The 110,679-nt window shown below is 51.2% G+C and overlaps 3 protein-coding genes across 8 annotated transcripts; 2 read left to right on the top strand and 1 right to left on the bottom strand.

The window, feature by feature from the left end:
• Nucleotides 1–7,902: 7,902 nt before the first annotated feature.
• CBFA2T2 (CBFA2/RUNX1 partner transcriptional co-repressor 2) lies at nt 7,903–68,638 on the top strand. Of its 6 annotated transcripts, none has more exons than XM_063172157.1 (11): nt 7,903–7,973; nt 52,680–52,823; nt 55,912–56,153; nt 57,654–57,743; nt 58,431–58,612; nt 59,235–59,488; nt 60,140–60,225; nt 62,354–62,549; nt 64,864–64,932; nt 65,696–65,883; nt 68,207–68,638. In XM_063172157.1, the coding sequence occupies exons 1-11, from the start codon at nt 7,946–7,948 to the stop codon at nt 68,486–68,488; spliced, it is 1,761 nt and encodes a 586-aa protein (XP_063028227.1). In that variant the 5' UTR covers nt 7,903–7,945; the 3' UTR covers nt 68,489–68,638. The 6 variants fall into 6 exon arrangements, with proteins under 6 accessions (XP_063028227.1, XP_063028225.1, XP_063028226.1 ...); XM_063172155.1 differs by having other exon boundaries at nt 65,693–65,883; XM_063172156.1 differs by having other exon boundaries at nt 64,861–64,932.
• Nucleotides 68,639–72,492: 3,854 nt separating this feature from the next.
• Nucleotides 72,493–107,614, bottom strand: NECAB3 (N-terminal EF-hand calcium binding protein 3). Its single transcript, XM_063172161.1, has 13 exons — nt 106,958–107,614; nt 100,470–100,494; nt 99,135–99,243; nt 91,969–91,994; nt 90,601–90,698; nt 79,234–79,370; nt 78,199–78,320; nt 77,720–77,799; nt 77,221–77,274; nt 76,275–76,387; nt 74,523–74,600; nt 74,196–74,287; nt 72,493–72,712 (listed from the first exon to the last, which is right to left on the bottom strand). The coding sequence occupies exons 1-13, from the start codon at nt 107,048–107,050 to the stop codon at nt 72,684–72,686; spliced, it is 1,056 nt and encodes a 351-aa protein (XP_063028231.1). The 5' UTR covers nt 107,051–107,614; the 3' UTR covers nt 72,493–72,683.
• On the top strand, nt 81,737–82,852 carry ACTL10 (actin like 10). Its single transcript, XM_063171977.1, has one exon. The coding sequence runs from the start codon at nt 81,737–81,739 to the stop codon at nt 82,850–82,852; it is 1,116 nt and encodes a 371-aa protein (XP_063028047.1).
• Nucleotides 107,615–110,679: the final 3,065 nt, after the last annotated feature.

Below are 110,679 nucleotides of genomic sequence, written 5' to 3'. Positions count from 1 at the left end.
TTGGGAAACTCCAGCCCTCCCTTCTGGCACCATCTGCCTCGCTCTCCTTTCACTCAGTTCTCACCCTGTTAATGATGCCTGCACTGAACTTTCTCTTCTCCTTGTTTGGAAAATCAGTTCCCAGTGAAGGAAGCAGGCAGGGTGCTCTGGCCTGCCCTGTGAGACAAATCCTTTATCTCATTTCTCACTCATTTCTATGACAGTAATGACTTTTTCCAGCATTTTTAGAGCTACAAATACCTGTGAGATGAGAGATTTCCAAACAACGCTCCCTCTTGCTTTTGTGTCTGCTGTTCTCTGATCACAGCCATTAATCCTTGCCACAGATCTGCCCTCCCTGTAGAGGAAATGGAAGGACAGAGCTGTTGTGGGAGCTGGGAGGGGGCAGCAATGGGGTGAGGAAGGGCAGGACAAGGCTGTGGGGAGCAAGGCTGGCCATGCATCTTTGCCTGACAGTGCTTGTTCCACCCAGGGCCACAGCCATCAGCTGAGAGCCTCCCTGCCTCCAGCTCAGCCTGCAGCCCTCTCTGTCATGTTGGTTTTATTCAGGGGGGGGGCTCCAGGCTATGAGGACTCATAGAATGAGAGAATCACAGTGAGTTTGCGTTGGAGGGACCTTAAAGATCATCTCATTCTCATCATGGCCAAGGACACCTTCCACTGTCCCAGGCTGCTCCCAGCCCTGTCCAGCCTGGCCTTGGGCACTGCCAGGGATCCAGGGGCAGCCACAGCTGCTCTGGGCACCCTGTGCCAGGGCCTGCCCACCCTCACAGGGAAGAATCTTTTCCCAATATCTCAATCTAAGCCTGTTCTCTTTCCGTTTGAAGCCATTCCCCACTGTCCTGTCTCCCTCCAAGCCCTTGTAAACAGTCTCTCTTCATCTTTCTTGCTGGTTTCCTTCAGGTACTAAAACAACACAATTAGCTCACTCTGTCAATAATTAGCTCACAATTACCTCTCTTGTCCAGGCTGAACAATCTCAGCTCTCTCAGCCTTTCCTCACAACAGAGCTGCTCCATCCTCTAACCACCTTGGTCTGGACCTGATCACTCCCCTGGGCTCACTCCAACAGCTCCATGTCCCTCCTGCCCATGCTGCTCCCTTTGGTAGAACTTCTGCATGAGCTGAAGGTTGGGGACCAAACCCAGAGTGGTGTTTCTCATCAGTGCTCAGGTAGGGGTAAGGATGTGCCAGGACAGCAAACAGAACTGAAAAACCCATCCTCAGAGCACAGCTCACTCAGCATGGCACGAGCTGAGCTATGGGATGGCAGCAAATATCCAGAGCACAGTCCAAGCACCTGCTCATGCAGCAAGCACCATTCCCTGTGCACCTGGTAGAGAATTCACCACAGAAAAAGTGTCTGTGACCCAACTGCCTGAGATCCAATTCAATGCTCTAAAGAGGGTGGGAGCACCTCTTGACTTTTGGAGGGCATGGATGAATATTTTGGTAGTTTACTGGCTATAGATACATACCCTGTATAGTGGCTGCGTATTTATAGTCCTAAAAATGCTGTTTGCAAAACTGTGGCTGCTCCCTGGGGCATGATAGATGTATAAAAATACTGAGAAATAAATATTAATATATATCTACTTCTCCAGCATGTGTGTCCTCACACACTGCACTGTCATTTTCTTGTCCCAAATACATGATGTGTTCAAATGATAAAAAGAAAAGGGTTCCAAATGAGGTCCACATGCCTGTAGAGTCTCTTGTCTCATCCACCAGCCTATTTCAAGGACATACAGCAGCATCAGCTGAGTGAACAGGTGTTGCTCAGTTGGACGCAGCACAGAAATCCAGACTCATAAAGCCTGGGTGGGTTTTTTTTTTCTATTGGAGCAAATAAACCCCGCTCTGTCTAAAAGGAAAAATTGCATCTGACACCTTCATTTGATGGCTGTTGTTCCACAGAGCACGAGACAAGCTCAGCTCTCGGTGCAGCTAAAATCTGGGGAGGTGGGGAAGGAGAGCTCCCTGCAGGGCAGGCTGGGGCAGAGGGGATCTCCATGGGGTGTGCCCCCCTTGCTCACAGAACATCAGGGTCTGGAGATCATCCTCCCTGCAAGACCATGCCCACATCTCACCCATTGTAGGAGCAGCAGGGGACAGGATGGTCAGGACAGACGGACAGGAGAGATCTCTGCAGCCAGGGCTGGAACTTGGGGTTTATTGCAAAGGGCCTGGGGGCAGGGCCCTGCTGGGAGCTGCCAGACACAGCTCAGAGCAGGCTGAGAGAGGAGAGGGGGTGAGAGGGTGAGAGGGGGTGAGAGAGTAAAAGGGGTAAAGAGTAAAAGTGTAAGAGCGTAGAAGGGTAAGAGCGCGAGGTCCCTATTACAGTACCATAAATCTTCTTCTGTGTTGAATATTCTGATTCTCACTAACCAATCTAGTACAATACACAAATCCTACAGCATTTCCATACAGCCTATAAGAATCATTACATCACCATACTGTGTTACATTTTAAACCCTAAAAACTCCTCTTTGGCCCCTTCTGCCAAGCTGTAGGGTCTGCTCTGACCCTTGGGCCTGTCTGCAAGCAGAGGGTGTTGTTCCATCAAAAGGGGATCACCTTCAGCTGGCCACGCCATTGTTTTCCAGTTGTTCAGTAACTGAGGGATCTCAAAGCTTGCCTTCATTTCAATCTTGCTTATAGTTTCCATATTCTCAAAATCTTTTGCCAGGCAATCATATTGATAAGGCTTTCCTGTTTCATTTCCCTGATAACCCATGACCTGGTATTGCAATGCTGTGATGGCCCTGCTGAGGGGAGAGAATGATGCATCTGACTCCAAGGATATCAGAAGGCTAATTAATTACTTTATTATACTATATTATTCTATACATCTAAAACTGAACCTGCCAAGCACTCAACCCTGCTCACACTGCACTGAATCTCATGCCTGCCCCCCAACAGTCCCAACACACACACACCTGGCCCTGACAGGCCAAGGAAACAAAACCCCATCACTGTGGGTAAATAATCTCCCTGTTGCATTCTACTTTTGCACAAACACAGGCACAGCAAATGATAAGAATTGTGTTTGCTTTCTCTGAGGTTCAGAGAATGTGAATCCCAGAAATATTCTTGGGAAGAATTGTGCCTTGCTTTTCTCTGTGAAGAGAAATGTGGGGCTACAACCTGGCACCACTCATCTCAGATCTGAGAAAGAGCACAGAGATCCCACTCCCTGCTCACACCATTTCCTCTCCCTAGAAGACACTTGCTGAAGGAACAGCAGGATGGCCTCATTTCAATCATGACCCTGCTTTTGTGAGGAAGTCACATAAACTTATGGAAATGTCCCCAAAACTGCTGTCCTGAGCAGCTGCACCCTTCATCAGCATTGAGGCCTGCCAGACCAAGCTTTGTGTGTACCTTTCCCTGGTATTCCAGGGGCATTATTTAGACAACCCTCTCCTCTCTGGGGTTTCCAAAGAGGCTATTCCATCTTTAGACATCAAACAGCAACGCAGACCCTGTCATAGAGCTGCTCTGTGCCCTCCATGGCTTCACCAAAGCTGTGGAAGAAAAGGGAAGATTAAAATACATTTGCTGCTCCCTTCAAAGCTGTCCCCAGCGCATCCCAGTGCTCTGCTTTGTTCTCCCAGTCCTCATCCTCCTCTCCTCAAGCTGAGCAGTGTCACTTCACACCAGGGCTCATCTCTCAGGGCTGTGGTGCTCTGGAGGGATGGGACACGGAGCAGGGCAGCAGCAGCCCCACACTGTCACCACAGCAGCTCCATCGGCACAAAGAGGGCTCCAGCCTGGTGAGCCTCAGAGAGATGCCAGGCTGTGACTGGCACATTCAGGTGATGAGAAGCTGCTCCCATCACAGCGGGCTCAGAAGGAGCCCAGCCTGCCTCTCTCCCAGGAGCTTCACAGGCTTTAAGGAGCGGCTAAATAAAAACAAAGCCCTTATCAGCGCCCCACACAATGGCCCTTTCTGCTTGACCGGTGTCAAGCTGGCTCCAGCGAGGCTGTAGATGACACAGGAATGAAGTGGTGGCAAACACAGGCCAGAGCCAAGCTGCAGCCAGCTCGGCAGGAGATAAGAGCAGCATGGGGGATGTGGGCTCTGGCAGAGAGGGGCTGGGGAGCAGGCAAAGCCACAAAGTTAAAACCAGGACAATGGCACTGCATGGATGGTCCTGTTGTTCCAGTGCAAATTTGGATCTGGTCCATCCTGGGCCATCTGGGCCCAAGAGATTCCTGTTCCCGGCCAGCAAACTCCAACGGAGCCTGTGGCTGGCTGAGCATCAGGGGTGAAACTGCTGAGCTGCAGGGCTGGGCTGGGGCTGCTGCCAGAAAGCACAGCCCAGAGCTGGGCAGGTTACACCAGGCTGCTGGGAGCATGGTCCTGTGGGAACTGCACTCCCGACCCTGTGCCCCTTTGTCCCCTGTTGGGGAGGATGGAACAGGAAAGCCTTATCAATATGATTGCCTGGCAAAAGATTCTGAGAATATAGAAACTGTAAGCAAGATTGAAATGAAGGCAAGCTTTGAGATACCTCAGTTACTGAACAACTGGAAAACAATGGCATGTCCAGCTGAAGGTGATCCCCTTTTGATGGAACAACACCCTCTGCTTGCAGACAGGCCCAAGGGTCAGAGCAGACCCCACAGCTTGGCAGAAGGGCCCAAAGAGGAGTTTTTAGGGTTTAAAATGTAACACAGTATGGTAATTTAATGATTCTTATAGGCTGTATGGAAATGCTGTAGGATTTGTATCTTGTACTAGATTGGTTAGTGAGAATCAGAATATTCAGCACAGAAGATTTATGGTATTGGAAGGGAACGGGAACTTCGCTCTCTTACCTCTTGCCTTTTACTCTCTTATGCTTTCGCTCTCTTTACCCTTTTACTCTCTCCCCCTCTCACCCTCTCTCCCCCTCTCCTCTCTCAGCCTGCTCTGAGCTGTGTCTGGCAGCTCCCAGCAGGGCCCTGCCCCCAGGCCCTTTGCAATAAACCCCAAGTTCCAGCCCTGGCTGCAGAGATCTCTCCTGTCCCTCTGTCCTGACCGTCCTGCCCCACGATGCTCCGACAGTCCCCGAGGAGAGCTCACAGATCTCAAGGCTGTGATTAAACAGGCAGTGACTTGAGGGCATGGACAGTGCTCTAGGGCAGCCAGGCTGGATCTTCTGCCACATCCCAAGAGCTCTCTTTCACTGGAGTGAGCTCTTCCTAGGTTGAAGCTGGGCATCCATGGCCACACTGGTACCAGCATGACTCAGTAACTGGTGAGGATATCTCCCTAGGCATAACAGCCTTCAAGGCCATTTGGAAAATGGAGAAAGGAATTGTATTAGGGACATTTGAAAGTTGAAGGGGGAACGGATGTCAAATTTCAAGTAGATCGTCTGTGGCAGTAGTCAGAGATAACTCTGTTCTGTTGCATTTCAGATATTCTGAAAATCTGTCTAGCAGTGGGTTTCCAGATGATATAAAGAGCCTTAAAGGAAACTGGGTCCTGGCCCTGCTTCCAGGACCACATACATATATTATTGCTGGGAAGGGAAACCTCAGCTATAACCCATTTTGCAGGCACATATTTTCCTCCTACACCTATTCCCAAGTTTTTTGGGGCATTCCTGACCTAGCTGGCATATTTTCAGCTTCCCAGAAAACACCTAAAATGGCAAATCCCTCCAGGATGGGAGCAAAGCTGTGCTTCATTTTCAGATGCTGATTGGACTTCAGCATAAAGAAAAGGCTCTTCCCCAGAGGGTGCTGGCACTGCCCAGGCTCCCCAGGGAATGGGCACGGCCCCGAGGCCGCCAGAGCTCCAGGAGCTGCCAGGGGTGCCCAGGGTGGGGCTGTTGGGGTGTCTGTGCAGGGCTGGGGCTGCCCTGGCTGATCCTGGGGGTCCCTCCCAGCTCAGGACATTCCATGATTCTATGAGGCTGCAGCCTTGACAAACCCTGAATAGGAGTCTATGAATAGTGAAACTCTTGTGATCCCAGCCTCTGGCATTTCCAGGTTTTGAGGTATCCAAACAGTGAAAGCTTTGGCTTGTATGTGTTTCCATCTCACAGCTCCCTGGGACACACTGTGGATGTGGTTTAGAGCTGGGCTGGGAATATGGGAAGTGCCAGGAGAGAGCAAAACCCCTTTGGTAACAGCACCTTGTGGCAGCTGCTCTCTGCACAGAGAGCAACAGGCACAACATTTCCCAGGCCCTGTCCTGGGGAAGGCTGTGAGAAGATCAGAGAAAAGAATGAGAAACAATTCTTATCTCCACTTGCTGCACCTGGTGTTGTGAACATGTAGAATGTGTTATGGAGATTTGTTTACCAAAGGGTGATTTCTTAATTAGCCACTGGCGATGGTGTTTGGATTTCAAGGACCAACTAGGTCAAAGCTGTATTGGACTGTCTGTGAGGCAAAGGGTTTCTCAATAAATATAGTATAATAAATTATTGATTAATCAGCTTTCTGCAATCATGGAGTTAATGCTAATTATTACCCAGCCAGGGCTGTCAGACTACAACAACCTGAGGGGCTGGGCTGGGGACAAACCTGTCTGTCCTCAGGTATTGTAAAACCTTTGGGGGTTGTGTGCAGGTATTTTAGCATCTTTTGGCGGTGTACAGGGATTTTAGCAACTTTGGGGTTATGTGTGCAGGTATTTTAACATCTTTTGGGGGTGTACAGGAATTGTAACATCTTTTGGGGCTGTACAGGTATTATAGCTCCTTTGGGGACATGTATAGAGGAATTTTAACATCTTTTGGGTGCATACAGATACTGTAGCACCTTTGGGGATGTGTGTACAGGAATTTTAACACCTTTTGGGGGTGTACAGGTATTGTAACAACTTTGGAGATGTGTGTAAAGGTCTTTTAACATCTTTTGAGGGTTTACAGATATTGTAGCACCTTTGGGAATGTGTGTACAGAAATTTTAACATCTTTTGAGGGTGTAGAGGTATTGTAAAGCCTTTGGGGATGTGTGCACAGGTATTTTAACATCTTTTGGGGATATACAGGGATTTGAGTACCTTTGGGGTTGTGTCTACAGGCATTTTAACAGCTTTTGGGGTGTACAGGTATTGTAGCACCTTTGGGGGTTGTGTGCAGGTATTTTAACAACTTTTGGGGGCCCACAGGTATTGTAACAGCTTTGGGGATGTGTGTAAAGGTCTTTCAACATCTTTTGGGGGTGTACAAAAATTTTGACATCTTTTGAGGATGCAGTGGTACTGTAGCACCTTTGGGGATGTATATACAGGAATTTTAACATCTTTTGGGCATGTACAGGTACTGTAGCACCTTTGGGGATATGTGTAGAGGAATTGTAACCTCTTTTGGGGACATACAGATATTCTAACAGCTTTGGAGATGTGTGTAAAGGTCTTTTAGCATCTTTTGGGGTTGTACAGGTATTGTAGCATTTTAGGGATGTGTGTACAGGAATTGTAACACTTTGGGGTTGTACAGGTATTGTAGCATCTTTGGGGACCTGTATAGAGGAATTTTAACATCTTTTGGGGGGTGTACAGGTATTGTAGCACCTTTGGGGATGTGTGCAGGAATTGCAACACCTTCGGGGTTGTGTACAGGCATTGTCACACTTTGAGAGGAGCCAGAGGACGGCTCTGTGAAGGTTACACCCCAGAACCCGGCTGTATCTCACCCCCAATCCCCGCAGAGCCCCCTGCCCTCCTCACAGCCCCTCCTGGCCGGCTCGGAGCCCCCTGCCCTCCTCACAGCCCCTTCTGCCCGGCTCGGAGCCCCCTGCCCTCCGCTCGGCCCCTCCTGGCCGGCTCGGAGCCCCCTGCCCTCCTCACAGCCCCTTCTGCCCGGCTCGGAGCCCCCTGCCCTCCGCTCGGCCCCTCCTGCCCGGCTCGGGGCGGGCCGGGGAAAGCCGCGCCCCCGCTCTCGTCACGGCGAGGGCCGGGCCGGGCCGGGCCGGGCAGGAGGCGCCGAGGATCCGGGCCATGGTGGGGATCCCGGGAAGCTGCCAGTGTGAGAGCCGGGAGCGGGGCACGGGCGGGAGGCAGCGCCGGGCCGGGCCGGGGGGAGCGGGGCCGAGCCCCCGGAGCGGGCCGGGGGAAAGGGACCGCGCTTTGTATCATAGTCCATAATTGCACCTCTGATTAATGCGTGTTTCTCAGCGTGCGGGTTCGCTGCCCCGCAGTGTGGGCCTGGGGACCCCCAGCCGCAATCCCAGCCCGGCAGTGCCCGGGTTTGTGCGGGATTTCCAGCCAGGAGGGGTTCCGGAACAAGGGGTGCAGCCCCTCGGCAGGGCTGGGGCCGGCAGTGCCCGACCGCGGTGCTGCAGCCAAAGCGGGCTTTGCTTTGCACCCTCCTGGCACTGCCCGCATTGCCTGCCCAGCACCGGGACACCTCCGTGAGGGGTCTGGGACACTTTTGGAAACACCCACGGTGAAATATCCACGGCAGAGCTGGGCACGAGTGTTTGCCGTGCTGCAAACTGAGGGCACACAGCGACCTGGCACCCGCGTGTGCGAGCCCTGTGCGCATAAATCCTGCTCGCAGTTCCGTGCAGCTGGCAGGGTGGGTATCTTCAGCTCCTTTTGCGGTAATTTCCCAAAAATCCCGCGTTTGTTGCCAGAAGTGTTGTGCCCTCTGAAAGCTTTGAGGTTGGCAGGAGAGCACGTGGTGCCTCTCCCGTGTTTCAGCTTCCTGAGAGTTTGTGTGGCCTGTGCTGATTTGTCCGCGTTTGGGATGGAAATTGAGCCATGCTGGGTGGGGAGTGAGGTGCCGATGGAGCCGGGATGTCTGTGTGTGCAATGGCCATCACACATGGGCTGGATCACGGCCCCAAGGTGACTCTGTGGCTAAGCCATTGCTCAGGAAAGGGAGAAAAGCACTTAAAAGCACATCCCAAAGCTCAGGAAATTCAGGAATCTTCAAATGAAGTGTGATTGCTCATAGGGAAGCAGTGTAAAGATAGATGCTGATGCTAATGTGGAAACCACTCTGAAAGCTGCATTCCCGATATGGAGAAGGAATTACCAAGCGACAGAAGTTGGTTTTGTACTTTATGGTGCTGCTTAGGGCAGAATGTGAGGAGATGATGGGGTGAGGCTGTCACCCTTGAGGCAGTGGGAAATGTGGGTCTGTGGAGGCGTGTGGAGTTTAGCCAGCCGTGTCCCAGCTGCCTGGAGAGCGCCGTGGTGGCACAGCCGTGTGCACGTCCACGTGGCTTTGGAGAGCCCGGGCACCTGGCTGCTGACCTTCATCTTGTCAGCTCTGAAGAAAAGGCCCCACAGAAGGAGCTGGGCTGAGATCGTGTGCTTTAACCCTGCTGTCCACAGTCTGTGCCCAATCTCCTTTCCCCAAGCTCCCTTTGAAGTCAGTCACAACAGGCGCTGCTGAGGGTGATTCATCTCTCCAGTCTTGGACATTTCTCTCTGAATGAGACAAATTCCTCCCTGGAGGTGCCTGGGCTTTTTCATTGACTGCGAGGGGAGCCCAGGAGAGCCTGGCTGAGGCTTTGGCAGTGGGGAGCTGGATGAAACAAATCCCACCCAGTGTGTGTGCTCGTGGTGTGTGCAGAGACTGGTCACATTCTCCCCTGCTTCCCTCAGACTGAGCTCAGGGACAGAGTCAGACCTTTAAAATCCTGCTGAAAATATTTGAAGCTAAGGGGGACAGGGATCTTGTGCCTCCATCTTAGCTTCAGGGTGGGTACCTGAAACCAGTGCCTCTCAGCTGGGACACTTTCTGCAACATGGGACAAGTTGTTTGAATAGTTTATTGGATCCTGGCAGGAATGTATGGATGTGTATGTGGCTGTTGAGTTTTGCAATATTAAAGCATGTTTGAAATTAGGAAGAAATTCCTTCCTGTGAGGGTGGGCAGGCCCTGGCACAGGGTGCCCAGAGCAGCTGTGGCTGCCCCTGGATCCCTGGCAGTGCCCAAGGCCAGGCTGGACGGGGCTTGGAGCAGCCTGGGATAGTGGAAGCAGTCTCTGCACCCATGGCAGGGTGTGGAACAAAGTGATCTTTCAGGTTCTTTGCAGCCCAAACCAGTCTATTATTCTGTGATTAGGGCTTTTCATCTGAGTCCTGCTGACAGCACTGAGCAAGCAATCACTGACCCAATGGCAGCAGGGACAGCAAGGCCCCTGGCAGGAGAGGGTGAGGGCACCTGGAATGCTTGCAGTGACTCAGTGGGAACTGAAGTGAGGTTTTTTATTCAGTGTAATGTGTCTGTGGCCCAGCATCCATTGGAGAATACTAAGGATAAGCCTGGTGAGCCCTGCAGCTGCTTTATAAAGATAAGCACACAGATATGTGCTGAAGTTATCAGGACCTTTGTGGATAGATCAGGTGAGGATGCCCTGTTAGTGCCAGCTATTGAACAGTGTAAACACTTGTACAAGACATCACTCAATTCTTGGGCCCAGTGCTAGCCCAAGAACACTGTTGGGGTTTATCAAAAAAGTGAATAATCAGCTGTAGACTCATAATTTTTATAAATTAATCATCTGCATAGCCCAATGATTTCTGATTTTTACAGATGCTGTCAATGTCAGGAGGTTGCTTGATTTCTTTGGGTGTGTGTTACAGAGAAATGGATCAGTGCTCAGTGTGAAACTAACAATGGGGAAGGAAGGAAGAAATGTGGGATTGCTTTGAAACTTTAGGATGTTCCCTGTTCATTTAAGGCACATGCTGGCTCTCATGAATATGCTCTTCTTACATGGATATTTCCAATGGCCAGAAATTGAAATGCATCATTCAGGGACTTAGTCTTGATTTTCATATGCTGTAAAATGAAAAGCTTTAGGTGTTCCTCTTCCTTTGTGCCAGTGTTCAGGAAAATGAAATAAATTGAAGTTTTAAAGCAGTCAGAGGAAAGAAAAAGAGTTTTTTTATTTGCTGGCACTCTGAGGATTGAAAAGAGTTTGTGCTTGGGGAAGGGCTTGTGGAGTTGACTCTGTTGGAAGTAGGACTGGAGTGGAATAGTGAGCAGAGTGCTTTCCATCATCCTGAGCTGCCAAGGAGTCCCAGGCACCTCGAGAGGCTGCCATGAGCCACTGGAGAAGGGAGAACTGCTCAGGTTTCCCTCTTGCTGGCAACAATCAGAGGTGAGCTCTTCCCCTTCAGAAGGAGGAGATTGCTGTAAGACTCAAAAGGTGAGAAGTGAATCCACCTCTCCCTCTCTGATTTAAAAAGTCCCAGGGAACAGGTTTCCACCCAGGCTGTCGATTTACCTGGAACTCTTCCAGAAAATCACCTTCCTGAGGGCATTTGTGCAGCCAGTGTCTGGGGCTTAAAACTTCTGCTGTGTCCCTGTCACCTTCCCATCTCTTTGTGCCACATCCTGAGTGTGTGCACACCCTTGTTTGATTCAGCTACAGATGTATCCTGGACATCATTTTGGCTGTATTTGTGCACTCCAGGTTAACCAACCCTGACTTTGGGAGTCAATTAAAATGTCCTTAACTCCATTTCATGAGAGAGCAGTACTACAGGTAGCAATTTTTCTGGCACTCAGACTTCGAGGTCAAATTCTGCACATTTTCCTCAATGACATGCTTGGCACACTTGGGATAATTTAAAGGATCAGACTGTTCAGGCAGGGATTTTCTCCGGTGTAGATTTATGTTGGTATTTGAGGTTGTCATTGCTCATAGCCCTCAGCCTTGGGTTGCAAGGGTGTTTTCACAAGATATGTGGCATGCTCTTGGCTTGGCTTTGGGGCCATAGGTGACACTTCAAAGCTTGCTAAAAATATTTTAAAAATATTACAGAATTCTCTCATTGCAGGAAAATGCAGGATTTGCCTTTTCTTGCCTGTGGATATAAAATAATCAGACAAATACTTCATGAGTGCTTGCAGACTTATTGCTGTAAGATTGGACTGGATAGACACACCAGTTTGTTTGCATCAATACCAGCTTCCCTGCTTATCTGTACTTTTTAATCCTTATGATCTCTTGGGAGCTGGCTTTCCCTCCCTAGCAGTGCACCTGGTTGCTGCAGCAGGAAGTTTCTCCAAATCTGTCACCTGACACGCTCCCACCTGGCCTTTGTGTGTGCTTGAGCCCGCCTTTTCTGCCAGCAGGCAGCAGGAGGAGGAGGAAAAGAGGGATAAAGCCCTAAAGGAGATATAAAACAGGGAGGCTGTATGTGTTTGGGGTGTGTGGGAGTGGGCTGGGGAGGGGTGGCTGGGTCGAGTTGCTGGCCCTGGTGGCACACAGCAGGCTGGCAGCGCTGAGGAGCCAGTCCAGGGACCCTTCCTGCCCCCCACCTGGTCAGCAGAGACTCTTCAGTCGCCTTAACAGCGGTGGTGAGCACACAAATGGGCCTGACAGCCCATTGCATCCCGGCTAGCTTTTGTTTGTGGGTAAAAACCAAATATTTGCTTTCTGCTTTAAAGCTGTGCACGCGGAGCCTCTCCGGATCTGGCTGCAGGTGTTGGATCAAACAGAGGTGGAGCAGTGGCTGCAGTGTGGGGTACAGCTGTAGGGTCACACATGCTCCTGGGCAGGCAGAACTCCTGCTTGTCTGCTTGGAGCTTCCTTTTCTTGGGTGGGTATCGTGGCCTGCAGAATTTTGTGGCTGTATTCCCGAGAGCAAGCACTTCCCTGGGCCTTCGCTAAGCAGAAAGTTAATTTAACACTTTTTCAGAGTATGGGGACAGCTCAGCCTGCAGCATTTCCAGGTGCAGATGAGATTAATTTGCTTATCTTAGTTGAGGGCAGGTAGTTGTGCAGGGGAGGTAGCAGAGCCAGGATGTTAAAACACAAAGAAGTCAAATGTTCCTCTGTTCCTCCCCCATTTGTGCGAGCTCGTTTGCATGAAAACACCCGTCTGGCAGATCTGCTGCAGGAGCCTTCCCTCCATCTCCTCCTCCTCCTCCTCCTCCTTCAGGATTAGCTTTGCTGGGGGCCAAGAAGCCACCGATGAATTGTGACTGGAAAGGGCTGAACTTTGAGGGGAGATGAAAAAAATCTCTCGAAACATTTGCAGCCCTGGCAGCGGCTCCGCGGGTCGCTGATGGGGTTTATCCTCTGACATCATGAGGATCTCTGACATTTCTAGCTTAGAAACAATAACTCGCCTTATCCGTCGTCATGTTTTTCTAATTAAAGACAAAGCTTGGTAAATATTTTTTAAATGATTGAATTTCCCAAGTATGGAAAACACATGTGGGGAGTCAGGCTGGCTGCGTCCGACGCGCCTTTTCCCACCGCGTCCCTCGGAGCACGCAAGTGCAAATACAGATTTAGAGCTGTGGGTGACAGGTTTATCTGAGATGATTGGCAAGGATTTATAAACCAGGAGGGGATTTACTTTGCTCTCCCTCCCTCCTCTTCCCCCTTCTTCCCCTGCCTCCCCGACCCCCGTCTCAGAAATAGGAAATTGGGATCACATTAAACCCTAATTGGTTTGGCTCCAGCGCTGGTTCAGTGGCTGCCAAATAGTTAATTTATTGCGTGAGAGTTTGGCCCTGTGTTGAGAGGCAAATTTGCTCGAAGCAAGGCATCTCTGTAAACCATACATCCATTCCTGTGCCAGGTCCTGTTTACAGCATCTCCAGAGTGGGGTGCAGGGGTTGCTTTCCGTGCCCATCCCGGCAGGACAGCGCAGGGGGACCCCGCCTCCCTCGCTCCCCTGCCAAAACGCTCTCAGGAATTGTTGCCTAAAAGAGCTTAAAGTGGTTTTAGCTGGACTTGGCGCTCGACGTTTGGAAACTGCCAGCTAGATAAGACGTGGGAGGCTCTCAGGAGAATAAATGCATCTGTTTGGGAGAGAGCAGCAGGCCTGGGCTGTCACCGAGCGGGGCCAGGTGGGGAGTCCCCGGGGGTGGCAGGATGGCTTTTCCTGCGTTGTGTCAGCAGGGCAAGTGGGAAGCTGGCATGTCTGGCTGCCCCACTGACGTCCTCCTTGTTCCTGCCCTTCTCCATGGTGGCTGGATTTGTTGTCACTGGCTCACGGACATGCTGGATTTGTTGTCACTTGCTCACAGACCCATGGCATCTAGTGGTGTTTGAAGTTTTCTGGGAACAGACCCATGGCATCTAGTGGTGTTTGAAGTTTTCTGGGAGATGGGCTCCAGCAGGAGAGTTTGCAGGACAAGCAGCCCTTGCTGAGGCCGTCACTGCCTTCCCCAGCACTCGACAAGGAATTATTTGGATTTGAGAGGATGCAGCAGCCACAGTTAAGGACTCACTGCTAGCACGTCTCTGGTGTGGAGTATGACTTGAAAGAGGCTGTGTAAGGAATAAATCCATGGCTGTGGCATTTTATTTCGTTCCTCGCTGAGTTAAATAACAAACTTTGTGTAAGTGAGCTGCTTCCAGCTCCGAGGCAACAGAATTATCACCGCCGTGCTCAGCAGAGCCCTTTCTGTGTCAGCTGCTATTTCCATTGTGAACTTGATACCTGAAGGCTCAATATTGTGACCCTTTAATTTTCAGCTGCTGAAACGTCCCCTGCGAGCTGGCTAAAGGGGAAGAGCTCAGAGGGGAACTTGCAATGGTTATGCAGTAGCAGCAGTGTGTTTCTTTGGGTATTTCTTAAGTGCTCAGTGTTTAGGAGAAATTGATAGGTAGTAGCAAAGCACATTTAGCAATACTTTTCTTTCTGTAGCTCTTGCTTCCTGGGATGTAATAAAATCCATTAAGTTCTATTTATGATCAAAGGCCCAGTATAGTAATAGTTTTATTTGGATAATTATGGCTGTTCTACCAATAATGAAAATACTGCACACTTCCAACACTGCAGCGTTTAGAGGGGTGCAGGGTTTTGGCACAGCCAAATGTTTGCAAGTTTTGCTGAAGAGTCTCTCTCTCTAGAGACCAGTTGAAAAAAATTTGGATCTAGCTGAATCCCTGTAGGAAGGCATGTCCTGCCCACAGGTGCCACATTGGGCCATGCTGCCCTGGGTTTTCCAGCCACCCACAGAGGTGCAGCAGGATAAGGCAGACCAGAAGGGGACAAATTGGGCAGGTATCAGAAGCAAATGTGGCGTGGTTTGTTTTAGAGAGAACCTTTTCATCCCCAGGTCTGAATACAGGTTCAGCATTCAGCTGGGAGCAGCCACTCCCCACTTGTGCATCTCCTGCCTCGTTTGAAATGCAGCCACTTCTGGGCTGAGCTGCTGTAATTACTTTAAAGCACATCGTACTTCCACCACTTTTGGCAGGAAGGAAGGAGGAATAGTGTACTGCACCGCCAGACAAAATAGAAATCAACAATTGGGATTTTTCTCAAAGAGCAGATCTATCTTCTCTGCCATTAAACCCGACTTGGATGGGAGCCTTGTACCCATTTTGCTTTCCCGGTGCGAGTGTGGCGTTCTGCAGCTCGCAGCCCGCGTTCATGGGAAGATTTAAAGCAGCAAATTCTAGCCAGGAATTCTTTCTAGCACTTTGCTTTCCTTCTGCTGTTTGCCTCCCTGTTCACACTACAGATGCTGATGGATCACCTTCCGTGGTGAGTAACGGGACACGCTGTACTTTGTGGTGCTGGGGAAGTGTGTGTGTCCTCGGGAATGTTCTGCAGAGAGGCACTGCCTGTGTGCCACAGCTCCTGCCCTGGGGAGTGCCAGTGCCTTGTTCTGGTGGCTCCCCTGTCAGTGACTGGAATTGTGAGTGGGTCACCTGCATCCATTTACTGGGGTTTATTCACCCCTCTGCTGCAGAACACCTGACTTCACGTCACTGCCCTTGGCCCACCTGAGTTTCCACATTCCACAATGCACTGGTGGTGTCCTTTTATCTCCCCAGGGGATGATTTTTTTCCATGAAAGCTTGGTTTTCCCTCTTTATCTAGGCATGCTGAGCACCTAGAAGTTAATTTGATGGAATCCTCTGAGAGAGAATCTTGGTTTTGCACTGCAGTTTGCACTCCAAAAACATTCCCATGTGCTTGTCTGTTTTCATCTTGAATATTTGTCTTTTTTTTCTTTTGTGGTATTGATTTTACCAAGAGGGAGAATAAAGCCTTTTTGTGCATGTGAATAGGTAAATAACTATTAGAGCACACAAACTGTTGAGCAGGTGATTTTTAGATATTCCTTGATTAGTCCTCTACCAGTTTTATTTAAGTTTTCAATCACTGCAGTTACTGTGTTCATCAGATTTTATTTCCCATTTCATAATTACAGCAGTTTCCCTCGAGCCCTGTACCTCTAATTAAAAAAGCTGAGTTTGAGATAAAACTAATGGAATTTAATTTGTTATGTTTTTATGGTAAAATATGCTCAGAAAAAAAAACCACTTGTAGGCTCAGTCACTGCTCCTGAACATTGTTTACCACATCTTGATCCTCCATCAGTGCTGAGGACTTTCCTGGTGGCATAAGGACAGCAGAGCACCAAAGACCAGGATGTGATCCATGCAGGAATTCTTGCCTTCAGTTTCACAGGTACCAAACAAGTTTTGTTGGCACAGAATCTCCTTTTTTCCCTTGTGCATGTGTAAGGATTGCCTCAGTTTCCACTACATTTTTACTGTCCTGCTGCTGCTCCTGCTGGTCTGAGGTGGCCCAGGAAGCTCTGGAGAACCTGGCAGCACCACTCAGAGCTGGTCCAGCTTCAGGTGGAACAGCCCTCCCTGAGCACATGCAGCACACCAGGAATTTAGATCTGTCCAAAAGGCTGTGCTGCTCCAAGCAGCATCTCCGTGGATGGAGATGCACCTCTTTCACACCTGTTTTATAACACTGGAGCAAAACATTCAGGGCATCTAAATAGTTTATGGCCTGACAAACAAATTCTGGCAGTGGGAGCACGAGTTTCCATCTCATTAAACTGTTGGCAAAGCCCTGGTAATTCCAGTCACTGATACAGCACAGGAATTATCCCTCAGCACGACTGGTCGTGTCAGGTCAGAGCATCACTGCTTTTTCTCAGCACTTGTGTGTTTGTACTTGAGGGGAAAAGAAAGTGTTGAAATGTCAATTCATTGGGCTCTTCCTGGAGCTGGAGCAAGGTCTTGTGAGGTCAGAAAAAAAGTGTCTGTGCATTTCTACACCTAAGTTGTAATGAGGAATTGTTCTCAAATCTTTTTTTTTTTTTTTTTTCTCATACAAAACCTGACACAGATTGCCAGTTTGGCAGAGGCTCTGAGGTTTATCTTGGAGCTGAGCAGCTGCTCTGCAGCCCAAGACACAGAGTTCCTGCCATCTCCCAGCTCTGTAGGGAATTCTGTAGGGAATTACTGGACCTTTGGAGCCCTGACTTGGGGCAGGTCAGTTATATCATGGCCATTCCATTTGGGAAGTGTGCTGTGAGCTGGAGAGAAGGAGTGGGAGATGCCAGTGTCCTCTGGCTGCTGTGGCAGGCAAGGATGAGCTGTTTTGTTGATGGAGTGGCACACGTGTCCAGAGGCATGGGGAATTTGCCTGCAGCACTGTTACAGATTTTATGGTGTCTTTGCAAGCAAGAGGGAGCAGTTTGCTCCCCCTGCCACGTGTTACCTTGCACAGCTTTGAGACAGCCACATGCAAAATTCATTTGAGAGGTCGGTCATGCAGTCCCAGAGACTGAGGAATGTTGTAGTAGGGCTTTTATAAGATTTATATGCTTTATCAAAGGTCCTATAGTTTTCTCATTAAAGCAGGATTATCCTGCTGGGATTAGCTGTTCTGCATGGGTGAGGAAGGCAGGCACTCTGCATTTTCATAGTGAGATGCACCGAGGAACAGGAGAGCAGGGGGGCCCAGGGATGCAGGTGTTTGGAAACAGGGCCCAGGAGGGGCTTTTACAAATGTTGGCTTGATTTGACTTGACTCCTGAACACGTGGGAGAATGCTGCACCTCCAGCACTCCTTAGCATCCAAATATCCCAGTCCTGAGACTCCTCCTGGCATTTAGCAGCCTCCTCAGTGCAAACCTCAGGGAGTGAATTTGCAGCTTTTCCATATGCCCAAACAAACAGGCAGGGAAAGCTTTTAATTTGCACAAGGATCTTCTACAGTCGATACAAGTTGACCCTGCAGGTTTCTGGAACTGATTCCTGCCACTTTGGCCTTGCAAGACTTGATTTAACCCTTAAATTATCTCCCTTTCCCCCAACATTTTATTACATAGACTCCCAGAATGGTTGGGTTGGAAGAAACCTTAAGGACCATCCTGTTCCAAACCCCTGCCTTGAGCATTTCTCATGGAGCTTTTTTTTCCCTGTGTGACTACAATACTGAATTCAGCTCAGATCACTTGAAAATTACTGCTAGGTAACAAACAGTTTTGTTTGTTTTTTCTTTTGCTGGTTCATTGGTGTCCATAAATGTCTGGATCTTGTTGGGAAGTGGGTTTGGGGTTTTTTTTAAATGCACTGTCTGCCTCTCCAGTTTGTAATCTTGTAGTTATATACCCTTAATATAAATATTATTTATATTTATATAAATAATATTAATTGAATAGTGTTCTTAATAGAAATATTATTAATAGAAATATTATTAATAGAAATATTATTAATAGAAATATTAATATTTTTGTTCTCAATATAAATATTATTAATATTGCCATCACTAAGCAAGAACTTGGAGAAAAATGGTGCAAAGAAATGCTGAAGCAGCCCTGCTAACCAGGTAGTTGTATGACACTGCTGCTTAGTTGTAAGGAGTCTCCAAGAGGAATGAACTGCTGGACTAAAAGCCTGCTCAGACTCAAGAATTGACTTGAAGAGGGGTGTTACTTGATGTGACTGCTGTAAAAATCTCTTTAAAAAAAAAAAAAAAAACACTCCTAGTACTTCTCTTGCTCTGCTCATCATGACATTCCCTACAGGATGAGAATTTGTCAAATATTTTTCTAGAGAAGTGAATTTCCAGCGTTCACCAGTCAGACATCAGCAGTGAACAGGACAAGAGTTTTCCTTGCTGTGTCCCAGGGGAGCCTCCTGCCAGCCTGGAGCCCCTCAGGGACCTGGACACACCTGCAGCTCCTGTGGCTGGCTTGGTGCAGCCCAAAGCTGCTGCGTGAGGCACAGTCAGTGGAGCATCCCGTGATGTTGGACTCTGAGTAGGATTTATCCCTCCTTTCCACACCTTCAGGAGGTTTTTTGGTGGCTGGTCAGTGCAAAGCTGCCCAGCTGAGCTTTTCAGGCCCCCTGGGCTCAAAGGGAGCAGGTTATTAACCACAAACACAGCACTTAAAGCCCTGATAAGGCCTTAAACAGGGCAGGAGCTGCTGAAACTGTGATCTCCCCTGCAAGCAGGGCAGGGCTGTGGCTCACCAGGTGTTTGCCTTCAGCTGCAGCTGCTCCATCTGCAGCCCCAGGTGGAGGCGTTTGGGGCACGGGGAAAACACAGCTGGGAGAAGTTCAGAGCAGCCCTGGGAGGGGCTGCCTCACCTGGGCAGAGCAGGCTCAGGGCAGTAAACTCAGCCTCACCTGGGCCACAGCCCTGGGTAGCATTAATCAAATCAAGAGGAAGTAAATGCGCTTGAGCTGCTTTAGTTTTGCTGGGTTTTTTCTCCCCCCAGTAGTCACAGCCAAATCAAATTAGCTCTTCCCAGAATGCTGCAGTTTAACTGCCTTAGATATCAACTCCAGCCCCACTTTAGAGGAGCTTTGCTGATGAATCCCTCTTTTTTTATCTCCTGCTCCGTGTTTTTATTGGTTTTCTTAAAGTTGTCTCTTTCTTATTCTTCTCCCTGAGGTTTTTGGGGTTTTTTTGTGTTTGTTTTTTTTTTTTTTTTTTTTTAATGTAACTCATGGTGTAGAAAATGAAGATATTTGATGACTTTTGAAGTTTCAAGTTTAGTAAACCTGAGGTTTGGATTGAAGGTAACGATTTTCTTGTTTTGTCCCTCTCTGTGCATGGAAATTTACTTCACCCTACAGGTGTTTAGGTTCTTCTGGCTCTTGAAGTTGTCTGAACAAGTATGTCCGGGGTGTGGGGTAGAGGACACCTGCCTGCTTTGATGGAATACTTTCAGCAAATGTTCCTCTCAGCCTATTGCAAAATCTTCCCTTTGAGCTTCCATCCTCCTGCACAGGGCTGGTGGCACCTGGATTTGAAATGCTGGCATCTAAGGCAGGCAGCTCCTCACTAATGGTTTCCTGATAAGGATTTAAGGTGGAAAAATAAATTTTGGAACTTTTGCATGATACTCTCCTCCCTGTCTGGGAATTTTGATCTTAGTGCTGCTGGTTGGTGTGAAAAGAGCTCAAATATCAGGGAATGAGTGGAGATGTGCAGCTCTGGGTGAGGAGGGTCACCTAAAATCTATGCTGGGGATACCTGTGGTGGTGTTGGAAGGACCTGATGCCTGCCCCAGCTCTGAGTTTGCTTTTTCACTCAGTTCTTTCAAGCCCTTCTGCATGTTAAATCCTGGAAGTTGGTAAGGCTGGGTGGGTTGAGTGCTTTGTCAGCTTGGTTTTCTCCAGCCCTTTCTCTGGGGAGAAGCTGAGTGTGGCTTTTTGAGGCTTGGTTTTCTGTACCTGTTGTGTGTTGCTGAATGAGTTTGTGTCAGAGGGATCTTGTGATTCAATCATCCTTCTGTTGGAAAATGTCCATCTGTCGAGACAGAAACCTTCCTTGGGAGCAATGTGTTCTCTCTCAGGAGATCAGATACCTCCCGAAGCACTCCATAGCTGTCTTTGCTAAACTCTACAGCGTGGCCTAAATAAATATTTGGGTCTTTGGCATCCTGGTAGAGCTCTGGCCGCTTGACCTTTGGCTGTCCTCATGTCCTCTTGTTTTGTGTAATTTTGAAACAAATATTGGGGTTTTTTTGTTTGGTTTCAGTTTTGGTTTTTGGTGGTTCTTTTTAATAACCATATGAAAGGGGAAGATTTTAAATCCAGGTTTCATATCCAGGACTCCAGTTTGTGAAGGCAATAAACACTGTCCTCAGCTCCATCTGGGGCTGAGCTTGGGGATGGATGGATCCTGGTGGATGCAGCAGCACCCCCAGACACACTGTGGTCCCATTAATGCCTTTACTGGGAGAGGAGGGCCCACCCCAGTGTGACCAGCTGAGCTTGGCTGTGACTCCTGGAGGAACAGTGTAATGGGAATGACAGAAGAGTTGGGCCAGAAGAGAAAAATGCATGTTAGCCTGAATATAGCTTTTCATCCTCTTAAAATTCTTCTGCTTCTTTGAAGTGTGAATCCCAGATGCTACAAAAGTATTTTTCCAGACACGGCTGTGCTGTCTTGCTGTGCATTTTCCACCAAATTGCTGAATTACTGTTCTCCTTCTGGTCTTCAATTTTTTTTTTTCTTTTTTTTCATTGCTTTATCTGTCTGTATGTTTTACATGGCCAAAACTCAATTCCTGTCTCCCGTACCCATCTGAGCACTCCCCCACGAGGCAGCATTCCCACCAGGCTGTGGTGGAGGACAGGAATGCTGGCTTTTTTTTCAGGAAACTTGTAAACAAGAACTTCCTGTTGACACGAGCTGTAAATCTGCAAATAGGCTCTGCTTCCGGCAGGAGGGGAAGGTAATAAAATTTCAGGTCCTTGTTCACTGTGCCTGGTCCTCCTTGAGCTGCATCCAAACACTGCAGAGCACAGAGAACCTGCTGATTGCTCTGTACCTCTGGAAATGAGTCTTGCCTTTGATTTTTTTTTTTTTCTCCTTCAGGCACCCAAACAGATGCAGTGCTAATAGAAGCCAGTCGGAGAATGTCAAAACCCTGATGACTCCAAAATGATGCTTCATTTGCTTGTTTTCCCCTTTCCTTTCTCACTGCCTCTCCCACCACTGAGCTGATCTTCAGTTTTGGGGAGTTAACTCTGTCTTACATCCACACCAGGCATTTTAGGATAATGAACTGGCCAAAATCTGGCCAGCCATTAAATTCCCCATGGCTCACATTTTTGGGAGGCTGATGGATGCTTTAATTCTGGGAGTGTAACAGGGTCAGGTTACACACACCTGGGCAGTGACTGAACTTGCTCAGCAGATTCCTGTGGTTGGGATCACTGTGATGATTTTCAGGATCAGCTCTTGGGGCTGCTGAGGCAGATGAGGAGCCTGGAGATGGTGGAAGGAGACAGTGGAGAAGGGAATCAAAAATGTGAAAAACACCAATCACTTGTTTTTAAAATTTTCAAAAGTTTAATAGTAATAAAATGGTTATAAAAATAGTAATACAATTAGAGTAATAATAATTTGGACAATTTGAATTAGGACAATATGAGACAATCGAGACAAAGAGTTATGGACGGTCTGGGTACCTTTTTCTGGGCAGCATAAACCTGAAAAAGGACCCATGATAACAGAGGATTAACCCTTAAAAACAACAGCCTGTTGTATATTCATACACCCCATACATGATGCATAAATTCCATTCAAACACAGGATTCTGTCTGGTCAGTGTCAGCTTCTTCCTCTGAATCCTGACAGCGCCTTTGAGGTGGGAAGAAGTTCATTTCTTCTGATAAGAGAGCAATAAATTCTCTTTCTCTGAAAGATTCAGGTGTCCTGTGGCTGCTATCTCACTGCAAGTCCTCTCTTTAAAAAAAGTATCCTACATAGCATTGTTTCTATTTTAACATTTTTTATAACCTAAAACTATATTTAACACACTACTTTAGAGAACTAATACAGCATAACTTTCTAACACAGCGCATATAATATTCATTTTAATATTTGTGAAAAGCCAGTCATAAAATACACGCATTTTTCACAAAAATATGGCAAAAAAGAGATTAAAACCATAGTAGTGGAAACAAAAAGGATACAAAAAGGAAGAAGTGGTTACAGCACACAGCAACAAGGAGCACCAGGGAGGTTGCAGACAGGTGGGGTCGGTCTCTTCCACTGGGCAGCACTGACAGAACCAGAGGACAGAGTCACAAGCTACAGCAGGGAAGGTGTAGGTTGGATATTAGGAAGAAATTTTTTACTGAAAGAATAATAAATACTGGAATGCTCTTCCCAGTGAGATGGTAGAATTGCCATCTCTGGATGTGTTTAAAAAGAGACTGGACATGGCACTTGGTGCTGTAGTCTGGTTGAGATGTTAGGGCATAGGTTGGACTCCATGATCTTAGAGGTCTCTTCCAACCTCATTATTCTGGGATTCTGTGATCCCTACCCTCAGATGGGCCTGGCAGTGCTTCTGAGTGGGGACAGCACGGTGTGATCTCCCAGAAACAAAGATGTTGCCCTGCCCACAACAGCCAGGGATTTGGAGAGAGGAGGAGCAGCAACATCCTTGCCCTCCTGGTGGATTGGGTTTGCATGGCCAGGTTTTGGCGGTGGGAGGGTACAGAGATGGTATTTTCAGAAGCTTCCCCCTTGAGAAGGAGGGGAAGGTGGTTTTGAAGATTGATTCCACGTCTCATTACCCTGCTCTGATTTTGTGTGGCCAGCAGGAGCAGGGAGGTCATTCTGCCTCTGTGCTCAGCACTGGTGAGACCCCATCTTGAGTGCTGTGTCCAGCTCTGGCCCCTCAGTTTGGGAAGGATGTTGAGATGCTTGAGGGCAGCAGGGATGGTGAGGGGCTGGGAACAGAAACCCTGTGAGGAACATTTGAAGGAACTGGGGTTGTTTAGCCTGGAGAAGAGGAGGCTCAGAGGTGACCTCATTGCTCTCTACACCTTCCTGAAGGGAGGCTGTGGACAGGTGGGGTTGGTCTCTCCCACCAGGCAGCACTGGCAGAACCAGAGGAGAGAGTCACAAGCTACAGCAGGGAAGATGTAGGTTGGATATTAGGAAAAAAAAAGAATAATAAAATGAAGGAATAATAAATACTGGAATGAACTTCCCAGGGAGGTGGTGGAATCACCATCTCTGGATGTGTTTAAACAAAGACTGGACATGGCACTGGGTGCTGTGGTCTAGGTGAGCTGTTAGGGTGTCACGGTCTCAAACGCGACACAGCGCATCGGTTGGACTCGATGCTCTGAGAGATGTCCTCCAACCTCGTGATTCTGTGATTCTGTATGTGATGAAAGGAGAGCCTGGATGGAGGCTGGACTCTCAATAAGCATCCCATGAATGAATCTCCGTGCTGTGGCCGATGTCCAGCCCTGTCCCTGCGCTCCCACCCGCCGGCCGGGCTGGCTCTGCCGTGGCTCTGCCTTGGCTCCGCGCCCTGCCGAGCGCTCCAGCCGGGCTGGGAGGCACATGGCAGCGGTGAAAGGGGAGCCTCCCGCCGCCCCTGAGCCTGGGTGGGCGTGCTGGGCCTTTCGTAAACTAATAGCTCCCAGCAGTGCTCCTAAATCAGACTTTGTGGAGCCGGCAGCGCGGCGCTGGAATGCCGGGCCAGGCGCAAAGGGCTGCGCTGGGCTCTTTCTTCTTTTTGCTCCCCCCCAAAGGCAGCGTTTGTTAGGTCTAAAGGGTCAGCGGGAAGCGGGAGAAGGGAGCTGGCAAAGAAAAATGGGGGAGAAGTAAATGGAAGAAAAAACTAGCAAAAAAACCACGTTTGAAATGTGGTTTTTGTGATTGGTTGAGACTGGAAGGAAGGGAACCCTGCTCCGTGCTAAGCTGGGATGCTATGGGAAAAGCTGGTGGTTTTGCTGGGTGTAATGAACAAAACAACTTGGGATTTATCTTTTTTAAAGGGAGATGGGAATTGGGAAATTTTAAATCAGTGTTACCAGGTTAGTGGCAACTAATTAATGAGAAAAGAACCCTCCCTGGGTGGCTGTGTGGTGGGGAGGTACCACTTTCCTCCTCTGAAACACTGGGAAAGGAGCAGAGCCCCAGCAGCCCTCACAGATAAGGGCCTGGAGCAGAGGGAAGCTCAGGGTGAAATTTTGAAAATAAAGATCCTGAGATAAAGAAGGAAAAGCCTTTTCTGTTAAAAGAGCCTGAGATAAAGAAGGAAAAGCCATTCTCAGGGGAAGAGCCAGAGCTTTTGGCAGGGAAGGCACCAGTGGAGGGAGGTGCTGGGAGCAAACTGGGATGTAGTGAGCCTGCTGTAGGGAAGGGGTTTGGGATCCATCACCTGCATTTTATTGCTCACAGTGGCCCCTGGGATGAGGGAATAAACCCCAAATTCTGCTGCTTTGTTAGGCTTTAACCTGTGCTTTCTTAATTGTAAATGGTCTTCCACATCTGGTGCTGAGAGCCCTGGGAGCCTGGAGTTGGGTGCCTGATCCAGGACGCAGCTCTCAAAGCCACCACCTCACCTGAAAAAGGGAGGATTTTGGCTTCCAAAGCTTGTCTGCACCCAAAACAGGTGCTAAAGAGGATGGTCCTGCAATAAGTGGGGCAAAACTGTCAGATGTAGGCAGGAAATTGGGGTTTCTAAAGTAGGGGAGAGGTGGCTGGGAGCTGCAGCAGAGCTGCATCCACACAGCCTCCAGTGCCAGAAAAGCTCCTGGTGTGGGCAGCTAAAGTTGAGAATCACTGAGATGACAATTGGAGGGGAGTGGATGTATGTATTTGAACAAATCTCTGTAATCAAATGGCACTGCTATTGATCTGGAAAATACTGTCAAGCTGCAGGGCTGTTGGACTAGAAATAATCCTCTGCAGGCTGGATTTTCCTCTCTCTCCAAATAGGATTACTCATTTTTTCCATATTTCTGTGTTTGGTTTAAATACCCGTGACAGCTACAGAAGCTTGGATTTCTAATCAGAGCAAGGGTGTTAGATTTAGGAATTGGTTTGTTGTTTTGGAGGGGATATTTTTGCATAGGACATCAGTTCCTTCATATTTTTACTTTACTTATGCGGCCACAAGAATAAAGCATCATGTGCTTAGGTGATGTGTGTCCCCTCTCTTAATGGGTGGCCAGGAGTAGTTTCAATAACTTCCTCAGGTTGTGTTTAATTCCTTGTTCCATCTGATTGTTTTGGGGATTTTTTTTTGGCAGTGTCTGGTTGGGGATGTTCTGGGTGTAAAATTCTTCCAGCTCAGTTAAGGCCAACTTTTAATGTGGTTTTCCCCCTGTATGGGGAGGATTAAAATGGCACAAAAGCCAAACACTGCTCATGTTCACTCCTGAAGGAGGCAATGTGATTGGATTTGGATTTTGTTGAGGGCTGGAGCTCTTCTGCTCTGGGGAGAGGCTGGGGATGTCCAGCCTGGAGAAGAGAAAGTTCCAGGGAGATCTTAGAGCCCTCTCCAGTGCCTAACAGGGCTCCAAGAGAGCTGGACAGGGACTTGGGACAAGGATCTGGAAGACCTGGGTGTGCCTTAGCAGGGTTAGACAGGATTTTAGGATGGAATTGCTCCCTGTGAGGGTGGGCAGGCCCTGGCACAGGGTGCCCAGAGCAGCTGTGGCTGCCCCTGGATCCCTGGCAGTGCCCAAGGCCAGGCTGGGCAGGGCTGGGAGCACCCTGGGACAGTGGAAGGTGTCCCTGGCAGGGAGTGGAGCGAGATGAGCTTTAAGATCCCTTCCAACCCAAACCTTTCTCCATGATTCTGTGACAAATTAAGCTTGTTAACATAATCTGCCATGTGCAAATTCAAATAATGGATGTATTGAAAAGAGGATGTTTGTTAAATGTGATAAATTTGCCAGGAACGGAGAGGTCTAATCTCAGTTTTGGGGGTTGAGCTTGAACTGAAGTCACTGAGTGTCCCTTGCAACCCCACCAGCATTGCTTCAAAGGGAGCAGTCCCTTCTTGGCTCCACTGTCTTGTAAGGCATAAAGAAGGCAATAAAATGTTTGACTTTCCTGCCAGACCTGAGCCTGGAGGAGGAGGAGGATCCCAATTGGTTTCCATCAGATTCCAGTTAGCATGAATTTACGGTTCCTACTTAGCCTGATAAATGGCTTTGGCTGCCTTTAGTGCATTTGGATTTATTTTTCTGTGCAATGGAAAGTGGTCAGCTTAAAAAGGCAAAGGCTTTCCAGGGTTGCCTTGAATTCAAGTGAAGCTTCTTTCTGAGGTAAGAACACAGCAGGCAAAAAATAAATCTGAGGCACATCATGAACTATCTGTGGAACAGCAGAGAAATCAGAAGCAGTTCGGGTCTCTTGTGCTCGCTGTGGCAATGGGCTGCAATAGGCATAAAAATTCCACGGCAAACTGGAAAAATTCTTCAGATTTCCTTGCTTTCCTCAGAAACCACACTGAGCAGCAGGTATCAATAGCTCCCAGTGTTCAAACTTTGCTTGCATCATTCTTTCCATGGAACATCCCAGGAGAAGAAAGCAGAAGCAGATTAGCATGATGAGCTGGGGAAAGAAGTTCTCCCCATGCTGCCTGCACTTCTGCTTCCTTCCACTGTGCTGGTGATGTCTGGGCTACAAAATCTGCTTTAATGCATATTCAGGAGCAGACAAGCCTCTTGGGAACAGTGAGAGAGGTCAGTAGATGACATGTGGATGGACTTCCCATCCCAGGTTGGAGCAACCTGGGGCCCTGGCACAGGGTGCCCAGAGCAGCTGTGGCTGCCCCTGGATCCCTGGAAATGTCCCAGGCCAGGCTGGACAGGGCTGGGAGCAGTCTGGGATAGTGGAAGGTGTGCCATGGCAAGGGGTGGAATGAGATGAGGTGTAAAGTCCCTTCCAACCCAAACCACTCTGGGATTTTGTGATTCTATACTTCACCAACCTGCCTCTGCCAGTGGTGAGCTCAGGGATGAACTTAGGGATACCTCATGGTTTGGGTGAGCTGAGGCACGTGGATGGTACATAAGACACAATCCATCAGCCTTTTGAAGAAGGTTTGGCAATGACTTCCACTCAGGGCACCCTGGTGTGCATAGTTTTTATACCTGAAGAACCCAAAAGCACCCATCCATCTGTCTTACTCTAATGGTGAGCCATGAGGTGTGGCTTATTCCTGCCCCCCTAGCAAGAAGTTGGGATGTCTTTCCTGAAGATTGTGGGGTTTTAGGCACTGGGCTGTGGACACAGTGACAAAGAGTTATGTGCCTTTTCATAAAGGTTTATGAAGTCGTTGTAACTATACTTAAAATACTCGCAGTGACCTGAGTTCTTGACGTTTCAAAGTGCTTTAGGTTGTAAAAACATTGAAGAGATTTATTTAGCCATGGTTGACAAAGGGTAGTTAGAACCCAGTTGTCACATTTGTGGACAGCTTTTGTTTGTGTGAAGCGTTACAAGCTGTTCAGGTCCTTAAACTGAAATATGGTTAAAAAAGCAGGAAAGGGAACACCTCGTGCTGGTTACCTATTTCACCTAAAGCTCCTTTATCCCAACCCCAGGGTGTCCCCCGTGCCTTCTGAGGGTACTCCTGTTACGGCTTTGACCCAAAGACCTGACAGATCCCAGGTGGCATCGAGGAGTCCACTGCCCACTTCAGGGTGCTCTGGGGGTGGTGGGACCGGGCAGCGCAGGGAGCAGCAGTGTCTGATGCTGGATTCTTCACTCTGGGAGCTCAGGGCTGCATCCATCTGCCTGGTGCCATCTCCACTGGGGACAGGGCTGCAACATGAGCTGGCTTCTTGGAAGACATCAGAGAATCCACATGAGAGCCACCGCTGTCACCATGACCCAGCCAGGGACGGCTCCTGTTGGGGACCTCACAGCGTGAGGTGCCAGGGAGCCAACCATGAGATGCAAGTCCATAGGAAAATAACTTCATTAGTTCTGGTGTTGGTGGAGCTGCTTGGGTTGTGCCTCCCTTCATTGTCTGTGTAATTCAGAGATGGTTTTTCCATCTCAGCTTATGAAATATTGAGAGCTTCGCTATTTTGTGCAACCTCCATCAGAAGTGTCAGAAGCCCCAGCGAGCTGAACTTTCTGAACCTGGATGTTTTATTGATGTGCCTTGCCAGCAGCCCCTCCAGTGGGGCTGGGGTGCTGGGAGGCACTGCTGGATCTGCCTTTACCAACCTGTTTTGCTGCCTGAGCATCATCTCATGGGATGCTCCAGGTGCTTGTGTGCTGACACTTGAATGTAATTCACTTTTTTCCTAACTGCAGCATGTGGAATTGCTGCTCTTGGGCGAGGTTTGGAGGAGGGAGAGCTGCTGCAAACCTGTGTCCCCTCTGCCTGCAGCCAGGCTGCTCTTCTCACAGTGATGTGTTTGCCCAGCAGCTTCACGTGCTCCTACAACAGCCCAAAAATCTCCTGTCCAAATTGCCCCCCATTAACACACAGCATCCTGCCTGGCTGGGAGGCCTGTCCTCTGCAGGAGGAGATCATGGCCCCTGTGTTCAGGGGCTCATGCCGTGCCTGCTTGCAGAATGCTTTTTAATGCTCCCTTTAAAGCAGTTCTCTCCCTTTACAGCCTTTTCCCCCTCCCAAAGGGAGGCAGAGGTACCTTAAACTAATTAAGAATAAGCAGCAGAGAAGCCAGGGTGGAGGGTTAGGTGAGATGCTGGGGGGCAGTACCTCCAGAAGGTTTATGGGCATAGCAGTTAGCAGTAGCCTGCCAGAGCCCTGGGAATTTCAGAAAAAGAAGCATTTTGCTGCCTGTGAACAAGTAACTATCCTGTCATGCCTACACCAACTGTGGAGAATTTGGCATGTATGATTTTTGGACTTGAGAAAAAGCAGCATCCCCCAGCTTGAGCAGTGTCAGGCTCTTGGTTTGCTGGCTGGGGAAGTATTGAGGTCTCTGGTTCTCTAAAAAAGTAGCTGGAGAGAGAGGTGGTGTTGACTGCAGAGATTTCGAAAGGATCAAGACCTGAACCTGCTAAGCTGTAAGGACTGGAGCAGTGGATCCCTTCTGAGGTCTTAAAATGTGCTTGTGCATGGTCTGCAGGCAAAATGCAATCATTGCTGCTTCTTCTGGGGTGTACAGTGTGCCTGTGCATGGTCTGCAGGCAAAATGCAAGCATTGCTTCTCTTCTTGGGGTGTAAAATGTGCCTGTGCATGGTCTGCAGGCAAAATGCAATAATTGCTTCTCTTCTTGGGGTGTAAAATGTGCCTGTGCATGGTCTGCAGGCAAAATGCAAGCATTTCTTCTTCTTCTGGGATGTAAAATGTGCCTGTGCATGGTCTGCAGGCTAAATGCAATTATTGCTTCTCTTCTTGGGGTGTAAAATGTGCCTGTGCATGGTGTGCAGGCTAAATGCAAGCATTGCTTCTCCTCCTGGGGTGTAAAATGTGCCTGTGCATGGTCTGCAGGCAAAAACCAAGCACTGCTTCTCCTCGTGGGGCGGTTTAGGGGAGCTGGCAGTGGGCTGGTGTGGAGCAGGGTGGTTTGGGCACTCTGGAGGGGTGTTTGTCCCCGCTCGGGGCAGTCCCCAGCAGGCAGGGCCGTGGCCGGGAATGCTGTTGTGTAAATCCGTGTTTGCCCAGCGCCGGGCTGGCGGTGAATGGTGCCGGGCTGATGGGATTAGTCAGGGGCCTCCTGTTAATATCTGTTGTTGACGCCGCACCTCGGGGAGAGCCTGTCAGGATTACCAGGAGGTTTGTAGGTGGCACAGCAGCCACGGCTGTGCATTAATGGGAGGGGGAAATGGTCAAATGTGATCCTGCCCAGTGGGTTCCTGCTCCGGGCCTCCCTCGGTGCTCTGAGATCTCTGGTGGAGTTTACTCCCGGTATAAAACATTTCGGATTTACATTTTCCTTTAACACTTCCTCTTCGAGCCGGGTAGTATGTTACACATTTAATTGCTCTTCCTTTGAATTTTCCAGTCCGCGTTTGGTACCCTTGCAACATCAGCATCTTGTTATCTTGTTGTTGCTTCTAATTGCTAACACATGCCGGTTTTCCAGCGCCGCAAACTCTGCCTTGCTGGGGACGGGGAGGGGAGAGAGTTTGCAGCGAAGATTTACGTGCGTGGGGAAACCTTCGGAAAATTCACCACGAGCTCATCCCGGTTTGCAAACGCGGGGCTGGGGCAGAGGCTGCGGTGAAAGGCGGCTCTGGGGAGGGGGGTGGCGGAGCTTTTTCCTCGCTGTTCCTGCCGGCCATAAACAAATCCGGTGTATTTAACAAGTTAATGTCAGGCGGGCGGCGAGGCGCTGGTAGGTGTGTGCCTGGTGACATCAGCTGGCGAGCAGCCTGGCAGCAGCGCGGCGCAGGCAGGGAGCAGGCAGCGAGCCGAGGGTGTGTTGCCTCTAAGCTGGGTATTCTGGCAAGGTGGAGAGCTGGTCTGTTTGGCAGGACCTTCCCATCTGGGATCCATCTGTGTTTCCCTGGAATCGGACAGGCGGCTCCAGGCAGTGAGAAATCGCAGATGTGCGGGACCTGACACATGTCCAGCTAATGAAAGGAGAAGGCAGGCTGGGCTCCGGCTGCGCTCGAAGATCACGGGCGGAGGAGGAGGAGGAAGAGCGCTTTTCTTTCTGTTTGAAAGAAACGAGGTGTATTGCACAGCAGCTGGATCCTTGCAACCTCGCTGGCTAGGGTAAGCAAGGAACGGGGTTATTTTGAAGCGGCGCTCGGTTTGCCCGGAGCGGTGCTCGGGGGGATGCTCAGGGCGTGCTGAGCCCTGCCAGGTTCGGGCTGGGCAGAGCTGCGAGCTCCGGCTCGCCCCAGGTACGGGCACAGGCGGGGAGCGGCGGCCGCAGCGCCCTGCCAGCCTTGCCTCGCTCCTCTGCAGTGCTGGGGAAAACTTCAATAGCCCAGCCGGCTGCATGCGAGCATTCTGCAGCTGAAAAAACACTAAACTCTCTCCGAGGAGAGCTGCGGTACGGCTCGTTCTGGGTTGCTATGGAATGGGTATTTTTTTTTTTTTATTCCTTCCCCCCCCCACCACCCCCTCCGTGAGCAGAGGGCTGGGATTTGGCGTTTTCTGGGGAAATGGCAATGCAGGAAGGGGTTTGTGTGTTTTAGCAGAACGTGTTTTTCTGCTGTGCCTAGGTTCACTCTGCTTTCTGCATGCTGGTATTGAAGCTGGGGGGGTGTAAACTGCAGAGGTGGATTTCTTCCATTGGCTCCCAAATTTCCTTAATTTCCCCCGTGTTTTCAGGGCTTCTCTGCATTGTGTCAGAGGCTGCTCCCTTTTTGTCTTTGCACTCCTTGAGCAGCAACTGATGCTCCCAGCATCTAAATCTCCCAGATCAATCTTGTGATACCAGAACACACCTCCCCTATATATTTTCACTGTCTGGCTGTAGACAGGCTGTATTTTCTCTTTTTCTATTGTAATCACTGGATCTTGCATATTTAGTTTAAACCTGCCCTTTTGCCCCCTCCCTGTCTTTTGGGAAGGTTCAGCAGTTGAAATTACTCCTCTGACCCTCTGGTGTAGCTTGTAGAGATCCCTCTGTTGCATGTTTAAGCTTCTCCCCCAAATATTATCAGCTTTTTCTGCTCCCTACATCACTCAGCTCTTGTGCTATGATACTCAGTCCTTTTTATGTGCTGGAGAAATCCTGCCCAGCCACAGGAGATGCACCAAAATCAGCACTCAAAGTTTGGGGAGCTGAAATGTGGCTGAGCATTGCTTGCTGTCAGGCTGGAAAAAGAGAGAGGAATATTTACTGGTCTGCCTGGTGCAGGATGATTCCCTTTGGTGTTGCTTTGTCCAGGTTAGCTTTTAACATGCCAAATGATGGGGTTTCCTGAGGGAGAGCCTGGCTGGGCTCCCTCCAGTGTGCTTGGGCTGCAGCTCTGTGCTTGGTCAGTTTGGCTACTCTGTGGGCCACCCTATGGTTTTCCTTCTTTTGCAGCATGTAAGCTTTTGGGTAGAGGCTTTAAAAAATATAAATCTGCTTCTAGATACACACCAAACACCTCCGGTGTGTCCCTGGAGAGGAGGCAGGAGGAGTGCGCACACTTCAAAATCTCAAAGTGCACCAGCACAAAGGAGTCTGAAACCCCAAAAATGCCCAGCAAAGCCATGCAGGGTGTGCAATATCTAGGAGCAAAGAGCAGTGCTCCCCTGCTGCAGCTCTCCTGGAGCCTTCCCGGGTTTGTGAGGGCAGTGCAGGGTGTTGGAGCAGCTGCTCTGCGGTCTCCGTGCGGGTCGAGCCCTGATTAAGCAAACGGAAGTTCTGCCGGCATCAGGGCAGCACGATTTGCCCATTAAACAACTCATTTAGTAGAGTCCTGCTCAAGCCCTGCAGGAAACTTTCTTTTTTTTCCTCAGGCTCCTTTGTTTTTAAAAAGGAATTAGGGTGCCTAGTGCTTAGATGAGAGAGGTGGTTGTATTTTGGGGAAGAGGGTGGCTTGAAACTCTGTCACCAGACCTAATAATTTTATAGAAATGGTGCAGCACATCCAAGTGAAGACACTTCCCCCCACCCCCCCCCCGCTATTGTCCACTGTATGACATTATTTTCACTATTAATATGGAAAAAATGTCTGATTTTTGGAACTACCTGGGCTTCACCTCAATGACTGTGTGCCTTTCACAGCCAGGTAGCCCAGCACATCCAGCAGTTAGAGAAACACACAAATAATGCAAAGCTCAGAGACTCCAGTGTGGGAAACAAGGAAAAAAGAGTAAAGCAAAGGCAGTTTGAGCAAATACTGCCAACAGGAAAGTGCAGCTAAGCCAAGAGAAGGATTTGAAGGGTTTGAGGAAGGAGCAGAATTGCTAAAGGCAAGGAGAATAAATCGTTAATCTGAGAACTCTATTACACAGGGAATGCCCCCAGGAAAAGAGCAGAAACTCCATTTAATAGTGAAAATGCCAAGCCAGGCTCTGCTCTGCCCAGGGACTGGAGCCACAGCCCCTGCTCACTTCCAAGATGCTGCTATTTTTGCAACTTGCATCTGCTGGTGTTGCAGAGGCTTGTTTAAACCCGCCAAGGCAAAGGGAGCTTTGCTCACGTGAATCCTGGGTTAAGCTGTTGGGTTTGGGTTTTTTTTCTGATTTATTCTTCTCAGTCTTATAGGACCAGGCTCCCCAAGAGAGTGGGATTTCACTTAATGCTGCCTCTCCTGCCACATGGAGTGTGAGTCCCAAATGATTTTACTGCTGCTTTACAGAGCTTTGTCTTGCATCACCCTCAGTGGAGTTTGGCTTGTAGAGGTTATCACTGGTTTGACAGGTTTGTGTGGTTTGACTGCAGGAGCTGAGTTTTCAAGTCAACCAGCCCTCCAGTCCCCAAATTGACCCATAAATGCAGTAACCACCAGCAGCATTTAGCAGGAGGCAGCGCTCTCCCACGGTGATGGGATGGGATGGGGGAGCCAGGTGGCCTCTTGGTTTTTTCCAGATCTGTTTTTTTAAGGTTTGGACAAAAAACAAGATTTGTTTGACATGTATGTGTGATGTTTATAGTATAGCTGGAGAGCTGAACACAGTCATTTGAGGACTTGGGCACATGCAGCAGATTTAAGTCAGTGCTGGCTAGTTTTTAAATCTGAGCAGAAGATGGTCATAATCTGTTGCCTGTTGGGTTTTTTCCCATTATAAGAGCTGGCTTATCCATACTTGTTCTGGGCTGGATTGTAAGCTTGCCTTTATCTAGTGACTATTTCCATATCTGATTGCTTGTTAGGAGCTAGGTATGAAATGTGTTTCGACAGACACTCCAGAGCAGTCCCCGGGGGCAGCGTCACTGCAGGTCTCTGGGAGTCTGTTCAACTTTTATTTTTATGATGGAGACTGCCTTAATTCATGCAGCTTTCAGGGAATGGCTGGAAAAACCTTTGTTTAGAGCAGGAGCAGCAGCCAGGAAGAAATGGTGAGCAGTGATCCCACAGTTAAAGTGCAGTACAGAGAGGCTTGGGTTCAGTTCCTGGGTCTGCAAGCAATTTTCTGAGGCAGGACCTTGACCTTAGCACAGCTTTGTGTGTCAGCAGCTTATGTCCAACAGGACAATAGCGATTTCAGAGGTTTCAAAGCATTTTAAAGTGTAACTATCATGCCTTTTATTGGGCTGGGCAGTGGCATTTTTATAAGCTAAGCTGAAGGTTTTAGAATAATGCGTATTGAATTTCCTCGGCGCGCTGCCGGCCGCGGGATTCCCATCTCTGCTGCCTGCAGGATTCCCATCTCTGCTGCCTGCAGCACCACTTGGGCTATTGAAGGGGGACACTCACAGGTGGCCAGAAGAACCATTTAGAAGAACCAACACTTGCAGATCTTCAAAGCCAAGAGTCAGTTTTCCTTCCTCTCCTCGTCTGTAGCAGCGGGATGCCGCAACCTGCTGGCGGGATGCTGTGCAACCATCCCTTTCACCAAGAAACAAACCAAAAAAACCCTGGAAAGCCCCAAAAGTGCGGCTAAGGGATGTGGAGGGAGGATGAGGAGGGCTGCAGCTCGGACCTGTTGCAGGGGGAGGGCATTGTGTGAACAGATGTGCCGGGCGCTGCCGCGCCGTGCGCTGCCCGCAGCGCCAGGTGCAGCCATTGTTCCGCTGCTCCCCATTCAGCCGCTCCGCGCCCGCTCCCGCATTGTTCCTCCAGGAAATTAGCATTAAAAACCCATCCCAAACCCCCACGTCCCTCAACTGCAGGTGACTGTTATTGGCCCCAGCTGCCACCCTTGTGCTTGATTACTTCCATATGGGGCTGTGGCAAGATGTAGGATCCACTTATTGATTTTTTTTTTTTTATATATATATATTTTCCCCTTTTTTTTTATTCCTAGCCTTTCCCCCCCACCCCACACAGACCCTTCAGCTTCAACAAAACCCTGAAATCTATTAAGCCCCCGATAGGCTCCAGTTGCTGTTACAACTGGGATGAACATTTTACAAGCAAAGCTAATTACACCCTCTCTGCTTTCTTCCTTTCTTCAGCCCCCACCCCATAAATGTAAAATAACCAGAGGGCAATTGGTAGTAAATTAAATCTTTGCAGTGTCCTGAGAGGAGGTTTCCTTGCTAGCAGGAAGAAGTCTGCTGGGCTTTAGATGTTTTGTCATCTGGGTTTGGGCTTGTTTTTTGGCTTTTTTTTTTAAACTAGAAAATGGGGAACTCTGGCATACTGCTGTGACACACCTATTAAAGGGACACACAGATCCCTGCCTGGGTCTGGATAGGAAAGGAAAACACAATTAAACAAGTGGGATGTTAATTTGTGAGTATAGTCAGCTGTTGAGAGGAGCCAAGGAGAAACTCCATGCCAACTGAGGCTACAAATTTCTAGGAGCAATGTGATTTTCTCCTGGTACGATTTATCTACAGGGCAGCAGGTTCCATGGAAGTCCAAACCTCCTAAAATATCCTCTGAGGTAGTGCTGGCATGGAGCAATCCTGGGTTTTCCTCAAGACAAGATGGGCTGCAGTTGGTAAGAGGAGGAGGGAGGGAGGGAGCATCCCTTGCTGCCCTACCTGGGAAATGTCCCTGCTCCTCAGAGGCACTGTGGGAGCACAGGTGGGTCACATCCTGTGATGTGCCACCAGCCCACGCAGCCCTGACCCACTTTGTGCCAGCCAGGAGAAGAGGAGGGTGGCAGCTCATGCCTGTGCTGGGGGCATCAGGCAGGGCTTTCCTCTGTGCCCATCCTGGAGGCATCAGGCAGAGCTCTCTGGGGGCATCAGGCAGGGCTTCCCTCTGTGCCCCTGCTGGAGGCACCAGGCAGAGCTTCCCTCTGTGCTCCTGTTGGAGGCATCAGGCAGAGCTTCCCTCTGTGCCCATCCTGGAGGCATCAGGCAGAGCTTCCCTCTGTGCTCCTGTTGGAGGCATCAGGCAGGGCTTTCCTCTGTGCCCATCCTGGAGGCATCAGGCAGAGCTTCCCTCTGTGCTCCTGTTGGAGGCATCAGGCAGAGCTTCCCTCTGTGCCCATCCTGGAGGCATCAGGCAGAGCTTCCCTCTGTGCTCCTGTTGGAGGCATCAGGCAGAGCTTCCCTCTGTGCCCATCCTGGAGGCATCAGGCAGAGCTTCCCTCTGTGCCCATCCTGGGGGCATCAGGCAGAGCTCTCTGTGCCCATCCTGGGGGCATCAGGCAGAGCTTCCCTCTGTGCCCATCCTGGGGGCACCAGGCAGGGCTTTCCTCTGTGCCCATCCTGGAGGTACCAGGCAGAGCTTCCCTCTGTGCCCATCCTGGGGGCATCAGGCAGGGCTTTCCTCTGTGCCCATCCTGGAGGTACCAGGCAGAGCTTCCCTCTGTGCCCCTGCCTGGGCAGCCTGGGGGCCAAAGCTCTGACCCAGGCCTGAGGTAGGTTGGTTGCACCCCTCTGGAGAAGTGTTGGGTTTCCCTCACCCAGCTGGGACCCCCAAGGCTGTGCTGGTGGGGTTTGTGCTGGAAGCTCCTGCCAGAGCTGCTCCTGAGGGATGGTGGTCCTTGGAGCACCATGGAGATGTTCCTGCTGCTGCCTGGCCCTCAGGGGCTGCTGAAGGTGTGACCCTACCAGAGCCTCCTCAGCCTCAGCTCTTCCAGCTTGGGAGGCCATTCCTCAGGGAATCACCATCACCTTTTGTGGCTTTGCATTCCTGGTGGTGCCCCAGCAGCCACTTCCATGGGGTCTGTCCTATTCCTGCTGGTGATGCACTGAGCAGTCTGTGCAGAGACCTGGCAGTGGTGCTGCAGTGTCCCATGCTGGTACAGATGCAGGAAAGCAAGCCTCCAGCTGGAAATGATCCTAGAAATGTCCCTCTCTGCTCACAGAGACATGGAAGGTATATCCATAATGGAGAGTGACATTTTATTTAGCAAACAGAGTCACTGCACTGAGATTTTGCTCAGATACAAAAATCTTTGGAGCTTGGTTGGTTATCTCAATATTACAGATGCAAACTTACTCATGGATGGGGAGTGGACCTGCCCTCAGGCTTTGTGTCCCAGCATCGGTGCTCCACCATTTGTCAGGCTGACCTTCACCACGAGCTGCATCCTGTCTTTGGCAGCTGGGACCTGCCAATGCAGATTGTGAGGATTTGAAATAAAAATTCTGCTTGCTAGCTGAGAATATTGTCCAGCTGAAGTACTTGCTTTATTTACTGTCCCTCCTTCCTGATCCAGCCCTCTCCTGGCTTGGCTGCCTGGCAGTGACCACCCAGATCTTCCTGGGAGGCATCTGTGCAGGTGCAGTGGTGGGGAAGGTTGTGAACTTCTAAAAATGTTAAATTCCAGCTCTTTAGGGGTGCTGTGCAGCCTGGGGTAGCACCAGGCCTGTACCTCCAGGTACAGCAGGTCAGAAGGTGGAGAAGGAGGCAAAGCAACCTCATGGAATATCTCGAGTGATTTTCCTCAGACTTGTTTTAAACCCTTCAAAGTCAAATCTCAAACTTAGGGGGTTTCTTCTCCCTAATTAAATTAACAGGCCATATGGTGTTTACTGTGAGCGCCTGCAATATGGAAGGAGCTACCTCCTGGATCACTTTCTTTTTTCAAAAGCTGCTGCTTTACCTGATGTCACTGTTCTGAAATGTTCTTTTCAGCAGCGGGCATGAGGGGTTATTTCTGCCACCTCAGTGCTGTTGGTGTCACCTTCTGATCCCAGGGTTGAGCTGTGCCATAACCTGTTTCTGCAGCTTTCTTTGTTTTTCCTTGGTTTTTGTCAGGCCATTTTGCTGCTTAGTGAGGAGTGTGTATAAGTCAGGGTTTTTTTCATGCTTTTTCACATGCAGGTGATGATTCTTATTCTTGGAGCTGAGGAGAATAGAAAACAACTCAGGGTGGGTTTTTTGAGGGGTGCTGGTGTTTTCTTTTAACAAATGCTACCATTTTTTTAATCAAAGATAACATCACCATCTCAGGAATATGTCAGACTGCAAGTTTTGTAGAGTTTTGTTCTTTATTAATGGGTTGGTTTTAAAGAACTTACTTTGCATGTGCTGCTTTTATCTTTGCATGAGATGTGGAGGAGGAAGTGAAGACCTTGAGGAAGAAAAATCACTGGGTTTTTATAAGATCCTTGCAGTTAGCTGAACAGGAAATAGGGTAAGAACCTCTAAACTTGTAGGAGAAGTCAAGGAATGGAAAGTTTCAGACTTTGCTGTCTGTTTTGAGCTGCCCTCACTCATTTAGTAGGATTTTTTTGGTAATCATCACTTGTGTGTGAGTGCCCTTGCTGTGAGCTCACCCTGCCTCTCTCCAGTGGTGTAATTTAACCTTTCTCTGCAATTTTTAACTTGTTGGTGCATCTTTTCCATGGGAGCTGGGTGACCCTTCATCTCCAGCCAGTCTCAGCTTGTTGTGGGGTGTCTGAGCTGCCGGGAACAGATCCATTTGTGGCCACTGAAAACACCCTGCCACATTAGCATATTCCTGCAACGTATGCTCCAAGGGTGTTTCTTTGCAGAGAAGCCTCTCTAAAGATAGCATCGTGAAGTTCTGTGTTGTCAACCAGGGACACTTGATCTAAAAAACAACATTTGATACACAGACAAGGTTTGCAAGTGCCATCTGGATTCTGGGAGATGAGCTAGGTTGTCTCTGTTTTGCATACACTCACCAGGAAAAAAAAAAAAAAACACCCAAGTGTGTGCAGGCGGATGAATTCTTCAGAATCACCTGAGCAGAACTGTTTAGTCCACATGAGTGTCCTCAGTGACATGGGACACCTGTGTAATGCCATACCACTGGGTATCAGGTCCCTCTGGACCTTCTTAGGGTGCTGGAAATAATTCTGTACTTCAGTGATGTATTATTGAAACCCAGGTGGGATCAACTGAAATTCTCTCACACCAGTAGTATTTTAATCTGCAAGGCAGAACCTGCAAATGATGCATTTCCCTGCAGAAATGGGCATCTTTTTAGGGAGCTGGGGTTGCAGGGAACACAGATGTCTTTGTCTGGCTCCAGCTCTGCCTGGTGGAGAGGCTGTCCTCAAACCCGTGCCAGCACTGAGAGAAACCTGAACACCATGAAAACCTAAAGTAGCCCTTAAAGGGATGGACAGCAAACTCCCTGTCCACATCTTCCCAGGGACATGTAGCTCATAGAATGGATTTTCCTTCAGGGCCTATTTCTTGACTTTCTAGTTATCCTCTCATATGCAAATCTAATTTGCCTAATGGGCTGGTGAGTGTAATTGAAAGGCAGCCTGCACTTACACGATAGTGAAAAGTCTCACCTGTGCCCAGGCACAGATGGGGCTCTGCCTCACTGCTGCATCATTAGAGGAAATTTATAGGCACGGTGTCACAGGCTTTGCTGTGACCAGGGAAGGAAAATGGCAGTTTAGAACAAACTTGGGAGTTTGCTGCCTTCATTTGTGCCCTGGCCTCGCAGTTTTGAGCTTTTTGTGTTTTTGTCTTTCCCCTGTGCTCTAGGGGAGCAGGTTAAGGAAGGTTACTGGTGATTACCTGAGGACAGCCCTAAGAATGATGAATTGGGAAGTCTTGTCTGTGCTGTGTTGCTGTGTGATGGGTTGAAAGGGAGTGCAGCAGCAGCTGAGCCAGCCTTGCCTCTCCAGTCCCTGTGCACCACTGAATCTCCAGAGGTTATCCATGGAAATTCTCCACCTCTGCTGCCCACGAGAGGGAGGGGAAGGAGGCACACAGAAAACAGCCACTGCTGTGCCTCCATCTCTGCTGGGATTAAACAGACCAGGAAGCTGTGGGTCCCCCATCTCTGGCAGTGTCCATGTTCCACTTGGACAGGGCTCGGAGTGACCTGGTCTGGTGGAAGATGTTCAGGGGTTTGGAACAGAGTGATCTTCAAGGTCCCATCCAACCCAAGCCATTCCATGATTCTAAACACTGAACTTTGATGGTTCTCCTGTGCATCCTGATCTCTCTGTGCCTGGACTCTGCAGGAAATGCTGGCTCTTGGGGCTCCAGGTGTGCGAGGACCCCTCTACACCATCAGACCCCCACACCCCTCCAAAACACCCCCGAGTGTGTTCCTGTTGTGCTTCCAGCTCTGGGGATGGTGGAAATTTCCCACAGGCTTGGGGCACAGAGGAAGAGCCATTTGTGTAGTGGTGTGAGGACTGTTTTTAAGAGGCAGAATTGTCATCTTGGCAGGGCTCCTGTGTGTGCCAGTGATGGCAGGGACTATTAGCTGGGCAGCACTGAATGCACTTAGCGCCCAAGTGAATGAAGTGAGCTCTGCCCAGAGCCAGGGAGCTGGGGACTCATTAGTGAGCCTTGGCTACCCCAGCCATATCAGCAGGGCACTCTGAGGGTGTTGGTGTGGGCAGCAGTGCCAGGGCTGCCTGGGAGAGCCAGCCTGGCTGTGGGACAAGGGACACTCCTGCTCACACACGCTCAGGGTGGGTCATCCCAGAATATGTGGCGCAGGGTTGTGTCCAGGCAGTTCTGGGACACCTCCAGTGAGGGGGATATTTGCCCCCTTTGAGCATTCCCACAGAGTAAAGAAGTTTTTAACATTCAGGTGTGACTTCCTGGGCATCAGTTCCTGCCCATTCCTTTGTCCCCACAGAGCAGAGTCTGTCCCTGCTGTCACCCTTCCCTGCAGACACCGACAGAGGGATGGAGTCCCCTTGTAAATAGTGAGGATGAAAGAGATTTCTCAAATCTTTCCCAAGTTCCTCCTTGATTTCTTGGACAGCTTGCCTGGTTTTGGATAAAGCCTGGTGGAGCTTTAGCCCTGGGCTGGCTGGCAGTGCTGAGCTCCTGCTCTTCAGCCTCCGTCTGGAGAAGAGAGACTCTGTGTTAGAGTCTGCTTTATATTTGGAAATGCTATGACTTCAGGGACCCAAGGGGGATGTTTTTCTGCATCCTTCCTTGATTGCTTCATTTTGGGTTTGTGGTAGAACTTGGTTAGTGGTTTGTTTTGCACTGGATTTGGTTTCTGTTTTGTTTTTTGCTGAAATGACCATTGTTTTCATCTAAACTGGCCCATCTGACTATGAGTTTCTGGATTGCTTCCTTCTCCAGATGGTCAGGATTTGTACCTGGTCTGTGCTTAACAAACAGGTTTGTTCTTAGTTTGGTTTTTTTTTTTCCCTATTTTAATACAGACTTTTGTAATAGCTTTGGATGTCCTTGGTATTATTTGTGCCTCTCTGCGGTCACGTTGGTTGTTATGGATTAAATGTGGCTTTCTGCCTTGAAATCTCACTTCTTTCAGAAGTGACCTTGCTTTTTTTTTATTTTAATTGCTGTTATTTACAGTTATTGGTAGTGGTGCTTGAGCTGCTAGCACTGCTGCTTTGTGTCTGCCTGGTATGCAGAGACTTTTTATATCCCAGTTTGTGCTTTACTCATTTGGAGTACTCTCTACTCACTGGATACCCCTGCTCCTAACCCCCAGAGCTGCTGTTCCTGTTCTCATTAGCCCAGTGATACTCATGATTGATGAAGATGCTCTAAGAAATCCAGATTTGGTTGTTTTCTGAGGTCAGTGCTGGTTTTAAGGTTTATTTATAATGCTGGGCACCAAACCATCAAGCAGCAGTGTTTGGAAGATGGAGGACAGCAAGAGGGATGTCTTCTGAAATGTTTTAAAGCTTGACTTTAAACTCCTCCTGTATGTCTTTAGTAATCGGGTTTAAAGCTCCCAATCTTCAGTCACTGGGTGATTTTAAGGTGGGTTTGATTTCATCCTTTTATTTTGAAAGATTTAATGATTTTTCAGGCTGTTCCCTTTTTTCCTTGTGTTGCTTGAACTCCCAAGGTGCTCCAGGCTGTCTCTACCCTGCTGTGCAGATCCCTGGAGTGTGTCAGTGTGGGATGGGGACCTGTCCAAGTCATGGGCAGTGCCTGTGTTTGTGATCCAGTGAGGCAGGAACACTGTGGATCTCAGGGATCCTGAGGAAAGGATTTGCACAGACAAGGCTGTCTCTCCTGAAGGATTTCTGGGTTCTCTGATGACAAAATACTGGAGTAAACCTTGCTGCCCTCATAACAATCTGTGGGAGCTTTTGTACATCCCTGTAGGAACTGGTCCTGTGTGTGCCCAAACTTATTCCCAGCAGCTAACTGGGAGCAGAGGCACAGAGGTGGGCAGGATCTGCAGTGCCAGGAGCTGTGGGATTGGGGTCTGAGCTCACCTGGCACTGTGGTAAGGGGTATCACACCATCCCTCAGCTGCTTAGGGTTAAAAATGCACCAGGCAGTGCAGTGGCCTCTGCTCAATGGGATGCTTACCTCAGAGGAAAATCCCAAAATTATTCTCCTTGGAGAGGCAGGGATTCATCCTGCAGTGAGCACAGTGGGACTGGGAAGCTTTCAGCAAAGGGGCTCACTGTGCTGACCCAGAAACAGCATCCTTCTCAGCACCTCCTCAAGTTCTTATGGCTAGAAAATGTCCTCCTTTTCCACAAGTTTTCCTGCTGAAACTGAGAGCTGGGCCGTGACACACCAGGCAGTGAAAAAGGAGGCTGGCTCACCTGGTGACCATCACTTTTGGGATGAGCCAGGCTCACAGTGCAGGAGCTGCAGGGTTCCCTTGGGAAGGGGCTGTCCTGGGGGAGCCATGGGGATGCCAGAGCTGCAGTGCTGCCCTGGATTTGCTGGGGCAGCTGAGCAGGGAGCAGGGCAGTGCTGCAGGGTGGGAGCTGCGGCCTCACTGCACTGGCGGCCGTCAGCTCCTGCTGGCTCTGCTCTGTGCACATTGCCCTCTCCTCAGCTCTTCTGGTAAAGTCATGCAGAGAGGAGGCTCAGGGTCCTAAATGGGGTTTGTGGGGTGGTGTTGGGATGAATTTGTGCCTTAAATCTCTTAGGATGGATTTTTAAACCACAAACGCTGCCCGGACACCTCAAATTGCAGCATCTGTGTGAGAGGAGCAGGAGAAGCTGCAGAGCAGCCAGAACCCCTGGGAATGCTCCCCTTGGAGGAGAGAACCCTGTAACCCTCCCTGAGCCATTCCTGAGAAGCCCAGGAAGGGCTGCAGTGGTGGTGGCCCCGTGCTGGATCCTCCTTGGGGAGCTGTGGGTTCCCTGGGTCACTCCTCAGAGCCTGCTCCAGCAGCTCTGCTTTTCCCAAGCCTGTTTAAATCAGTGGATGCATTCCCATTGACTATTTGGAGCTGCAGAGAGCCCCTTGGAGCTAATTAGTAATTAGAGGATGCCAATTAACCACGGTTCCCCAGGCTCTGCTGCTTTGCTGGTGCTGCTGGGTTGGAGAAGGAGGGAACAAAATGGAGCCCAATGTGAATGTGTTTCATCTGGAGAGCAGGAGAAGGGTGGAGCTGCTTGTTAAATGGCCAGCAGTCCAAGTTTTAAAAGGATTTATGAGGGCTAGATAAAATCATGTCCTAAAGGCTGTCTCGAAGCCTCTGTTAAGGTGGAAAATGCTTTCTAAACTTAGAGCTTGTTTCACTGTGTTTCCCCTCTTTTGGACCTCCCAAAATTTTACAGGTACAAAAGTTCCAGCTTTATTTACTCCATGGTGTTTAGCCTAGGCAGAATGAAAAACAGATTTGCACTCTCAAAATTACAGTGCTCAGTTGTTCTTGTGTATAACCTGTGGATTATAGGCCTGCCCACCTTGGGAAATGTGGTCCCTAAACTGTGGCAGAATTTGAGGAATGCTCCTAAGGAAAACAGGTTTTTACTGCCACTGCCAGGGGAGACTTGGTCATTCAACCATGAGTTTCCCACTTGTTGGATCACTTCTTACTCTCTGGTGTAAACTTGGTGTTCACTGGGCCCCAGAGGGGCGAATCCATGGCCTTGATGCTCTGGGCAGGGAGCAATTTCAGACCTTTTAGGAGTGTAACCCCTTAAAGCCAACTCTAAAATTAATTTTTCTGTCTAAAAATAGCTGAGATGGTAAAAGTGCTGCTTTTATTTTATTTTTTTTTTTAATACAAGCATAATTAAATCTTACTTCCACTCCACACAACATTTACAACAAGCAAAACCCAAGCTGTGTTTTGCCCTGACATCTTCCCCACATGTAGAAGCCCTGTAGAATAAATATTAAATAAAACCACCCGATCTTTGCTAGCAGGCTGTTGCTCCAAGCCTTTCTCCATGGTATCCCTTCAGTACATGTTGTGTCTGGGCTCCACCAGCCTCGGGAGCCGTTAATCTTGCTGGTGTTTTCTTCCCTGAGGCAAATGAGACACAGATGTTCCCATCTGGAAACTTTGCTCCCGCCACTGTTGTTCTGCTCAGAGTCAGAGGCTTTGGAGAGCAGTGCTGAGACTTTTAAGACGTCAATTTTTTGCCATGATTGTGATAATTGCCCGTTTGATATCTGTAGCTGCTTTCATTTTTCATTCCCAGTGCTTTAGCCCAAGGAGTAAATAGTGTGGAGGAGGAAATATTGCTTAATATTGTTATGGGAGTGGGTGATTTAAAAAAAAAATAGTCTTGATTTTATGATGTTAAATGGAACAAGGAATTAATGAAAAATTACCAAAATACTTAGCAGTATCTAAGCAAATGAATTAGTGAGGAACTCTGGCTTTGCTGAACGAGTGCCCTGTCCCAGGTTATAACCCAGCCAAAGGGGTGGTTTGGGGAGGCTGCATCACTCCCCTCAGTCCCAAAGTGCTTCCTATCCTAAAACTGCAATGCAGGCCTTGGTTTCCAGGAATGTTTTCTCCTGGGCTATATTCCAGGAGTGTGTGGCTGTCTCTGAGGAGGGCAGAGCAATCAGCTGGTGAGGATGAGGAGGGTTCCATGCCCCAGGGCACCTCGGGCTCCCTGGCAGAGCTCACAGCATCCCTTTGAGACAGTGATGAGCAAAAGCTGCTGCCAGGGACATCAAGGGTCCCCAAAATTTACTTGTAGGGCTGCTAGTGGTGTGGGAAGGGAATGGCTGTGGTGGTGCTAGAGCAGCTACAGCTCCTGGGTGGAAATGGCTGTCAGGGTAGCTGTTCCCTGCCTCCTTCATGGAAAGAGAGCAGGAGAGTGGGGATTACCACAGCAGGGTGTTTGTGTTCCTTTAGAAGCACGATGAGTTTGGGGGCTGGATGTACCACAGCTGTAGGGAGTGTGGCACTTGGTGCCATGATCTAGTTGAGGTGTTAGAACATGGGTTGGACTCGATGATCTTAAAGGTCTCTTCCAACCTAGAAATTCTGTGATTCTGTGTTGGATGTGATAGTTTGTGGGGTGAACCCCACATCCAGGGTTTGGTCCTGGCCTGAGTCCTGGCCCCAGAGGAAGGCTCAGGAGGCAGGGATGCCCTGCAGGCAGCTTTGTGCTGCTGGGTCTGACACGGCCATGGCACAGGCAGAGCTGGAGCTGCCGCCGCCTTGTCTGCCTGGGAGCTGCCCCAAATCCAACCTGTGCTACTGCTGAGTTCCTAGAGCCAGGCACATTAATAGGATTTTATAAAAATCACTGAAGGGCAAGACGGATAAAGATCTGCAGTCTGCCTTCAGGAATAAATTATTAATCTTATTTCCCTTATTAACTGCTTTCTGGACTGCTTGTGAACGATAACATACTTTGCTCTTTCAAGTTCCTTCTATCTGAGTTTCACATTGAATTGAGATTTAAAGTGAAACAGCTGTGTGTGGGAGAGGACTAGATGGCAATGGAGATACACGCGTTTATTTTTGATTTATAAAATGCCTCTCCCAGGCTCAGCAGCTCCCTCCTGTGTGATGCAAGGCTCTCCTGAGAGGTGCCTAGCCCTCTCCCCTCCCACAGCTCTTACAGCTCAGGAGCTGGGATGTGCCATAAACCCGAGCTAAACGGGGTAAAAATAGGCTGATCACATGGAGTGGAGAAATATCTGTGCAGGGACATGAGTTACCCACTGGCACTGCTCCTGGAGGAGCATCTTGGCCAACTGCATGGCATGGAGGAGGAGGATGGACAGGGACGTCCTGTGACCAGCCCTTGCTGGTGACCTGGTTGTGCCACACGCTCGTGTCCCCCAGTGCTGGTTGTAAATCACCTTTTGTTGACTCAAGCAAAGAAAGACTTCTAGAAACCACCCCACAAGCAAATAAATGTCAATATTTGTAGAGAGAAGTCATCCTGACTACAGACCTCCCAGTATCTCACTCTCCTCCAAATTGGGACAGACCCAACCATCCTTTTTTTCTGAAAGCTGCTGTGTTGGCTGCCTTGTTCCTGATGCTTATCTCCCCTCTCCATCGCTTTTTGATGCAGCAATGCTGCAAAAAGATAAAATATTACTGCTCCCTTGACGATGTGATTGGAGTTTGAGCTTGGGGAAAGCTGTCTGGAAGCAGGTGAGGGGGGAATTGCAGTAAATGGCTTCTTCTGGAAGCCTGAGTAATGATGCTCTTGCTTTGCATGTAGATCACCTCTCATCTGCATGCCTTGGAGAACTGCAAAGGTGCTCTACAGATGGCTTAGAGCCATCAAGGGGAGGGAAAGGCAACCTTGGAGCGGAGGAAAGATGTTAATAAAATTTAAATGTAATTCTTCCCATTTCTCAGTTCCTAAATGTGAAAAATATTAGCTTGGTGGAGACTGAAAACAGATGGTGAGCAGTTGGAGCAGATAAGCATGTTATTCAAAATAAACATTCGCCAAAGCTGGGGAGGTGGCGAACCATATTTCATTTCACCCTATTTACATTATCAGGTCAGGTTACACTGATGCTGCCTCTCGTCTGCATTCAGATGATCAACAGGGACCCTGTGAGGAGCCAACTGCAGCACATCCTCCTCCTCCTCCTCACTGGGGACGTCAGGGCTGGGCTGGGGCAGTCCCTGGCCTGCCCTCCAGCATGAGGCATGGAGCTGCTTGCACAGCATAGAACAGTTTGGTCAGAGGGGGCTGTTAAAGGTCTGGCCCTCCTTCTTTTCCCTCTTTCCAGTGGCCTCTCTATCCATTTAGCCAACTTTGGCATTGCTCTGTCTAAATCCATGTAAACAGTGGGGGAAGAAGGTCCCAGGACTGTTTGTAGGAAGGGCTCATTTTGCTGACTTGTAGGTGGTCTGTAATCCATGCCAAGTGCTCACCTGAGGTGGCAGGGGCAGAGGAAAGAGAGGTGTGGCTGATCTCCCTTGCTTTGAGGGATGTTTTGGGGTGGGCTGCATCCCCTTTGGGGTGTCTGTTTGTCCACTGGCTCTGGAATAAGCTCAGACCTGGCTCGTGGGTGACCAAAGAATTTCTCCTGCTGGATCTTGACTCTGGCAAGGCTGACTTACCTCATAACTGTTGCTTTTAGCTCTACTAACAATTCTGCTGCATCTGAAGCCTGTCTTCTGCAGTTTTCCTAAAACCCTCTGATTTTATAGATTCCCACAGACCTGACCTTGGCTGTTGTTACTGGGACAGTTCTCCAGTCCCTTGCTCTCAAGAGGCAGGGATGAATTTGGAGGTTTTAACTTTTTGGGGTGAGGAGAGGCCTTTTAGGTTATGAGTATGTTCTGCCTGTTCCAGAAGAAAGTCGAAAACATTTGCTTTGATTAAACTTCTTCTTTCTGTCTGAAATCATGACATGCTTTGCCTCCTAAGACTGAACCACTGGGCAAACCCTTTTACTCAAAAACCATCTTTGTTAATTTACAGCTTTGCAATATAACCACTTCATGGTAAAAGCTTTGTTGACAGGGTCTGATTTTGAGCCCGTTCTGTGTCCTGCAAGCTGCCAAAGGGAAAAGCAAACCCTTACCTGGGCATAGCTGCTGTGTTGCAGGGCTGTCTCATGCTTAATGTAGTTTTCTCTTATTTCTTCCAAAATATTTCACTGTTTGACTTCTGCAGAAAGCTGGAGAGCTCGAGTCTGGCACATGGCTTGGTGAGACACAATTCTGACTCTTTGCAGCTTATTTACAAATGACAGCTCCAAAATCACTCCACAGTTCATCCTTCCTCCTTAACTCTCGTGCCGTGGAACCAAGGGGAATCCTACCTGTGCATCAGGAATGTGCTCTCACGGGGGTGACTGGACTAAATTGTGCCCATGCAGACACTGCAGTGTAAATTCAATTCAAGCATCCCCATTTTCTGCTCTGTAGCAGTGGCTCTTCCTCTCTTCCCTTGCTCTCAGCAAATCCATGGCTCTGCCAGGGAATCTAGATCAAGGCTTTCTCTTGAGCAGAGGGGAGCACCTCCTGAAACTGCCTTGAATTATATTTTGAGCTTTGGGAAGAGGATGAAGAGGAGACAATTTGTGTTTGTCTGCCTTACTGTCACTCATCTCCACTTCCTAATCTTGCTTTTTTGGGGAAGGTAACATCCAGTTCTCCTCAAGCACTGGTTTTACTTCTTTTTCATCACTTAGTTTATTCTCTAATTGCCAAAGGAATGTAGGGATTGATTTAAATTCCAGTGTAGTTGAGATACTCCCTAACTTGTTGCTGTTTTTTTTTTTTTTTTCTTCTGCCTTTTCCCTTTTCTCAAGCCCACAGGCATGAAGAGATTAATAAAGCAGTTTCTTTATAGAGTTGATAGTGCTAGTAAATGCTGAGGTTACCTGTCACAGCAACGCTCTTTGTACTAAACACCACAGGTGGAAAGACTTCTTTAAAGAAAATAATTAGGATGAGATCTGTCTGGAGCTGGTGTTGAAACTGCCCCTCTGAAATGTGCTGCGAGAGCTGGGAATGCAGGAGTGGGACCTCTCTGAGCATCACTTGAGACCCCAGATTTTTTTCTTGGCCTCTTCTCCCATCGTCTCACTTGGCTCTTTTTCCTCTCCAGAAAGAAGAAATCATCAGCTGCACTTAATCCTGACATATGTTCCTTTTTAATTTGTTACGCCAGGATGGCGACTGGAGCAGTGGAGGAAATCTGGTGCACACGGACAGCCAGAGCAGAGCCAGATGAACCCAGGGCCTTGCAGCTTGTCAGGGAGGGAGAGAGGGAGGGCTCCAGGTGTGCTCACAGCCCTGGGGCTTTCTGGGCTCTTGCACACCTGGGCTCCTTAAATGGGCCACAGGAATATCTAGGGCAGGAGCACAGGCTGCTCTGTGCTGCAGCTGCCCGTGCCCAGCTGAGAGCTGCAAATCCACCACTGTTGGGAGGAGATGGAATTCCTGCATGGAGCCAGGGCTAAAACAGCACCTCATTAGGTTGTGTTTTCTCTGAATCCTCTTCCCATGGGGAATTGCAGTGTGTCTGAGGCTGGGAAGGCAGCTCTCCCACCCAGTGTCCCCATCACTGCTGCCTCTGTCCCTGCTCACCTTGGGCAGGTCCTGGTGCAGAGCTGAGCACGTGTCGCTGCAAACTTTGGGCATTTGGCAGCTTGACAAACAAAGTGTTGTGCCATAAATATGTCTGGCCTGCTCCTGCAGGCACTGCTTGAGAAGGAACAGCAGCATTTGTGTTTCTGAGCCAGGTAAGGTTTGGAAGGAGGAGTTTTTGAAGGAGAGCAGTGCAGTGTTTCCAATTTGGGCAGGTATCTTGCTCTGGTGCTCAGAGCATTCAGGCATTGACAACAATTATTCTTGTTAGAATATCACCCAAAGTCTGTGATGGCGTTTGACTCTTTAGGTGAGTGATGTTAGAATATCACCCAAAGTCTGTGATGGCGTTTGACTCTTTGGGTGAGTGATGTTAGAATATCACCCAAAGTCTGTGATGGTGTTTGACTCTTTAGGTGAGTGATGTTAGAATATCACCCAAAGTCTGTGATGGCGTTTGACTCTTTAGGTGGGTGACACAACTGAGTGACTTGCATGCTTTTTGAGGAGCATCTCTGCATCCTCCCTGTGCAGATGGAGGCAGCACTGAAAAGCTGCTCTTGGTGAGCCAGTAAATGTTTCTGAGTGGTGGAAGTGAAAGAATGGGACCAGGAAGGCAGCCTTTCTCCAGGGAGCTGCTCACTGGCTCAGTTTTAGCCCCAGGTCAGCTCAAGGCTGACTCATGCCCTTGGTCACAGCCTGGTTTGCTCAGATGATTCTCATTAAATGGACATGTTTAGGCTAAAAAAGGAGAGCTTCAGAAAGATGGTTTTTATCTGCATTTATAGATGCCCCAGGTCATTAGCAGGAAGCTTTTAAATTTAACAATCCTGTTTGCTTCTTGTCTGTTGGAGTGGGCTTGGAAGGGAAGGTGTTGGCTTCTTGTGGGCTTCAGTTTTGGTGTCTGACACAGTAGCTGGTTTTATTTTGGGGTTATAAATTCCATGCAAAATTTATCTCCCTCTCTGTAAATTAACCAAATTAGTTCTGCTTTCTTAATGTGCCCTAGGAAAGTTTTAGGAAGGAATAGGAGGAAAGTTAAGGATTTCATGCTCTCCAGGGTATGGCAATAGCAGATTGGCCATGTACACCTGGGAAAGGAGGTTTCAAGGGAAGAGGGAGAAGAGGAGAGGGCAGGTGGGTGACAGTGGGACCCTGGATGGCCATTGGGCAGCTGACACTGAGTGCTGGAGAGGCACAGTTAGTGCTGTTTTGATTGAATAATTTGGGTCATTTAGCAGTGTCCCTTCCTTGCCTGAGTGAGGGAACTCAGACTTTTTGTGGTAGAAATGCCCCTAACTTTGTGTACAAAATTTCACTGTTTTGCTGCATTTATTTAGAGAGGAAAGAAAGTCATGGTGTTTTCCCTGCTCTTGCTGATAAACTCACCTGCTGGAATAGGTGCCTGCATGTATAAATTATGTCATGTTCCTATATCAATGCATGGTTATTCATCTGAATATCACATTCATGCATGGGAATGACAGGGAGGGTCTGCACATCAGGGTTCAATTGTATGGAAGCAGGGCCACATGTACAGTAGTTTGCAATATGGGATTAATGTAGTTATTATAAGTTAAAATTAATAGTGGTTTCCCATGGCTTCAATATCTCCCCACTTCATGAAAGCAAAGCCTGGAATTTTTTCCTTTTCTTGGAAGCAGGTTTAGATAAATGAAGACACAAATGTTCTGGGATGTGGGTTTTGTAGCAATTCCAACCTAAGTTATTCCACCTGTACTGACAGGGCAGGAAAACGTGGATTTTTAGTGTTTATCATCCCTGCTCCTCCTTCCTGCAAACAGCAGAAAGAAATGCTGGGAATAACAAAGTTCATTTGTTACCTCTCTGGCATTCCCCATGACTTGCCATAAGGAAAATAAATGAGGCAGCTTGGTGGCAGAGCAGGTGCTGGGGCTGACAGAGCAGATCCCAGGCAGCAGCACGAGGGCTCAGGTGCCAGTTTGTGTTTTCTCTGCTCTCAAAAGCAGCATTTTTGTTGCTGGGAGTCAAAAAGTAGCAGGTTTGGGTTGTATTTCAGTGCAGAATTTTGCCACCTATTCAGCACTCTATGAGAATGCAGCATTTAATCGTTTGCCTGGGCTCAAATCTGAGTTTCTTGCAGCTGACAGAGATTGGTAAGAGCTGTGGATAACAAATTACATGGTAATGGTCGCAAGCCCAGCTTGCAGCACTGGAGAGGTGGAAGTTGGGTTGAGCTCCCTCACAGCCTGAGCTGGGGTGCAGCTGGGGACCTGGCCGTGTTCCTGGGGGGACAAGCTGCTCACATCTCGTTAGTGAGTTAATTGAGCAAGGGAGGGCCAGCTTGAAGAGCAGAGAGTGGGGACCATCATCTCAGAGGGGTGATTTCTTTGGGGTCATGGAAACTGGAGATGCTGGCAGTGCAATACAGAGCACCCCTGGACTGGGACTGGCTCCCACGGGAGCTGTGCTTTGGAGATCCTTAGGCTTTGTCTGCTGAGCTGTCTGCACTTGAAAAACCAAAAATACCCGAAAACACCCCCCAAAAAATAAAAACCAAACAAAAGCATCCCACTATTGCATTAGGATGTTTCTTCCTTTTTGTCTTGTGAAGCTGATCCCTGCCACTGGAGCTGGGAACGTGGTCCCACTGTTCCCCCCAAGGCTGCAAAGGAAGCTGCAGTTTGAGCTGGTCATAGATTAGACACCAGAGACTGCACACAGCAGGGGGGATGTGAGTAGCTGATATCAGCTCATCTCTACAACCCCAGGCCCATTCCAGTCACTTCTGGCCAGCCTAAGTCCAGGTTACTGCCTGCATGGCTCCCAGAGGTTGTGATTCCTCTGGAAAGGCTCAGCGAGGTGTGTATCAGAGAGATCTTAAAGGGGGGCAAAGCAAATCGACAGAAACACTTTGAACAGCATCTCTGGGCATGAGGGGTGAGGAGATGGAGTCAGGAGACTGGGATGGAGAGCACAGACATCACATGAGCCCTGGTGCCTGTCCCCAGCTCGGGGCCCTCCAGAGCAGCATGGGAGCCTTGCGTGACTTCCCCCAGCTCTTATCTTCACCCTTGCACTCTTCCCGGCGTGCTGGGCGGGGAAATGCATGTCAGGGACTGTCACTAAGCCTTGCCACCTTCTCTTGGTACAGTTGCTGGTGAGAAGAGGGTGCCAGTGATGCCCGGATCGCCCGTGGAAGTGAAGATCCAGTCCAGGTCCTCTCCTCCCAACATGCCGCCGCTGCCTCCCGTCAACGCCGGCGGCCCCCGGCCCGTGTCCTTCACTCCAACTGCACGTAAGCCCAGTGTGCTGCTTGTCCTGGCACCTGCTCCAGCCACCAGGGAGGGCTCTGCTGCTAGAACCCCCTGGGATGTCCCAGCCATCAGCCAGGGCACAGTGGGTGATGCTGCCTGGGTGTGTGGGAGGGGGGACCTGGGCTTTCCTGCAGTTCTGTAGTGCTTGCAGGACATAAAACAGGCTGTGTAATCCCCCTTTGCCCCCCTGCCTGCTCCTGCCTTGCTCCTGGTGCTGCCTTGAGTCTTTCTCTTTGCAGGTGCAGCCTTGATTTCCACCATAAACTCCTTAAGAAATTGAATCTTTTATCAGGTCGGCTTCAAGCGAGCCAAGAGCTGGGCTTTCCTCTTTATCTTTTGGAGGAGTTAATTCCCACTCTGCTGTATCTCACTTTGCAGGCAGCATTCCTGCAGCTGAGATTAGAAAGTTTTTCATTTTTTTAATTTCCCAGCCTTGAAAATTCCTTGCTGTCCATCCAGATTCTCTTTTTTCCATCTTCTCTTTATAATCTCTCCTATTAAGCTACAGTCAGTCCTGATCCTGCCCAGCTGTAGCACAGCCTTGCACCCACTTCTTCTAGCTGACTGTTGCTCAAAGGTGACTCCATGGATGGAAAGGACCTTCAGCCTTTTCTTACAGCTCAAAAAGAGTCCTTTTTTCCCTTCTTTAGCCAACATTTAAGCCATTTAATGTCTTTTTAAAGGCATTGTTCCGGAGCAAAGCTGCTTTACTTTGTTGGGCATGGAGTTATCTGACCCCTACACATGGCATGTACATATTTTCCATGCTCTCCTCACCCCTTTTCCCTGCACAGAGTGTTCCCTAGCTGGTTCTGTGTTGCTGTGCTGTCCATGACAGTGTCTGGGCTATCTCAGAGTTCCATGCTGGCACTGGGGTTTGGAGATTTCCAGCCCAGCCTCCTGGAGGACACACTGTGATGTGCTGGCAGCAGCACTAATCACTGGGTTATCCCGCCAGACACATTGTCCCCATCTTTATGTGCTCAGGCGTTTTTAATGGCTCTCCTTTTGCTCGGGCAGAAAAAGACCATTAGCAAAGTGACAGAAATTAATTTTTCCAATGAGGATGCTTGGCACGCTGTTAAGGGCCAAGAAGCCTGAATCTGCTGATTGCAGATGACTTAATTGCCTCTTTCCAAGACACATGAGAGATGTGACCTGTGGTGAAGTTCATTCTTGCTTTTTCATTTCTCAGTTGCACCAGAGGGTCTTGGTCACTCAATGGGGGTGTGACCTGCCCTGGCTTGGGCAGGTGAGGTGGAGCAGTTGGAACAAAGGGATCATTAACACAGGGTTGGATCATTAACACAGGGTTGGAGAAACAGCAAAACCTTTGACTGTGTAGGAGCTAAGGCAGAATTTAAGAGTAGCTTTAGATGATGATTTGTTCCCAGGAACTTTACCACCCTGCTGTCCCCAAACCAGCAATCCCACTGATGGTGGTACACTGCCTGGCTTGCTGCTCTGCTGTGCTCTCACCTGGCAGTCAGGATGCCAGCCCTGCTGTGTGGTGTGTGGTGGAGCAGGTCCTGGTGGTGAGCAGGATCAGATAAGTGCCAGCTGCCCTGCGGTGGTGCCGTTGGCAGAGGGTCAGGAGGGCTGAGCCCAGCAAGGCAGAGCGCGGTTACGGCGCCGTGTCTAACAGCATCCCCCATCCACCAGCATCCCCTGCTCCCTCCTTGGCAGCCTCTCCCCAGGGTCCCCCACAGCCCCAGGGGTGGCTCACAGCCCCTCTTTCTCCTGAGCTATAAATAGAGCCCGTTGCTCTCCCCAGGCTTTCATCTGAAAGAATAAGAGGAAGTGAAATAGAGAAGGGGGAAAGCGCCTCGGTTGTGGCTGCCGGAGAGCACGGAGCTGCTCAGCCTTTGCTGTTTGAGAGGAGCTTCTCTTGGCAACTTCACCCTATCTGTAACCCTTTTATAGTGAAATAAAGGCCTTTATGAGTAATTACCAGAAAGGCCTTGTCTTCCACACAGCTCTGGTGTACTCTGTGGAGCTGTACCTGTGGGTACATCCTGATGTCACTGTTGTTTGCTGCTTTGGGAGTGGGTGTGAAAAACAGGAGTTTTTCAGGTTGCTTTGTTCCATGACAAAAAGCATGAGCTCACACTGCCTTTGTACCTCCATCCTCTCAGTGCTGGCCTTTGCCTTCATCTCATCATCTGTCTGTGAGGGCTGTCAGCCTTGGCTGGCAGGAACCACCTTTGTTGGTCTCTGTAGCTTTATCTTTCCTTGCATCTTAACTGACTCTGGTTAAGTTTCCCTCCTGTGCTCACCACGAAGGTCCAGGTGTGTGGAGCCTTTCCAGCCTCCAACCCTGGCATGCCCCAGAGTGGTTTAACTGTTCAAGTACCTCCTGTCTTCTCTGAAAAACCCCTCACTGGGTTCATCAGGATTTGGTATGATCCTTGTGAAGCTGCAGCAGAAATTTTGGCATCTTTTCTCACAAGTTTCTGCTCCTCCCACAAGCAAGGGGCAGCCCTGCCAGGTGGTTTCAGGGCTTCTCTGAACACCATCACTTGAAATGGTTTTTATACCTTGTGGCCCCCTTGTCAGGACTTAAATCATAAGGGATTCAGGGCTGGGTTTTTAAGGATAAGCCCTGTGGATCAGCTATGACTCTATTTCCAGTGATGTGCTTTTCACTCTGAAATTCTGGGTTTATACCAAGCTGGGGCCCCAGTGCACAGCTGCTCATCAGACAGGGCTCAACATTGCACAACCACAGCGTGGGGATGTCAACAATTTATCCTAATCCCTTGCTGAGTTCCCAAACTTCCAGCCCTTCAGTCTGTTTCAACATGCTCACCACTTACAGGAGGCAAAGTTGCAGATGGGACCAGGTTGGAAAAAAACAGCTGTGTTTGTGACACTCCCTGTAAATCCCCAGGGAGGGATGGCAGGCACAGGGCAGGCTCTGCCAGCCCTCCTTGGGCCAGGTGGAGCCACCTGAGCTGCCCCTCAGCAGCAGCAGGAGCCTCCCTGGCTGGAGGATGGATCCACTTCAGCACCAGGGCTCTGGGATGTGCCCTCCTGGTGCTCAGCATGGCTCCTGTCTCCCCTTTGCAGTGCCCAACGGGATCAACCATTCCCCCCCGACCCTGAACGGGGCCCCATCCCCACCCCAGAGGTTCAGCAACGGCCCTTCCTCCTCCTCCTCCTCCTCACTGACCAACCAGCAGCTCCCAGCCACGTGTGGGGCCCGGCAGCTGAGCAAGCTGAAGCGTTTCCTCACCACCCTGCAGCAGTTTGGGAATGACATCTCACCAGAGATCGGGGAGAAGGTCCGGACCCTCGTCCTGGCACTCGTGGTGAGTCCTGCACCATCCCAGGCTGGCTTCTCCCAGGTCCTGGCACACAGTGTTTGTTTGCATCTTTGCTGAGCCAGACTCTTATGTTTGTGGTTCCTGGGAAAATGAATGATTTATTTTATCTTTGCTGTGTTTCAAAAAGCTGTTGGTCCAGTGGCTTAGGCGTGAGATTGTGTGCAGGAATTGGGCAAAGCCTTTCTGTAAATCATGGAATCACAGAATGGTTTGATTTGGGACCTTAAAGATCATCTCATTCCTAACCCTTGACATGAGAACACCCTTCAAACCCAAATGAACAGGTCTTGCTGCAGAATTGTATCCAGTGTTTGCATTTATACTGAATAACTGGGAGAAATGCTGTCCAGTGCATTAGACATGATGCTGCACATGGTTTACAGAGGCATGGAGTGACAGGACAAGAGAGAATGGCTTTAAACTGCAAAAGAGGAGGTTGGGATTGCATATTAGAAAGAAATACTTCCCTGTGAGGGTGCTGAATAGAGTGCTGTATAGAGTGCCCAGAGCAGCTGTGGCTGCCCCTGGATCCCTGGCAGTGCCCAAGGCCAGGCTGGACAGGGCTTGGAGCACCCTGGGACAGGGGAAGGTGTCCCTGCCATGGCAGGGGTGGAATGAGATGGCCTTTAAGGAGACTTCCAGCCCAACCCATTCTGTGACCTTGGACTGAGGCCCTGGAGCTCTGGGCAGCTGTGGTCCCGTGGGGCTCTCTGCTTTTTGGCACATTTTATTTTGAGGTTCAGCCCTGAAGGGAGCTAGACTGCAGCAGCCTGGAGCATTTCTGCTTCTGAGGCAAACCTGAGTCTGTCCATGTCCTCTGGGTCACTCCCAGGGTTTAAGCACTGGATGTAAAATGCTGCTGCTGCATTTATATGGTATATTTGATTCCATGGATGTAGGAATTTAGCCTACCCTTTTGGGGAGGGAAGGAGAAGCTGTCCAGGTCCCTTTGGCTGTTGTTCTCACCCCAGATCGTGCTTGTTGCTGCAGGGGTGAATTTTGTACATGCAGATTATCAAATGCATTCCTCAGCCTGAGCAGCCCCAGATGAAGCAGGGCTGGACCAGGAGAGGACCAGAGTGAACAGAAGGCTGCTGAGACTCCATGGATAGGTTAGATGAGGAGAACTGAAGGGAGGAAGCTGTGCAGTTGTGAGCAGCTGGGATCAAAGCCTGACTCTGCACAGCCTGCCCCAGCATGCAGTAGATGCCAGCTGGGTCCTGCTGCCCTGGAGTCAGCCTCTGCCTCCCACTCTGGAGCTGGGGGAGTGCTGAGCCAGGCAGTTCCCACCCCTCTCCTAGTGCAGCATTCCTGCTCCACTGGCCTGAGCCTTGCTGGCTGCATCCAGCAGGATCCAATGCAAACACTGTCAGTCCTGGAGCAGCAGATGCTGTCTCCCTCCCAGTTCTGTTCATTTGGAGCCATTTCCCACATGTCTAAAAATAAGAACAAATTGCCATTTCATTTCTTAATTTCTTTTCTCAGAACTCGACGGTGACAATCGAGGAATTTCACTGCAAGCTGCAAGAGGCGACCAACTTCCCCCTGCGGCCATTTGTGATCCCCTTCCTGAAGGTGACAGGGAGCTGCTGGGGCTTGCTGCCACTCTGTGTGCCTGCCTGTGCCTCCTGGCACTGTGACATTGCTGGGAGAGCTCTCCTTGCAAGCACCACAGCAATTCTGCTGGAGCCCAAGACAGACTGCACAGAGCTGGCCGTGTGGGACTGGCTGACGTTGTGCTGTGTGCCACATATGTCTGCTTGTGTGCTGGAGATAAAGGAGGCAAAGCAAGCTCCATGTGGCAGCTTCTGAGCCTATAATCTTATTTGCAAATGTTCAGATCTAGAATGTTTGAAGTGCTGGCACACGGAGTCTGTCTGGGATGGTTAAATCACAGAATCACAGGGTGGTTTGGGTTGGAAAGGACCTTAAAGCTCATCTCAATTCCAGCCCCCTGCCATGGGCACGGACACCTTCTGCTAGACCTGGTCCTTCCAAGCCCTGTCCAACCTTGCCTTGAGCACATCCAGGGGTGGGGATTCCACAACACCTCTGGGTAACTAGATGCTGTAACACTTGGATTTTGGGTCCACCAATATCAGGCTCCTGGGAAAATTCAGCTGAATCTGGCAGTGCAGACATCAGGAGCTGGGGGATCCTGAGTGGGGGTCATGGGTCACAGGTGTTACTGCTCTGAGCTATTAATGAAGACCAAACCTTTTGGAACAGCTGCTGTAACCCAGCCCTGTGCTTGTTTTCCAGGCCAACCTGCCTCTGCTGCAGCGGGAGCTGCTGCACTGTGCCCGCGCTGCCAAGCAAACGCCCTCCCAGTACCTGGCCCAGCACGAGCACATCCTGCTCAACACCAACACCACATCTCCTGCTGACTCCTCCGAGCTGCTCATCGAGGTCAATGGCAATGGCAAGAGGCACAGTCCAGACAGGTGACAAACAGCTTTTGTCACTCTGCTCAGTTGTTGAAGTCGTGACTTTTGTTTTATCTTTGCTGCTGATAAAGCTTTAAGCAGCGTCCAGGATCTTATCACGCCCAACAGCAATTCTGGCTGTTCTGAGACTTCAGTGACTGCTTCTACTGCACTATGAATTCAGGTTGGGTTCCTCTTTCAGGCAGTGTGTCCCAGAGGGACTTTTGGGTAACACTGAAAAGCCTGAGCCAGAGAGCTGAGCAGTTTCCCACCCCCAAGGCAAGGAGCGGAGGCATTGGCAGGGCTGGGAAGGATGCGCTTCGTTTTCACCACGTTTTATTCCAAGATAAAAGTTGTTATGCAATTATGTGAAGCATGCCTCAAATTTATAAAAACTGTGAAATTTTAATTTGGTCATGCTCAGAGAGATGAATCACAACACTCAGGCATCCTGAACCCTTTTCTTTGACGGGGTCACTTTGTGCGTCGCCTCACAAATTGAGCGCATTTGTTTGAGCTCTCTGCATTTACCCCGTGGTAAAATCCTTGCTGCCCAAACCCTGCTGGTTCCAAATCTGCATCTTTCTGAGTACATGTATGGGATGCTAAGGAATGCCTGTCTGTGCTGGTGTGATTGCAGGAGGGAAGACAGCAGCTTTGAGAGGGAGCCGCTGCCAACAGAGCCTCCAGCCAAGAGGGTTTGCACCATCAGCCCCGCGCCCCGGCACAGCCCTGCCCTCACCATCCCCCTGATGAACCCCAGCGGGCAGTTCCACCCCACCCCACCACCCCTCCAGCACTACACCTTGGAAGATATTGCCACCTCCCACCTCTACAGGGACCCCAGCAAGATGTTGGAGCACAGAGAGATCCGGGACAGGCACGGCGGGCTTGGTGAGAGCCTGGAGGGTTCCTGGTTGAGCTTTGGTGCTGGTCTCTGTTTGACCACTTGTACCCAAAGATGGTTGATGCTGGCTGGGCATGTCCTCACAGCTGAGTCTTTGCAGGGAGTTCAGAGGAAACAGTTCCCCTTGGGAAGTTACAAACAGGAAGATTGAGTGTTTGTATTTCCCTGTATGAAGGCTCGAGTCACTGAGGGTGAGGAGGAAGCACTTATGTGTGAGTTGAGTATAGCCAACCCAGCAGGGCAGGAAGAGAGGACAAGGAAATAGAAATTAACTTTTCCAAGATTTCCAAAGCACGAGAGTCGAGATTGACCCCCTGCCCTGTTTCTCCAAGGGATGTGTGGGAGGTGCATGATGTTTTTCCAACACAACAGCCTGAATCACAGGCTCTGAGCTGCTGTGGGTTTATAACAGGAGAACCAGCTCCACAAGCAGGTCAGAGCTGGAGCCACAAGTGGATTGTAGCAGACAGGGATAAAAAAGCACCAGCATGGAATTACCCCTGTAGAGCTGTCACCTGGAGATGTGTTTTAAAATCCCAGCTATGTGGAGCTGGAAATAGAGCTCTTTATTCTTGCTTTGGGGCCACTTCTCTCTCCACTGGCCCATCTGACCCCCCTGTGGCTGTGTGTTGTTGCAGGGTTGAATGGAGGCTACCAGGACGAGCTGGTGGATCACCGCCTGACGGAGAGGGAGTGGGCGGATGAGTGGAAGCATCTCGATCACGTAAGGAGCTGCAGGGGCTGTGGGAAGCTCTGTGGGAAGCAGCAGCCCAGTGTTCCACCTGCTCCACTCGGTGATTTCCTTGTTGATACCACAGCCAGGCTCTCCTGGTGGCTGGTGGAGGAACAAGCCACCACAAGCAGGTGGATGGTGGGGAGGGCTGAGAGGAGCTCTAGCACTTTCCTGGCAGATTTCCTCTGCCTGTGGTCAGTGGAAACTCAAGTTGGTGTGGCTGAAGTGTCTAGAGCTGGGGAGCTTCTCCTGCAGAGCATGGCCAGGTGCTGCCATGGCTGGCTGAGCAACCAACCCCAGCTTTATCCCCACTGGGATCTTTCCTGCCCCAGCCCAGCACAAGTGCACAGATGCACTAAGTGCAGTCAGGATATGGACTTACAAAATGAGTAAACCTATCATTACTGTATTTTAAGACTTTTTTTCCCTGAGGTGCCAGCCTTTTATGGACCAAAAAAAGCACCAACAGCAAGACCTGGTGCTTCTGGCAGATTTTATGCTGAGCTTTTTCCTTCTGAGCAAGGCAGGTCCTCCAGGCACTTCACTGCTGTTTCTGTCAGAGATGGGATTAAAATTCAGCTTTGATCATAAATGCAGAGAGACCTCACGGTTTAAAGCTAATGGGTTTTTTTGAGGGGATGGTGTTGGGGTGGAGCAGAGGCTCTGTAGCTGAATATTTGGAGTTGGACTGTGGCTCTGCAGCACTGACACCCAAATAATAACCAAATCCCATAGGAAAGTGGTGGGGTTTTCCTCTCCATTTTTAGGAGCATGTCCTGGAGGTGCTGAGCTACCTCTTGTGGTGACCCTACCTAGTGCTGTGCCCTTGGGCATGACACCATCCCAAATCTTGGGAAACCACCTCACTCTTGTCTCATCTGCCTGGTATGGTCCCTCCACAGTGAAACCTGTGATGATTGAAATATGATTCTCTTCAAGCCAGGTCTCATAAACTGTTGGAGATATATTGCACACCCAAGATAGCTCAGCTACCTTAGAAGGCATAAAATCAGCAGGATGGCTTCTGTGGCAGTGTTGGAAACAAAAAGGTTTTAATAAAAGGCCAAATAACAAAACTCTTTACAGAAAAAAAACAATCCAGGTGCAAGAGGCCCTCCTGCCCCTGGTAAAAAAACCCACAAAAGTGATTAGTTTCTTTGTTCTCTTCTTTTCCTAGTATTATTTTATCTCTTCTGTTTCTAGTATTTATCTATATTCTAGTATTATATCTAGTAATTGCTCAGGTGGGACTTTTTGCCTCCTGTCCAATTAGTTATCCTTAAGTTTGAGGTGAAGTCCCCCAGATCTCATGGGATGCCTTTTCACCTCATTGAGGAGAAACTTCTGAGCTTATTTCCTTTTTAAGGGCACAAAGGATAGTTTTGTGTCTTGGTTTGGAAAGACAGGAGTCTGCTAAGGAAGGCAGGAGTCTCCCCTGAAATGGAGAATGTAAACCCTCCCCACCCCTCCAAATTGCTATAAATTTTAAATTAAGGGGCTCTCAGGTGAAAATATGGGAGCAGGAAATAACAGTTCTTTAATAGGGAAGAAAAAAAAGGATAAAATAAACAGTGCAGTACACTAGAACAACACTGCCAGAGTCAGAACCCAACCTGACACCCTGTGGGTCAGGGTGTTGGCAGCAGTCCCATTGGAATTGTGGCTCAGCCCTCCTGCAGTGTCAGGGCTGGTTCTGCTGGAGCAGGGATCCTGGAGAAAGGTGCAGTCTCTTCCTCTGAAGATCCAGGGGCAGAGGCAGCTGCTGTTCCTCTGGGGAATCCTGTGGAGAAGCCGTGCTGGTGTGTCAAAACCTCTGGATTATATCTGGGTAGGAATGCTTGGCTCCTCCCTCTGGGCTCACATCTCCCAGTGGGATGCTGTAGTTCTTATCAGCCATGCAGGGACATTCAATAGCTGTTATCAGCAGATGTCCCCTCCCGAGGGAGGTGTGATTGTGGTCACTCAAAGAGAGAGATAAGGCAAACTGCCCACTTGACAAACGATAATCTGCCATGCAGATGGTAACGGAAAACATCTTGCTTTGCAATCTGGAGCATTATGTCACTCCAGGTAACAACAGACACATTCCTATAACTGAGACCCTTTCCCTGCCCCGCAGGCCCTGAACTGCATCATGGAGATGGTGGAGAAGACGCGGCGCTCCATGGCGGTGCTGCGGCGCTGCCAGGAGGCCGACAGGGAGGAGCTCAACTACTGGAAACGGCGCTGCTCCGAGACGGCCGAGCCGCGCAAGGCGGGCAGCGAGCTGCTGAGCCGCCAGCACAGCCCCGCCAGCGCCGACTCCGCGGGCAGCGGTGAGCGGGCACGGCTCACGGGCACGGAGGGGTGCTGCTGTGTGCCAGGCACGGGGTGGGTTCGGTTGAGCGCTGCTGTGGGTGGCACAGATGTGTTTGCCCTCGCTCAAAGTGCTGGGGGACACTTGGCTGTCTCAGGGATGAGCTGGGTGGCCTCTGTGACACCTGGAGCCACACAAGCCGTGTGTCCCTCTGATGACACACAACTCTGCAGGGTGAAGCTTCTCCCTTGATGGAGAGTCCATGGCCCACGTGTGTGGCATTCACATTCTCTGAAAATTCCCTTCACCCGGGATTTTTCTCCTGGGAAGCTGGGAAGCCTCAGAGATAAAGGAAAACAATTCTTATCTCATTTGCTTCTCCTGTGTTGTGCTCACATTGGAATGTGTTTGGAGATTGTTCACCCACAGGTGATTGTTCCATTGCATTCTGCTGGGAGTTGTTTTCACCCTTTGGCCAATCAGGGCCAAGCTGTGTCAGGGCTCTGGAGAGAGTCACCAGTTTTCATTGTTATCTTTTTAGCATTCAGTATCTTTTCTGTATTCTTTAGTATAGTATAGTAATTATATGATACTATATTATAGTATTGTAATATATGATACTATAGTACATAATATATCATATATAGTAATATATGTTACTATATTATATCTTTAATATAATATAGTACCATAAAGTAATATATTAGCCTGCTGAGAACATGGAGTCAGATTCATTATTCCTGCCTTCATTGAGGCACTTCCCAACAAATACAATAGCAGCCTGGTCAGAGAGAGAGAAAGCTGGATAAGTTTTCCCATGAATTAGTCTGGGAAGCTTTAGGGAGCTGGAGATAAATAATGATAGTCAAATATTAAAACAGTCTGCAGGTGGTGTTTTTTAACAATCTGTTTTGCTGTTTTTCTCATAAGGTTGTTTACAAATGGGTGTCTTGTTAATTAGGCAATCATGTGAAATGTATTGATTAAATGACCAATCAGGTGCACCTGTAGAGAACTAAGGTATAAACAAAGAGAGGATCAAATAAACAGAGCTTTTGCCTTTTTGCCTTCTGGAAAAAAAAACCCAAACCAACAAAACAAACAAAAAAGAAACCCAGGCTGTCACATCTGCACAGTGTTTAAGTATTTTTCTCAAGGATTTGAAGAGAGGTGGCACAGGAAGCAGTTTTTGTCAGTGTCTAAAGGCACCTTTGCTCATGCTTTCCTTGTCACTGCTGGCCAAGGTTGGTCCAAAGCTGGGGGTGAAAAGGCAGGGAGGAGGTGTTAGTCTCCACCACTCTCTCCCTTCCAGTCCCTCTTCCCTGAAGGATTTTAAATGTCAAGGTCCATTTATTCTAAAAATACCAAAGGCTTTTGTAAGTGTAATAGCTACCTGTGTTACTAGTTCTGTTTTTGTATCATGAGTCAACTTTATCGAAGCTGACTGGTTTCCCCATCCAGTATGCAGGGGTTTGACCCTATAGAAAAAACAAATCTAAAATGCTTATTTATTTCAATGTAATTCAGATTTCTGTGCAAACAAACCCACTGCGATTCAAGTTCTGGGGAAAAATCCCTCTGATTATTCAGTAATAAAAATTGATTTCTTCTAGCAAGAATAAATATCAATTTGATGTATATTCTACTTATTTGTATACAAAATATAGAGTGAACCCTCCTGCAAGGAATCCAAGTGCCCCTGGCTCCAGTTGCCACCAAGCCTGAGGAGCAGTGGGTGTATGTGACAGCCTGGGGGGCACAGCCAGCTTTTAGCCCTTCTATATTTAAGTATATCATGACTAATACGCTTCCAGCCCCATGTTGATATAATTAAAATTTTTATATAAATTTGGAAAGCTGTTGCTTTCTCCCCTTGTGGGACCTAGGGATAATTTTCAAGTTCTATTGCTCTTGTGAGAAGGTTCAGTTAAGCATCAAGCAGCATCTCCAGGTGTCTTGGAGGACAGTTTGTCCATAATTTCAAGCCTTTGAATTGCCCTGGGATTGGGAAGTGCTGGTGTACAGACTGATGCTCACAGCCTGTGGACAGTGCAGAAGTGGGATAACATACATTTGTAAGCATTGCCTGTTGTTTTAGAGTACCAGGAGATAGGTTATACAGTGTCATAAATTATGCAAGGTGCTAATTAAACGTTGTAATTTATCATCTGAGTGTTTGAGGAGTGGCTTTACCCGTAGGAATCCTCTGCTTGGAGCTTTAGCTGGTCAGTCCTTCCCTGGCCTATGATGTCCTGAGCTGCCACTGGGCACATGAGCTGCAGCTGGGTGGGATGAGGCTTTGCCAACCTTTCCTGTGTCCCTTCCTCCAGCAGATTCCCTGAGGGAGTTCAGCAGCAGGTCGGGGACGGGCTACGTCACGGAGGAGATTTGGAAAAAAGCCGGTGAGTGTTGGCGGTGAGCGCGGCCAGGATCCCACTGGATCACCAGGGTAAACACAAAGCACACATGGTGGGGGTTTGCTGTGCAGAAACAGCAGGAGCCCAGCTGCAGCAATGCCCCAGGGTGTGCACATCTGGCTGCCATCATCCCTACCCTGGCTTTCCCCATGGCTCCTCTGTGATGCCATGGGGATCCCATGGCTGTCATGGAGATTTGGAAAAAAGCCAGTGAGTGTTCATGGTGAGCACGGCTGGGATCCTGCTGGATCACCCAGGCTGAACACAAAACTGGGATTTGCTGTGCAGAAGCAGCAGGAGCCCAGCTGCAGCAATGCCCCAGGGTGTGCACATCTGCCTGCCATCATCCCTACCCTGGCTTTCCCCATGGCTCCTCTATGATGCCATGGGGATCCCATGGCTGTGATGGAGGAGATTTGGATAAAACCCAGTGAGTGTTCGCGGTGAGCACGGCTGGGATCCCGCTGGATCACCCGGGCTGAACACAAAACTGGGGTTTGCTGTGCAGAAGCAGCAGGAGCCCAGCTGCAGCAATGCCCCAGGATGTGCACATCTGGCTGCCATCATTCCCACCCTGGCTTTCCCAAAGGGCTCTGCTCCTCTGGTGCCACGGGGATCCCGTGGTGCTGATCCTGGCCGCGCCGCGCGTTGGATGCTGTGCTGTGAACGCGCAGCTGGAGCTGTGTTTCTCTGGGAGGCTCCCCTCAGTGCCAGGGTGGTGGGTGAGGCTGCTCTTTCCTTCCAGAAGAAGCTGTGAACGAGGTGAAGCGGCAGGCCATGTCGGAGGTGCAGAAGGCGGTGGCCGAGGCCGAGCAGAAGGCCTTTGAGATGATCGCGTCGGAGCGGGCGCGCATGGAGCAGACCATCGCCGACGCCAAGCGCCAGGCCACCGAGGATGCCTTCCTGGTCATCAACGAGCAGGAGGAGTCCACTGAGGTGAGGGCACAGCCTGGCAAGGGCTTGCCAAGGCTGCAGAGTCTCCAGGTCAAACCTGCAGGTCCCCCCTGCCTTTTCACAGAATCATGGGTTGGGTTGGAAGAGATCTCAAAGATCCTCTCGTTCCAAGCCCCTGCCGCTAGACCAGGGTGCTCCAAACTCCAGTCTTCAACACCTTTTCCTTTTAGAAGTCTATCTCCAATCAATAACTAAACAATGCACCAATATAATAAAAAATCTTTTTAGGTTTTGCTGGCAGGGAGTCAGCCTGAAAATGTCTGTGGACACGTGTGTGTGCAGCCACTGGGCACCCTGAGCTGGACTCAGTGTAATCACCAGGGATTTTGTGGAATTGAAAGAGGTGTAGAAGCAAAGAGAAAAGGATGCTGGTGCATGCAGCAGCTTAGCTCAGAAATTGTGGTGGAGTACTTGATCTTTGCAAAAAAGAAATTGCTGTTTGTGGGCTTGAAAATAGGGCAGGGCAAAAGCTGGGCTGCAGGAAAAGCCCTTGCACATTCCTGGTGGTCTGTGCCGCACTTGCATGTTGCAGAAGAAAGGGTGGATCTTGGTTTGTCATTCATGTGCTGAATGGGTGCCTCAGAGAATCCCTTTCTACTCTTCAATCATCAATCACCCTCCCTGTTGCTTAACAGGAAGTTCACTTGGGTAGAGCTTTTGAGATTTTGGGCAAGGGGAATCACATGGCTCATTCCTGCACTGCCACATCCCATCCATGTGGGCTTTGCTCCCTATTTTAATCTCTCTGCACATACAAGAGCAGAGGGCTTGTGTCTGCTGAGCAGAAATCTGATGGGACTGCTGTTCCTGTCTGCTGGGATGTGGAGACAGCAGGTCCAAACCTCCTGTTGGGTTTCAGCTCAGCTGGGGCTCAGGAAGTGTGGCCAGAACCATGGAATTCTAGGTGTTATTCCAGAGAATGATGTCCATAGTGCAATTCCCAGTGAAATTGCTGAGGGTTGAACACAGCAGTCGCATGATGGGAGTGGGTGGAACTGCTCAGGAAGCCATGGAAGGAATGAGGCAAGTAGTGATTTCTCCATGGGGGAATAGCAGAGGAGTGTCCTCCTCCTCCAGCTGTGCTGAGGAGCAGTCTGGGACCTCGGGAGCTGCTGAGCACCCCTGTGCAAGCCCTGGAGCCCTTGTCTAAAAGCTGTCCTGTGTTCTGGCACATCTTGTAACCTTTGCAACACAGCTGAAAAACACTTGAAGTGTAAACAGCTGTGAAGCAGTGACCCAGTTTTCAAAGAACTACCACATCCTTTGGTAGGGGCTTTTTGGTCTCAAGTCCTGCTTCCCCTGGAAGGTGGAGGACCCTTGGGGACACAGAGGCTCTGGAGCAGCTCGCTCCAAAGTGAACAGGTCAGGTGCTTCACTGCCAGCCCATAGATCACCACCATGAGCTGGTGGCTCCAGTGCTGAGCCTGGCAGTGGGAATCTGCCAGCCCTTCCCCACAGCAGGGCTGCCTGGTGGAGCCCAGCACCCCCCCCAGCACCTCCCAGCACCCCGCTCCCACAGCTCTGATGGTGTTCACAGCAGCCGTGTCCCCACAAAGACCAGCTCTGACAGAAGCTGCGTTCCCACAGCTGAGCTGCCCTCCCCAGCGTGTGTTTGCTACGCCCTGCTCCAGCTGCAGGGAAGCTGCTCTGCCGTCCCTCCCCTCCCCAGAGCAGCTGCAGCCCTGATCCGGGGCTGGCCCCTTGCCCCGCGCTCCGAGGGAAGCGGTGGCACGCGGGAGCCACCAGCTGACACCTCTCCCTGCGGCCAGGGGGGCTTTGCTCCGCTTCCAGGCTGAAACTCAGCCTCTGGCAGTGCTTCCACCTGGCTGGGAGGCTTTCACAAATGAGCATTTGCTTTTCCAAATTGGCCTGCTCCAACCTCTTGTGCAGCGAGGCAGGGTGCGGAGCAAATGGTGCCGGTGCAGCGCGCTGTGATCCCCGCAGAGAGCACTTGGCTGGGAGGGAGACCAAAATAGAGCTGCTTAAAACAGGAAATAAAAAGGCCCAATAGCAGCATCTGCAGAGTGTTTTTCAGTCCGTGCCTGCTGTTTCCTGTCTGCATTGGGGTGGGTCTAGGGCAGAGGATGTGCCTGGAGCAGTGTGACAGAGGCTGTGGGCAGAGCGGTGGGGGTTAGAACCATTGGCAAAGAGCTGGGAAATAGCAGGAATTAATGGATTGCTCATTTGCATATTCTCAAATCCGGGCCAGAGGGGATGAACAGTCCCCTCCAGAGCTGAGTCAGCACCATCCTGCAGCTCCTAGGGAAACTAACCCCCTTTAAGCACAGTGTCTTTGCTCTTGCAGAGCTGCTGGAACTGCGGCCGCAAGGCCAGCGAGACGTGCAGCGGCTGCAACATCGCCCGCTACTGCGGCTCCTTCTGCCAGCACAAGGACTGGGAGAGGCACCACCGCATCTGTGGGCAAAGCCTGCACGGCCAGAGCAAGCCCCTGGCACTGCCCACGGGCCGGGTGGCAGCCAAGAGCCTCGATGGCATCCCCAGCCCAGCCCTGGAGAAGAGCTCGGCCACCACCTCGCGCTCCTCCACGCCGGCCTCTGTGACAGCCATAGACACCAACGGGCTCTAGGAGGGAGCCTTGGCTTGGCTTCACTCCACTGGATGAGCTCCCTGGGGGTTTTAAAGCTGAAAAAGCCCCTGCAGCAACTGTTATCACTTGATAGATTTGACACATCGGGGCACCGACACTCCGGCCTTGCCCTCTCATCCTGCCTGTTCCTTTGTGGCTCGTGGACTGGGGTGAGCCCGCCTGCAGCATCTCCCTGCTCCTCTCAGGGGAACACCAGAGCAGTGCCAGGACCTGGGGGACACTGGGCACCTGCTCAGGGGACCTGGACTATGGGGAGAGCACTGGCACACGCCAGAGGTGCTGAGATGTGGTGCCCAGGCAGGGAGCCCTGTCCTTGTGGCATGCTCAGGCTCGCTTCCCAAGGTGTCAGAGCCACCACTGCCTCCTCCTGCCACCTCTCCTCCATCATTTCCATGTTTGTGCCCTGCTCCCAGGCAGCTGTGCCTCAGGTGGCTGTGTGGGCTGGTTGTTGCTGTGAACAGACCAGAGCCAATTTCCCAGCGGGAGCATCTCATCCTCTGTGCAATGGCAAAAGCTGAGCCCACTTCTGCCTCCAGGCTGGCAGCTGAGGGTTGCAGAGAGGGAGGAGGGGATTTGTCTGCTCTAAAGCAAGAGGCAGTGGCAGGAGGCACTGCTGGATGGCCTGGATTCCATCCCAGTCTGTGGTGAGACAGACAGTTGGGTGTTTCCCGGGTGGGGCCTGTGCTGGGGGAACACGTGCACAGCAGATCTGGGCTGGCTGCAGGTGCCCCTTCCACCTGGGGGCCGTTGTTTTGTTTTTCTCACTGCCTGGAAGCTGCTGGTTTGTGAGTTCCTGCTGTTGTTTGTGAGCCCAGGGATCCTGAGTGGTGCAAGGGGTTGTTTACAGCCTGTGCTCTCCACTCACACTGCTGAAAGAAAGGCAGCACTGGGTGTCCTGTGGGGATTTTTATCCCCTGCTCCAGGGGATTCCTGCAGTGCTGCATCCAGAGATGCCCAGGGATGTGCATCCACCTTCAGAGATTGTCCCAAAACCAGAGGATCACAAGGCCCCTGGGGAATAGGGCCAGCCTGGGGGGCTCTGTCCATCACAGTCCCTGCTGTGGGGTGGAAAAGGGGACTGGGGCACCCGGGGCAGTGCAGGCTGTGCCAGCAGGGCTGGCCAGCAGTGTCACACAGGGTGGCAGTGGCACACAGGGTGGCAGGGAGGGGATGTGCCCTCCAGGAGCTGCTCCCAGCTCTCCTTCTCTTCAGCAGAGCCACACGTGTGTGCCAGTGCTGGGCTGGAGCCTATGAGGCAAGGGATTCCCTAATTATTTCTGATCACCTTTTCAACTGGAGGCCAATAATGGAGCTGTAATGAGCTGTCACAGGGGTGAGCAGGCAACCTGCTGCTCCAGCCCTGGCTCTTGGGAAGCTGCTCTGGCAGGATGGAGCTGGTCTGCAAGGTTTTATTAAAAAGCCACGAGGTCTCCTGGTGTTGAAGTGAATCCCACAGCTCCGGTGGCCCTGGGGATGTGTCCCCTGTGTCCCCAGGAATTGGAGCACTCTGGCATTGAGGCAGCTCCCACTGGAGCCACCCTGACCTGCAGCAGCCCATGCTGGGGCTGGCAGGAAGGGATTTCCTGCCCTAAGGGACACCTCTGGAACAGCCTCAGGTCAATGCCAGGTCCCCTCCTCAGCTGCAGCCCCAGCATCACTGGGGGTGAGTGGTGGCAGTGCCAGGCTTAGCTCTAATCACAGTGGGGAAGGGGAGCAGGGCAGGGCTGGGAGGAATTGCTTGTAAATAGATTGTCTTCCATAATTCTCATGCAACTTTGATGGCTGTGTATTAAAATTAACCCCAGTGTAAATGAATGAAATACTAACAGTCATGATTAGAATGATTGCTTCTTTTCTTTTTTGTTGTTTTTTTTTAAAGATGGAATGATAAATGTGAACTTGGGGTGTGGGAAGACATTGGGTTAAGGTTTCTATTTTTTTTTTTTTTTTTTGACATTTAATTCTGTAATAGAAATTTGTTACTTCATTCCTGTGCATAACTTATTTAATGTCCTGTATAAAGGAACCCAAACTGTTACAGATGTATTTAGTTTGTTCTACTCCAAAGTAGTCAATAAAAAGACTATATTCATCCTCCAGCTCCCCTTCTCTCTGGGAAGGGACAGAGGTTTTCAGCAGTGCTCAGGCAGCTCTTGGGGGTTTTGGGGGATGCTGCCACACCTTGGGCTTTTAGGGATAGAAATTTCCTCCCCTGTGGTGGTGATGCTGTGGGCAAAGCCTGGCAGAGCTGAGTTCAGCCCTGTCCCCAGTGATTTCTCTGAGTTTACAGCTCAGTGTGTTGTTTTCTGAGCTTTTTTTAAATGTTATTTTTTTTATGTGAGCACAGAGCAGCCTGCAGGGTGCTGTCCCAGCTGCCGCTGCCAGCTGTGCCCCCCGGGGATGCCCATGCCCACACCTTGGCTTAACCAGAGGATTTTGATCTCCAGGCTGCTGCAAACATTAATCCAGCAGTGAAAAACCCAAAACTGAGGGGTGAACCCTACATGGGGCTGGGGAGGCAGCTCAGGAATGCCAAACAGTGCCTGCTGCAGGGCTGCCCCTCTCTGACCCACCCTGGCAGTGCCCTGGCACAGCCTGTCCCTCCCTGATGGTGCTGCTGAGGCTCCAGCACATCCCTGCATCCTTTTGTTTGTCATTCCCAGGGGCAGGAATGTGGCCCTGCAGCTGTCCCTGCCCAGGGCTGAGCCCCTTCTGCTGCCCCCTGGTCCGAGCAAATGCAGGCTTTGGCCAGGGAAGCAGCAAGGATTGATAATCAGACAAACACTGGGGTGCTGGGGGATGGGGACAGGGCCAGGCTCTGCCCCCCATCCCCGGGAGGGGATTTGTGTTTGGGGCTGAGCCTGCCCCGGGCTGGGCTGTCCCTCCAAGCAGGAGCTCCCCTGATCCCTGCAGGCTCCTGCTGCCACCAGCCAGCTCAGCCCCTGCAGCCCAACACAGGCAGCTCCTTCTGGAGCAAAACAAGCACCCTAAAACCCAGAGAGCCCTGCTGTGCTGTCACCCCTGGGTCACACCCACCCAGCACAGTGTGACTGGGGTCCCCAGGAGGAGCTGCACCCCCTGCCCCTTCAGGCACAGCTTCTCCTGCCTGCGGCCAGGGACTGGGGCACAAACATTCAGACGGGTGGTTCTGCTGGAGCAGCACCCACAGGGAGTGGAGAAGAGCTTTGGGGTGGTAGCAGGTCCCAGGTGAGTGAGGGCTGGGGGTGCAGGCTGCACAAGGATGCACAAGGATGATGTTCTCCAGGCCAGCATGGGTGGCTGGCTGTGGGAATCTGACCAATCTCATGGGGCTGCTTAGCTCTAATCACAGATCTGCTGTGCCTTTTGCAGCTTTCCCCAAACCCTCTGATTTTATGGATGCCCACAGCTGGTGTCCCTCCTGTCCCCTGTGCCATCCCTCTGTGGAGGCTGTCACAATGCATTTTCCCCCAGCTCAGCAGAGGCTCTGCTGCTGCAAGGAAAGCCCCAGTGCCCCCTGGAGCAGGTGGGATCTGCCCCAGCCCTCCTCCCTCACTCATTCCCCTCACCCCAGACCCCTTCCCACTGCCTCAGCTCCACTCATGGCACCACTGCTGGGTCTTGGGAGCTGAGCAGGGACTGGAGCCCCTCTGTCCCTCCCTGGCAGTGCTGGGGACAGCTCCAGCCATGGGCACAGCTGCTGGGGCACAGTGCCAGCCTCAGAGCCACGTGCTGCCAGCGTGGCAGGCCATCAGCAGGTACACCCTGCCAGGAGCACTGCAGGAAATATTTTTTCCCCTATAAAACACGCTTGACAATCCATATCAGGCCGCCTGGCTCCCTGGGCTGGGTGTCACAGCTGGCCAGTGCTGTGTCCCCTGCCCATCCCCGGGCAGCTCAGAGCCAGGAGGAAGAGGAGCTGAGTGCAATAAGGACTGAAGGCTCCTGGGATGCTCCCGGGCTGCCACCCCACCCAGAGCCCCCCAGGCAGCTCAGACACCGGCTTGGGAGCAGGAGAAATAAATAAATAAATTCACATGAAAAGAGCAAAGGAGCAAAACAGCGGCAGGGCCGAGGGCAGGCAGCCCCCGCTGGCCACAGGAGGGAATGGAGGGACAGGGAGGTGACAGAGGTGACAGAGGCTGTGCCCACATCCTCCCGCATGCTGATGGGGTCCTGGAGACGCTGGCCCGGGTCAGTTGTTGTTCATGATCCACCAGGAGGCTGGGAAGAGAGGGAAAGCAGGGAGCTGAGGGCAGTGTGAGACTGGGAGTGGGGATTTGGGGTGGCAGAGATGGGGGACCCAACCCTGCAGGTCCCTAAAGCACCCACCCCACCCTGGGCAGGGAGCCTGGAGAGGGGGGAACCGCTGGAACTGTGACAATTCTGCAGGAGAGCACTGGGAATGGGGTCAGTGGCACTGGGAATGGGGTCAGTGGTACTGGGAATGGGGTCAGTGGTACTGGGAATGAGGTCAGTGGCACTGGGAATGGGGTCAGTGGCACTGGGAATGGGGTCAGGGGCACTGGGAATGGGGTCAGTGGTACTCAGAGTGGTCAGTGGCACTGGGAATGGGGATAGTGGCACTGGGAGTGTGGTCAGTTGACAGTCAGTGGCATTGGGAATGGGGTCAGTGGCACTGGGGGTCAGTGGCACTGGGAGTGTGGTCAGTGGCACTGGGAATGGGGTCAGTGGCACTGGGAGTGTGGTCAGTGGTACTGGGAATGTGGTCAGGGGCACTGGGAATGGGGTCAGTGGTACTGGGAGTGTGATCAGTGGTACTGGGAATGTGGTCAGTGGCACTGGGAATGGGGTCAGTGGTACTGGGAGTGTGGTCAGTGGCACTGGGAATGGGGTCAGTGGTACTGGGGGTCAGTGACACTGGGAATGGGGTCAGTGGCACTGGGAATGGGGATAGTGGCACTGGGAGTGTGGTCAGTGGTACTGGGAATGGGGTCAGTGGTACTGGGAATGTGGTCAATGGTACTGGGAGTGTGGTCAGTGGCACTGGGAATGGGGTCAGGGGCACTGGGAGTGTGGTCAGTTGACAGTCAGTGGCACTGGGAATGGGGTCAGTGGCACTGGGAGTGTGGTCAGTGGTACTGGGAATGAGGTCAGTGGCACTGGGGGTCAGTGGTACTGGGAATGTGATCAGTGGCACTGGGAATGAGGTCAGTGGCACTGGCAACTCAGGAGCAGCAGGGTTCTTCAGTCCAATTTAATCCATGTTTTATGGACAAATATTTTCCAAGACCCTGCAGTGATCCCTGAAAGCAAACTGGGGCTGAATTTGGTTCCCAGTCCCCACAGTCCCCACATTGCCATGGGTACCCTGGCAATGGCACATTCCCTGTGCTGGCCTGCCCTGCCCCAGCTGGGCTGGAGCCCCTGGCACTGAGCTGGGAGCAGCAGCCCTTTGCAGAGCAGGTTCAGCCTCAGGGGAAACACAAAATGAGGCTCCAGGTGCATCTGGGCCAGGACTCAGCTTATCTGCTGCCTGGGCAGTGTCCCTGCTCCTGGCTGTGCCCACCTTGGGCAGGGGACAGAGCCCAGCTCACACAGCCAAACCTGCTGGGGACAACAGCTCTCACCCTGAGGCTTGAAAAATCTCATTGAGGTCACCCCAGAGGGATTTTGTGCCCTGAAGGGAGCCCCAGTGCCTGCTCCTGCCCTGTGCAGCACCAGAGCAGGGCTGGGGCAGCCTCACCTGGGAACAGCATGGTGGTCAGCAGCTCTGGGGACTCCAGCAGGCTGAGGATGGACTGCTGGAAGGTCTTGCTGCAGCTGGACTGCAAATGGCTGGAAAACAGGGTGTGGGCTCAGGGGGATGTGGTGCCAGGCCCTGTGCCCACACAGAGCAGCTTCTGCACCCCCAGCCCCTGCTCCCCAAACCCTTTATGGGGGTGCTCCCCCCCCTGTGAGCTGCAGCTGCCCCAGGGCACACAGGGCAGGGCAGGGGGACGGGCTGGGCACGGGAAGGGAGCAGGGGGCACCCCCTGTGAGCCCCCAGCCCCTCACATGGGCACTGCCCCACCTTCTCCACGAGGGCACGTCCTGCCAGAACTCGTACAGGATGAAGCAGGGCTCGTCAGTCAGCTTGCAGGCAGAGACACTGTGGGGACAGAGGGACCCTGAGCCCTGGGCAGGCTGGCACGGCCCTGGCATGGCCCTGGCATAGCCCTGGCATGAGCTTGGCATGGCCCTGGCACAGCAGGGCACTGCTGTGCCCATCACTCTCCCCACAAAGCTCCCAAAGCAGGTTTTGGGTGCATTCACATCTCCAGATGATCCCAAACCCAATTCCTGCTGCACAGCTCCTGTGTGCAGGTGGCAGAGGAGCTGTACAGCACTCACACTGCTCTTTGTTGCTGCCCAGGAACCAGCATCTTCTGTATTTTATTATTTCTTACTCTATTTTATTATTTCTTACTGTGTTTTATTATTTCTTTCCCCTCCCCAGCACTACCACATCTCATCCTTCCAGCCCCTTGGAGCAGGTTGGTGTCACCCTTCACACGGGGGGAAACTGAGGCAGGGGGGCAGGAGCTGAGCCCCCAGCACAGATCCCCAGCTCTCTGTGTCCAGAATGATGATTCCCCATTCCCTGGTGCCCAGGAGAGGCTGGGGCTGGTGCTGGGGAGGAGTAAGAAATAATAAAACACAGTAAGAAATTGCCCCAGAGCCCTGCAGTGCTGGGGTGCAGGGGGAAGCAGCTGTGCAGGGCAGCAGCAGCAGCAATCCCAGCTGAGGCCAAGCCTTCCTGCAGCTGCTGAGGGGGCCAGGCCCTGGGGGACAGCCCAGAATGTCACCCAGCAGCTCTGGGGCTCTGTGATGCCCTGCAGGGACCCAGCCCCACAGAGTGTCCCCAGGCTCAGCTTTGTGCTCACAGCCCACACACCAGCACCCTGCTGCCTCCACAAATAACCCTGATGAGATAAAAACCCATCAGTTCCAAACAAAACCCCTCCCGTTCTCTCCACCACACGTGTCACAGCGAGCATCTCCCTTTTGTTTGGACTGAAAATGTGAATTTGTGCTGTTGACAGTGAAGAGCTGAGGAAGGACACTCGAAACGGGAGCAGCAGGAACGTTCCCTGCTGGAGGCAGCCTGGAGTGCCCGTGGCACAGGGAGTGCCAGCTGTGCCAGCAGGGCCAGCCTGGCACTGCCATGGCCCTGCAGGGCTCTGGGGCAGCCTTGGCCTCCCCAGGGCAGCTTCAGGTGCTCGTGGCAGCTCCCCCAGGCTCTGCATCCAGCAGAGCTCTGCAGGAGCCCTGCCCTGGACCTTCCACTGCTGCTGAGTCCCTCAGTGCTGTATTCACTCCTCACAGGAACACTCCACAGCCACTCCTGCTGGCACAAACCCCCGCTCCTCCCCAGGCACTGGTTCTTACTGGGAACACCTGCAGCGGATGGGATGGCACTGGGGGCACGCTGCCTGCCAGCTCCCAGCCCAGCCTCGCACACAAAACACCCCACACACCCCCCTGTGTCCCCCTAAAAGCCTGGCTGTGAGGAGCAGGGCTGGGGACAGGGCTGGGCACGTCCCACCTGGCACCTCTCGTGTTCCACCCATTCCCACCTCTCCTGTCCCACCCCAGTCCTTTCGTGTCCAATCCTGGTACTTCTCCCATCCTACCCAGTACCTCTCCCGCCCCGGTACCTCTCCTGTCCCACCCTGTTCCCCGCCACCAATTCTGGGGGGGAACCCCCAAAACACCCCCAAAACACCCCCAAAGCACCCCCAAAGCACCCCAAAAGCGCCCATAAAGCACACACAGCACTCACTGCAGGCAGCTGCTGTGGCCGGCCGTGCCCTCGGTGTAGGAGCGCACCGCCCTCCGGAACTGCTCGATGCTGCTCGTGGCCACCGAGATCTGCCTCTTGGCCACCAGGATGTGCTGCCAGGGACAGCACAGGGTCAGGGGCTGTCCCCTCCCGCCCCCTGCTCCCCTCCGGTGCCACCGCAGCGCTGGGGACAGCGGGGACACCGAGGGGCGCTGCCCACCTGGACAGGAGATGCTCCATCCCCCTGGGGGGGTCCTGCTGCAGATCCCCCCAGAAAGGGGCTCGGGGACCCCTCCCCTTGGGGACCCCTCCCCTGGCTCTGTGGGCACTCACAGGCAGAGGGTGCCACCCTCGGGGCTGGCAGGGACACGAGGGAGCTGCACTTGTCCCCAGGCTGCGCCATCAGCGGGGCACGGCAGGGCTGCAGGATGGGCAGCGTGGGACAGGGGGCACCGCACACCAGGGACAGGGACAGGATGGGGACAGGGACAGGGATGGGGACAGGGACAGGGGATGGGGACAGGGAAATGACAGGGACAGGGACAGGGATGGGGACAGGGATGAGGATGGGGACAGGGAAATGACAGGGACAGGGACAGGGATGGGGACAGGGATGAGGATGGGGACAGGGACAAGGATACGGACAGAGGGACAAGGATGGGGACAGGGACCAGGACACAGAAAGGGACAGGGACAGGGAAAGGAATGGGGAGAGGGAAATGACAGGGACAGGGATGGGGTCAGGGAAATGACAGGGACAGGGACAGGGATGGGGACAGGGATGGGGAAGGGGATGGAGATGGGGACAGGGACCAGGACACGGAAAGGGACAGGGATAGGGACAGGGACCGGGAAAGGAATGGGGAGAGGGAAATGACAGGGACAGGGACAGGGAAATGACAGGGACAGGGATGGGGACAGGGACAGGACAGGGACAAGGACTTACTGCATCCTGTCCCTTGCACATGGCTTCCTCCTTCAGTGGCTCCAGGCGGGGGCTCTGCGTAAGCGCCAGGGAAAAACAAGATTTACCAGGAAAAAACAGCGTTACTGGGATAAACCAGAGTTACTGGGATAAACCTGAGTTACTGGGATAAACCTGGGTTACCAGGAAAAGCCAGTGTTACTGGGATGAACCAGAGTTACCAGGAGAGCTCTGCAGCAGGAGTGGCACCAGCCCAGGGACACTCCCTGTGGCACCTGGGCAGGGCAGGGCTGTGCCCCGCTCACCTGTGGGGTCACTGGGGCCTGGGGACTCCTCAGCCCCCCGGGGAAGGCAGGACAGGGTCAGCAGAGGAGGGGAAGGGCATGCAGGGCTGGGGCAGCTCTGTGCCAATGCCAGGGCTGAACAGGGGGTGCTGGCACTGATGGGAGGGGGGTCCCAGCACTGCTGTGGCCGTGCCCAGGGGTGGGGCAGCCCCAGCACCCCCTGGGCACACACACACCTTGCACTCCAGCTTCTCGATGAGCTGCTGGAGCCTGTTGATCTGAGCCATCCACTGGCTGTTGTCCTCAACACAAACACCTGCAGGGCAAAGGGCACAGAGGTGTCACCCAAAAAAAGCTCAGCTTTGTCATGGCCAAAGCTTGCTCAAGACCCAAACCCCACAAAATCTTCTAAACCTGGGATTTAATCCAAAAAACTTAATTTTTTTCCTACTGTCCAAGAGACACAACATCCCCAAGAAGCTCCAGCTGGCACCTGGGTGAGATGCTCCAGGCTCCATCCTGGAGGAGCCCTCACTGCCCAGTGCTGCTGGAGATGTGGCACTTGGGGACACAGGTTACAGGTGGCCCTGGCAGAGCTGGGGGAATGGTTGGACTCAATCTTGGAGATCTTTTCCCACCTTACTGTGATTCTGTGCTGGTCCCACACCCCCTCCAGGCTCCAGCAGGACACAAAGAACTGAGGAACAGCAGGTACCTGTTGTCAGCATCCCAGAGTAGGGGTCTGTTGGGGTCAGACAGACGTTCTTCTGTCCCCTGCGCCCACAGCGCCTCCCTGACCTCAGGCCAACTGAAGTCTGCGAGTTCTTGATCTCTTTTCTGGAATTAAACCAAAAAAAAATGCAAAAGGAGGGGTTGAAGCCATTCCTGGAGGTGTCAGCTCTGCACTGGGCTGGGAAAGGGCTGCTGGCTGTGAGGAGCAGGGCTGGGGACAGGGGCTGGACATGTTCTACCCAGTACCTCTTGTGTCCCACCTGGTACCTCTCATGTTCCACCCATTCCCACCTCTCCTGTCCCACCCTGTTCTCTCGTGTCCAATTCCAGTACCTCTCCCACCCCACCCTGTCCCATCTCTGCTGTCCCACCCCGGTACCTCTCCCATCCCATTCCATCCCATCCCATCCCATCCCATCCCATCCCATCCCATCCCATCCCATCCCATCCCATCCCATCCCATCCCATCCCATCCCATCCCATCCCATCCAGTACCTTCCCTGTCCCAGTACCTGTCCTGTCCCAGTACCTCTCCCATCCTACCTTAGTACCTCTCCCACCCCGGTACCTCTCCTGTCCCACCCCAGTACCTCTTGTGTCCCATCCTGGTACTTCTCCCGTCCAATCTCAGTACCTTTCCCGTCCCACCCTGTCCCACCTCTTCCATTCCACCCTGGTACCTCTCCCACCCCATCCCATCCCATCCCACCCCATCCCATCCTGGTACTTCTCGTTTCCCACCCAGTACCACTCCCATTCCCATCCCTGTACCTCTCCCATCCCACCCCATCCCACCCCATCCCACCCCATCCCATCCCATCCCATCCCATCCCATCCCATCCCATCCCATCCCATCCCATCCCATCCCATCCCATCCCATCCCATCCCATCCCATCCCATCCCATCCCATCCCGGTACCTCTCGTTTCCCACCCAGTACCTCTCCCATCCCACCCCAGTACCTCTCCCATCCCACCCCATCCCATCCCATCCCATCCCACCCCACCCCACCCCTGTACCTCTCCCGCCCCGCCTGCTCCTCCACGGTGTCCACAGCACACTCGAGGGACGCCTGCAGGGACTGCAGCTGGTGCATGGTTTCCCGCAGCAGGAACCGCGTCAGGAACTGCTCCATCTTGGAGGCTGTCTCGTACCTCTGGGCAGAGGGGACAGCACCTGTCAGACCTGCCCCTGGGCAGGGCCACACCTGGAAGGGGCTGTCCCTTAAACAAACAAAACGGGGTGGTGTGACGGTGCTCACAGGGGTTTTCAGGTGAGGGAAGAGATGAGGATCTGACTCCATGTTTCAGAAGGCTGATTTATTATTTTATGATATATATTACATTAAAACTATACTACAAAGAACAGAAGAAAAGGTTTCATCTCAGAAGGCTAGCTAAGCTAAGAACAGAAAAACAAGAATGATAACAAAGGCAGCTGCCTCAGTCTGTCCGAGCCAGCTGACTGTGATTGGCCATTAATTAGAAACAACCACATGAGACCAATCACAGATGCACCTGTTGCATTCCACAGCAGCAGATAATCAATGTTTACATTTTGTTCCTGAGGCCTCCCAGCTTCTCAGGAGGAAAAAAAATCTTAAGGAAAGATTTTTAATGAAAAGATGTCTGCAACAGGGTGGGTTTTGATCAAATTTTAATTATCACCACAAGTGACATTTGGGGGTAGAAGTGAGGCTGTGGGGCAGGAGAACCCTCGGGGTGCATTGCTGTGACATCACAGCAGGGCATGCAGCCATGCTTCCATGGACACCCCTGCCCAGCACCACAGGCCAGCCCTGCCAGCCCTGCCAGCTCCAGGAGGGCACATGGACACCAGCCACAAGGTCAGGGTCACCCTCAGGGACAGCCCCAGCCCCAGGGAGGGCCCCAGGCTGGCACAGCATCCCCTGTGCCCCTGCTCACACACTGCAGGGCTTGGGGACAGGCTGGGAGCCTGTGGTGGCCCCTGGGTGCTGGCAGCTCCTCCAGAGACCCTTTCACCACTGGCAGGGCTGGCTTTGTGCCCTCTACGCCCAGGGAAACAGTGCCAGCCTGGCTGCTCCCATGAGACACTCCCTGATGAATTCCTGATGGGTGGTGTAAAAGTGCAACCAGAGGGGCATGCGAGAAGCTATGGGGAGAACAAATCACAGAATCACAGACTCACAGATCACAGAATAATGAGGTTGGAAGAGACCTCTAAGATCATCGAGTCCAACCTACACCCTAACACCTCAACCAGACTATAGCCCCAAGTGCCATGTCCAGTCTTTGTTTAAACACATCCAGAGATGGTGATTCTACCACCTCCCTGGGGTGCATACTTGAATGGGAAGAGCACTCCAGTACTTTATTATTCTTTTGGTGAAAAACTTCTTCCTAATATCCAACCTACACCTTTTCTGACCTAGCTGGAGACTGTGTCCTCTAAAGGGTCACCTGGCCTGGAGAGTGCCCAAAGAACAGGTCAAGAGGCACACCATGCCACAGGGGCAGGTCTGGGAGGCACAGAGAGCCAGGGAAGGGCCTGGACACACACAGAGGCACCCCAAACTCCTGCCCTTCTCTGCCAGCTGGGATCACAGCTCCTCTCAGCTCCTCTCTGTGTGCTACGGGCTCTGCTGGCAGCACCATTTATGGAATCAGAGGATGTTAAGGGATTGGAATGGACCTCAGAGATCATCCAGTTCCAATGTCCCCTGCCATGGCAGGGACACCTTCCACTGTCCCAGATGGCTCCAAGCCCTGTCCAACCTGGCCTTGGGCACTTCCAGGGATCCAGGGGCAGCCACAGCTGCTCTGGGAAATCTGTCCCATGGTCTGCCCACCCTCACCCTCAAAGAACTTCATGCATTTAATATCCAACCTATATTTCCCCTCTTTCAGTTTGATCCCATTCCCCTTGTCCTGTCACCACAGTTCCTGACAGAGTCTTCTGCCGCTTCTCTGTAGCCCCTTCACACCTGGGAAGGTGCTGGGAGCTCTCCACACAACCTCCTCTTCTCCAGCCTCAAGAGCCCCAGTTCTCTCAGCCTCTCTCCAGAGGGGAGGTGTTTCAGTACCCTCAGAAACTCTGTGGTCTCCTCTGGAATTGCTCCAACAGTTCCATGTCCTTCTTACAGTGGAGACACCAGAACTGTGCACAATATTCCAAATGGAGTCTCACAAGAGCAGAGCAGATGAGCAGAGTCACCTCCTTTGACCTTCTGGCACCTCTCCTTCAGATACAGCCCAGGATTTAATCCAGCCACTCAACTTTCCTGTCCAGTGTTCCCTTGCTTCCTTAGAACCACCTGAACTTCTGTCCTTGCACTGTCACAGAACCTCAGGGGATGGAGACAAGGAGGGATGCTCAGTGAGACAGGGAACAGGAAGGACAAACCCAGCCACTTCCAGAGCAGACACTGCTGTCCTCCAGTGCGGCAGAGCAGGCACCTGAGCCTGCTTTGCCCTCACCAGACCCCTCCTGTCCCACTGCAGGCTGTTCCTCCATGCCTGTTATCCCTGAGGAGCCCCAGCCATGCTGAAGCCCGCGGTGGTCATCGACAGCGGCAGCCGCTTCACGCGGGGCGGCTTCGCAGGCCAGGAGCAGCCCCAGTGCGTGCTGAGGACGCTGCTGCCCTGCAGTCTGGGCACCCCCTGGGACCCCTGGCAGCCCCGCCCTGGCACGGAGAGCCCGCGCTGCTCGACCCCGGCCCCGCGGCGCTGCCCGCTCAGGTACGGCCTGGTTGAGGACTGGCACAGCATGAGAACCCTGTGGGACCACCTGATCTGCTGCTGCCTCAAGGTGTCCCCAGAGGAGCACCCGGTGCTGCTGGCAGAGTCCCCATCCTGCCCTGGCACCGACAGGGTGAAGGCGGCCGAGGTGCTGTTCGAGGGCCTGGGGGTGCCCGCGCTGCACCTGGCCAACACCGGGTTCCTGTCGCTCTGTGCCCACGGCAGGGTCACGGGGCTGGCTGTGGAGGCCGGGGCGGCCGTGTCCCATGTCACCTCTGTCTGGGGGGGCCAGACCCTGAGGAAGGGCACCCGCAGCCTGAGGGTGGCCGGGGATCACCTGTCCAGGTACCTGCAGCAGCTGCTGCTGCAGCAGAGCCACACGGAGCCCTCGGGGCTGCAGGCCCTGACGAAGAAGGTGCTGACCCAGCTGAAGGAGCAGTGCTGCTACGTGTCCCTGGACTATGAGGGAGACCTCCAGGAGGAGGGATCCCATCATCCAGCCAGATTCCAGACCCCTGACGGGCGCTGGATCACCCTGGGCAAGGAGCGCTTCTGCTGCCCCGAGCCGCTGTTCCGGCCCGAGCTGCTGCAGCTCAGCTGCCCCGGCCTGCACCAGCTGGCCTGGCAGAGCCTGCACACCGTGCCCCAGCAGGCCAGGAGATATGTGCTGGGCAACATCGTGCTCTCAGGGGGCTCCTCCATGTTCCCTGGCTTTCCTGAGAGGATGTGCTTGGAGCTGAACCTGCTGTTCCGAGGAGCAGGAGTGCACATCGAGGTGCTGGCCAGCCCCAAGAGGGCCACGGCAGCCTGGGCTGGGGGCTCCATGGCAGCCTCGCTCACCTCCTTCCAGCACACCTGGATGACAAAGGGAGAGTACCAGGAGCACGGGGCCCAGTATGTGCACACAAAATTCCAGTAGGGAGGTGGCAGCCATCCCCTGTGGCACTGAAACACTGCCCTGCCCCAGGGGCAGCTGCAGCAGTGCTTGAGTGGCTCCTGTGCTGCTGCAGGGCTGCAAAGTCAATAAAGTGCCCCGAAAGAAGCAAAGTGCTTTCATTGACACTCCATGCTGTTTCCTGTCTAACAAAGGTGTCTCCTCTCAGGCTGGAAAACAATTAGGGCTCATGCTGGGGATGCAGGCCATGCTGACTGCCTCGTCTGGGTACATTTAGGCAATCCTAATGCTCCAGGCTGCATTTCCCAACTGGAAATGCAGCTGCCAGGATGAGGAAGGGAATTTCTCCAGCTGCAGGACCCCCAAGGGGAGCCACAGGTGTGGGAGGAAGGAGCTGAGCAGGGCAAGGTCCCCAGAGCACCTGCACTGCAGCCACTCCTTGCAGGAGGTGATTCCCCACCTGGCACTGGAACAGGTCAGCACTGGCTGAGGAAGATGAGCTGAAAAGCAACTTTCACTCCTTTAATTTTGGTCTAAAGGTCGTTTGGTGCTGCAGGGAGCCAACTCAGCTCCCTGAGCAGGCATTTCCTCATCTGGCACTGCCTGCCTGAACTCACTCAGCTGGGCAGATGATCTGAAAGGGATCAGAGGTGGTGAAGGAACAGCTGGGGAGCACAGCCCAGCTGTCACAGCACACTGCTGTCCCCATGGCCAGCCCCGTGCCAGCTCTCCAAGGGACACAGAAACCACAGGAGTCACCGTGAGCTCTGAGAAAGACAGGAGCAGCAGTTGGGAGGGCGAGGAAGGAGCCTGCACATGATGCAGGAGGGCTGGCTGCTCCCCAGGAGCATCCACCAGGAGAAATCCACCCCTTTCCTGGACAAGACAAGGCTGGAGCAGCATCCCTGCCCTCCCTGGGTGTCCTCGTGTGACCCCTACGGCTGCAGCACCCAGAGCTGCCCTCACCCCCCCAGATCCATGAACCACGTCCAAAATCATGTCCAGCAATGCCGCCCCATCACTGGGGTCAAATATTTCCAATTCCTGCTGAGTTTCTCTCCAGCACACTGAGGATCTGGAATTCCAGAAGCTCTGCACAGATGGATTTCATTGTAACCCTTCCACTGCTGGTGCCAAAGAAAGGGAGCAGTGGGGAGGGTCCTGAGCCCCTCATGGCTCTCTGGTTGCTCTGTGCCAGTCCAGGAGCTGTGTCTGACTGGGCACAGCTGTGGCTGGATGGGAAAGGAAGGGAAGGAAATTGGAGAGAGTGGAGAGGATGGATGCTCATCCCCCAAGCTCTGGGCTGGAGCCAGCAAAGGATGGTCACAGCTCCCCCCAGCACCAGGGGCCAGGGGGATGGGGGTTTCATCCCTGCTGGAAAATGAATCTCATTTTCCTGCCTCAGAGACAGGATGGCAGCCACACTGACAAGATGCAGCCACAGCAAACTGAGCTCCAGCTCTGCATCTCCCAGCCAAGCATCCCACGTGCTCCCACAAAGCCTTCTGTACCCACAGCCCCAGAAATGGAGATCTCAGGGCTGGGGATCCCTGCCCACCCTTCTCCTCCTCCTCCCAGGGTGTGCAGGCACTGAAAGCCCTGGCAGCACTGCCCCTCTGTGCCTGCCCAGCTCCTGCCAGCCTGGACCACTCCCTGCTTGAGGGGGAACAAAGACACTCCAACATCCCCAGGACACACCTTGAGGGAGAGAGTGCCCAGGGGGCACAGCAGGAACAACATTCACCCACCACACAGCCCTGCACAGTCAGTTCTGATGCCTCAGGTTTTAGCTTTTCTATTTTTCACATTCTGTGCTGCTTTAGTGTATGGGTCTGAGCATCATATGAGGGGATGGTGAGCTCTGTGCACAGAGCAGGGAGACAAAACAATTCCTGCTCCAGCTGGGCACCAAGGACAAATGATCCAAATCTCAGCCCAAGAGCACAAACACCGTGGGCTGGAGAGAGAAAAACAAGCAGGGTGGGACTGCCTGGGCTAAAGCTGGAATGGGACAATGAACTGCAAGGTGCAAATGGAGCAGAACTGATCACAGTGACAGACCCCATGCCTGGTCGTGCATTTTGGGACCATTTTGGTTCATCTTGGGTGCAGCCCTGGCTGGGCTCTTGTGCTGCCCAAGGTGGATCCATGGAGGCTTTTGATAAATCTCTGCTTTATTCTTTAGCTCTGTCCAGTCTCTGTTCTAGGTCAGCCTTCACAGGGCATCAGTTTCAGTGCCCCAAATCCAAATCCAAGCCTTGTCATCCCTCTGGCACCACCCAGGGCCCTTCCCCCAGCATCAGTGCTCCCTTCCCTGAGGTGTCCTTCCAGCCCTGGGCACACAAACACTTCCCCTGCCCTGGGGCTTGGAGGCTTCTCCCCAGTCACGTCGCTCCCCTTCCTGTGGGAATTTATTTAGTTTACTAATTTTATTTTTAGGGGGTACTGAGGTAGTATAATTAATTGTACTACAAACCTGAGTTTCTGTATATAGGATGATGGGGAGTAACATTTAATTATGGATTTTTTTTTGTACTGAAACTCAGTACAAAATTGTATTGTTAAAGTAGAATACTGTTATTGTATTGTTAAAAATAGAATAGAAGTTTTTAAAACACCTCTCAGATGCCCCATCTCTGGGTCAGAAAAGAGCATAATCTGGCACCAACCCTTCCTCCCAGCACTCCTCATCCTCTCAGCTCCCATCTGAATGCCCCAAGCCCCACATCCCCCATGGATGGAGTTTTATGGCAGGGGCAGAGCTGCTCTCACCAACACCACATCCCACCTGCCCTGAGCCCCACAGCTCACCCAGGGCAGCCCCTACACCCTGAGAGGAACAGTGGATTTGTCTTTCCAAACAAGCTGTGGGTCTGCTGGTAGATAAACAATGAAAGAAACAATGGGAAGGATTGCACTGATTGATGAATGGAAAAAGATATTTGCTTTTACAAATAAACTGTAGGTTTGCTGATAAATGAAATTGGATATTGAAAGATGAAAGAAACAACGGGGAAGAAAAACCCCTAAATTCCATAAGAATTGAAAATCAAAAAGGAGGGTTATATATGAGAGGGAAATCTTCAGTATCAGGTGATTCAGTCTGTAACTCCCAAGTACCTCAGCCAGTGGGGAAAGCGAGAAGGGAAATGTGGCTGGGAAGTTGGGACAAAAAGGAGGCTGAGTCCTCCAAAAATTAGAGACACCCCAGGGGAATGCCCCGTGGCCTCTCCCTTTATTGGAATAAAGTAAAAGGACCCCTGTGTCTCCTTTTTGGACATGAACCTCTGGTGTTTGTGGATGGATTTCCTAACAACCCCAAACACACAGGCACAGGCAGCAGTGTGGGGCGGCACCCCCAGACCCCCCTGGCAGCCCAGGGCAGGCTGTGCCAGGAGGGGACGTGGCTGCACAGGGTGCCATGGGGACATGGCAGTGCCAGCTGCCTCATCAAACACAGCACACCCAGGGGAATGTGCTGGAAATAGCCATCCCCAGGAGAGCTCCAAATGCTGCTCCACATTTCTGCAGCAATTTGGGAAAATTCGTGCCAGGGAGAGAAAGAACTTAAAATCCAGTCCCCATTGCACTCCTCATTTTGGGGCAAAAACCCAAAATCCTCTCATCAGATGCTGCACAGAGGTCAAACCCTCTTATCAATAAACTCACCAAGCATAGCATTTTGTACTCATGGAAAAGGAAATAACTCAGCAAGCTGAAGACAAAGGAATTTTGGTCCTGCACTGGTATTTCAGCCCCGTTTGCCCAGCTGAAAATCACCAAGTTGCCAAGAGCTGCTATAATTTTGCTTTTGAGGGGTTTTACTGATTTTTTTATGATGATAGTTGAGCTCAGGACAGAATGGGTGGCCACAGAATTCCTGTCAGAGGGTCAATGAGGCTGCCTGCCTTGGAGAGGTATTTATGTGAGGGCTTGCAGTGTTGGCACACTGGAGAATGGAAAGATTTCAGCACACAGACCCCCTGTGAGAAACATCAGGCTGTTTTCTGAGCTATTTCCTCTGTTCACCTCCTACCCCTACACAATTATACTGCAAACATGAAGTTCAGCCACAAAATAAGGTGTAATTAGCACACTACAGCACAGCTACCAAGTTATATTTTACAAATAAGTGGGAATGACAGAATGTGAAGGAAAAACTCTTTCCTAGACAAGGCAAATTTTCTTCAGCATGTTCCTAGTGAGGGAGGATGGAGGCATGGGAACCCCTAATGGTTTGGTTTCCTCCTGCTGACCTGTAAATTCATAAAAACAACCAGGAGAGGGTTTGCTGCTCACACACACACAGAGCTCCTGCAGTGTGGGATTTATAGAAAAATCTTAAAATCTGACAGAAGGCTCACATAGTACATATTTGTATGTAAACATTGAGATAAGAAATGTTAACTTATAAATATGATAGAATAAGATAGACATTGTTGAGAGAGAAATGAAACTAAAAATAAGTTTTAAAAGCGTTAGCATAAATATAAAGTATATAAGTAAATCTTTTATATATATAAGCATATATTAAAATATATATAGTATATATTATATAATATATATATTTTTATATATTATATAAAATATATATTATATAATATTTATATTTCATATAAAAATATATATTTTATATATTATATAAAATATATAGTACTATATAATAACATAGTATATTATTATATATACACTATATATACACTATACCTACTATATATACTATATATACTATACATATAGTATATATAAAGATATAGTATATAAAAATATATAGTAAATATACACTATATACATATAGTGTATATATACTATATATACATATTAAAAAGTATTTTTATGAGTATATATATTTAAGTATGAAGTATAGTATAAAGTAAGTTTTTAAAATAAGTTTTAAATATATATTTCATATAGAATATATATATTTTAATATGTAATATATCTATTTTATATATTATATAAAAATATATAACTGTATTACATAATATTTATATATTATATATAAAATATATTTTTATATTATGTAATAATATAGTATATTATTATATATATTATGTATTATATATACACTATACCTATTGTATATAGTATACATAAAAATATATAGTATATAAAAATATATAGTAAATATACACTATATACATATAGTGAATATATACTATATATATATTAAAAGTATATATATAAATATATATATTTAAGTATGAAGTATAGTATAAAATAAATTTTTAAAATAAGCTTTTTAAAATATATATTTTATATATTATATATTTTAATATATAATTTATATAATATATATTTATATTCTAAAACCTTAAATGAAAAGTTTTCTACTACGTGATATTACACACTTCTATTTAAATTACACTTTCATAATATTAGTTATACTATTTAATTTTGGAAGCTTTCTCCATGGCCTCAGGTTAAATGCAGTGTTCTCTTGGGGATCAGTGCCTGTCAGCACAGAAAGTCTGAAATTCTCAGTGACCAGGGTTCCAACACTCCATTTTTCTCAGTGCACAAGCAGCTCCCTGGGGTGAAAGCTCATCTGGTTCTTCCACGAGGCTGCTCTGTCTGGCCAAGGGGGGCTCAGAGCAGTGTTTGAACCAGAAGAATTGAGGGGCAGGTGTAATCTGGTGTAAAATTCTGAGGGGCAGGTGTAGAATTCTCTGCCCTGGCTCACAGAGCTGAGAGCTCTGGCTAAAATCCAGCCCACTCATCCCATCACAACTCAACCTCAAGTCCAACTCTGCAAATACAAATGTGGGAGCACACTCGTGTGCCAGCAGGTAGGAATGCAGCATTTATCATCTCTGCAGCCTCCGGGCATCCCTCCCACAGCTCCTGCCCAGAGCAGAGCCCAGCAGAGCAGGGGGTGCAGGGAAGGGACCCCAGGAGCACCAATTCCTGCACTGGGCACAGCAGGGCTGGGTGAGAGCCCCTGATCAGCACAGACCCCTCCTGGGTGGGAGCAGTGCTGGGAACTCTGCACTGCCCCGGCTCCAGGCACATCCAAACACGTGGAAAAACAGGTCCAGCAAAATTTGCTTCAACAGGAAAAACCTGCTCATGTTTTCCAGGGAACAGCAGTGGCACAGGAGCTTTGGGAGTGAATGCCTCACAGCAATACTGGGGAGCAGAGAGTGTCTGTGCTGCCCTTTGCAGAAACACAGGAGTGTACACATTCAACACCCAAAAAACAGAACAGAAAGGCACTGAAATAAAGCACAGCTCTCTGGAGAGGATTCCTCCTCTCCGTCTGGACTTTTATTTAATAGCTGTGAGTGGGGCTGGGGATCTGAACCAATGAGAAAATGCATTTTCAGGAGATTCCCTGTCCTGGCATGAGATTTCCACACGTAGGTTTGAAAACACCTCTCAGTTGCCCCATCTCTGGGTCAGAAAAGGGCTCAATCAGGCACTGCAGTAACTGCAGGCACAGAGGACAAACAGGCTGGGTTTGGCCAGAGGAAAGCCCAGAGAGGATCTGACACTACAGAGGCACAAATACCACTCTGGTGAGTGTGGGACTGGTCCTCCTTTTCTTCTCTGTCTGACCAAGAGCTCAGAGGAGCATTCACACAGATGATGCCCCTCACCTGCTTCAAAGGAAGGCTGTTCCCATGGTCAGCAGCAGCCCAAGCACACAGCTGAGCCCTCTGACACAGCTCAGGTGCAGAAGGAGCTGCTGGTCCCTGGGCAGGGCCCTCCAGTGCTGCCTTTCCCCATTGTCCTTACCCTGAGGCTGCTCAGCACAGCTGGGGCTCAGAGCCTGCCCTAATCAGCACCTCCAAACCGCTCCCATCAGCACAGGGTGAGCACAGGGGCAGGAATGAGCCCTGCACCAGGCTGGGAGAGCAGGAATTGCAGCTGCTCCTGCCCCTCTTCTGCAGCCAGCACTCAGTGCTGCAAGCTGGGCTCCATCCCGAGCACCACCAGCCCTGCAGGGCAGTCTGGAGCCTCACTGCTGGGGGGAAACACTTTGTTCTGGCTCAGAACTCGACACAGGCTCCCAGTGATGCTCCCTGAAAGTGTCTGTGGGGAGGACACTGCAGGGAGCTGCTGGAACAGGCACTGCCAGAGCCCAGCAAGGGGAGGTGATGTCCCCAGAGCATAGATGATGTCCCCAGAGCATGGATGATGTCCTCAGAACACAGATAAGAGTCTCCACAGCACAAAAGTTTTAGATTTACCCATCTCTGTGAACACCTTTGAGCCTATTATGGAAACTTCTGGGATGCTGCCCTGGAAGAACTCACAACAGGCTTTGAGAATGCCTCTCACCTTAGGGTGAGTGGAAAGGGGCTTGTCCCAGGGTGTTCTGCAGCAATGTTAACCTGCCCTTTCCTCACAGGTCACTGCCCTTTGTGCTACCCCTGTGTCCCCAAACCATTGTTCCTGACCCCATACTTAACAAAGGACACTCACTGTTTGCCCTGTCCTTGTCCCTGGGTTCCCTCAATGTGACTTTACAATAAACCTCACTGGAACTCTACACAGAGACCCTTTCCAGCTGTGCTGACAGTGTGGATTGAGTCTGTAATTGTCCAAGCAGCTTTCTCAGAAGATGCTTTTGGGAAAGGTAGGAGCAAACACCATCCACTGATACCAGGCTGCTGCCCTTGCCCTCTTCCAGGCTGTGTGCCTGCACATGCACAGACACCCCTGATTTGAGGGGTTTGCTGCCTCCAACCCCCAAATTCCTAAGAAGCAGCTGAGCTCACCGCAGCTCCAGTTTCCCACCCTGCTGCCCTCCCCTGTGCCATCCTTACCAGCTTGGTTTTGTCCATGGCTGCCAGCACCGCAGCGTTGAGCGTTTCCAGGGCAGAGAGAACATTCCTGTATTCCCCCAGGTATGCTGAGAAATAATCTGCAGCAGGACAGAACACCATGGTCAGGCTCCTGAGCACCTCCATCCCTGCCTCCCCTGCTCCTGCTCCCCACACTCAGCCCAGAGCTGCAAGGGGGGAATTCACTTCCCTTTCCAGAATCATTCTCCCACTTGGACTGAAATGAAAAGTCCTTCTCTATTGTCCTGGGTTGTAAGATGTGATTTAGGGCTGTGTGTACTCTATCCACATCTGTCACAGGTGGGGCAGCTCTCTGCTGTTCCTGGGGCAGTTTTTTCTTTCTCTCTCCCACAGCCAACCCTCCCTCCAGGAGATCTCTGCTGTCCATGGCCACTGAGTGTCCCTGCAGGGCTGATCCAATCCCAGCATCCCATGGGGAGATGCTCCGCCCAGGGGAGGAGCCAAGCATTCCTGCCTGGATCCAATCTGAGCCTGGCACAGCACAGCAGCCTTTGCCCCCTGCACTGCCAGAGGAGCAGCTTTCTGCTGCCCTGCATGGCCAGAGGGAGCCCAGGCCCATCTGCAGCAGCCCTGGAGCTGCAGAGGAAAACTCCCCCCTTGTGCAGGATCCCTGCTGCAGCAGAGCCACAGCTGGCACTGCAGGAGTGCTGAGCCCCCCTGGGATGGGGCTGGGACACCTCCCTGGCACACAGGGGCCAGGGCCTGTGATCACTCTGGCAGTGGTTTTTTTATATTACTGCATTTGTATTTTATTTTGTCCCTAATAAAGAACTGTTATTCCTGCTCCCATATTTTTTCCTGAGAGACCCTTAATTTCAAAATTATACTAATTAAAATAGAAATATTAAAAATATTTAAATATTAAAATATAATTATAATTAAATTATATAATTAAGTATATATAATTAATTATAATTAATTTAATTAATTTTATTTTATATAATTAATTTAATAATTAATTATAATTAATTATTAACGATATAATTAATTGAAATTAATTATGATTAAAATATTAAATATAATATTAAAATCTAATGAATAAACTTTCTTGTGATTTTAAAATTAAAATAATAATTTCGAAATTATTATTATACTTTCGAAATTATAATAATTCAGAGGGAAAGTGCATTTTCCATTTCAGGGGAGGCTCCTGCCTTCCTTAGCAGACACCTGTCCTTTCAAACCAAGACACCTCTCCCCTTGGGCAAAGCACCTCTGTGCTGGGATCCAGCCACAGGGACCTTGGAGCCACCCAGTCCAGCCCAGGTCAGACACACACAAACCCAACACACACCCTGGGGAGGGGAAGCAGGAACATCCCTGACTTACCACACAACTTCTCCGTGTCCACGTTGCTGCAAGAAACACAAAAAAAGCTCCTGTTAGATAGTGGGGCCGGTGTGGGGGAAACAGTGAGGGTGAGCAGAGGTTTGGGGACTTGTCTTGAGTCCTGGTGGATTTTCATGTTCATGTATTTTCACAACTGAATTAGAAAAATAGGGAGCTGTACAGGTTCAGAGCCAGCAGCTCAGGAGCCATTGCCAGCCCCTGCAGCACCCAGGGGCTGAAGGAGCAGGAAAATCTGCTCCACCAAATCTCCTGGAGCTGGAGTGTGCTGGGAGAGCACCTGTGACAACAGAGAGGGGTTGGATGGAGGTGCCTGTTGAAGATTGCAATGCAAGATGTTTTCCATTACCATCTGTATGGCAGATTACCTTTGTCAAGTGGGCAGTTTGCCTTATCTCTCTCTTTGAGTGACCACAATCATTCCTCCCTCAGGGCAGACATCTGCTGATAACAGCTATTGAATGTCCCTGCATGGCTGATAAGAACTACAGCATCCCACTGGGAGATGTGAGCCCAGAGGGAGGAGCCAAGCATTCCTACCTGGATATAATCTGGAGGTTCTGGAACACCAGCACAGCTTCTCCACTGGATTCCCCAGAGGAACAGCAGCTGCCTCTGCCACTGGATCTTCAGAGGAAGAGACTGCACCTTTCTCCAGGATCCCTGCTCCAGCAGAACCAGCCCTGACACTGCAGGAGGGCTGAGCCACAATTCCAATGGCACTGCTGCCAACACCCTGACCCACAGGGTGTCAGGCTGGGTTCTGACTCTGGCAGTGTTGTTCTAGTGTACTGCACTGTTTATTTTATCTTTTTATTTTCTTCCCTATTAAAGAACTGTTATTTCCTGCTCCCATATTTTTGCCTGAGAGCCCCTTAATTTAAAATTTATAGCAATTTGGAGGGGTGGGGAGGGTTTACATTCTCCATTTCAGGGGAGGCTCCTGCCTTCCTTAGCAGACTCCTGTCTTTCCAAACCAAGACAGTGCCTCACACCCCTGGCTGGCCAATTCTGAGCCCTGGAGCTGCTTCTGCAACCCAACCTCTTCCCCCAAAAGGTGGGGAGCATCCAGCCAGGGCTCCCACCTTGTTCATCCCTGACCTCAGCTCAGGTCCTCCCCATGGCCAGACCCCCTCCAGCTCCTCCTCTTCCTCCTCCCTCCCTCAGAGCCCAGGAGCTGTGGGGCTGTCTGCAGGCTCCCAGGGGCTGGGTGCCTTCCCAGCCCTCCAGAGCAGTTGTTCCTCTCCTGAAGGTCATTAAAGCAGGGATCTGGCCCCAAAATCCTGGAGGCAGGGGCCAGACACCCACCCTTTGCACTAACAGAGAGCACAATCCCCCCTGGCATCCCTGCAGGGCTGGGGCAGGTCCCTCCTGAGGCTGCTAAAGGTGCTGCTGGGGTGGAGAGGTATGGGAATCTACAAAAGCAGAGGGTTTTGGGAAAGCTGCAAAAGGCCTCAGAGGCAGCAGAACTGTGATTAGAGCTATGCAGTAGCCATGAGACAGGTCAGCAGAAAAAAATATTTAAAAAGTAGAAAGGCAAAGACAAATAGAACAATGGTCTGTGTATTAACACTTGTCTAGAATAACTCCCTAAACTACAGAAAAGTTTATCTAGCAAGATATAGGGAAGTTTAAAGCTTAATAATGGAGCTCTGCGCATTGTGTTTTAAGGCTCACAAGCAGGTATTGTATTTGAAATAAACAGCATTGTTTAACCAAAGGTACCTGTGCTTATAGTGGTTGGATAGAACTACTGTCAATGTGCTTTTGCTTTGTGTGATTGGTCAAAAAACTTATAAAGTGAGTTGTAACATTCAGTTCTTAGTCTGCTGCCTGGGATGTGAGCTGGTGGCATCTTCCCATTGTCATAACCATGGAATGAGACTGATGCTGGAAAATCGAACAGCTCAAGGCACGTTCCACAGCAGTCCTGTCCTGTTTGTGATTTGTACAGAGACCCCAGCTGGTGATAGAGAGGGAGGAGGGAACGCACAAAAACAGCCCCAGGTTTTGGGATGGGTCTGCAGGAGCTGCTCAGGTGGCCAAAGGCACAAAGGCAGAGCTGCTCTCCATGCCCAGAGCCTGCAGGGACAGAGCCCAGCATGGCATTTATTCAAATCAGCCTCAGCTCCAGGCCTTCTGCTGCCTCAAAAATTCCCCAGATGATTACAACCAATTTTAATCCTGATTGGGAAAGTGGAAGAGAGCCCCAAAGAGAGCTTTTCAAGTGGTTTTTAAGTGTTGAAGTGCTGTCACACATGGGGGAAGTGGCAGTACCTGGAGTTTGCCAGGCTCCCAGCACAGGGAATGCTGCAGTGCTGCTGCCCAGGGATGGGAAACCATCACCCTGTCCCCCTCTGACACTGCTGACAGGGCAAAGGGACAAAAACACCCTCATGTAAAATTAGAGAACAGTGTGTGAACCGTCCAAAATACCATTTAAGGTGAAATAATTAAGGCAAAAATCTTCCTACAGCTTTTCCTGAGACATCAAAGGCTGTTTGTGTCTCTCCCTTTCTCCTGGGCTCCACTGAGAGCACTTTAACAGTGGGCAGTGGCTCAAAGCAGGGGAATATTTTGGTGTGAGGGTGGCAGAGCCAGGGCAGGGGGCTGCAGGCCTGGAGCTCTGAGCAGCACACAGGGGCAGGAACACTCAGCTCAGCTATTTTAAACACACAGCAGCTGATTCAGGCAGGGCTCTGTGCACTGACCTGGCACTGCAGGCACTTTGTAAAGAGGATAAAAAAAATTCTGTTTCCCTTGAGACTGGATCCAGATAAACCTGCAGAGCCACAGCCCCTCACTGTGCCCAACTCTGCTGATTCCCCCTCTGGGCAGCTCTGCCTGACACAGACACTGGGGTTTGGGGCACCAGTGTGCACTGGGAAAAGGGTTTGCTCCTTGTGAAGTTTTCCTCTTTATTTCTGGCAGCTGCCTGGAGGCTGCAGAGCTGCTGCAGTGCTGCAAGAGCCCTGGCCCTGCAGTATGCACAGCACAGCCCCAGAGCTGCAGGGAAAACTGGCTCCCACCTGAGAGAGGGGTAAAAATCACCACAGAGGGCATGTGGATACTTTGTGTGCACATTATCCAGGCATTTGCACTGGTCCCAGTGAGCACCTGGGACTGGGGCTGGTTTCTGCAGGAGCAAGGAGCCACCAGCTCAACTCACTGCCATCCCAGCTCCAGCAAGGTGTGACAGGAGCTGCCATCAACTCCCACCCTGTGGCTTCCAAGGTTATTGATAACTCCTATATATATATCTTTATCTATCTTTTTTATATATAAATATATATACATTATATATAGATATATAAATTATATATAAAAATACATATCTTTATATCTATCTTTTTATATACATATATAAATAGAAAAATTATATAGATATAGAGAGACATATAAATTATATATATAAAATATATACCTTTATATACATCTTTATCTTTTTATATATGAATATATATATAAAAATTATAGAGATATATATAGATATATAAATTATATATAAAAATACATGTTTATACATATCTTTATCTTTTTATATACAAATATATATAAAATTATATATATATATAAATTATATATATAAAGATATATATATTTTAATATATTTATATATCTTTATATAAATATATATGTTAATTATAGATAGATACATACATACATGCATAGATAGATAGATAGATAGATAGATACATAGATTACATATATATATAAATATATATATCTTTATATCTTGGCTGCTTGCTGCTTAAAAAGAAATGTTAACTAATCAATCACTAAACCACTGACCATTGAACCAATCAACATCTCATAGCACAAATCCTCGCTGTGGGAGCTGCCCAGGGGAGGATCTGCAGCCTGTTCCACCAGCAGCCCTGCAGGGGAACCTCTGCCATGTCCCAGAGGCTGCAGCAGCCCCCAGGCACAGGCAGGGGCAGGACAGAGCACAGCAGGCAAACTCTCGGGCCATTCTGATGCTGCCAGAACCAATTCACACCAAAACCAGGGTGAAGCTCACCCCCAGAATGTGCACACCAAATGCTGACCCACTTTGCAGGGCTGCCAGGGCAGCAGGCTTTCCTCCCTGCCGTTCCCACTCCAGGAGAAGAGCCATCCTCTGCCTCCAAAGCACTCATCCTGAGACTCTCCACATCTCCCAGAGCTGTATTTTGACTGTGCTCAAACCACTGATTAACTGTAATTAAGCCTGAACTGATGATGGAGGAGCTTGTCATCATTATGCTGTTGGGATTTTGTCAGAATGTGCCTGGAATTTATGCAAGAAAACAGCAATCAGCTGCAGAAAAGCAGACGGGGTTTTTTTTTATTTTTATCATTTATCATGTTGGGAACCTCCACTGCCATCACAGATCTGCTTTCCAAACCCTTTTTTGTGTGACACAGAGTGTTTCAGTCACTCTCCATCATCTGGGGCTGGCAGATGCTGCAGTCTCTGAGTAAAGAGAGGCGAGGGAATTCACTCAAATCCCTTCTTCCACACAATCACACGCTTGAGGTAATTCCCACCAAGAGATTTTCAGAGGCACCAGGTCAGAGCTTCCATCCCTTGTGGCTCCAGGTCAAAGGCTCTGAGCAATCTTCACCCAATTCCTGAACAACCTCATGCAAAAATGCATTTTCCAGACCTTATTTTTCTAAATTTCCCCAACAGGTGCAGGACAGAAGGACAGGTAAAATCCAAACATCACATCCCTGGGCAGGTTTCACAGGGCAGGCATTCAACCCCTGCAATTCTGGATGCAGCTATGGAGCTCTCAAACTTCCAGAAACATCAGTCTCTCCTCACCCAGATGTTTCAGGGGATGAAAATGCTCTTCTCCAGGAAGATGAACCTCACTGTGCCACTGCCAGAGCTGGTGAGGAGCTCTGGGCCAGCACACAAAGCCATGGACCTGCTGCTGTACCAGCTTTTGAATTTGGCTTCAACATAAACTTTGAAATGTCACAGAATTAAAGTGAGGGGATATTTTATGCCAAAATGGAGCCATTTTCTGAAATGCAGAATAAACCCAGCCTGGTGTGGAGATGTAGAATGTGAAGCGACCCCAGCAGAGGTGTGTGATGCACAGGCCCCAGTGTCCCACCTGAGAGCCAGAGAGTGGGAGGTGGACAGAGGACAGCATGGGGCTCTCTGGAAGGACAACAAGAAATGTGGGAGAGCTCTGAAATATTCCTGTTCCCAGCAGCTGCAGGTTCCAGAGGTGGGTGAGGGTCAGGAGGGGCCTGGGCATGGAGATCTCTGCTACTGTCCCTCCTCAGGTCAGCCTGGCAGGGATGAGGAAACACCAATTCCAGCCTGGACATGACAAACACAGCACCAAACCCACCTGCTGAATGGAGGTGAAACTTTCCCATCATCACTGAAGCTTCAGGACACAAAAGCACCACAGCAGATCTGCTTGCAGAGCTTGGAGCTGCTCCCCAGCTCTGTAATACTCTTCAGTCTGGCAGCAAATTTTGCCCAGCTCTCTGAAATGTTAAGTTCCTGACAAGGGAGCAAGGGACAAGGCCAGGGGAGAGGGGCTGTCCAAGCCACCATGGGGACAGCAGGGCACCAGCACAGCCCTCAAACAACACCAAATCTTGCACACCCCAAACCTCATGCTCCCTACATTTGCAGGAATTTGCAAACAGCTCTGTCTGAGGGTCCCTTCTGCTCTTGGTGGCAGGAAGAGAACAAGGACCCAAGGCTCACACCCGGCTAACAGGTGTCACCAGCTCAGTGCTGGCACTGCTGCAGCCACAGCTCCTGGGCAGCACAGCCCAGCCAGGCCTCCCCAGCTGCTCCAGATGGATGGAACAAACCCCACCTGAAGGCAGGAGACCTTCCCTGCTCAGTTTTGAGCTGGGTTAAAGCTCCCAGCTTCATAGAACCACAGAATGACCAGGTTGGAAGAGACCTTCAAGACCATCGAGTCCAACCCAGCCCCAGCCCCTCACCCAAACCCTGGCACCCAGTGCCACATCCAGGCTTTGTTAAACACACCCAGGGATGGGGACTCCACCACCTCCCTGGGCAGAACATTCCAGAACTTTATCACCCTTTTTGGAAAATCTTCTCCCTAATATCCAACCTGTATTTCCCTTGGCACAGCTTTTGCTGCACCCTGTGTTTTCCAGGGGTGCCGTGACTCTGAGATCACCCCAAAATGGAGCAAGAGGAAAGGAGCATTTCCAGAGGAAAGGGAACACTCACTGCAGCTTCCTGGGACCACAGCCCAGAGACAGAGATGTTTTCAGATATGTTCTCCTGCTGCCCACACCCACAAGCCCAACCAGCAGCTCCAAGGAAAGCAGCACAAGGCTGCTGTGTGGACTGACCCCAGCCACGCAATCCAGCAGCACCCAGTTCCTCCCAGTGCCAGGACAGACTCACCCACAGCACCCAGCTGGGCATAGACACCCCAGTGAGGCCAAAATACCCCAAAAGCAGCGCTGAGAATCCCAGCAGAGCCCAGCAGAGTCCTCTGGATAGCACCACTCATGAGGAGACCAGAGCTAAGCTCAATTGCTTCTCCTGCTCTGTGGGGCTTTTTTCTACAAGTACCTGCCCTAAATTCCCTGTTAGGAGACCAGAGCTAAACACAATTCCTTCTCCTGATCTGTGGGGCTTTCTTTTTTTCACAAGTAGCTGTCCTAAATTCACTGTTAGGAGACCAGACCTAAGCTCAATTCCTTCTCCTGATCTGTGGGGCTTTTTTTGACAAGTAGCTGCCCTAAATTCCCTGTTACATGCACCAAGCCCACTTGTGGTGGAAAGCAGCTCTTACATAAGTGCCAAGCAGTTCCTGAGTCAGCAGTGGCAGAGTCTGTGACTTTGTGTGTCCCCACAGCAGCTCAGGCTCCTGCAGGCACACAGGGCTGCCTATTCCTGGAGCACATTTTCCAAACCACAAAAATGGCATTTTCAATGCTTTCTTGCCTTCTAGAGCTGCAGGAAATCCAATGGCTGCTCTTAAAATGGTCTGGCTGCTCTCAGCACTGGTTTTCAGTGGCTCTGTGGCAAGAGGTGGGTTTGTCTCACCCTGATTATTTATCACACCCGCCTCCCAAGCTCCTCCACCTCCAGGCAGGCAGTTTTAGCTTCTCCTGCATCTCCTCAGTGCCACCACCACGGTACTCACTCTGAGTGACGCCTGTCAATGCCACTGAACAACTCCCACAGCTCCTCCGAGCTCAGGATGCCATCGGAGAAATAGTTCTTGAACTCCTCAAATGACAGCTTCCCATCATCTGCATTCAAAGGAAAGGGAAGAATAATTATATATCTGTGGAAAGCAGCATCCCAGCCCTGTGTGGGATAGGGCTGGGTGTGTTCTGCATGATAATTACAGCAAAAATCTCCCTGAGAGCCTGGCCCACCAGCCCAGCAAAAACACCGGGTGCTGCTGGAAGTGCAGGTGGGAATTTCAGCCCTTCCCTGAAGGAGTGGTGTTCTCAGAAAGGCACACAGACTGTCCAAGAACAGCACACTGAGGGCAGCATCAGATTTCCATGGAAAGAAAGTGCTCTCCATGGACTCAGGAGGTTTTTCCTTCCTCTCTGTGGAGAACTGCAGCTGCATTGTGACCTGCAATAAAAGCTACCATGAAGGAAAAGAGCCAAGAGAGTGTGGGAAGGCTCAGGGATATCCCTTGTGATTTTGGACCTCTTGGTTTATGGGTGCTGAAGACTACATTTGCTTTGGGTTTCATTAGCAGGGGCAGGAGTTGAACCATCATTTTTGGGGTATGGGCCCGGTAACTTGTTTAGCTGACCCTACTAGAAAGTAATATAAAGGAAATATGGAGGTTTTTGATTCCTGTAGTGTAGGTTCAATTCCTGCTTTTCTAAGGAATTAAAAACTGGGTGGCAGAGCCTAACTCCCAAATGCCAGGGCCTCCAGGGGCACCCAGAAACAGAATCTCCCAGCCAGGAGGGTGAAACTTTCCCATCATCACTAAAGCTTTGGGACACAAAAGCACCACACCAGATCTGCTTGCAGAGCTTTAGTGAAGCTCTCCAAGCAGCAAATTTTGGTCAGCTCTCTGAAATATTGTTCCTGACAGTGCAAGGGACAAGGCCAGGGGAGAGGGGCTGTGCAAGCCACCACAGGGACAGCAGGGCACCAGCACAGCCTTCAAACAACACCAAATCCTGCACACCCCAAACCCATGTTCCCTACATTGAAAATTCCTGCAAAACAACTCTGTCTGAGGGTCCCTTCTGCTCTGTAAAACCCTGGACTGAGCACAGAGACAGAACCAATCCTGGAGGGACCAAGCAGAATCCTGACAGCCCCTGGGCAGGAGAAGGGCTTGGCAGGGGCTGTGTCCTGTGTCCTGAGCCCATTCCCAGCCCTGGGCAGGGATCCAGGTGAAGCAGAAAAGCATTTTCCACCCTCCCTCTCGCAGGCAAAGCTCCCAGTGGGAAGGAGCCAGGCAGGGAGGGGGAGGCAGCAGCAGGAACAAGGCACTCACCGTTCTTGTCGGCTCGCCGGAAAATCTGCAAGACAAAACACAACAGGAGAGAAGGGCAGCTGAGCAGTGAGCCAGGCAGCACCCAGCACCATGAAAAATCACCCCCAGGAGATCAGGGAGAAGCCACAGCTGTTGGGACTGCACAGGCTGCCCTGGGAAATTCCCCTTTGCCAATGATTAAACCCATTTCTTGCCCTTAATGCACAGAGCCCTTGGCTGGGTGAGCCCAGCACTCAGAACAAGCACCTTTAGAGAGCACACAGACAAAGCAGAAAGGACTTTGCTGCATCCTTGTGATGGCAACTCTTTAATTTTTCAGTCCATTGAAAGGAAAGAACATTAGGAACAAACCCAGTCTGTAAGGAAGCACTTTGTGCATCTCCAACACTCCAGAACCTGCATCAAGGAGCAGCTCCTGCCCTGAGCTTTGTAAGCAGCCCTCAGCACAGCCCTTCCCAGCTCCTCAGCATGCACACTCACTGTAATTAATCATTAATGCATTAATTAATCTGGAACTGCTTCTGGCACAGGGCACAGCTGGAGAGCTGCTCCAGTTCAGGGTCTCAGCACAGATTCCCAACCATGCCCCAGGAGAGAGCTGGGGCTGCTCAGCCCTGCTGGGATCTGATTCACCAGGAGTTATTGGGGCTGACTCCAGTGAGGAGCAGCACCACTTCTGAACCTGGCAACGTTTTCCCAGACCAAAATGTACAAGGTTTTGTCCAGCACATCCTAATGGAGGCAACAACAGAAAATTGTCTATATGGAAGCTGTCCTTTATATCATCCTGGCTTGTGGCTGCATTTCTCTTCACAGAGAAAAGCAAGGTACAACTTCCCAAGGATATTTCTGGGAGTCACAGAGAGAAACCTCAGAGAACAATAAGAACAATTCTTATCTCATTTACTGCTCCTCTTGTTGTTCACAAGTAGAATGCATTGTGGAAGATTGTTTACCTGAAGGGAATTGATAACTGGGTTCTGCTGTGAGTGTTTTGATTCACTGACCAATTGAATCCTGGTGAGTGTGTGTGTCAGGACTGCCAGTGACAGTCACAAGATTCTGGGCAGTTGAGTGGAGTTGAGTGCTTGTGCAGATTCAGTGTAATATAATATAGAAAAACATAGTATAATAAAATAATTAATTAATTAGCCTTCTGATAGCGACAGAGTTGACCTCATCATTCCTCCCTTTGTTGGGGTTGCCTTGATTTACTATACTGGCTGATGAAAAAATCTGCAGGTCTGAAGAAAGATTAGGAAAGAAAGAAGGCCGGGAAAGGAGACAGAATTTTCTATTCTTGCCCCCACGCCCAGAGCAGCCCCAGTGCCAGCAGGCAGAGGCACCACTACCCCTCCTGCACCACCCACTGCCAGCTCCATGCATGTCCCGAGGCCCTGACATCCCCCTGAGAACCTGAGGCAAAGTGGAAGCTGCCAGGAAAATTCCCCAAGGGCCTGGCTTGCAGCTAGGCTGAGGCTTTTCTAAGGCTGGAGCTTCCCTGGGAATCAGGAGCAGGAACAGCTCCTTGTAGGATGCTCCTGTGAGCACAGTGAGCTCCTCCTGCCCCAAGCTGAGGAGCTGGGGCTGCCTTGGGCTGGGCAGCATCAGGGAACCATCCCCAGAATCCCAGCTGGCCAGGAAAGGGGGTGAGCACTCCCTGAGCACCACACAGCACACACTGAGCTGAGATGGGAACCTGCAGCTCCCTAACAGTGGTGAATTCTCTGGATTTTAGAGCAAAGCTTTCTCCAGGCTAACAGGTTCCTTGTGGGGTCTCATGGCTGCAGGGGCAGCACCCGTGGTACTGTATTTACAGTGTTTATTGTATTACAATTTTAAATTTGTATTTATTGCATTCCTGCCCCAAAAAAGGCAGGAATCATGAATCTGACTCCATGTTCCCAGAAGGCTCATTTATTACTTTATGATACTAAATTATATTAAAGAATACTGTACTAAAGAATACAGAAAGGATACTTACAGAATGCTAAAAAGACAATAATGAAAACTGGTGACTCTCTCCAGAGCCCTGACACAGCTTGGCCCTGACTGGCCAAAGAGTGAAAACAACTCCCAGCAGAATGCAATGGAACAATCACCTGTGGGTAAACAATCTCCAAACACATTCCAATGGGAGCACAACACAGGAGAAGCAAATGAGATAAGAATTGTTTTCCTTTTCTCTGAGGCCTCTTATCTTCCCAGGAGAAAAACCCTGGGTGAAGGGATTTTTCCAGAGAATGTGAATGCCACACCTGTGGGTCCCACCCTGCCATGGACTCTCCATCAAGGGGGAAGCTTCATCCTGCAGAGTTGTGTGTCATCAGAGGGACACATGGCTCGTGTGGCTCCAGGTGTCCCAGAGACACCCAAGTGTCACCCAAGCACTTTGAGTGAGGGCAAACATTTCCCACTCACAGGCTGGCCTTGCTCAGCAGGGCTTATCTGTGGGCTCAGAGGCAGAACTCAGCTTCAGGGGAGATTAGAGACCTGAGGTGTGGTGGTGTTCACAGGGGTCCCAGGACCAGGGAAGAGATGAGAATGTTGACTTTATGTTTCAGAAGGCTGGTTTATTATTTTATGATATATATAATTTTAAAACAATACTAAAAGAATAGAAAAAAGGATTTCATCAGAAGGCTAGCCAAGGAAGCAGAGAGAATGGAATGATAACAAAATCCTGTGACTGACTGAGACAGTCTGGACAGCTGGACTGTCTGGATTGGCCATTAATTAGAAACAACCACATGAGACCAATCACAGATGCACCTGTTGCATTCTACAGATAATCATTGTTTACATTTTGTTCCTGAGGCCTCTCAGCTTCTCAAGAGAAAAATCCTAGCAAAGGGATTTTTCAGAAAATATCATAACTACACTGAGGAGGTCTCTAATCTGGGGTGAGCCCATCCTCAGCAGGAGCCTCAGCACACAGAGTGGATGCCTGTTCCTCCCTCACAAGGCTCAGTGAGTTACACGAGCCAGTGCACACCTGACAGCTGCCTGGAGATCCAGAGGAACATGGCACAGGCAGGAGCTGGGAGAGACCCCGGGGCAAGGCCACTGCTGCAGGGCCCCTGTTGAGGTGTGATGTCCTGGTTTGCCTCAGATACCCTGGGTCTCTCCCTGATAATTCTGTCCCAGGTGTGTCAGTCATCCCTCCTTTCCCCTCCCAGCACTGTCAGTGCTAGAATTCCAGAAGTGATTGGCAGATTCAAGGGATGTCCTTTAGCCCTGGGGGGCATTGGGCCATCCAGGTGTCCAGGTGTCCTTTGTCCCTCCCCTCCTGTCCCTGGCTGATGGCTCCCTGCCCCTTCCCTGCCCCTCTCCCCGGGGTTAAAGGAGCAGCACCCACGGGCTCAGGGAGTTCTGCTGGAGCTGGTGCTGCATTCAGAGGCCTGTGGGCCAGAATAAAGCTCTGGATCCAAACCCTCCATCAGAACCGACTCCTTTCCTTCACCATCGCCTCAAAGCTTCTCCACAGAGGGAAACCTGAGGAGCAGCCCCTGTTATGGGGGGAAGCTCCATCCCAGCACCACCAGAGCTCCTGCAGGCCTGGACTTGTCCCCACGGGCCCAGTGCAGCACCCAGGCAGCCAAAAGTGTCTGTGGGGTGAAACACCACACACCCAGCCAGCCAAAAGGGTCTGTGGGGTGAAACACCACACACCCGCAGCCAAAAGTGTCTGTGGGGTGAAACACCACACACCCAGCCAGCCCAAAGTGTCTGTGGGGTGAAACACCACACACCCAGCCAGCCAAAGGTGTCTGTGGGGTGAAACACCATAATTGCTGCCTTTTGGTCAAGCATCAAGGGTCAGACACGCTCAGGCATGTCCTGTCCTGCCATATTGGTAATAATTTATCAATATAGCCTGGCATGGCAGGGCTGTGGCTCTGGCTGCCTGCAGCCAGCCCATCCCTGCCTGAGCCCAGGAGCAGCTCCAGCCCAGCCCAGCCCAGCCACCACAAAGTCCCTTCCACACTCCCCAGGGCCGGTGCTGTCCCCTCCCTGGGCACAGCACCTGCTCAGGGATGGCAGCTGAGCACTGTCCCCAGTGAGGACAGCACCCTGGGACAAAGGCAGGGGAAGGTGATGAAAAGCCAGGCTGGGAGTGGGATTAGGGCCTGACAAGGAATCCTGAAAGTGGGATTAGGGCCCTCCAAGGAATCCCTCTCTTGCCTCAGGGTGCAGCCCCAGAGCACAGGGCACTGCCTGGAGCCCAGGATGTTTCCCTCAGCCCTTGGGCTTGTGCCCAAGCAGCCACAGCCTCACAGGACCGAGGGAAGAGGCGCTAAAACAGCATTTATTTATGGGATGAGCCCCACACATACCTCAGAAAGGAAGGAGATTATAGGATTCCTCCCTGCCTGCAGGTCTGGAGGCAGCTGCGGTGCTGGGGAGGGGACAGCTGCCCTGGGGACAATGTGACAGGTTGGGCAGGCTGCGGCCAGGCAGCAGAGTGCCATCCTTCCTGCAGCTCCCGTGTCCCAGGAGGGGACAGAGCAAGCCCCGAGGCTGAGGGATGAATCTCCCCGAGGCTGGAGATGCCGCACAGGGCCATGGCAGCACTGCGGCTCGCACGGCGCCTGCAGTGAAGCATCTCAGGCAAAGCCCTCCTCCTCCTCCTCCTCACTTCTCCCAAAGGCAGGAGATGTGCTGGCAGATCCCAGAGGAGCAGCAGCCACCAGGATGTGCTGGGGGCAGGCGGGGATCCTGCCCTGCTGCCGAGGGATGCTCACCCCGACCAGCTGGGGGGCACAGACACCTTTTGTGGAAAATCCTTTCCTTAGGATTTTTCCTCCTGAGAATCTGAGAAGCCTCAGGAACAAAATGTAAACAATGATTATCTGCTGCTGTGGAATGCAACAGGTGCATCTGTGATTGGTCTCATGGGGTTGTTTCTAATTAATGGCCAATCACAGTCAGCCGGCTCAGACAGAGTCCGAGCCACAAACCTTTGTTATCATTCCTTCTTTTTCTATTCTTAGCTAGCCTTCTGATGAAATCCTTTCTTCTATTCTTTTAGTATAGTTTTAATGTAATATACATCATAAAAGAATAAATCAGCCTTCTGAAACATGGAGTCAGATCCTCGTCTCTTCCCTCAACCTGAGACCCCTGTGAACACTGTCACACCTGGGGGCAGCTGGGCACCAGCCAAGTGCCCAGAGCCAAGGGTGCAGAGGTGAAACTCACCCTGCCGAGCTCTGAGGCAAAGCTGGGAGCAAAGGAGTCACAGGGTGGAGGAAGAGAAGCCGCCAGAACCCGGAAAGCAGCTGCTAGCGTTGTTAACATTTCCCATTTTAATTGCTTTAATGACACCCTGAGGGATGGATGTGCGACTCAGCGAGTGCCCTGAGGAGCTGAGCTGGAACACAGCTGTCACCACCCGCCCCCTCCTGCCCACCTCCCCTCAGCCGAGTAATTAGCGCGGTTAATGAAGCTGGCAGCCCGAGCCCCCCAGGCAGGAGAGAGACCCTGACCCCAGCTGGCAGCTGAGCGGCACCACGGCTTCCCAGCGCCTCCTGGGCACGCCGGGGGGTTTGGACTGGACCAGACGTGGCTGGACCACACCGGGATCTGCTGCTCCCCTCCTCTGGCATGGGCTGGGGCACGGGGTGAACCTGGAGCGGGTCAGGATGGAGACGGCAGCTGGGACACGACAGCTGGCACCAACCTGAGCTGTGCCAGTGCCCGGGCACCCCATCCTTAACTGCCTTTCTCCTCCTCCTCCCTGGGCACCCCATCCTCGCTGCCTTTCTCCTCCTCCTCCTCCCTGCGGCAGGGCACCTCTGTCCCCGCATGTCCCTGGTCCCCAGGGTGGCTCGGAGCTCAGCAGTGCCGGACACTTGGCAATGCCAGGGCTGTCACCAGGGCGATTTGGGCAGGAGCAGGAGGGCCGGAGGTGCTGCAGGGGTGGCTCTGTCCCGGGCTGTGCCCCTGGCCCTGGCACACGGCCGGCATGCAGCCACCTTCCCCCCGGAGCCCCGGCCCCTGGCACCGGAGGGGACGCGGTGTGACAGCAGGAACCGTGCCAGCATCCCCGAACACAAAGAGCCACCACTTGCATTTCCAACTCCCCCGTGCCACCCACAGCCGCCAGGATGCCGAGGCAACCTCCAACCCACACGGGGCATCCTCCTCCACAATCCCGGAGCGTCGGGAGCGGGCAGGGACAGGGCTGCACCCGGGGGCCGCCGCAGGCACCGCTCTGCTGGATGCCATGGCTGTGAACAGCCCCGGGGAACCTTCCCCGGCGTTCCTGCCACACAGCTCCCGCTGCGGGGGTCATGACAGCCAGCTCCGGATGAGGCGTGGGCTGCTGCCAGCCACCAGAGGCCCAGCATTCAGCAGAAGGACACGACATCACTACTGAAGCCATCACGACCAGGCTGGCAGGGGCACATCCCCCGGGCCGGTTCCTGCGGGAAGGAGCCCCACCGAGCGGGGCACAGGATGCGGAGTCCCCCATCGGTACTCACGTCGTGGAAGATGGGCAGCGGCTGGCGGCGGGGCTTGGGGCCGCGATCTGCGGACAGCAGGCACACGGCCAGCAGCTCGGCACACGACATCATGGTCCCGCCGGGCACGGCGCTGCGGGCAGCGGGGAGCGGAGCGGGGCCGGGGGTGCGGCGCCTTAGGGTGCGGTGCGGTGCCCGGGATGCGGTGCGGTAGCGCAGGGCACGGGTTCGATGCGATGCCCGGGATGCGGTCCGGTAGCGCAGGGCACGGGTTCGATGTGGTGCCCGGGATGCGGTCCGGTAGCGCAGGGCACGGGTTCGGTGCGGTGCCCTGGGATGTGGTGCGGTGCCCGGGATGCGGTGCGGTGCCGCAGGGCACGGGTTCGATGCGGTGCCCGGGATGCGGTGCGGTGCCGCAGGGCAGGAGCGCTGGTGTACGGATGGGCTCGGTGCGGTGCCGTAGGACGCGGTACGGTACCGCAAGGCACGGCTCGGTGCGGTACCGTAGAGATGGGCTGGGCGCGGAAAGAACGGCCTCGGTGAGGCAGGGATGGGTCTGGCTCCGTGCCTTAGCGATCAGCTGCGTGTCGGAGGGATGCGTTCGGTTCTGTTCGATGCTGCAGGGATGGGTTCGGCAGGGTGGCTCGGCTCAGTCCGTGTGCCGGTCGCGCCCCGCCGATCCCGACTCAGCCGAGCGGCTCCGCCGCCCCAGCCAACTTTGGCTCCGCGGAGGGCCCGCCCCCGCCGCCATCCGATTGGTCATGAGCTGTGATTGACATCAGTAACACCAATGGGCTTGGCGGGTGGGCGAGGGGCGGGGCCGCGCTGGGTCCGGGTGCCCGCTGGCCGCTGGGGCGGTCCTGTTGGACCCAGAGCAGCCCCGTGGGCTCCCAGTGCTGGGTTGTGTGGCCGTCCTTGAGTGTCCCAGTGTGACCATCAGTGCTGGCCCCACAGCAGTCCTGGGTACCCCAGCTGATCCCAGGGTGGCCACAGGTGGTCTCGATGTGGTCACTGTAGGCCCCACAGTAACACTGGTTGCCCCAGCTGGCCCTGGGGTGGCTCTAGTCTGGTGATGGATGGTCCCAGTGTGGTCGTTGTTGACCCCACGGTAGCCCTGGGTGCCCTAAGCGAGGCCCCAGTTGGTCCCAGTTTGACTGCGGTTGGTCCCAGTGTGGTTGCTGTTGGCCCCACCGCAGGCCTGATCACACCAACGTGGCCCCGGTTGGTCCCAGTTTGAGCCATGGATGGTCCCAGTGTGGTTGCTCTTGCCCCCAAGGTAGCCCTGGTTGCCCCAGATGGCCCTGGGGCTGCCCCAGTTTGGCTGTGGGTGGTCACAGTGGGGTCATGGCTGGTCCCAGCATAGCCGTGGTTGTCCCACTGGGGCTCCAGTTGGTCCAGGTTTGACCACAGGTAGTCCCGACATGGGCACTGATGGCACTGGGAAAGTCCTGCTTTCCTCAGCTGGCCCTGGGTTGGCCCAGTTTGACCACAGGTGGTTCCACTGTGGTTTTGGTGGCCCTAGATCCCAGGGTGGTTTCAAATGAGTTCCTGGTGGTGCCAGCCCCTCCATGCCCTCAGTGCCAGGCAGCCTTGGTTCCGAGCTGCTTCCCTCCAGAGCAGCATGCCAGGATCCTGGTTCCTCCAGGGATGGGAACCCCCTGCCCCAGCAGGCTGGGGGACACAAGGAAGAGGAGGAAGAGGAGCAATCCCCATCCCTTGCCTGGCACAGGCACCTGGGGGCCTGTGCCTCCGTTCCAGGACTTCCCTTCCTGAGAAAGGGCCATGAACCTGTTTTTTTTTGGATTTTGCAGAATTCCAGGCAGGTTTTGCCACCCTCAGCACCACCTCTGCTTTCACAGGGAGCTCTGCAGGACACCCTGATTGCTGAGCTCAGCTCTGCTTGAGCCTGGTCTCAGATCCAAGCCCCAACGTGACCCAGTGCAGCACGTGGAGCTCCCTCACCTCCTGTTCCCCCTGGGACAACGTGCTCCAAGCTGAGCCCAAGGCATCACAGCTATTTTTACCATCTCCCAGCTGCTCCAGGTGTGTGCAAAGCAAAAGAGGTGGAAAAAGCCCAGCTGGGCCCTGGCAGGGGCATCCAAGGGCTCCATGGTGCACGTGCACTCCCTGCCCTTGGCACGGGGCTGTCCCTGTCCCCAGGGAGGCACAGAGCTCCAGGGGCTGGAGCTGCTGAGTGTGGCCATCACCAAATCCACCTGAAATGGGAGCAGCAGCAGAGCACAGGCCAGGGCTGCAGCAGGGACAGGGCTCACCTTGCATGGAGCATGGAAGGGGCTGGAGTGATGGTGAGGCTCTGCCCTGGACCAAAATATCCCTCTTGGAAGGGCTTCCCACACTCCCATCTGCCCCAAAACCCCACACTTGGTGCCCAGGGGGATCCCTGGGAGTCAGTGTGGGTTTCCATGTGGGAAGGAGCAGCCTGAGAGTGAGGGGAAGTTCAGGCTGATGGCAGGAGGTGACAGGTGTGACCGTGTTCACAGGGGTCTGAGGATGAGGGAAGAGACGAGGATCTGACTCCATGTTTCAGAAGGCTGATTTATTATTTTATGATACATATTACATTAAAACTACACTAAAAGAATAGAAGAAAGGATTTCATCAGAAGGCTGGCTAAGAATAGAATAAGAAGGAATGAATAACAAAGGTTTGTGTCTCAGACTCTCTGTCTGAGCCAGCTGACTGTGATTGGCCATTAATTAGAAACAACCACATGAGACCAATCCCAGATGCACCTGTTGCATTCCACAGCAGCAGATAATCATTGTTTACATTTTGTTCCTGAGGCTTTTCAGCTTCTCAGGAGAAAAAATCCTAAGGAAAGGATTTTCCATAAAAGATGTTTGTGACAGACAGGTGCTCCCAATCCCAGGGAAGGGGGACATGGCCCAGCTGTGGGGGACACCAGGGCTCTGCTCTGCTCCCCAGCACCTCAGGGAGGAGGAATTCAAGGGAGCAGCCACTCAACAGCATCCCAGGAATAAACAATGCTGCTCCTTACCTCCCTGAGCTCCCTCCTTTGGAGGAAACAGGAGAGGGTTTTGGAAATAGGGAAGGGTGGGATGGGATGCAGAGGTGGGGCAGGACACCCCTGCCTAAAGGGACACCAAACCCCCCTAGGAGCCTCTGAGGGGGATCAGGTTAAAGGTACAAACCCTTATGGGGGCCATTAATGCCCCTGCCAGCCTATCCCAGAGCTCACCCCACTGTGGAGCTGATCCCCCAGATCCCAACCCCACAGCCCAGGGCCACGACACCCCAGGCCTGCTAAAGGTATTTCATTCCAATACCTGGGCTCAGCACCGTGCCCACATCCTGCCCAGCATTTTCCAGTGCCACTGGGGTCACCATGGTCCCTGTGGGGTGACACTCCTGGCAATGAGCTGAGAGCCCAAGGATGAGTGCAAGGTGCCATCCCCTGACCTGCTGCCTTCACCTGGCACAGAAAAGCAGCTTTGCAGCAGATAAATCAAACCAGGCAGTGCCTGGGGCTGCCTCCCAGCGCTGCCATGTGCTCTTCTACCATCAGCTCCCTCTCCAGGCACCCGAAACAGCAGAGGGAAGCCCTTCAGCTGCATCATGGATCATCCTGGGAGGCACAGTGGTTATTTTTACGTGGCTCACGTGGAGCTGGGCAGTGCTGCTGCAGTGGGACACAGCCCTGTCCCTGTGGTGGTGTTCACAGGGGTCCCAGGACGAGGGAAGAGATGAGAATCTTGACTCCA

This window comes from Melospiza melodia, chromosome 19, assembly GCF_035770615.1.
Source record: "Melospiza melodia melodia isolate bMelMel2 chromosome 19, bMelMel2.pri, whole genome shotgun sequence".
Lineage (NCBI taxonomy): Eukaryota > Metazoa > Chordata > Aves > Passeriformes > Passerellidae > Melospiza > Melospiza melodia.
Note: the sequence above shows the minus strand (reverse complement) of the source record. Positions and strands in the feature narration are given on the sequence as shown.

What these genes read in the sequence shown, in the direction of transcription:
- ACTL10 (XM_063171977.1), top strand. Translation starts at nt 81,737, where the DNA reads ATGCTGAAGCCCGCGGTGGTCATCGACAGCGGCAGCCGCTTCACGCGG.
- NECAB3 (XM_063172161.1), bottom strand. Translation starts at nt 107,050, where the DNA reads ATGATGTCGTGTGCCGAGCTGCTGGCCGTGTGCCTGCTGTCCGCAGAT. An exon ending in GAGCAGGCGGGGCGGGAGAG is followed by an intron (nt 78,321 to 79,233) that starts GTACAGGGGTGG and finishes GTTTAATTCCAG; the next exon opens with AAAAGAGATCAAGAACTCGC. An exon ending in CTCTGGGATGCTGACAACAG is followed by an intron (nt 77,800 to 78,198) that starts GTACCTGCTGTT and finishes TTTGCCCTGCAG; the next exon opens with GTGTTTGTGTTGAGGACAAC.
- CBFA2T2 (XM_063172154.1), top strand. Translation starts at nt 7,946, where the DNA reads ATGGTGGGGATCCCGGGAAGCTGCCAGT. An exon ending in CGCCGACTCCGCGGGCAGCG is followed by an intron (nt 62,550 to 64,860) that starts GTGAGCGGGCAC and finishes CCCTTCCTCCAG; the next exon opens with CAGATTCCCTGAGGGAGTTC. An exon ending in GGAGATTTGGAAAAAAGCCG is followed by an intron (nt 64,933 to 65,692) that starts GTGAGTGTTGGC and finishes CTTTCCTTCCAG; the next exon opens with AAGAAGCTGTGAACGAGGTG.